Genomic DNA, 121896 nt, shown 5'->3' on the forward strand with positions numbered 1-121896 from the left:
GGATATTGTCAATCACGATACAATTATTTAGAACATTACACACAAGTTTACAGGAGAGCCAACACTGTATAACAAATAATAAGAAACAAGTAAATATCAGAACTTGTTTGCAAATTTATATAAATGAATCTTTTTATTTTTTACACCAAATTTTTTTGGGCGAAATTGGAGTTAACTTCTCAACTATGATTAGCTAACGAATATTTTCTTAGTAAATACATTTTTTTACAAAAAGAATATTGTCCTATAAATATTGGAATAGACTTTTCCATTACAATTATTATCACATAAACAATAATACAATGGCAATATTATTCAATAATAAATGACCAAGACAGTGGGCGAACTTGAGTAAAGTTCAAAACAAAAGGAGATAATGCTGTTGATACATTTTTTTAAAAATAGATAGAGGCCGGATACAAGGTATTCGGATAGATTTCTATTTTGGCCCACTGTTTTGGTAATTTATTATTGAATTATAATATTGCTATATTAAATGAAATTGCAATGAAACAATATTATTTGCTTCGAGGCCTGTTACAATTCGTTTCTAATTTTACCGCTTTCAAACTAAAAAATCATTTGGATACTATGAAGAACAACATGAAAATATGTAAGTGAAAAATCTACTACCTATATCTTTTATACACCAATTAAAGGAATATGAACATTTTTGTCAAAGAACCAAGAGTTTACTAGTAATAAATAATAAAAAAATAGAGCCACACCACGTGAAATCACCCAAGCCTAGAACTGTACAGTACAGTAAAACTTCAACAGAAGAACTTTTTTCTCATGTAATAGAATTAAATTTTACATCTGATAACGTGCGGAATTGTAAACAAGGATAATAGAATAACAAGAATAGAGAGAATGTTGAAGACAAAAATATCAGCGAAATTGCAAAAATAGTTCAATGTTACGTCCATGCAACTGCACAGCTAACCTGTTTGCTGCCAAGCTAAAGAAAAGTAATCCATTGATCACTAATAAATTTTCATTTCCATGTTTTTGAAATATATGCTGCTCTATAATTATAAAACCTTCTGTATTTACAATTTACATCACAATATGAAAAATACAACACTTTTGTTAATTACAAATTGCAGTAGTAGCCATACAAAAAGTTCTACATGCAGAGTGCAATTTTCGGTTCTAAAATATTACAAATAAAATTTTGATAAAATATAACATCATAAACAAGAAAAACGACAGAAAAATTAAATCACAACACATGAAACTCAAACCATAATAAGTTATGCTTACGAGAGCTATGATATAAATTGCCATTATTATTCTATTGATACGGTACCGGTACTAACATTCTCTTAAATTTTACCAGCAATACACAATGTACAAAATTAGAAGTATTCAAGTCTTAAAATAATATTAATAAAAATGCTACAAACAACAAAAGCTTTATATAGCTGCAACAATAAAAAAATAAAGACTAACCTATCCATCTATGTACAAAAATAAAGATTATTTGCAAGAGTGCTGGTATGTGTTGTAAATGATAAATAATGTTAATCTATCAACAATGGTAATAGTAATGAATAATTTGATATACAGTAGTAGGTGCCACGTTATAAAGTTAGCGCTTGATTTACATTGGTGTTGCTATCCTTGTCTTTCATTAGACAAAGCAGATAGCGCTATCCTTTTCTAGCTCTGCAACCTTGCCAGATTGTTGTTGAACGATAAAAAACATAATTAATTAACAAAATATTCCTCTCAATTATGAAAATTCAATATTAAATCATATTTTCTTGACGAATAAAATATAATATTGATCATTATAAACAAAAATGAACAGTTATTATCATAATATGAATAAATGTACAGTTAATCTACATTTCATACAGGAATCAGCTGTCTACTATAAAATGGATCAACAACGTTGTTGTCCTATATCTTTCAACGTGGACTACTCTATAGTTATCAGTTCGGCTACACTTCGATTCATCCTGCCTATGAAATTACTTTAACAAAATGTAAAAGGTTCTATTTTATTATGATTTAATGATAAAATGAAAGGTTGAGGGGTTAGGTTTTGCGGCAATATGTTAGTATTACTTGAAATGTTTTTATAATTTTAGTTAATAAACACAAACAACGGAAAAGTGAAAAGCAGGATAAACTGAAATACAGCATGGAATGGATGTCACCAGTTATTAGGTATGTATGTGTGAATAAAGAGTAGAAACACGATGAGTAAGAAGTAAAGCCAATAATTCAAAGCTTATCTTTTAGAGTAGAAGCTCTATCAAGTTGATAAAAATAAATCCTAATTATTTTCATTTATTAAAAGACGTTTGCAAAACTAATAACAGCCACTGTGAACGTGAAGTTATACTAGAACAGTTCACAAGAGTTTTATATAGAATCAAAGGTCAGTCCAAAAAGGTTAGTGTATAAAATCAAACATGTGAATGTTTTATTGGGTTTTAACAATATCAAGGCTGTACGGTAAACCTTTTTATTTGTATTTAAATTGGATAATCTTTTTCAATATAATTGTTAAGATCATTATAAGAGTGAGAAAAAGTGGCAACTGAAATTGTTAAGTTGTCTAATAAGCGAGTTATGGGTTGTTGAAGTGCTAAACTCCGTTTTCTTTCCAGATCATAAACGGTTTCGAATTTTCCATTGGAGTTTTTTTTAATACATTTAGTATATCATTGGCTTTGTTCTAATATGCATTTTTTCGCGATTAATGCCAAAATGCACAATTTACAAAGAAATGTTTCTTTTTTATTTATGAACGAAATGGGGAAAAAATGTTTTAGTTTGGAAAGATTCATTTTTTGAATTTTTAAGAGAAGTTCTAATAATATAGTCGAAACCGTTTATGATCTGGAAAGAAAACGGAATCTGGAAAGTTAGCACTTCAACAACCCATAACTCGCTTATTAGACCACTTAACAATTTTAGTTGCCACTTTTTCTCACTCTTATAATGATCTTAACAATTTTTTGAAAAGATTATCCAATTTAAATAATGAAAAACAGTGTACCGAACAACAGCCATATGTTAATTGGATCGTAGACTAGCATTGAACTGGTGTCATATCTTCATTTCATTAATATGAGAACTGAATCTACCGCTGACATGTTTGTCAGACAAGATGAAATTATTTAAAGCTTAGAGAGGCTTTCTGACAATATTCATTTACTAACTGAAACTAGCCCAGTAAATGACGTCCAAAACAATGAACAAAAAATAAAATAATTCTCAACCATGATTATTAACTTTTTCTATGTACCGTGTTCTCTACTCTTTCAAGTTTCAAATCCTAATAATAATCCATTCCGCGTTGCAACCATAACAAAATTGAAACTATTGATTGATGATTCACAAAATATAAATAAATATACCGTTAATAGTTTCCAATTATTGAGAAGATTAGGACTGTGAGTTTATTTTATATTATAAAGTCTGAACAAAAATGTTTTATTTCAATGTATTAAAGAGACTACTCATTCCTATAAGAACACCAATAACAAGCTAACTAGATCAGAGTGTAGAGAATGCACAGCAAATGAAAATAATTAGTACAAAGCCAATACAATTTTTTTAAATATCTTTGAAGAAATACTCATCAAACAGTGCAATAACAATGCAAATAGAAGCATGCTCATGTAAACGTTAACCATTCTCTGCTTGTAATTCTGCAATTCACCACATCCACATTAATCCCTTTCTAATTACTGTATACATACAGCTCTACTGGTATCGTTCCCTTCAATATTGAGATGTTGAAGCCGGAATGTTGGGTGAACATGATGTAAAATCTATTCATCAGGTACGATCAAACTCCAAATTGTTTCAAACGTGAAGAAGATTCATGTTGTCCATGGATGTCAACTGCTTCTTGCTAACAATCAATACATAACATCTTATTTTACAAAAACAAACTTACTAAATTTTACCTTTTTGATATTTCCACTGGAAATAGACTTACAATTTTTTTTAAATGAAAGAATGCATGTTTATCTTCAATCTGATGGAAGAAATTCACTCTAAAATTATTTTTTCTCTGAATACATTTTTTTTTTAGAAAAATTACATGCGATTCCTGAAATACTATATTTTTCATATAAATGTTCCTTTTTTGAGACTTCTGTTGAAGATAGAGCTTTGAAATTTTGCAGACATGTACAATTGGCATTACTCTAAAAAGTGATGGAGGCGATTAATCATATCTTCAATATTGGCAGAGATATTGATAATAGATTGAAATAATTGGAAAAAATACATTTTTCTTAAAAAAATGTATTCAGAGAAAAATGTTTTTAGAGTAAATTCCTTCAATCAGATTGAAGGTAAAGATGCATTCTTTCATTTAAAAAAAAATTGTAAGTCTATTTCCAGTGGAAATATCAAAAAGGTACATTGAAGTTGACCAATTTAACATTGGTGGTATAGGCCCTTCTGACTCCCCTTAAGTATGCGGGTGATTGGCCCAGCGACACCGAGTCCCTTTCGGGACGCGGGTCCCTTTTAGTCGCCTCCTACGACAAGCAGGGATACTGTGGGTGTATTCTGATCTTGAAGTATTTCAAGTCTGATGCTCGACTCAGCTTCCCCCACCCACAGGGGTATCAACGAAAATCTTTGAGATCTAATAATGTCAAACAAAACAGTGAGTGGTATGATGGTAATCTTAAAACATTGAATATTAATTTAATTTTATAATTTTGTATATTATTCAGACAATAATATTTTGTATCACAATAAAATTATACGTAGTTATATTAATAAGAGTAGAGCTATATGGAAAATTGTAATTTCACAAAAAATAAATGTAGTAATAGAACTCAATAACAAGTTGACCTCTGAGGACTTTGATAAATTCTTTGTTGAACATATTTCGCAGTTGAGCCATGATATACCTGTTAGTGTTGAAAATACAGCTTTTATTATAGTAAGTTGAAAAGACTACGTTTGAATTTCACTTTTAAGCGAGTAACTGTTGAAAACTTTTTTCATACAATTTCAGGTTCAAGTAATAGTAAATGTATGTATATTTATGGTCTAAATGCTTAATCAATTCTTAAGATAGCAGATGATAAAATAAATGAGGGACTGGCTTTTTCAATCAATGAAAGTATTATTGCTGGTTGTATCTATCCTGAAAAGGGCTCTAGAAAGGAGCAAAGTAACTACAAACCAATTGCACCTGTTTTCTCCCACAATATATTCACACATAAGCAATTTGGTTTCAGGGCTGGAAGAAGCACAAATGGTCCTATTGTTAATGTTGTTAGTGGGCTTGTAAACAACATGGAGTTGGGTGATTCTGTGAGTCCTCAGACTCAAAATTTGATTTTGAAAAAGAGCGAAATCATAGTTATTCTATTCTAAAGGACTGGAGTGCAGTACAGCTAATAATAATGTTTATTAATGATGAGAAGTTCTAGAAGATATCATTTTTAATTTCAGAAAGCAGAAATGTAGTAATAGAACTCAATAACAAGTTGACCTCTGAGGACTTTGATAAATTCTTTGTTGAACATATTTCGCAGTTGAGCCATGATATACCAGTTAGTGTTGAAAATACAGCTTTTATTATAGTAAGTTGAAAAGAACATGTTTGAATTTCACTTTTAAGCGAGTAACTGTTGAAAACTTTTTTCATACAATTTCAGGTTCAAGTAATAGTAATGTGTGTATATTTATGGTCTAAATGCTTAATCAATTCTTAAGATAGCAGATGATAAAATAAATGAGGGACTGGCTTTTTCAATCAATGAATATATTATTGCTGGTTGTATCTATCCTGAAAAGGGCTCTAGAAAGGAGCAAAGTAACTACAAACCAATTGCACCTGTTTTCTCCCACAATATATTCACACATAAGCAATTTGGTTTCAGGGCTGGAAGAAGCACAAATGATCCTATTGTTAATGTTGTTATAAGCAGCATGGAGTCGGGTGATTCTGTGAGTCCTCAGACTCAAAATTTGATTTTGAAAAAGAGCGAAATCATAGTTATTCTATTCTAAAGGACTGGGGTGCAGTACAGCTAATAATAATGTTTATTAATGATGAGAAGTTCTAGAAGATATAGTTTTTAAATTCAGAAAGCAGAAGGATGTTACATCTCTCAAGTTTCTAGGTGTTATGATTGACTCATGTCTGTCATATAAGGCGCGCATTGATTTTTTGTCTGTAAAACTCTCAAGGCTTATAATGCTTCGCAGACTATGTGTATGTCATTATGATACCAGTTGAAAGGCTTGTGCTGATGAATATCTATTACGCACAGATTCACAGTTTCCTATCATATGGAATAGGGTAATGCTTTGGCCTTTGGTGTTAAAGCTAATTTAATCTTTGTCCTTGAAAAGAGAATGTTAAAATCATGTGTAATTTGCACTCTCAATGCTTATTTTAGTCCACATTTCATAGAACTTAGATCGCTGACATTGGCATCATTGTATGTTTTGAACATATTGTGTTATGTAAAAAAATGGATAAATATGATACATATTTATCATCACCATAATTTAAATACACGAAATAGACATAGGCCCGGTTGCTCATCAGCCGGTTAAATTTTAACCGTGAATAATTTTACGAGAACCAATTAGAGAAGGCGTTTTTGAGGTCACGGCTTCTCTGATTGGTTCACGTAGAATTAATCACGGTTAAAATTTAACCGGCTGGTTAGCAACCGGGCCTAAATCTATTTCGTGTAATTAAATTATGGTGATGATAAAATCATATGATGATGATATGGTGTATGATCATATGGTGATGATATGTATCATATCCAAATTTTATTACATAACACATGTTCAAAACATTGATGCCAATGTCAGCAATCCAAGTTCTATGAAATGTGGACTAAAATAAGCATTAAAAGTGAAATTAAACATTCTCTTTTCAAGGACAAAGATTAAATTAGCTTTATCTCCAAAGGACTAGAAATACCACAATACAGCCATTCCAAATCTCAGAGAAAGCTGGCACTTCATCTCAATAAAGTTATAAAACTCCACACCAGACAAATGATTGTTTCTAGCATACAATCAAAGACAAAAGTATAGTCGGTGAGCGACCGCTCAGTTATTATTAAAGATATCGAATATTTTTGTTTAATGAAAGAGTTCGCTCTCACCGATTAGACTTCAGCTCTCAAGGCAATTCAAAAATAAAATATGTCTTCATTAAGGAATGTTTGTACATAGTAAATGATTTATTTTCAATAAACTTGGTACCATTTCTCTTATAATGATATAGGTATCAAGTAACTGTGATCTATGTTTATATGATTTGTTAATTTAATGTTTGTATTTTTGAGTCTGGTTCATGAATCATAGTGATTTTAAAAAATGTAATTAAACGAAGTCGATGAATCTTTTGTAAATATTGAATGACCAATAAAATTATATTTTTTAACCATGCCGTACGCTTACTGTTTTCCTTTCCTTTCGGTTGAGGAAGGTTAGGTTTACCTATAAACATCTTAAAATAAATACATAAACTGAAAACGAGGAAATAATTTAAATTGAGATGATAAAAAATCATAAGCTATTGAAATGATGTAGTAAATAAATAAAATATTTAAGTTCTCACCCATTGATTTCATCGTTTGGTAATTATCTAAAATGTTTTGAGCCCGAGACTTCTCTAAATCAGACATTTTTAAAGTGACGGCTTCTCTGATTGGTTCTCGTAGAATTAATCACGGTTAAAATTTAACCGGCTGATTAGCAACCGGGCCTATGTCTATTTCGTGTATTTAAATTATGGTGATGATAAAATCATATGATGATATGGTGATGATATGTATCATATGTATCCAATTTTTATAACATAACACAACATGTTCAAAACATTGATGCCAATGTCAGCAATCCAAGATCTATGAAATGTAGACTAAAATAAGCATTAAAATTGAAATTAAACATTCTCTTTTCAAAGACAAAGATTAAATTAGCTTAATATCTAAAGGACTAGAAATACCACAATACAGCCATTCCAAACCTCAGAGAAAGCTGGCACTTCATGTCAATAAAGTTATAAAACTCCACACCAGACAAATGATTGTTTCTAGCATACAATCAAAGACAAAAGTCTAGTCGGTGAGCGACCGCTCAGTTATTATTAAAGATATCGAATATTTTTTTTAATGAAAGAGGTCGCTCTCACCGATTAGACTTCAGCTCTCAAGGCAATTCAAGAATAAAATATGTCTTCATTAAGGAATGTTTGTACATAGTAAATGATTTCTTTTCAATAAACTTGGTACCATTCCTCTTATAACGATATAGGTATCAAGTAACTGTGATCTATGTTTATATGATTTGTTAATTTAATGTTTGTATTTTTGAGTCTGGTTCATGAATCATACTGATTAAAAAATGTAATTAAACGAAGTCGTTGAATATTTTGTAAATATTGAATGACCAATAAAATTATATTTTTTAACCATGCCGTACGCTTACGGTACTGTTTTTCCTTTCCTTTCGGTTGAGGAAGGTTAGGTTTATAAGCATCTTAAAATAAATACATAAACTGAAAACGAGGCAATAATTTAAATTGATATGATAAAAAATCATAAGCTATTGAAATTCATGTAGTAAATAAATAAAATATTTAAGTTCTCACCCATTGATTTCATCGTTTGGTAATTATCAAAAATGTTTTGAGCCCGAGACTTCTCTAAATCAGACATTTCTGACCATTCGATGGGAAGAAAGAATTTCTGAAGATTGTTGTCTGCTTCCTCTTTAGAAGACATAGTTGTGGCACAGAATTAATAATAGCAATAATAAATAGCAATATAATTAATAATTAATTGTAGGAGTTTTCTCTGGTACTCTGGTTGTTGGTAAACAAAACCGGTAAACAGCTAAACACTTGCCGCTTGCCGGCTTGTTGAAACACATTGAAATATTTGTTAAGTGTTACCAACACCAACCGGGTTTTTTAAACGTTTTTTTCTCATAAAAATGAGTGATTATTGAATAATTTTGATATTTCTCTGAACTAATTAATTGTTTCATAATCTAATTATTGAATCCTTTAATTTTGCTCAACCACTTTTTAGCATTATATGTCTGAACGCAACAAGAAAAACTTTAATTGCTCGAAACAAAAGTAGACGATCTGTGTGTTTCTCGAAGAATGTACTTTAACCACAGGATATGGAGCATTATGTTGCTATATACGATCCTCGTTATAATGTCAGTGGAAAAGATAGGAAAACAGCGTTGCCAAATCTTTACTTGGCTACTGCCTTCTAAGGAAGGTAGCTGATGGTGTATATCTGATGTAGGCCTACCTATAGTGAGGTCCACGTTATTATGGCAGTGGATAAAGATAGAAAAAGAGCGATGCCGATTCTCTGAATTAATTATATTTCTACACTGTTGAAAACATAATTGGCATCGTTTTGGACCTAGAAATGGATAGTACCACCGGCTTTGTCGAATGATAGACAAGGATTGCAAAACCAAAGTTGATCAAATACTGTCATTATAACGTGGACCTCACTATACTATCATATTGGTATCAACTGTTTACTCTTGTTAAAATATATACAATTATATTTCATTTATCAACAGGATATACTCATTTCATAGACTCTCTGTTGTGAGGCCGGGTGATATATTCTCGAGTGACGTTTTCATGTGAAAATATTTCTCCCCTCACAGGTTTTTACCTTGGGCTTTATTGTTCTAAATAAATTGTGTATCATTTTGTTTTCATATATTGGTGAAAAATAAAAATGGAAAAATATATTGGATTGATCCAACTAATACCGTCAAAATTCTTGATTAATTCCTCCAATCTATTTAAAATCTTGAATTACAGGATTGATTTGTAATATTGATATGAGGACTCTTCCCTTACAAATTTGGGTATATGAATAGTCTATTCTTTGTATGTCTTATTCAGTGTTAGTCATGTAAAATAGAATAGAGTGACTGCCTTCATTTTTGAACTAGTACATAGTAGTTATCTGAATATATTTTTATTTAAATAGTGACTTTCATGGATGGAACACACAAGCTCCAGTTGACATGTGGGGTTCCTTGAACCTTTGGATCCTTGAATCTGTCCCTTCAAACATAACATGACATTCATGAATGTGAAACCAGAAATAGGAATAATATGAGAGTTCAACAGCTCAGGATCACCACTTCACAAAAAATCTTGTGTATACATCTGTCAAACTTCTTCACTACTATAGTGAGGTCCACGTTATAATGGCAGTGTGTGATTTGCAATGATGTTGCTGTCCTTGTCTATCATTCAACAAAACAGATGTCGCTATCTCCTTCATGCTTTGCGATGTTGTCACATCGTTTATCAACAATGTAAAAATTCAACTAATTGACAAAATATTCAATCTCAATCATGAACATTTTTTATTACATATTTAAAAAATATATTTTCTTGACAAATAAAATATGATTAACTATTTTCAACAATAATGGACAATTAAATTCATCAGATATACCAGTATCAGCTGTTTGGGTGGCAAGGCTGAGATCTGGCAACCCTTTACTCCTATCTTTCTACACTGCCATTATAACGTGGACCTCACTATAGAATTCAAATCATTGCCTCTTGCATTCTTCAGAAGAAAATTGAAAACTACTGAAAGCCTAAATTTTATATAGCATAAAGAATTTTATGTGATTGACCAGACCAAATATTTGCAGGCTAATACTATTATGTATTATCTAGTACCTATTATTGACGTTTGTAAATGCATTGTTAACAATGTCTTTAATAATGAAGATTCTTATTCGTATTCTTAACATGTTAGAACAACAGACTACGAGAAATTGTTAGAACAACAGACTACGAGAAATTGTTAGAACAACAGACTACGAGAAATTGTTAGAACAACAGACTACGAGAAATTGTTAGAACAACAGACTACGAGAAATTGTTAGAACAACAGACTACGAGAAATTGTTAGAACAACAGACTACGAGAAATTGTTAGAACAACAGACTACGAGAAATTGTTAGAACAACAGACTACGAGAAATTGTTAGAACAACAGACTACGAGAAATTGTTAGAACAACAGACTACGAGAAATTGTTAGAACAACAGACTACGAGAAATTGTTAGAACAACAGACTACGAGAAATTGTTAGAACAACAGACTACGAGAAATTGTTAGAACAACAGACTACGAGAAATTGTTAGAACAACAGACTACGAGAAATTGTTAGAACAACAGACTACGAGAAATTGTTAGAACAACAGACTACGAGAAATTGTTAGAACAACAGACTACGAGAAATTGTTAGAACAACAGACTACGAGAAATTGTTAGAACAACAGACTACGAGAAATTGTTAGAACAACAGACTACGAGAAATTGTTAGAACAACAGACTACGAGAAATTGTTAGAACAACAGACTACGAGAAATTGTTAGAACAACAGACTACGAGAAATTGTTAGAACAACAGACTACGAGAAATTGTTAGAACAACAGACTACGAGAAATTGTTAGAACAACAGACTACGAGAAATTGTTAGAACAACAGACTACGAGAAATTGTTAGAACAACAGACTACGAGAAATTGTTAGAACAACAGACTACGAGAAATTGTTAGAACAACAGACTACGAGAAATTGTTAGAACAACAGACTACGAGAAATTGTTAGAACAACAGACTACGAGAAATTGTTAGAACAACAGACTACGAGAAATTGTTAGAACAACAGACTACGAGAAATTGTTAGAACAACAGACTACGAGAAATTGTTAGAACAACAGACTACGAGAAATTGTTAGAACAACAGACTACGAGAAATTGTTAGAACAACAGACTACGAGAAATTGTTAGAACAACAGACTACGAGAAATTGTTAGAACAACAGACTACGAGAAATTGTTAGAACAACAGACTACGAGAAATTGTTAGAACAACCCAAATTTATTTTCTGTGAAAGAATTGTCAAAATTGACTGAAGCATTTTCAAAATAGATTGAAATTAATTTAGCTCTTGGAGGGTGGTCTTGTTTTTCCTGGCATCAATAGTTTAGACAATTCTGGTTCTGCTAAACACTTAGTTCCACTACGTATTTTTTTAATCAATCTCTCTGATACACCACAATAATTTGCTGCTCGTTTGGTTGCTTGTGAATGTGGAATTGGTATAGAATTCTTTTCCTCATCACATTTCTCAATAACATGTCTAATGATATTATGCACTTCACTATGCACTGTTTGACCACTCTTTCTAATGCCCGACATTGTTATAAAAAAACTAGACAGTAACTAAAACTAATAATCTGTTATATAGGTAATATAAGAAATTCAATTTGAACTGCGCTAATTCAATGTGCACTCGCTCGTTTCACGAACTGAACTGAGCTGGAAGCTGTGCAGCGACCTCTATTCAAAAAAAAGGTAATTACCAAGTAAACATGCTTCTATTTATAAACAGGATTTCTTTACATTGATGACTAATACTTTAGTACTGAAAAGCTAACAGCAGAAGCCATTAAATATTATTTCTTTTATGCATAGCCTACCCAACTGATAGATAGGCTATTATGATTGTGAGCTGCACGGAGAAAGAATTCCAGTATAATAATTGAGCAACATATTTATTTATCTTTTATAACTCGAGAACCCTTTAATCAATTTCAGTAATTTTTCACAGAAAATAAATTTGGGATATTATGATTATTTCATACGATGCATATGTGTAGTTTATTCCACTCATAAAAAAGTTTGTCAATTACCAACTTTTTCATATTTTACGATCCAAATTCACGAACTTGATCCAAGAAATGTCCCATTATTAAGAAAGCCAACAATTTTTTCTAAATAATAGTTATATCATCGGCTTAAAGAAGAATCAAGGATTATGCATGCCAAAAAAAAAATTATTCCGTTCAGTAGTTATTGAGCAGAAGAGTTGTAAACAAAAAAATACCGGGTTTCAATGAAAATAACTAATTTGACAAAAATGAAATTTATCTTTAAAATGAGTGAATTTATATAGAAAAAAAGTACTGAACAAGAACGATTTCTGACCTGTTTTACATCACTAATTCAATATTTATGAAGTTTTTGGAGATATTTTTTATTTTATGACTGATGTTTTTAGGACGGTTCGAAAAAGCTAGTATTGCTCCACTCCGCAGGGGGCATTCTTTCGCTGGTCAAACAGTAGTTTGGACAGAGACCTTGTCTCTATGAAACTGCTTGTCTCTGTGGGAACTTGTTCCTGTGAGACTGCCATTTATAGAAGTACTTGCTCCTGTGAAACTTGTCTCTGTGACACTAATATCATTCAAAAACACTACTTGTCTCTGTGAGAACTTGTCTCTGTGAAACATCCCCTTATTTTTGTATGCCATTGTACTGAAACAATAAAGCTGCGTTTACACCGAACACAAGTTTTTAACATTTTTGTTATTAACTGATATGTTAATTATAAAAGTCATTAACATCATGTTGAGCTGCATTTACACCGGAGCTAATAACACAAGTTATTAACTTGACTGAATCGACGAAAATTTCTCTTAACAAAAGTTAATAACTCGTGTCTTTAACAGAAAATTCATTGTTATTAACAAGATTTATGTTATCCATCGAGAGTCGGTAAAGATCAAAGGAAATGTGTTATGTTAATAACAAAAGCCTCTTTTATTGCATCAACTTTTTTTAATAGCAGGCTCCTATCTTCCCCGCAACCCCGTCGCCCAGCATCCCTACCCTACATCTACAGCTGTTCCCTAATAACTACAGCTGCAGTCAAAACACGTGACAAAGTTATTAACTTTTGTTGATAACAAAACTAGCAGCCAAAAGAAAATGTCATTAACTTATGTTAGAAACTTTTGTTATCAACTCTGGAGTAAACGCAATATAATTTGTTTACATTAAATCAGATGAAGATCATTAATTTAATGATCACACCTGTTTCAATTTAAAGTATTTTGAAGACAATTTTTTGCTTTTTACTCCGGCTGTTATATCATATGAATAGTCTCGTTGAATGAAATCATATGGAAGTCAATTATATTGATAACAAGATCTTGTTAATAAGAAGGAATTTTCTGTTAAAAACACGAGTTATTAACTTTTGTTAAGATAATTTTTTGACGATTCAGTCAAGTTAATAACTTTTTGTTAATAGCTCGTGTTATTAACTCCGGTGTAAACGCAGCTTAACAAGACTTGAACGTTCTGTTCTGTTCACATTCATGCTCTTCAATTGTTACCCTTCTGGAGAAAGGCCCACACTATTGCGCAATAAAAATTATAAAAAGACTCCCCCATAATTTAAAAAAATTTCCAAATTTTCAAAGATGACCGGAAGGATAAGGAAAGTCCTGTTAAAAAGAGCGCCATACACAATGGATGAATGTGTGGATGTCTTGAGGGAAGAAAATTACATATCAGAATTATTACATAATAGAAATTTCCTTTAAATCAACTTAAATTAATCGATTTCTTCCAGGGGTGCTCCTAAAGGCAGTGTTTTTCTTTGACTTCTCCTCCTTGCACTATTGTATTTTCTGTGTTTATTATTGATTGTGACGATTCAATGTTGTGAAGCTTGTCTTTTATATGCAACTACTTGAATAAATGAAATTTGATTTGATTGAATGAAAACTAGAATCTAGTGACTAGGAACTATAATGAGGCCTATATTATAATGGCAGTGGAGAAAAATAGTAGAACATCGTTGCCGATTCTCTGCCTTGCCACTGCCTTCTATAGTGATACCGGTAAAGCTGATGTAATGTTATCTGTTCATTCTTCTTTGAAATAATTTGTAAGGTAAGTTGGTGGTGAAAGCTACAAAGTAAATATAATTAAAATTATTTTAATATTTGAAAATAATAATTGAAATTATTTTTCAAATTGTCAAAAGGAGTCGGAAAAACGTATTTTGCCTCTCAGAAGTTTCAAAGTCAAGGACAGCGGTTGAATGGTCTTCCATCAATAGCTGAGACAACAAAAAGATGTACCTAGCCCATCTATGCTAGCATTATTACATCACAAAAATCGCCGGCTCCAGTAAACTAAATTTTCCGTTGTAATGTTTTAGGAATAATAGATCACCTAATTAGAACCAATTAATAATTGAATAATTTATTGAATGAAAACAATTTCATTGGCAGATGAGTTAGTTTATTTAAATACTGTAACATAACATGAATGCATTCCATACGAAGATATGATAAATAAATTACAGAGAATGGCTGAAAATTACAGTCCTGGCTAACAGACATTGAACTAGGCACTTTAGTGTCATGGCCAATATTATTTTCAGTGTTTAACTCGACAACAAGACGATTTTAACAAGCCAAAATAATACAAAAAATAATGAGAATGATGTATTCATTGTTCAATTTATAGTGTTTATTTAACCTATATTATTACATGAATTATACAGTTTTGACTAACAAGTATAACCAAATCATACTATATTATATAGAAAGGAATTTGAAATAATATGTAAGAGATGGGAAATACATGTTTGACGCATCACTTCTGAACTTATCAACTTGAAATTTACAAAAAGACTTAGAATTCATCGAGGATGATTATCATTATCAATCCTGGATGAATTCAGCTTGGATTATCCTGAATGGTTATCAGCTTGAATTCATCATAACCGCCACGCATGTTGGTCATTATTACTGTGATAATTTTAATTGATCAATTTATACTTATTTTAATAATTGAAAAAAACACCTATTCAATTTGTGACACAGAGTTTGAGTAACGATAAAAGTACAAACATTATTGTTGATGGTGAGCACTTGTGGCGCAGATCATAGCTTTAAAGTCCCAGGTTCGAAGCCATTCAAATAAAGATTATTCATGTAATTTAATTCATTGACAAATAATAAAACACATTCTATTTCTTAATACTATTCAATTGATTTTCCCCATTTTGAATTTGATAAATACTTTAATTTTCAACATGGAAGTATTGAAATTCAACTCAATCAATTCATTTGTTGAGATTAACCGTTGTGGAGCTGCATTCATGGAGTTACACCTGCTCGTCAATAATAATAAATGTTATGATAACAGTCTTGATACAAATTTACTGAATTTATTAAAAATGAATTTAGAATGTAAATATAAGCAATTAATTCAAGTGATCAGTAAAAACTTTAAATATTAAATGAACTTTGTAAACTTTGAGTCATAATAAAACATAAACTCACTCACTGTGAATAATTTATTAGATATGTTTTTCAAGTGCCTTATTACTTGGTCTTATCAGTAAACTTATCAGTCTGGTCAGAATGCTTGGATAGAGAGGTCGTGATAGTGAGAAGCTCTGTCGTTTTCATCAAATATCTATAATAAACTAAAAGCTAAATCAACTGTCTTTGGTATGAGTCTCAAGTGAGATACTAGCTAGCATTTTTTGCAGTTTCTCACTCTATATAGTGTGGAGCAGTGGAGTTATAGTGATTTTAGTGTAAATTATATTGTGATTCGTAGTGTTCGGAGTTTGGTTAAAACATGCTTTCAAGGGCTGGGGCTAAGAAGAAAGAAGCTGCTGACTGTGATACTGAAGAAGATAAAGGTAGGCAGGCTGATCAACAAACTGATAGCGGTTCTCAACCCGATAAGCTAGATATGATTCTAAGTGAATTGAAGACGATCAAAACCGATGTTGAAACTATTCGAACGCAACAGGAAAAAATGATTAAATCAATTGATAGTTGCTTTACACTTTGTAGTGAAAATAAAAACTCTATTTTGAAGCATCAGGAATTGATAAAACACTTGTAGGTACTAATAACATTATTACAGCCTCCAACGATATTATTTTATTGAAAAATGAACTATTGAAAGTAAAATCCGATCTTGCTCAGTCTCAACAGTATAGTAGGAAAAACTCCGTGAATATTGTAGGCGTGCCGTATGTCAGCAACGAGAACATATTTGACTTGCTATCGAGAATTTCTAAGACTATTCAGTTCAACTTTAAACCAGATATGATAGATAATTGCCACAGACTGTCCAACAGAAATAAAAAGTTTCCGCCTCACATTATAGTTAAGTTTAATAAGAACTTGGACAAACAAATGTTTTTGCAACAAAAAATGAAGAAAGGAAATATATTTTTGAAGGATATTGGATGGGAGGGTAATTCTCAAGTTGTTTATGTCAATGAGTCCATGTCTCCACATAATCTACAAATATTCAAGAGGGGTAAAGAACTTCAAAAACAAAGTGTTTTCAAGTGTATCTGGTTCAGAAACGGTATTGTGCTGATTCGTAAAGATGATTCCTCAAAAGTTGTTGTCATTCAAAATATCACGGACTTCAAGCTTGTTGAATAACCTAAAATACTAACGAGATATTGATCTTGGCAGATTTGAAGTATATTATAGTAATTACCATCTTATGCTAGCTAAGCTGTAAATTTAAGCATTAAAAAAAATATATATGAATATAATTTTCTGTCGATTTCCACATGAAACATTAAGAAGGTTATCTTGAGTTTCAAATTAGCCTCTTCTTTATGATGATAACTATTGCTGGTATTGATTCTGCTATACTTTTTCATCATTAATCTTTGTAGCGTTCATATCAAATTGAGTAATATCTTAATAAGTTCAATAAATTCTATAAAAATTGGTGAATTTTTCATATTTATATTGATTTTATAATTTTTACGGTGATTTAATAATATTTTCGGTAGTGATTGATGACAGCTTCATATGATAGCTACCTATATAGGCATTGATTAAAAGCAGTATAGAAAGTATGAATATATACACAATAAAGAGTCCTATCGTGTATATGATTATGTACAGTACCTCAATAAGTTTATATTTTTTAATTTTACTTACTTTTTTCTAGTATTAAGCTTTTTTTTGCATCAATTTAAATATGATAGATTTCGGCAAGTTGTATTGTAGGATAGTTTTTTTTTGTTTCGTGAATTAAAGAGTAATAAAGGTAATGGATTCCATCCTTCTAAATTGTACATATAGCGATGGCTTCTCACTGTCTACTTTTCACTATGTTGTTTTCCCTATCACTCAGTTTTGAGTATTTTCTTTTCATTTCCCCCAATACTCTTATTTACTTTAATAAGTTTGTTTCTTATTTAGTTGGTTCATGTGTGAATGTTGGCAATAGTATTATAAAATGTACTTTTGTTCATAATGGAAGGTACCGGTAGCTGTAGTTATATTTAGGTATAGATGAAATAAATTCATCCTCCTTAGCAGAAGATGGTAATAGAACCATAGTGCATCAGAATATACGCAGTATAATAATAGAAATTTCGACGATTTTATCACTTATATTAATTCTTGGAAGAAGTTACCATCAATCATTGTTTTGTCTGAGACTTGGCTTCAATCTTGTCAAGATCATCGATTATTTAATATTGAAGGTTATGAGAGTTTCCATGCTGGTAGTGATTTTACTGCAGCATCAGGTACCATTGTTTATGTTTCAGTGGAGAGTGACATTCGATGCTCTAAAATTGATAGTATAATTATTGATGGATCTGACTCCATTTTCTTAGAGTGTGAACTTTTGAATTACAAATTTAGTATTCTGTGCTTATGGCAACATTCTGTTCTAGATGGCATGGAGTTGAGATCAGTCAATTCTTGAGTGGCCTTGTTGCTTTCTTGGAGCAACATCGTGACTCGGATTCTTTGATAATAGGCGACCTCAATATCAATATAAATGATATGAATAATAGTAATACGCTCGAATATCTGGAAATTATGAGTAGTAATGGATATAAATCACTTATTGATATAGACACCAGAGTGACTTCGTCAAGCTCAACATGCATTAATCATATCTTCTTCAGGTCAATAAAACATAATCATAAGTTAAGTAGTTATGTTATTGATACTCTGCTAACCGATCACCGAGCTGTGTCGATTGCTATCTCAGAGTCAAATGTTCATAAAAATAGCCAAGCTGATTTTAAAAAAGATAGAATTGATTATGATAAATTAAATCATTGTTGATGCACCATGATTGGGATCCCCTTTATTTGAGTGACAATATAAATACTAAAATGTCTTTATTTTTAGATGTATTAAAGAACTATTTGAACCAGTCCAAACGCACAGTGGTATTAAGTCAGAGTCATGCCCGACTTAAAAAGCTCAAACCTTGGATGACAGACGGTTTATGTATAGCAATAAAAAATCGTGATAAGATTTTTAAGGCACTAGCTAGGAATCCTAATAATAGGCTCAAAAATTCGTATATTGCTTTGAAAAATAATATAAAAACATGGATCAAACTAGAGAAAACAAAGTACTATTCGAATTTGAATGACCTATCTGTAAAAAACCAATGGAGGGAAATAAATAACTTTTGTGGACAGACCTCAAAGAAGAATCAGACTATTGAATTGAAAATAGATGATGCGGTAATATCTGATGAGCAAATGGCAGCTGACTCTTTCAATAATTACTTCATTGGAGTTCCTACCAGACTAATCTCTTCAATGAGTCCATTGACTCAAAATACTATAGATAATTACAAAGCTTGTTTCAAATCAGAGAATGTCTATAATACTATTATCATAAGACCAATAGATTTCCATGAGATCCTTACTGAAATAAATTCTTTGAAGGATGGTAAGTCTCCTGGTCCTGATTGTATCTCCTCACATCTTTTAAAAAAATTGCCGTTCCATTGGTTCCAGTTCTATATGATATCTTTAATGCAAGTATATATACAGGTATTTTCCCTGATCCCTTGAAGATTGCCAAGGTGATTCCTATATTTAAGAGTGGGAGTCGTTCGGATCCTTCAAATTACAGACCAATATCTCTTTTGTCTGTGTTCTCAAAATATTTGAGAAGACGAGCAATAGCACCTGCTTTTATAATACTAGAAGGTTGTTTTGATGTGGATTGAATCTCCTCCATACACTCGATTAGCTCTTCTCTATATTCAAAAACTGTATTCACAGTTCTACTTTTAAAATTCCACCTTGTTGCTGACGCCCTAGGTACACGTTTGCCGACTACTCTGTCTAAAACATCTATTCTTTGAGGAGAATTTGAAAAAAAATTAGTAAAATCACTCAAATCTGAGAAAAAAATTCTTACATCTTGATTTTGACTCGCTGCTTGTGCTACAATTAAATTGAGTTGATGTGCATAGCAATGCACAAAAAAGCATGCTTATAGGTTTGTTGCACAATTGTCTGCACACCAGCATGTTGTCCACTCATCACATTCGCACCATCATAACTTTGAGAAATGAGTTTTTCTGGAATTGTTATGACAGTATCCAAACTTGAAAAAATACATTTTGCAATCGATTGTGAATCATGACCCTCAGGATTATCGAACTTCCAAAATCTCTCTACTGGTTGACCATTTGATAAAATATACCGAAAAACTAAAACTAACTGAAATGCAGACGAAATGTCAGTTGTCTCATCTGCTATTAGAGAAACATATTGAGCATTTTTAATCTCCTGTTTGATATTTTCTTGGCACAGAAAGCATGCAGTCCAGCAATTCATTTTGAATGTCTTTGGAGGTGCCTTTGAAAAATGTAGCACTATTTAAATGTTCTTTCAAAGCCGAATCAAGCTCTGCAGTAAAATTCACAAGGCCTTTGAAAATTCCCGGATTTAAAGCATTGTCCTCCTCTCGATGACCCCTAAGAGCTAACTCAAATGCACCACAAAATTTAATGCAGTCTATAAGTTTGGAAAGCACATACCTATTTTTGGTGACTTGCTCATTATGTTTTCTGATGCTCAAACGATAAGCACTATCAAGCTGTTGACAAACATCAATTTTACCAAGTAAATTGAAATCCAATGAAGCACTAATATGCGCATGTGAGTTTTCATGCTTTTCAATTTTTTGAGTCAAATGAGCTAAATCACACACACCGTTCTTAATCCATGCTGGATCGCCTTTTTCGCGAGCAAACAACAAGCACAGAAAACAATAAAGTTTGTTAGTTTCTTCACAACCACACAGCCAAGATGTCTTTTCATATTGTTGGTCTTTGAAATCTCTCTTGTATGTCCTGGATTTCGATGTAGAAGTCTGATGTATATCAATTGTCGGTGTAGGCCTACCACTTTCCTTAATCGATATTTTTTCCTCGATTGATAAATTAGAGAACACTATCTCTTTTAAATAGCTAACTGAAACCTTTCTTGAACCCTCCATTCTCGTTTTTCAAAACACAAGAAAGAAGAAACAAGAATTAACCTCAAAATCGACAACACATGTAGCGCGAACGCAAAACTGCAAACAGTAAACAAAGTAGTAGCCAGTGCCAGCTAGAACAGTTCATAAGTGGAAACGGCTCTAGAAGGCAATGGCGCCAATGCAAAGCACACTATCACAGCTATGAGCTGCTTGGAAAGGAGATCACCGTAAAGCTAATGTAAATAGTCTCCCACCCCCCACGGGGAGGGAATTGAACTCGCCCAGCTACCATTTGAACCCATACTAACGCTTGGAGCAGTGATCCTGCTTGCTGTAGCGCGTAATTCAAAAGGTTATCTCATTGCGTGTACCTTGCTTGGTGCGCTCCTTATTGTTTTAATATTACAAGAAATTTGAGTATTACTATTACTTCAATCAATTTTCTATTGATTTGAACTTTAATTTATTGTAGCAATTTCATAGGGGGTTCACGTGCTCTTGTGCTCTCATGGACACGCCGCCACTGTATAATACATAAAAAACCTAACCACTAACCCCTAACCCCTTCACATTAAATAATTTAGATTTCAAAGCAAAATCCTAACCCCCTAACCTATCCTTTCACATTTGAAACATCAAAAACATAACTCTAACTGCACCCTAGCCCCATCTTGCATATTGCAATTTCAAAGCAAAAACCTAACCTATCCTAATAACACATTATTAAATATAACCTAAATAAAACCTAACCTCTAACCCTTTCACATTTAATACTTAAGATCTATTCGTCATCTTTAGAACCAAACATGAACATGTGGTTCATTTCATGAACATGTTCACAAACATTTGGTTCATTTCATGAACATGTTCACAAACATGTGGTTCAAAGCAAAATCCCAACCCTCTAACCTATCCTTTTACCTTTGAAACATCAAAAACATAACTCTAACTGCACCCTAGCCCCTTCTAGCATATTGCAATTTTAAAGCAAAACCCCAACCTATCCTAATAAAACATTATCAAATATAACCTAAATAAAACCTAACTCTTTCACATTTGTTGAACTATAGACAAGGATAGCAACACCATTGCAAATCGAACACTACCATTATAACGTGGACCTCACTATAGATACTCAAAGAATACTTTTGAATAACTATGTTATAACTGTGACTGTTGCTGGCCGTTACTCTGTTTCTGAGACAAAGAGAAGCTGCTGAATCAAGTAGGCCTATTCATTTATCATTTCGATTTCATAGGTTATGTTAAAAATTTAATCTAATGTAATTCCTGATATTTTCTAACTTTGAATTTCAATATAAAATTCAAATTTGAATTTATTAAAAGCTTCTCACTAATTTATATATTTTTAAAGATTAATTGATGAGTATCTGTTTTATCTTGTATTGGTTACTTGATTGAAATGCCGGTAGGGCTATGTGAAAATTTTTTTCCTGCGAGGGTAGGTACATTTTATTAGATAGATAGTTAGTATGAAATTTTGTACATACAGCCTTAATTCATAACATTTTAAATAATCTTCACGCATGAGTATTTTATTTAGCAAATTTGATCCAGTCAAATGTAATTTCATTTTAGGTAAGATAGGCATTCATCACAATCACTGTTGAACATAGACTTAAAAATAAACATTTAAAATCAAAGTACCCTAAAGTGAATAACTCAAAATGGATTTAAAGCTTAAACATCTCGTGAAAAAGAAAAATATATGTTATAAAAAAAGTAGGTACTCTGATTTTTACTTTCCATGCCCTATTACCATAGGTAAGGAAAGTATTGCTTTCCAAAAAAATTTAAGGTACCCTAATTTCATGTTTTCTATTCATTTCAAGGTCCCCTGAGTCCAAAAACATGATTTTTGGGTGTTGGTCTGTGTGTGGGTGTGTGTGTGTCTGTGAACACGATAACTCCATTCCTAATTACCGATTGACTTGAAATTTTAAACTTAAGGTTCTTATACCATGAGGATCCGACAATAAGAAATTCAATAAAATTCAATTCAAAATGGTGGATAATGACTAAAAAACCATGTTTTCAACGGTTTTCTCGAAAACGGCTCTAACGATTTTCTTCGATTCTTTATACCGTAGATAGCTATTTATAAGCTCTATCAACTGACATGAGTCTCATTTCTGGGAAAATTGCAGGAGCTCCGTAATATTCTTGAGAAAAATGGCAGATAATCACTAAAAAACCATGTTTTTCACAGTTTTCTCGAAAACGGCTTTAACGATTTTCTTCAAATTTTTACCATGGATAGCTATTTATAAGCCCTATCAACTGACATGAGTCTCATTTGTGGGAAAATTGCAGGAGCTCCGTAATATTCTTGAGAAAAATGGCGGATAATTACTAAAAAACCATGTTTTTCACGATTTTCTCAAAAAAAAAGACCTTACCGATTTTTTTTCAAATTCATACCCTGTATATTTATATATCAGCTCTATTAACTAGCATGAGTCTCCTCCCTGAGAAACTAACAGGGTGTCCACCCCATCCTTGAGAAATTTACTTTGTAACCTCCTTCTCGTGCGTGAGGTAGGTAGGTAGAGCAGGGTATTCAAAAGAACACAGAACAGCTGTTTTTACAACTTTCAAAATATCATCAAATTCCACAATTTTCAAACAAAGGAAAATGTACTCTAAAAACAATAACAATAGTATAATCGTAGTTTTAATTATTTAGCCGCCAATCGGCATAATGTTATTCCCCGAAAATATCCTCGTTTAAGAATGAGGCTTATAGATCAATGAGCAAGGAAAGTTGTGTGAGTGTTAGTACCACACCAGATTTTTGGTTGTGCAGCGCGGTATGTCAATGTGCAGTCTCCTCCTTGTAGCATACACATGATGATCAGCCCTCAGCACATGACTGCCCTCCGTGTCCTTAACATGCAGCTGACTAGACAATATGTTCTGGTTGAAGACCGTAAGGATGCCCAGTTCAATGAAGATAGGTCTATAGTGCTCACGATGCCCTGCTGAGGTGCTCACTCAAAGTGTTCTTCTGGAGCATCAACACACTCTTGCAGAACGCCGCATGCCCCCACAGCAACAGTCCATACACCAGGGGCCTATTTCACAAAGGTTCAAGTATTGTTACCAACCATGGTTACGAACAAGTACTTGTAGTTACAAGTTTACAAGTACTCACGTTTCACAAAAATTTATGATCTACAAGCTTACAATTTTACAAGTCTACAAGTACTTCAATAGTAAACATAACCTATTTTCATGATAATGTCATTTTTTCATCCTTTATAAAGGTTACTTGTACTTTTCAATAATTACTTTCAAAATATTTGAATGCAATATAATGTTTTTTTGTACAGTCTACTTCATTTATTGCTGAATTTGTAACCTACACAGTATATGTACTCTGTATATATATAGTATATGTACTATATATAATGTATATTATATATACTATAGTACACATCACCTATGAGGTAACACACTAATAACTATTTTGGAAATTTATTAAATTCAATTTCCTGATGCATATATTTCCAAAATAATGAATTATAGAGGAATATAGGGCATTTTTGATTATTAGAAATATTTATTGAATATTTAAAATCATTTTAATGATCACTTGTAAATCCTTTACATAGCGTCCACTTCGATAGAAATTTCATAGTTACGAACAAGTAATTTCAACAAAAATATTGTTGGCTACAATAAAAATCTTTGTGAAACAATTGTTCGTAACAAGCAAATCACTTGTAAACTTGTAGAAATTCATTGTAACCACAAGTTTACAATTCTGCTTTTGTGAAACGCTTGTAATCAGCTGTTCTCCAAAACCATGGTTGGCAACAAGACTTGTAACCTACTTGTACCTTTGTGAAACAGGCCCCAGATGGGAATGGAAAAGGGCACAGTATACCATCACCAGATCTTCTCTGCTGAGAAGGGCTCTGAGTCTATGCAGCAAGTAGATTACCTGTGCAAAGTCCATCAATGTGGCGTGCCCATGTCACTTTGGAGTCAATGACAAATCCCAGGAGTTTTACCTCTGATTTATGAGCACACACTAGTTGCTGGGTCTTCTCCTCATTCAAGCAGAGTCTATTTCTCTCGAACCACTGCTTGTCATCATCAAAAACTCGCCGAGCCCGCAAACCGCAATCTCCTTTGAAGAGGATAGTTGATACCGGTATATCTGATGTAATATTATCTGTTCATTCTCCGTTTAAAATAATCGATTAGGCCTATATTTTATTCGTAGAGAAAATGGGCCCGTTCTGTGTACATGGAATGTGGTAAATTGTCCGATTCACAATTTACCAGGTAAAAAGTTCCGCGTTCCATGGGAGGAATTTTGACAGACGATTCTGTTCCAGAAACCTGTTCCAGTTCCAAAATCCTGCCCCACAGTCGAAGTGTGGTAAATTGTCCGACCTGGTACATTTCCAACTATCTGAGCTCTCATTGGTCGATTATTGTAGTCTGCTTGCTTCTCTGCGCATGCGCTGATAGTTTGTTCACCATAGCATAGAATACATAACCAACAATATGATGTTTGATAACCATTCATTAAATGAATTTTTCTCGATAGAAAATTTGAGGGTAATGGAATAAAAGAAATTGACACTTTTCTAGACGGAAGGTTTGTAAAACAGCCTTTTTCATTCACGCAGCTAGTAAACGACACATTTTAGTGTAAATCAACTTTATATGTGCGCGCCAAAAGCTTGAACCAACGATTTTGAAATGGCGTTCCATGGGAACATTTTGCACTAGTCACGTGATGGAACAATTTACGATTGGAACTGGAACAATTTACTGTACACAGAACGTACACAATGTATTTTGCAATGACTAAATTCTCGTAATTGAGATTGAATATTTTGTTGATTATATTTCTAAATTGTTGAAGAATGATTTGGCAACTAGGATAAGGATAGCACGTGAGATGCTGAGATCATGCGCGCGCAGATGAGTAACGAAATCTGGAAAGAGCCATAGAAACACGTTGTGAATTGCTTGACTGTAGCTGCTCACACTGATCGCAACCAGCAAGTGCAAGTGTTCCTATTGCTCTTTTCAGATTTTCTTCTCAACTGCACTTCTCATACGCATCCATTGTTATCATACTTTAAGACACCAGCCGGCTGCTAAATCCTAGTGAAATGAGCGCAAAAAGAACTAATGCCCCGTGACTCACTTGGATCCTTGGCTACCCACTGGTGGCCGAATGTAGTTCAAGCCTAAACCAATGAAACATGAAATAATATTTGTTTTGATGAGGAGTGATCCTTTTTATTTGACTCACTGTAAGTCAAATAAGTTTAATTTTTAAAAATTCGAATGAGTCATTGTCAATATTGTAGAACCGTTCCATAATTGAATAAAAACACAAATATGTTGTCAAATTCTACACAGTTTTATTCGGTACACGACCATGGTTTCGTGACCACACCGGTCACATTTTCAAGTCGACTGTCAACCGAATAAAACAGTGTAGAATTTGACAACATATTTGTGTTTTTATTCAAAGTTGAATTTTATTTATCACAGTAACTAACATTACTCATTTTCAAGTTCTTTCAAGCATGACCGCATACGAGAGAAATTCTTTCCATTTCAATTCAAACAATTCTACCGTGAAAAACTGGTAAATGCGTTGTTAGTATTTATTTATTTATTAACTAGATTAACGATGCTACTGTATTTCCATTATTACTTATATTATTGCTTAACATTTTCAGATTTGAATTCTCGCTAAGATGACCCCGTCTGAGTTGCTGGATGAAATCGCACTCGAAGGGCTAGATGGTATCACCATTGAGGCCCTTTGGGTGCGTCTGCGTCTCCGGAAGGGCTTCCTGCTTCCTCCGAAAGATGACCATGCCAAAGCCTACATTTGGAACTTTGTTAGGCGACTGAGAAGCGTTGCCTTTTACAAACTGCAGGAACCAAGAAAGCCTCTCGTCGTTTTCGATAGGTGAGTGTTGTTTTATTCTCATTTTTAAGGCTGTGCAAAGGCTAAAAATAAACTTTCTACTCGTGATATTTTTCAAAGTTTTTCGATTTGTATATCATCAAGCTATCAAAATTAAAAAGTTTTCTCAGGAAAACATTTTTTTCCGATCATTACTTTTGGGATATGGGCGACAGAAGTTTAAATTTTTGGGACAGAACATTTCAAATTCGGTACGATATAAATCCATTAGATTTAGAGGATGGATTCTTCATGGCATTGTTGATCTAGTAAAACAAAAATTTTCTGAAAATATCAATTTTTGGAAAAGTTATTCAATTTACCAAAAATAACTGAATCAAAAGTTATTTTTAGTAAATTGAAAAACTATCTTAAAAATCCTAAATTAACGAGGATAAATTTAGGGAATAACATTATGCCGATTGGCGGCTAAATAATTAAAACTACGATTATACTATTGTGATTGTGTTCAGAGTACATTTTCCTTTGTTTGAATTATGAAATTTGAGGATTTTTTAAAAGTTGTCAAAACAGCTGTTCTACAAATAAAATATCGACATGTGTTCTTTTGAATAAACTGCTCTACCTACCTACCTCACGCACGAGAAGGATGTTACAAAGTAAATTTCTCAAGGATGGGGTGGACCCCTGTTAGTTTCTCAGGGAGGAGACTCATGCTAGTTAATAGAGCTGATATATAAATATACAGGGTATGAATTTGAAAAAAAATCGGTCAAGTCATTTTTGAGAAAATCGTGATAGAAATTTAACAAAATTCATTCTTCTCAGGAATATTACGGAGCTCCTACAATTTTCCCAGAAATGAGACTCATGTCAGTTGATAGGGCTTATAAATTAAAAAGCTATCTAGGGTATAAATTTTAAGAAAATCGTTAGAGCCGTTTTCGAGTAAACCGTGAAAAACATGGTTTTCCAGCCATTATCCGCCATTTTGAATTGAATTTCATTGAATTTCTTATTGTCGGATCCTCATGGATAAGGACCTTAAGTTTAAAATTTCAAGTCAATCAGTCAATTAGGAATGGAGTTATCGTGTTCACAGACACACACACACACAGACCAACACCCAAAAATCATGTTTTTGGACTCAGGGGACCTTGAAACGTATAGAAAACACGAAATTAGGGTACCTTAAATTTTTTTGGAAAGCAATACTTTCCTTACCTATGGTAATAGGGCAAGGAAAGTAATGAAACGTATAGAAAACATGAAATTAGGGTAACTTAAATTTTTTTGGAAAGCAATACTTTCCTTACCTATGGTAATAGGGCAAGGAAATTGAAAATTGATATTTTCAAAAAATTTTTGTTTCACTAGATCAACAATACCATGAAGAATCTATCCTCTAAATCTCATGGATTTATCTCTTACCGAATTTGAAATGTTCTGTCCCAAAAATTTAATCTTTTAGCGCTCATATCTCAATAAGTGATGATCAGAAAAAAATGTTTTCCTGAGAAATCTTTTCCATTTTGATAGCTTAATGATATACAAATCAAAAAACTTTGAAAAATATTACGAGTAAAAAGTTTATTTTTAGCCTTTGCACAGCCTTAGTACTAAAGGTGCTTATTGACAGGGAATGTAGAGCTGGCACGTTACATGTGACACGTACCAACACACTGAGCTCAATAAAAAAAAAACTGGAGGTAACAATGATTGAGGCAGCAGTGTTTTGTTTAGTCATAAAATGGTAGATTATCTGGTAACAGATCGAGGCATTGGTTTGACAAGGTTGTAACTGTTCCACACTAAGTTTTGAGATATTTGAAGTTAAAGTTTTATTGACTCATAACTCTGTTCAAATTCAATTAAAAATTGTATTCTTGTTTTTTATTTATTTCACATATGTAAATATGTATTTAAATGTGTGGAATGAAAGAAAAACTCTTGAAATGTAATTTTTATATAATGTACACTTTTGCAGTTAGAACCTTGTCATAGCCAACATCGCTTATGTTGGCTATGACAATGTTCTAACTGCACTTGGAACTCTGTCAAACTAACATGACTAGCGAATAAGAAGGATCAAAATAAGATTTTGAACTGTAATGATTGTTTTACAAACTTTATTTATTTTATATTCATAAATTTCATAAGTAAAAAAAATGAACAAACATTGACTACTTTCTTGGATAAATTATTAAAACAGGTTATGTTGCAAAATATAAATTAGGTGAGCTAGCTAGCCAATGTGAACATAGTCCAACTGATTTGATGTACCAGTATGAATAAACTAATCGCAAATCTGGAGCAAATTAACGAATTGAATATCAGATATGTAATGAAGAATAAGAAGTGATATTTCTATTATACGTTTTTTTTCAAATAAGCACTCACTCGAAAAAAACAGAGACAAAACTGAAAGTTGCAAGATGAAACTAGATTGAAAAGTAGGGTTGATGATTGAGGGTTGATGAATATAATTTGATCATGAAAACACATCATGTTCTTTAATGAAAACACATCATGTTCTTTAACCTTCCAGCAGTCGCGCTATTGTAAAAAGTACAACAGTGTCAGCATTTTTGCTGCACAAAACTATTGAATGGGGTGGTGTCAGTGAATGAGTCACCTATGCATTCCAAAGCTTTCCCACCATCACTCCACTGAATTTCAGTATCAACCGAGCAATGGTTCAGTCTTTAGGTGCCATTTAGTCGCGAAAGTGCATAAGTCGCACTCTGCATAAGATAGGGAAAGACTGTATTCGGGGACTGTGAACGAACCAATAACACAGAATTGATGGCTTTGCTTGATGTACCTTATTGGGCTATGATTATGGTAATCATCCGAATGTTCATAGGCGTAAAATAATCCAAGAAGATGGAAAAAGTAATTATACATTTAATTAATATGTTTTGACAGTAAAAAGAGTACATAACTCTTGGAAAATCGGATGTTGTACAAAATACAACACGCGACTGCTCGTGTGATTGAGTAGGGCGCGACTACCGGAAGGTTGAAATTAACAAGTTACTCACTATAAAAAACATATGTGTTCCTAAAAGTAACAAGTTGTTAATGTAGCCACAACACGATATCGCATTTAAAACAATATCAGACTGGGCCGTTATTGCTAGTTTTAATAGTAAGCCTAGCCGCATATTGCGACGCGACACGACGTGACTTGCGTCTGCTAGATGAGTCAATACGGTACCATAATGGGCCCGTTCTGTGTACATGGAATGTGGTAAATTGTCCGATTCACAATTTACCAGGTAAAAAGTTCCGCGTTCCATGGGAAGAGTTTTGACAGATTCTGTACCAGAAACCAGTTCCAGTTCCAAAATCCTGCCCCACAGTCAAAGCGTGGTAAATTTTCCGGCCTGGTACAGTTCCAACTATCTGAGCTCTCATTGGTCGATTATTGTAGTCTGCTTGCTTCTCTGCGCATGCGCTGATAGTTTGTTTACAATAGCATACCCATAGAATACATAACAAACAATATGATGTTTGATAACCATTCATTAAATGAATTTTTTTCTATAGAAAATTTGAGAGTAATTGAATAAAAGAAATGCACACTTTTCTAGACGGTAAGTTTGTAAAACAGTGTTTCTTCATTCACGCAGCTAGTAAACGACACATTTTGGTGTAAATCAACTTTATAAGTGCGCGCCAAAAGCTTGAACCAACGATTTTGAAATGGTGTTCCATGGGAACATTTTGCACTAGTCACGTGATGGAACAATTTACGATTGGAACTGGAACAATTTACTGTACACAGAACGTACACAATGATCATATTATGTTGTTCACATAGGAACGAAGCTAGCACTTGTGAACATTATAATATGATCATTATGGTATTAACAAATCTAGCAGACTTGCGTCGCGTCTCAATATGCGAACATTCTAAATTCAGGTCTTCCTGTCCGCTAAAATTCATAGGTGAATATGTAACTTATGAGTTTTATGAGGCGGGTCCCTGACAGGCTGAGTCGTCAGTTATCTTCGTTTTGGATAGCGGTTACGTTACTTGCTACTTACTTGTTACTTGCTGTTGTTTTCTCCATAGACAATGTCCGTGATCTTCATGTCTGTTATGCTGTCTTTTATTTCAGTTTTTGAAATGTATGATCAGAAAATTGAACTTCAAATGTAACCTATCTTTTGGAAATGTTACTGTTTTTAAAATTTGGGAGAAGAGCAGTTTTGGGCTGAGCCTGCTGCTCTCTCCCAGTCATATCTATAAGATCTGTAATTTTCACAAAATCAATTAATTACAATGTTTGTCAAATTATCCTGACAATGCATAGTACGGTCTGGCTGTTATTTAAGCACTTTATCAAGTGCTCATACTTAATATTTATACAGGGTGCGGCAGTCAATCCCGCATTTTTTAAATAGGCGTAAAAAATAAACGGACGTAGATATCAAAATTATATTCATAAAATATTTTTCTACATTAAAAAGCATTTAAGAAACATTGAAAATAATCACTGTTTGAAAATAACATCAGCAAGATGGCGGCCTTCCCGAGTACGGCATTCGCACAGGCGATTTGCGAAGCTGTTCATAACATCACGAAGCATAGGCCGAGGAATTCTCTCAATTTCTAGCCGGATTCTCGCCTTCAGTTCACTAATAGTATTAGGTCTTTCTTCGTATACTTTACTTTTTAGGTAACCCCACAAGAAAAAATCACACGCAGTGAGGTCCGGTGAACGGGGCGGCCACGGAACCGGGCCATTGCGGGGAATCACTCGGTTTGGAAAAACTCAGTTAAGAACATTCATGCTCACGCGGGCTGTGTGACTTGTTGCTCCATCTTGTTGAAACAATATTTCTTCATTCACTTCATGTTGCCGAAGCTGAGGAATGAAGAATGTCCTTAACATTGTTGATAGCGATCAGCATTCACAGTAACAGATCGCTCTCTTTCGTTTTCAAAAAAGTAAGGGCCTATGATACCCGACGCCTATGATAAGGCTGATGTTATTTCCAAACAGTGATTATTTTCAATGTTTCTTAAATGCTTTCTAATGTAGAAAAATATTTTATGAATATAACTTTGATATCCACGTCCGTTTATTTTTTACACCTATTTCAAAAATGCGGGATTGACTGCCGCACCCTGTAATTTCTCAAGTGTTTTTCAGGCCTGTAGCAAATGCAGCATTATGTAAACCTATGTCCTTGGGTCTATTTAGTAATTGGAGGTTAAATTAGGGTATGATCATTTTAGATGCGTATTTGTGCAAGTATACACGTGGTCATGCATGATCAAGCACGCAGATGAGAAACAAAATCTGGAAAGATCAATAGGAACAACACACTGAACGCGTGCACTTGCTGGTTGCGTTTAGTGTGAGCTAAACTAATGCCCGGTTGCAGAGTCGTTACATAAGATCAAACATAGTCATCTCTGTGAGACATAGTTTAAAATCACTGACATAATTGGTTGGTCTTTGCACAGTCGTTTGCCGAAGCCCATTTAGCTATATCTCGAATTAGCATCACACATAAGTCACACTGCAGCTCTATTCACTTTTTTCCGTACATGCTTCTATCCAACCAATGTCTTGGCATCGGGCAAAGTTTCAATCGACATCACTGTGAACAGACCTAAAAGACCTCACATAAAATTGATGAACAATAGTGCGACTCTTGGCTTTTGGCGAGATTTCTCACCATATTTAGCGATTTGCAGGTTATAAACAACTTAAAAAACCATAGGGAGAGAAATAGTTATTTGTGCAACTAGTGCGCAAAGTGACAGTTTGCTGCACCGAAAGAAACGTTTACGCCCGAGCCGTAGGCGAGGGCGGAATGGTTTCTTGAGTGCAGCAGAGGAACTTTGCGCACGTATTTCACATTAAGTTTTTCCTACAGTTACCATTGAATATGAAAAGTGGGTAATTATGGGTAAAATTGCCTGAAATCCATCAAATGTTTTTCTGTGTAATTTTATTATTGATAAAAACCTTAATCCTAAAATCCTAAAGTCCTCGTTGTCGTTGGTTATAATATCTAATACTAATAATTAGCGCGTTGTGCTTGGTTGCACCTCTGCTCACTATAGCAGCCCAGTCACTGTTACCAACTTCATTTTGATTTTGCTGCACTGTTGCTCCATATAACCTACTAAGTATTTTGCGTTGCCATGTTGCAAATGTGGAGTGCAGAAAAATTTTCCCGCACTAGAGCGGAAAAGTGATTCTTTGCGTTCTGTAATCAGTGCAGCAATGGCCACTTTTCAACGTAACTGTAGGAAAAAATAATTTACTTATATCTGTGGCTTGGTGCAAAAACTAACAATGTCATTTTTGTTCAAAAATGAGTTTAATAACTAATATCACATCACTAATATCGATTATTTTCAGTTCCAGAAGTGCCAATGTCCTATCTTAAAGCAATAAAAAGTTGTAAAATGTATACTACCATTGTCATGATTTAGTTCCACTCTCAGAGTGCGAAAACTTCCAATGAAGACATATGTTTTTAGATTGTCATTGATACTCCGTGCCAGAACTACCAATGTCGACTTCTGCACTTCTAGCACTCGCATTTCCGTATCGAAATGCCGTAGTTCGAAAATACAAGCTGATTTGTGAGAAAGTTGATATTTTGACATAGCTAGTTCTTGCATCAAGCCACAGATATACAGATGGTTTTTCGTAAACATCTTTCAAAAAAAGCTATCACAACCTCTAAAATGCATTTGGCGGGGGTAGATATTGGATTTAACAGCACGACTTCGGGCCCATAACTTAAATGACCGTTTTTAGCGATTGGAGACATAAATAAGCTTTTTCTGACGACTCTGCAACGAAATCATGTGTGTCTAATTGGACGTTTTTAGTTTTATGGGAGCTATAGTTTACTTTGACATCTGTGCAACGAAAAGTGGAGTTATGGCTTCATAAATAAGTTGAATGCCTGTTTTTAACTTTATATGACGACTCTGCAACCGGGCATCACTGAACTGAACTTTCAATTTATGAGAAGACAATAATCAATCCTGCTTAGAAAAACCTGCACCACCATGGGATGTGAGAGAAGTGTGAATACAACCTGAGAAACAAAAAGAATCCACATCATAGACTGAAGAAACTCTGCTGCTTGCCAACATATGCTGGATCCTACTTGGGATATGATCATTTTGGATGCGTGTATGTTCAAGTGCACGTCAGATCATACATGAGTCGAGAAACAAAATCTGGAAAGAGCCATTGAAACACGTTGTTACTTGCTTGCCTGTAGCTGCGCACACTGAACGCCACCAGCAAGTTCAATACTGTATGCTGATGACACAACATTTATCAATAAATGTACTGACCTTCAAAATCTTAAAAATCTAACTGAGACCACTCTGATGCAAGCAGCGACATGGTTTAGGGCTAACGGCTTCATGCTCAACGAGAATAAAACACAGACTATGCACTTCACCCTTAGAGGTGGCTTAGATTGTATGGATGCAATAAGCGATGTAAAATTTCTGGGGATATTCATTGACAGATATTTGACTTGGGAAGCTCATATTAATTATATATCAAGCAAACTTTCAAGAGTGATTTATCTGATCAGACAACTGAAAAATCATGTTCCAGATAATTATTTGAGATCGATATATTTTGCCTTTTTTCAGAGTATTGCAACATATGGCATACTACTGTGGGGAAATAGTAGTCATGCAGAAAATATTTTATTATTGCAAAAGAAGGTGGTCAGGGTTTTAACTGATTCTCATAGACTAGCACACTGTAAGCCTCTTTTCGTCCAGCTTAGAATAATGACAATAGTGAATTTTTACATATATACTGTATCGTTGCATGTTAAAAAAAAACTCATCCAATTTAAAAGTAAGGCACCCAACTCATAGCTATAACACAAGAAATTGTCATAGGATTGATATTCCCTATCATAGGTTATCCAAAACAGCCAAAAGTTATGATACATTTGGTATAAAAATTTGCAATAAATTACCTACAGATTTAATATTAGAGACAGAAAAGGAATTTAAGACGAGATTATTGAATTGGCTTGTGATAAATCCTTTTTATAGTGTTGAAGAGTTCTTTGAGAGTGAAATAATTGTTGCTTAGAGTTAAGAGGTTTCTATTTGTATTTATATATTGTTCTAAAGGCTCAAGTTGTGCTGTAAGGAATATGTTTTTTGCATTCAAATGAATATTATCAATGTATTTAAAAATCCAATTGACTTACAGTTTACTTAGGTACTGTATTATTTTCAAGACTCAGTAATGTAATTTTGTATGTACAGTTGCTGTAAAATTTGATTTTATCTTTTGTCTTACTGTATTCAATATTTGACTTTGCCTATTGTTCTAAGAATTTAACGGCAATAAAATCATATTTATTTATTATTTATTTTATTTAAGTGCACGCGTTCAGTGACAGTGTTCCTATGAATCTTTCCAGGTTATGTTTCTAATCTGCGCGCTTGATCATTCATGACCACGCACAGATGCACATACGTGCATCCAATGTGATAATACCCTAAATTATCAACAAACTGTCTTGTTATAAGTCTTCAATGTTGTTTTATAGTTGAAGGAATTTCAAAGACTACAGAGAAGTTAACTTTCATAAGATGATTATCAAACTACCTTTGAACTAGAGTTCGGTTCAATCGGTCCAAATTGATTTTCCACCTGGTCATATGGGACTTATATATAATAATATATTTATCTCATATTGATCAGGATTTTAGAGTTATAAATTAAAATTCATTGAACAGTCATCTGTCATTGACAGAAAGATTGTTTATTTGTTGTTGCGTGATATTTACAGTAGCTTCTCTCTGTTTTTAATAACAAACGTGTGCTTGTGCGATAGATAGAAAAATATTATCATGTATTCAAGGTGACTTTCATGTTTGGCATTGACTGATAGTTTATTTATACCCCAAAATTATATTTTTGGGGCAGAGAGATCGTTTTGATAGGACTGTCAGTAAAAGTTCTACTGTTCTGGTGAAAATGATGGATATTGCTCTTGTTTTACAATATTGTTTTCCTGTCACAGTTGAGGCAGTTTAAAGAGAATTGTATTATTAAATAAGACAGGATCTGAACCCGATTCACCAGTTCAGTTATTTTTATTTTTTAATAATAACGTCGCGAATAATTATCAGTGATTGCCAAGCAGGAAACCAACTTCGAAAAGGTAGGTGTTTTCTTTTGTTGAGTTTTTTTATTTATTTATTCTACCACAAAAATTGATTCATAGCAGCCAGCGAGTAGCCTCAATATTGTTTTCTTCTACTCGGTAATTTTGATTGTTTTTACAAAACAGAAATCCTACATGTGAATAATTCTTTCCCCACACACAGACTTGCCTATGTGGGGAAAATTCACAAGTGTTTTATATTATTTATGCATGTACTGTATTTGTAATGATTTTTTGAATAAAACTCAATTTGAATTATTGAGATTTATAAATAATAAAAATACTAGATTATGATAATTATTATAAATGTTGGTAATTGAGTGGAATATTACTTATCAATTTATTAATTCAAGTCATCTAAATTCAAATTTTATAGTTTTCATGTTTATTTTGGAATAAAATTTTATAAAAATTGTACACGTGAAATTCTAACCTTATCTTGGACTTTGTCACTTATAAATTTGGAAGAAAAATAGCACCTTATTGTTTTATCTTCTATAATGTTATTGCATTAGTGTAATTTGCATTGTAAATAAATAAATACATTTTTTGCACAGATGGAGCAACGTGGAGGACGACCTGGGTTTGGTGATTGACCCCAAACCTTTACCTGTTGACATCTACCCACACTGCCTCATCTCTGACTGTGAGAAGAAGATCCAAGGCTCCTGTTCGTCATACTACACACGTCAAGTAATAACCAACAAAATCCGTAAGCGTCAACTGCCAGAAGTTCTCGAAGAATACGATCCAGAATCCATAGTGATCGTAGCCAATCAGCACGCTAGACGAATAGCTCTCATGGGTACGCATCATAATCCTGATTTGGAACTAACTGATTTCATGTACTGTTGTTTGGAACGTATTGGTAGATCTAGGTATCATGGAGAAATCACACAGGGTAAAATGAGTCTGCAAGTGTTGGGCGTAGATTCTAAGACGTTGTTTTATTTCAGGAAGTTCTTATTGGAAGAAAAGCTGATCATTGCTCAGTTGTTTCACATGAAGGTTAATAATATAAGCGTTTGTGGTAAGTTGATACATTTGCCCAGGTTCTATCATCTGGTGAAACCAAAATTTGTGACGTTGACTGAGAATATTGTAGAGTTTTTATATTCTCAGCCGAACTATGTGTGCGAGGTGACCAAGTTGAAAGAATCGCTGGGGATTACCTGTTGTTTGCGCAAACTGACCAAAATTCCAGAGTTTCAGAAGTATGTGAGATCGGATTCGAAAGCTTTGTATCGTAGTGTGTATCCGGACGCGGAGGAGAAGGACTGGAAACAACAAAAACAGGACAAAGAGAGACGCATACATGCTTTGTTTCTTGTCGACCCTTCTATCGACCTGAAAGAGTTCAAAAGGAAGCTGGCGGGAAATGATGATGATGAAGAAAACAAAGAGGAGGAAGCCGATGAGCATAGTCAGGGGTTTTTGGATCAGTCGTTGCGGGTCTTTGACCGCCCGATCGTGTTGCAGGTGTGGAAAATCTTGGAAAACGCCGGACCCAACGGCATGTCAGCTACCGAACTTACTAAAGCGACCGGTTTGGGTAAACTGAACATGCGCATGATAATCAAATACATGGAGAAAAGTAAGATTTGTGTATCGTTTTTGGCCGATGTTTCGAGGCAACGGGTGAGGCGGTATGTGGTGAATAGTGGCAATAGAATGGGTGACATTAAGGCTGAGTTTAATACGGAAGAGTTGAAGTTGATCACTTTGAAAAACGTTGAAACTAAGTTGAGAGACATTGAAGGGAATAGTGCTGGTGAAGGTTGCTCAACAAGTGAAACCAAACCGTCAACTAGTTTACCGGATTCAACTGAGAAACATATGAGTGTTAACGAAGTTGCATCTACGTCAACGTCTGTTCTTCAAGATTCAACTATTATCAAAGTTGGAGAAGCAAATGAAAACATTCTTCCAGATGAAAACGACGGTGAAACAAGTGTTTCTAAAGTACAGGCAGTGAATGAAGAACATCATGATGAAATTATGGAAATAGTTGAAGAGCGTAGTGCAGGAGAGAAGGAAGGAGATGGAGCGATGGGAGAAGATAGCGTTGGAAAAGGAGGAGAAGAAGTTGTGGAGAAAGTAATATCGAAGCAATTGAAAGGTAAAAAAGCGGTGAAAAGATCTAGAGGTGGGGAGAAAGAGACAGAGCCTAAAAAAATGAAAGTGAAAATTGTTGCCGATCTGAATAATGAGAAGGAAATAGAAGTTGAGGAAAATTCATTGTCACAAGTCAGGGATGTAAGTATGGAATCAAGTGATAAGAAAACTGATTCTGTTAATGAACCCAGTGTAAGTAGTAAGATGACAGTAGAAGAAGCTAGTAAGATCGAGATTAATATCGAAATCACAGACGATCTGAACTGGTTGAAAGAGCGCGGGAAATTCGGCAAATTCGGTGCCGAAGGAGCCAAAACGGTCAGATCGCTCAAACGCTGGAACTGGATTCTGGAAGCCATCCAAGCTCAGAAAGTGATCACTAATTTTAAAAACCTTCAATCAGTCATCGATGACCACGAAAGAGCGGAAGGTAATAGTGGTCGTATCGACCGCAAATCGTTGGTGAGAATTCTGTACAGGATGGGCGTGGAAAGGTTGATAAAATTCTACAAAGTTTATTTGAAATCGGGGGACACTGTCCAGGATATTAACTTCATTTGTAACCCATCAGTAACCCCCGACGATCCCATCATCAAGTTTGCAATCGATCTGGCGAAGCTGAAGTTCACCTCAAAGGTAAAACTACAACACGACAACGCTTTGAAACAGGAGAGTAAAGCTGTGGCTAAGGAAGATGTAGTTTTGACTAATAAGTTCGATTTCAGTGAGGAATACAAGTCGAACCTCGATGTACCGAAATTTATGAGGATGAGATACCTACACATGTTCATGTATTATTTAGTATACGGGTATGAGGGGGACGTAAATTTAGACCAGACGGAAGCAGCTCAACAGATCCGAGTCTCGCAAGGCTTCGAAGTCGACGATTTGGAATCGATGTCGTTCATCTACGTACCCAATGCAAGTTGGAAAATGTTTGTGCCTCCCCTGCCTGAACACCACGAGTACAAAGATGGTTGGGCATTGTTGGCCGACATTATACTCCGTCTACCGTTATCCATGTTTATGAATCTGGTGCGACTGTCTCACATCGTACCCAACGTCGAGCTATACTTGGATCACCCTGTAAAGCGTCACATACTAGTCAAAGATCTCCCTGTGAACGTCAGGAATTGTTTGTTACACAAGAGGAAGTATGTGTTCAGTATTTATGAGGTGGCAACACGGCTAGCCTACATTGGGTTGGTTCAGTTGGGACCTCAAAACATGAAAGAAAAGGATCATGTATTTATGTATGTGAACAGAAATGGCTTGTTGTTAGATACGAAAATCTCTCGCCTTGGTTACCACAAAATCTCTGATGATATTGACTACAATGAGATCAGGTATTACTTTGAGGCAATGGTGGATGTGGAACGCTACTGGTTGGATTTGTGGAAAATATGTATGCACACAAAGTTGGGTAATCGATCGAGTGTGATTGGCACTGATGTGATCATAGAGCATATTCAGGATAAACCAGATATGATCAATATTTTGTTGGCGAGGACCAGGGAAGAAGTTGTGGAGAAAGATGTGGGGTACCTCCCGGGAGACAAACTTGGAGCAGCTGGATTTGATTCAGCGTTGTTTTCGCATTTGAAACGTAACTGGGCGTTTAAACCGTTCCCGAAATCGAGATTGAAATCCGTGTTGACAGTGCCAGACAAACCCAAACAAAAACTTAGGAAACCGTTCAAGTTTGCCGAAAGTAGAAACCAGATGGTGTACTCGTTGCTGGCGAAACGGAGGAAGAATTTGGTGGGGACCACAAGGAAACAGGTGACTACCACCACTGTTAAGAGTAGTATAGTTAACAGGAAACAGGTTTTGTCACACAAGCCGCGTGTGACGGTGCGCCATGTCAAACCGAGGCGACCTGTGAAGCAACGTCGTCCTTTCTACGACCAAGTCGATCGCGAGGCGTTAAACTGCATGAGCAAGTTGAGAGTCAACTGGTCGAAAGCTGAAGACAAACTGTTACTTTTGTGTAAAGTTGTGCAATCAATGATATCACCCCAGATAAAATCGGCGATACTAGGTAACATGTACATATCGTTCCGTGAAATCCTCCACAAAACGTTCCCGAATTCGAGGAACAAAACGTCGCGCGCATGTCAGAGACGTATCAACTACATGCTGCGTTCCCAAAGCACCTGTCATAGTTTGAGTCTGTGCATTGAGGAACTACGTCAGGATCCCGTCATCATGGAAACCTACGGCGATTTGTTCGAGAAACTGAAAGCCAAATACGAGAACAAACAAAGGGTGATTGAAAACAAAGCGCAATTGGTCGCTGAGTGGAACATGCATTTCAAGAATTTGTACGACATTCTCGAAAAACGATTTGATGATTTCTCGATAATGTCGTTGTCAAGTGTGACGTCAACCCTGCCTGATACCATTGAAGAGTTCCATGCTAACTACAACGTCATAGAACCTACAAAGAAAGTAAAAACCAAACACGTGTTCAACACTGTGCAAAATATAAACGACATATATAGTTCTGTGATAAACTCAACAATTCACAGCGCCCTCTGTTGTTCCTCGGACAAAACGTCATGGTCCTACCACTTGTTCAGTGTCTACCAACAGTATCCTGAGAAACTTCTCCGTTCATCACTGGCCAAATTGAGGACTAGTCTGATGGTGTCGTTGAAACGAGCGTGGTCTCGCACAAAAATGCGGTCGGGCAACTATCTCCCTCTAACTGCCTCGCCGTACCGTCTCTCCATCTCTTACATCAACCTGATGGCAGCCAAGTACACATCGGACATATTCCCCGAAAGCTACGAACTGCAGAAGGCAATTGTGCAATCTAGAAAGCTGGACGTGCAAGCTACTTGTGGGGGTATGGCTGCGGCCATAGTGCGGCTGATGACTGATGAGTGGGTCGATTTCGAGATCGGCATTCCAGATCAGGTGATTGTGCTCAATCCCAACATTCAGGGAAAAGATGAAAAGTACACGCGCCTGATGAAACGGTACCAGGAGATTCTATCCAGTTACAAACACGAATTACTGACGACTTCATGTTTGTTCAAGAAAGACAATTACTCAACTGTCGACTCTGTTGAGGACGACGAAGATAGCACAGAGCCGTTGAATAATAACACAATCGCGAGAACGGCTAGTAGGATAGCTTTGTACCTTGTAAAAGATTCAGAAGAGGTCGGTGGTATGATTCCAGAAGATCTCCAACATGTTCACGATTTTTTCGTTGTGAATTCGTGCACAGTTGTGACCAACCTACGATCTAATGTAACTGAAGAACAGATGAGATTGGTTACTGACATGCAAGATGTACTTACTTTCCAGAAACAGCTGGAAGAAAACGTGATTTTCCCATCTAACCTGATGATCGATCTGAATGTAAACGAAGTTTTGAACGACAGTTTTACCGGCGACAGACGTGATAAAGCGATAAAACTGTTGGAGTTGGCTAGATCAGAAGGTAATATAGGATTGATGTGTGGGAAGATTGTAGAAGAGTTCGGTAATAGCTTGGAGGTGAAAGAAATTCTCGACGAACTTTGTAAGTTGAAGTTGTTAGTGTGTACAGGTTTGGTGAACAACACCTACGTTCATCACAAACATGCCAGACCGTGGTTGGTGCATACATACCCCAACAAACGTAATGAGAGAGATAGTAGAGTACCGATGGCTCGATGTGTGATGGAATTGGGAGAAGAAGATGTGGGGGAGAAAGAGAACGAAGACACAAATATCGTTTTAGAAGAATATGTAGAGATGCAGGAAATCGTTCAAGAAGACAAAAAACCTGAAGACTTTGTTGATTGTGATGTGCTAGTTGTAGATGATACCGGATTAAAGGTAAAAGAAGAAGGGGATAAAATGTGCGTTATCGATGTGGTGAAACCGGGAAGTAGAAAGAGAAACATAAGAAGAGTCGATGTTACGATGGAAGTTGATTGTGAGAATAGGATGGAAGAAGAGAAAGGAATGGAAGAGGAAAATATAGATGAAAATAGTCGCATATATGTTGCAGAAGAAGAGATGTATGTGGTAGAGGTAAAGGATTTAGAAGAAGAGATGTATGTGGAAGAGGTAAAGGAATTAGAAGATGTTGCAGAAGAAGAGATGTATGTGGAAGAGGTTAAGGAATTAGAAGAAGTTGAGAAATGTAATGAAGAGTTGGAGAAGAAGGATGACGTTGAAGCATCTTTTGAGAAAGAAGGAGAGGAAGAAGTATTTGTTGAAGGACTAGAGGAGACCACACCTGAAGATTTTGGAATAATGGAAGAGAATGTTAAAGCTTTGGGAGAAGATTCTTCAACAGAAGGAGGTGTATTACAAGAATGTGTAGAAGAATTGAAAGATGGAGATTCTAGACAAGTATTCTTAGTTCAGGATGATGAATCCAATAGAAGTTTGCAAGAGACTGAAGAAGGTGTAAGCTGTCCTAGCAAAGAAGGATTAATAGAAAACTGTGATAAATCAGGGAACATTAGTCCAGCTAAAGTCTCAATTACGGAAAGTTTCGAAGATGTGAATGTTGGTGCAAGCACTTCTAAACAATTTGATGAAAAGTTGATAGAAGATGACATGATTGTATATTCGTATGAGATGGGAGGAGATGAAGGACAGGGTGATCAAGTATCGGCAACAACTGGAATAGACCAAGTTTTGTCTGTAGTAGGTATTCATTTCAATTTAGCTGAAGAATGTTCTCCTGTGAAAAGTGATCTACAGTTGAAACAAACTAACTCAGATGGAGGTTTGTGTCTGGACCGTTTCAAAGATGTCAACTTTGGTGCAAGTACTTCTAAAGATGTAGTATGTTTTACAGAAGATGTGGTGAATCAGGGAAGTGGAGACAATGAAACCATTAGTGATAAAAGGGCAAGATTAGCGGCAACGTCAAGGAGAACTAGGTCAACCTCAAAATCGGAGGACCCAGTTTTGACCGAACCCACCAAAACTGCAAAAGAAACCGACCATCGCAATCTCTCGGAACCGATCAAGGTCCTTATGCGTCCTTGGGTCAGGATTGACGGCACAATCAACCGCAAAAGTTTGGACTTTATGTTGTCTTCGGTTTTGAGCCACATTATGCAACACCCTTTAGCCACCCTCGCCGAACTGCAGCACAGGTTTCTACCAGCCCTGCAACCCCAGCACACTAGAGAACTCGCTGAATTCTTGGAGAAGTTGAAGTGTGTCGAAAGTAGTGTGTGTGTGAAATCTGGAAAACCAAGTTTGTTTTCTAAGCCGTGTGAAGTGGTGATCAAGAAGGCGACCGGTCTGGAGCCTCCCTCTGAGATTCGTATTGAAGCTAATAAGGACGCCATTGTTAATTTGGGGAAGTTCATCAGTACTAAAAAGTACGGTGAAGGGTTTTTAACCCAACTAGTCGATAAATAAACAACTTGTTATTACTAAAGTATTTATATATTGATCTCTTCAGCCTTATGCTGCACTTTGTTATACCATTTCGATAATTTAGCATTGTTGATAGCAAATTTAGTTTCATCTCGTACATATTCCACATTCCATTGATGTGTTTATTTTATGATTATTCCATTGCAGTTTGCTAATTATATTGATTGACTATTAATTGATTTATTGTACTCATCAGGATGGTACTCCAAAATATATTACAATGACGATTTAAATGAGAATAATTACAAAAATGATACCACAAAATTATGTATCATGTTGTGAGTTTATTATATGCTTAATCTATTGCAGTTTTATAATTCCATTTTTTGAATATTCATTGATTTAGTGAATAGTTACACAATATATTACAATGGGTTGTGAATGAGAATAATTACAAAAATGATATCACAAAATTATGTATCATGTTGTGAGTTTATTATATGCTTAGTCTATTGCAGTTTGCTAATTATATTGGTTGAATATTGATTTTTGTACTGTACTCATCAGGATAGTACTCCAAAATATATTACAATGACGATTTAAAGGAGAATAATTACAAAAATGATATCACAAAATTGTGTATTGTATCAGTTTTGAGTTTATTATATACTTAGTCTATTGCAGTTTTATAATTTCATTTGTTGATTTAGTGATCTGATCACGATAGTACTCCACAATTTATTACAATGATGATTGTGAATGAAAATTTTCACAAACGATAACACAAAATTGTGTAGGCTATCATATTATGTTGTGTGTTCATTATATGCTAAGTCTTTTGCAGTTTTATAATTTCATTTGTTGAATATTCATTGATTTAGTGAACTGATCAGGATAGTACTCTACAATACATTATAATGATGATTTAACTTCGAAATATAAGCAATGATATCACAAAATTTATGCATCTTATGTTGCAAAATGTTGGATAGTGTTGCCATTTCTCTACTGGTTTTCTACTTAAAAAAATACAGTTACTGATTATTATATTTTATTTTCTAACGCGGTTTTATTTACTTTTGCTTATTTGAATTATCTGTTAACTGTTTCGATAAAAGCCATTTAAAGAAGCAAATTGTGAATGAATATGGTTAATTTGATGTTATGAGAAAGTCAACTGTAATAATTATACAAATGAAAACTGTGAATTAAAATAATATTGTTTATTGTCTACAATAATTTAAGGATTATATCTGACTCTTGCAATATACTATGATGCTTATATATGGAAATATTACAAATTGTGAATGAATATGGTTCATTTGTTGTTATGAGAAAAGTACATTGATTTATTTTATGTTATGAGAAAGTCAACTATAATAATATTGTTCAACTGAATAGTATTTGCGAGATAAATAGAATGATGAAAGTATTATTGTTTACTGTCTAGAATAATTTAATGATTATATCCGACACTTGCAGTTTACATTGATTATTGTAAGTGGAAATATCACAAAATTATGTCTCTCACCATATTACAAGATGTTGGATAGTGTTGCAATTTTTCAACTGGTTTTCTACTGTTTAAAGATGCAGATACTGAATATTATTTCACATTTTCTGAAGCTGTTTTCTATTTAGTTTTGCTTATTTGAATTGTCTATTAACTGTTTTGATAAAATTCATTTAAAGGAGGATATTGTGAATGAATATGGTTTATTTGATGCTATGAGAAAAGCCAACTATAATAATTATACAGATGACAATGAAAACTGAAAACAGACAATAAAAATAATATTTTTTATTGTCTACAATAATTCAGAGATTATGTCTGACACTTGCAATATACAATGACGACTGTATATTCAATCTCCAGATAATGATTATTGTAAATGGAAATATTACAAATATCTCAAAGTTATGTCTCTTACCATATTGCAAGTTGTTAGATAATGTTGTCATTTTTCATCTGTTATGATTAAGAAATACAGTTACTAAATATTATATCTCAATTTCTAACGCAGTTGTTGTATTTTCATTTGAATTATTTATTAAGTGTTTTGATAAAAGTTATTTGAAGAAGAAAATGGTGAATGATTATGATTTACTTGATGTTATTAGAGTCGATTGTGTGTAGAAAAATCCTGTAATTGTACAACTGAGTATTGTTTGTGAGATAAATAATAAATGTTTACTGTCCACAATAATTCAAGTATTATATTAGGCACTTTTTGCTACTTTGCCTCTCAATCGAGCTCGGCTGGTATTAGTTCTCCATGTCATGTTTCATGTGATTTCATTATTTTCTACATTACTTTTGAATAAAACATTCACATTTTCAATATGATGGTTGCTTTTTATTCTTTAGTCCTGTTTTTGTTTTCTGAAGCTGCTGACTTTTCTGAAAAAGTTATAGTTGGCGTTTTATTGAGGAATTTAGCGTTTTTATTGAGGAGTAGTATAATAAAAATATAAATGAAGTGCAGAAGTTTTTTAAATAATATTCTGGAAGGAGATTCCACCTCTGGATGGTGATGCAAGTACAGTTAGGAGAATCTGTCAGATAAAATACTATAGTCAGTGCATTGGAGGGAGAGCCAAAACATCAAGTTTGCACTTGAGTAAGTATAAAAGTGATGACTTGAATCAGGTATAAATAGTATGACAACTAAGTATGAAATTATCATAAAAGCTGATATGAGTCATCACTTTGATACTTGAACAAGCTCAAATTTTATGTTCAGTCTCAACTTTTGATGAACAGACTAGATTAACATCAAATAAATATTCTAATACAAGCAATATTTCGTGCAAAATACCAAGTTCAAATATTTTTCTAATTTATCATATTTGAACAAATGAATAAGTTCAGATTATGACGTAACATGTGTCAGGGTTGCATGTTACTTAGAACTAAGGATATACATTTTTAAAATCTAAAATTTTAGAAAGAAGTATGGATTTCTGACATTGCAAAAAATATTGACAGATATTTGGTATTATCGGTACTGTAGTAGTAAATATAGCACACATTCAAATTCAAATTTATTTTCTAAAAAGCATACACAATTATAATATTATAATATCTAAAAATAATACAAGAAAACTATTAAATTATATAAAAAACTGCAATATATTTTTATGTCCATCTATGTTTAAGGAGTAGCCTACAAGGTAAAACCTGTGCGTAGACTAGCAGAATATATTAGTATACTGTACTTGCATCACCATCCAGAGGTGGAATCTCCTTCCAGAATATTATTTAAAAAAGTAGTATAAGTTGCAGAATATATTTATTTAATATAAACTAAGAACTTACAACCAAATTGAGAACAAGGATTAGTGGAACTTACACACAAAATATAATTTTGTAGATTAGTCAATGATAAAATTAGATGAAAGTTAGTACACAATAATTATTCTATGATAAAAAACAAAACATAAAACAAGTAACAGTAGGTGCCTAGAATTATACATATAATGTGATATTTACCACATCACACATAATGTGATATTTGGTAAATATTACAGTATCAAATGTCCTCAGTTTCTATTCATATAGCTTTCATTAGATATTTAAAGTTATTATTATACAGTAATAATATTCCAGCAGTATGTTAAACTGCAATTTCTAATAGAAAAATCTTCCATTTATGTAATTTTGAAGCAGTGGCGGCAAAATGTGGGCTACTAACACACACTCTGGTAGTGAAAGTTTCAACTCACAATGATTGAGTCCGTTTTATAACACTAGATTGCAGGAATATGCACCAACTTTCATTAAGGACTACCTTTCTATATAGACCTTTCTATATAATACTAGTAGTTCTGTGAACAGTAGACCTCACGCAGTTTTCTCATCCACAAGTATCTGATGTCACCTGTTCTAGTTGATTCAGTAGAACCACAATTCACAGTTGAATCATAATTTACTCTTAAAAATGTTATTTGTTTACTCCAAGTTCAAAAACTCACTTATGTTAATAAACTCAGTTCACGTTTGAATTTGTATCCCATAATCATTTATCCAGTTCCGTGATAATCTTTCCATCTGATAAAAATATTTCTCAAATATTTTAATATTATTATTTTTTTTTAATCAAGAATATTATAATTTCTTCAGCATTATTTAGTTCATTTAATCGTTTTTTATTTTATTTTCAATCACCTACAAATATTATATTTGTTTATTAAATTTGTTTTTCAAATGTGAGAATATTGATACTGATATGGGCACGCATCATGAAAAATATTGAAACCCTACCTTATAGAAATAGACACACCAGACATGTGTGTAATGCATGCAATGAATAATCCACTTGTCAGTTGATTGATTATGAATAATTATATAGTTAAGAAAACCGCACATCGATATCTCAAACCTTTCAAAAGTTATTCTCATTCAAAGATACTGATATCATCGATCTATCTATCATCTTCTACACTATAATAAATTAAAGAACTAGCTTATACACGTACTATATACACTTATATACTAGCGTATACATGTGTAAAGGATAGGAAAATTATGTTTGACGCATCATCACGTCTGAACTATTGGACTGATTCACTTGAAATGTTGCATATAAATTCTTATTTAACCGAGTATTCTTATAGGCCTATTTTCAATTCTTCTAGATTCCATTACGTCAAGTTTTAAAGTAGACCCCTGCGGAGCACAGGTTACCTGCTAGTATCAAATATAATAATCAAATATTAATTCAACATTATAACGTGGACCTTCTTTAAAAAGTAACATAGCCAACACTTTTCTTAATCATCTGTGCTCCGTCCATCTGCATCCAAGCTCCGCAAGGGTCTAATAAATAACTTGACAAACTGAAAACTTGTAGAATTGAAAATAGGCTTGTAACCATCCTCAGTAAATTAAGAATCTATATGCAGAATTTCAAGTTTATCAGTTCAGTGTTTCAGACGTGATGCTGCATCAAACATAATTTTCCTTTCCCGTACGTGTAGCCTATAAGCCAGTTCTTTACTTTAATATAGTATAGACTAGCAGGTAACCCGTGCTCCGCAAGGGTCTATTTTGAAACTTGACAAACTGGAAACTTGACGTAATGAAATCTTGAAGAATTAAAAATAGGCCTATAACCATCCTCAGTATATTAAGAATCTCTATGCAAAATTTCATTTTAATCTGTATATAAATTCAGACGTGATGATGCTTCATTCTTGTATTTTCTTTCCTGTACATGTACAAGCCAATTCTTTATTATATTATGGACTAGCCGTCAGGCTCGCTTCGCTCGCCATATCCGTCTAGCCAGGGGGCTCCGCCCCCTGGACCCCCGACTGGATGGTCCAGGAATGAGATCAGCAGGCTCGCTTCGCTCGCCTGCATTTTTCATTTGAGCATTTTTATCATATGTTAGGACGATCCAGTCGGGGGTCCAGACTATACGTCTGGCTAAACGGATATGGCGAGCGAAGCGAGCCTGACGGCTAGTAATATGATATTCCCAGGAATAGCTCTGATTGAAGTAGCAGTGCCCAATCAATTTTTCCGCGATAAATGCATTTCAATCTTCAACTTGGTGCCAACCTAACAAAGTCAACTCAACTTAATGCCAACCTGACAAAATTATTAATTTAGTTACCAGTTAACAACTGTTTTGAAGACGTACTCTCTCTAGATTATAGTTTTATATTAACATATGGTATGGCCTTTTTTCAATTATAATTAAGAGAATAAGAAGAATATACATGCTAAAAGACGAACTTTAAACTCTTAAAAACCACCCTTAGAGTTAAAATATTGCCAAAAGTTTTCTTAGTGCGCCTCTAAAGGGCCAACTGAACATACCTACCAAATTTGAACGTTTTTGGTCCAGTAGATTTTTAGTTCTGCGAGTGAGTGAGTGAGTGAGTCAGTCAGTCAGCCAGTCAGTGAGTGAGTGCCATTTCGCTTTTATATAATATATAGATTGATAGCTACCATAATATCACCTTCACGCAACTACTCGGGAGGTTCGAATCTTTTCTTTGGCAAGTGTGAACAAATGATAAAATAAATATCGAGTATCCATTAGCTTGAATTGGTTTGTTTTCAGATTGATTTCTTCAATGATGCATGTTTGATGCCTAGTGAGATCGGACTCCCTGGCTTGAATGGTTCGTAGTCTCTCAGCTTAGACTGGCCACTAACGGTAGAACATGCATGATACACATAGTTCTGGCCGCAACGCAACATGTTAACGTCACACCTCCAAGTGGGCACCTGCTGTTCGCATATCCCGTGAGGTATGACACGCGAGCTTCTACCCATCGGCACTGCCAAGTCGGTAGGCGAGTATCACAGGGAAGTTTAGCATGTATTGCAGTGGAACCACCCCAACTGACTGTGCACCTCGGTCAGGGCATTGTGCAGTTCCGACCGTACGTGGGCCTGGTCGGGGCCCGGATGTATCCTCTAACTCGTCTACAGGCCAGGCAAAATACTCGTAGCTCCCAATTTTGTATACGTCTCCAAGGTGGGCGCTTGCACGTCCACCCCACAGGTGCCCAAAAGGGGACGCGAGCGTTTCGGAAAGAAGTACCAGTGAGAGGAGGTTTTCGACATGCTGTTTCAGTTTAGTACAAGTTCAGTTTCAGTTTTTCAGGTCTTCACCGCAGTCAATGGACTGGGGAATTGTCGAATTCTGTCGAAGTATGATGCTACTTCCAGAGACGGAGGCGCGGGTAGCCGTCTAGTTGTCACCCCGACTGCTTGACACCTGGTAATTTTGGCCATAGGTGACTACTTGTACCCTCGTAAAAATATGGCATTGCCGTCAAGTTGTCCCCCAATTAGTTGACGCCTACTGGACCAAAGGTGCCAACTAGTCATGACCGTAAACGACAACTTGACAACTCGCACCCTCATGACAGGGTGTCCCCCCGACTAGTTGTCACCTCCTCAGAAAGTAGACAACTAGACGGGTATGGCTCACGTCTACTTGTCCCCTAAAAACCGGGGTTTAAAGGGGACAAGTAGTCGGGGTGTCAAGTAGTCGGGGTGTCAAGTAGTCGGGGTGTCAAGTAGTTGGGGTGGCACCTAGTCGCGTACCGGGAGGCACTACCCGAGTCCCAAAGTCTGGGGTCCTACAGTCTGGCGCATAGGAATTTCGCATGCCTGCTACTTCCAGAGACGAGGGTACCCTGATTTCCATAGTCTGGTCTCTCACTGGCTAACCCCGGACAGCCTTCACTGTGCCCAGCTACTCCCAGAGACGGAGAAATCAGGTGACTCGGTCGAACCATGAACCTCCCATATTCTGGAGCCTTCACCCACCCGTACACCCATAAGCCAGGCTACTTCCAGGGACAGATGAGTCATACACACACACAGTCGTCATACATTAGTTCATCACAGCAACATCTTTTGAGGTTAGGTTTTGAATGTCCGATTTTTGTTGTTTATTTTTCTTCGCTGCTTGTGATAAGTATTTGGGTTATTTACCTTTGATTTGTTAGGTTGTTAAATTTTGGCAATAAAGATTTGAATTGAATTAGAATTATTACTAGAACTCTATAGAGAATAATATTCAAAGTCTGAAATCGTGTTCATAAGTAATGTACTAAACTATCAAAATAAATTTTCAAGTAGATTATTTATTGTTTATTTTATATTAGAGGCCTTTCACTGATGATGAACATGTGTATGTGCATGATAAACATGCATGTCATGCATGTTCTAAAGTTATTGGCTAGTCTTTTTATTCAGTACAAGCAGGTAACCCATGCTCCACTAGGTCTATTTTAAAACTTGAGAAAAATGAAAACTTGACCGAGTGGAATCTTGAAGAGTTTGAAATAGGCCTAAAACCATCCTCGGTTATTTAAGAACATATTTAAAAATTTCAAGTTAATTAGTCCAGTAGTTTAGACATCATTTGAAGTTAGTAGATCTGTCAAACATAATTTTCCTATCCCGTACATGTATGAGCCAGTTCTTTCCTTTATCATAGAATAGATAAGTTCTTCAACTTGGTGCTAACCTAATGACGTGACAGAGCTCAAATCGTGTTTAGAAACTTTTCTCAACTTGATGCCAACCTGACAAAATTGGTTATTAATTTAGTTGCCTATTCCAACCATCTGTTTCGAAGTGGTAGTCTCTCCATATTATAGTTCTATATTAACATGAATGGTATGTATTTATGTTCCATGAATAAGATTTAAACATTAATTCTGAAAAATCTAGAAGGAAAATTGAAGTTTGGGCTTCGAGGTGCACGAGATTGATATTTTTAGAATCTATGTAGAAAATTTGGAAATCTAAATCATTCCCGTTTTTCCGGTAAGCAATCCACAAGTTGACATGTTTTGATGCGAACAAACACAACCCTACTTTCTCTTATTATATAGATGGAAAACTACCATAATATCACCTTCTCGCAACTTCTCAGGGAGTTCTTAATTTTACTTTGGCAAGTAAGAGCTAATAGTAAGAAGAATATCCATAAACTTGAATGATTCATAGAGCCTCACATAGCTATTATATTGCTACTTGAACGTAGGCTAATCATAGTTTGTCCATGACAGAAAGTACTTTACCTACTCAAGTAATTCTGATTGTTCGACGAACAATTCGCTTTGCTTTGGCAAGTAGACCTAAGAACTAATGCTATAGTGAGGTCCACGTTATAATGGCAGTGTTTAAGTAGCAATTGTATAGCTATCCTTGACTATCATTCAACAAAGCGGATAGTCCTATCTCTTTCTCGCTTTTCTCTGTTACCAGATTGTTTTTTAACAATGTAGAAATATGATTAATTAACAAAATATTTAATCTTAATTATGGAAATTCATTATGAAATAATTGTAAAATATAATTTCTTGCTTGATAAAATATTGATTATTTCAAGCGAGAATGAACAGTTATTATTACATCAATAAACCTGTAAACAGATAAACAAATCAAATCAAATCGTTTTTTTATTTTGACAAAAAAAAAAAACACAACTCAGTGAAATAAAGATATAAACTTCTATACAGTTAGTTCCTGTCAAAATAAAAATACTACTTGCTAAATTATTTACAATTTGTATGCAAGTAGGAGGTCAGTGAAAAAAAGTTTTTAATGCTACATTCACACACACACACACACACACACACACTCACACATCTTTCTCTTTCAAGTTGGTATGTGCAAAAAAAGAAAAATAAGTATTATAATAGAATGGGAATCAGATACTTACAGAAAAATAACTCTCAATAGTTTCAGGCAGACATCCAGTAAGCCATTTTGATATTTGTTTTTTCAAAAGTATTTTGTTCTCAATATTTCTTATATAATCAGGTAGATAGTTGGAAACTTTTGGCCCCAAAAAGACAAAGGATTTCTGAAAAAAAGTGTTATACACTCTGGGATGTCTAGCTAAATTTTCAACTACTCTTCTAGTTCTGTATACATTATCATTCTCGAACATTTGCCGACTTCGATTGCCTGATAACATGTAAAAGGATGATAAGACTTTGAAAACATATTTATAGCGCAATGGCAAACAATCGAAAAATTTAAAGATAGGAAAAGAGTGTTCGATCCTGCAAGACAGAACAAGATAGAGGATCGGCAACGTTGTTCTCGTATCTTTCTCCACTGCCATAATAACGTGGACCTAAGAATATCGAGGATACATTAGCTTCGTAGAGACTTGAACCGCTATTATTGTGCTACTTGAAAATATCCCTGGTTTGTCTACAAAAAAAAGAACTTCACCTGAATATTGTTGGTGGCGCCATTAGATTGTTGGTGACGTGTGTGTGTGAATGTGTGAGAGTGTGAGTATGTTGGCTGAATCAAGTGTAGTAGTAGGAAGAGGGGTGGGAAGCAAGGGGTCAGAGACTGGAAATTAGTCTGGCTGGGCTGAGGGTGTTGAGGGGGGTTTTGGTGCTGGTGATGGGCGCAATTTCAGTTGAGTCGGGCTGAGCTCCGCCATTGCCATCGCGATACGCCATCGAGAAGAGCTTAACGAAGCGCACCCAAATTTGATTTTCTTCCACCACCCCAACCCCCCAAACTCAATGTTATCGACGAATGCTCAACCCCCCCCCCCAATAACCGGCTACCCTCCCTCCTTGACACACAGACAAAGCCTTGCGCTTGCAGTCCTCACGTCACGTCCTTTTTGACAAACATCCATTATTAAGGCATCTTCTGTCTACATTCGGCGTATAAATTTCGCTTAACGAGCTGAACAAACGCGATACTGGCTCCTTCCAATCCCCCCCCCCAATCACAATCATATGCCACCTTAACTTTGTCGAGTTTCTTTCTTCTTCTTCTCTTCTTCTCTTCTTCTCTTCTTCTCTTCTTCTCTTCTTCTCTTCTTCTCTTCTTCTCTCTTCTCTTCTTCTCTTCTTCTCTCTTAGTGTTGTACAATAGAATAAGAATAGAGTAATCTATCTATACTATTATAAAGGAAAGAACAGGCTTATACACATACGGGATAGGAAAATTATGTTTGACACATCATCACGTCTGAACTACTGGACCGATTAACTTGAAATTCTGCATATAGATTCTTGATTAAACGAGGATGGTTATAGGTCTGTTATCAATTCTTCAAGATTTCATTACATCAAGTTTTAAACGGAGCACGGGCTAGTGATAAATAAGTGAGAGCTGGTTCTTCGAATGAAGAGAACCGGCTGACAAGTCCTAGTACATATTGAATGAAAAAGACTAAGAAATTGTCAAAAACCACAGATTTATTGATTCCCAACTAGAGTTTTGATTTTCATGTTAAAAATAATATATGTACTAGGTTTTTTCCCTTTTTGAGAAGTTGATATTGTGGTAATTATTCATATTGAATGAAAAAGACTAAGAAATTGTCAAAAACCACAGATTTATTGATTCCCAACTAGAGTTTGATTTTCATGTTAAAAATATATGTACTAGGTTTTTTCCCTTTTTGTGTAGTTGAGGAGTTGATATTGTGGTAATTATTCATATTGAATGAAAAAGACTAAGAAATTGTCAAAAACCACAAATTTATTGATACTTAGAAAGATCGGTTATTAAAAAGCAACCAGTTTCGGTGCTCACATCATTTTCAAGTTTCAAAAATATTTACGTTTTCTCAAAAATCTATTTTTAATTCGTTCAACCTCAAGCTTATATGCAGTGCAAGATATGGATGCCATACCCCTGAGCAATAGTTCAATTAACTTTTCACAAGAGTGTTGTACAATAGAATAAGAATAGAGTAATCTATCTATACTATTATAAAGGAAAGAACAGGCTTATACACATACGGGATAGGAAAATTATGTTTGACACATCATCACGTCTGAACTACTGGACCGATTAACTTGAAATTCTGCATATAGATTCTTGATTAAACGAGGATGGTTATAGGTCTGTTATCAATTCTTCAAGATTTCATTACATCAAGTTTTAAAATAGATCCTTGCGGAGCACGGGCTAGTCATAAATAAGTGAGAGCTGATTCTTCGAACGAAGCGAATCTGCTGACAAGCCCTAGTACATTTCATTTCATTTCATTTATTTATCGTCACATTACATCAATTTTTGAGTAACCTTTGAATGTAAGACATACATTTCTTACATGAAAATCAAACTCTAGTTGGGAATAAAAAATCACTCCAAGATTTCCGAAATTTCCAACTCTCTGATTTTATAGATGGGAACATAATATGGATCACTTTGCCTTGTGAAAGACACAGTTGCGCATTTGTTGACACTAATCTAGATTCTCCTGCACCAAGAGAACACATGATCCAGACCACTGTGAAGCAAGTAGCAATCCACCTCTGACTTAATTACCGTATGTAGTTACAAACCCGCAACATCAGTGTATAAACTTGAAAAAAGTTAAGAATTATGAGTTATTCTTAGGAGTATTTCTTAGTGGATAAAGAAGAGCTAAATTATTTAGCATCAATTTATTATTGAATCTGAAGAGAAGATTCCGATCTATTCACATAGACAGTAGATTTGACTTTGAAAATCAAATGACAGTGATTTTTGATGTGTCGTCTAATTTTTATTCTCCAAAACATGGATGATGGATATGAGTATCCATCAGTTTCTTTAAAACTAAGTGCAGGTTGCACAAAAGCCGGTTAAGTTTTAATCCTGATTAATTCCACGGTAATCAATCAGGAAAGCCGTCTTATCAAAAAGGCCTTCTCTGATTGGTTCTCGTGAAATTAATCACGGTTAAAATTGTTTAAAATTTAACTGTCTTTTGTGCAACTGAGCCTAAGCATCAAACAGAATACAGTAATGAAGTCTGAATAAAAGTAATGATTGAATTGACATGGAAGTATAAAGAATTTTTATACCTTATGTTACAGGCTTCATTTTTTTTATAATAGGTCTAAAACTGATACACTCCCTCAAATTGAAAATATCTGGAAGATCACAATGTTACTGCTCATAGTTTTTTGAGTTAGTTCTCATGTTTATTCATATACTCGCTCAGACTGAAAATATCTAGAAAAGCAGGTAGAGCAAAATGCTTCTTCTGTTTATAATTTTACAGTTCTTATTGAAGTTCTCATTTGGATCATATCCGAATTAAATTCATGTTGAAGATTTTGGAATTCTTTCGTTTCACAGTGATCATGACAGAGCTATGACTATGACGATTATTCCAAGTTATCTGTTGTCATAACGACTGAGGTGAAGGATTGAAGAGGATTCTACTGATACCTAGTTTTAATACGGTTGGCATAAGAAACAACATTATTTGGTATAGGGCATTTATGTTCCAAATTCCATTGTTTGTTCAAGCCGATAGACCTCGTAGTTCTTTTTCGTGAAGCTATGTGGTGCTGGTAGTCTCATACTAGGCAGTTAATACAATCTCACCCGTTCAAGAAAGTAATGATCAACAATAGTTGACAGTAATCAACAATTATATGTGAATTAAATTTGCATAATTTAAATAATAGTGAAATTTGGAACACAAACGACCTACACCATGGAGTATCTTCTGATGCTATATTTTCTCTTTGCTATGAACACACATATTCATGTGTGTTTTCCTATTCATATAAGTGGGTCGTACTTATATAATTCACCTATTTCTATATGTCCCATTTATCTTAATACTGCTATTTCTATATGTGCATCGCTTCTTTCAGCAATTTCAGTCTCTTGTTACTTTCCATTGATCTTGACTCTGGTGAAGTGATTCTGTAACAAAATATAAGTTATCTCCTTTCTAAATACTTTCTTAGCCTATATATACTCCTATGTAATCCTTCCTACATAGGTATCTCCTTCCTATATCTTCTTCCTTCTAGTAGGGTATAGCTATCTTCCTTCTTATAGATATCCTCCTTGTTATATAGGTATCCTCCTCTCTATGTAGGTATTCTTCTTCCGATATAGGTATTATCCTCATTCTATGTATCCTCCTTCCTATATAAATATCCTTCTTTCTATATATAGATATCCCCCTTTCTATATAGATATGCCCCTTTCTATATAGGTATCCTTCTTTCTATTTAGGAGTCTCCTTCCTATATGAGTTTCTCACTTTCTATAAGGGAATCCTTTGTATATAGGTATCCTAAGTTATATATACGTGCTTCAAATCTAAGACCTCCCTGTTTATAGGAAGAGGAAGAGCCAATCTATTTTCGTGGAAGAAATTACAGATTAGATATTTCTGTAAAAGATTGAATGAACGGTGGTGGTGCAAGTAGCTGTGGTAAGTGGGGAGCTTTCACACACTTGTCGAAACGGACGTCTGAGAATCGTAAAACGCCGCTGAGGCGGGGTGGTACGCAGGTCGAAGATTGCTCCGCAAACGGATAAACGGCGGAGGTAATTTCTGGCCGTAAACAGCTTTTGAAATAGTTAGCAGGGTGTGTTGTTGGGGAAGGGTGGAATGGGAAGCCCCGCCCCCAAGGCTGGCCTGAGCCCGCCCCCCGAATTGAGAAACGCCACCTCAGTGCTCAGTGTGACACCACGTGAGGACCATGTCCTCGGACGAAGATCGCTGCTCTTCAGCTGGAGCTGGAGCTCCCAGCCAGCATCGGACTCAAAGGACGTCGTTCTGCATAGAGGCACTTCTGGCGCCTGAGAGCACTAGTCCCACGCCGGCTTCCAGACCCGCCGCGCAATTCCTAGTTCCCGCGGGATGCTCGCTGCTGCCTCCGGCCTCCGCCTTTCAGCCGCCTCCAAAGCATCAGATGCACCTCCAGCATCCTCAACATGTTCACCAGATGCATCTCGACTGGCTGGCTAGAGCCGGCATGTTTTATGCTTCTCCTAGACTTCACGATCTTGCCGGTAAGTCGGGCTGATCATACTCCTCTACATCACACAACATTTATTTATACTCATTGTTGATCTGCTTGAGAATAAAATTGAAAGTACACCATTATCTTTTTGTGTAGTTGAGAAGTTGATATTGTGGTAATTATTCATAGACTATTGAATGAAAAAGACTGAGAAATTGTCAAAAACCACTGATTTATTGATAATTAGAAAGACCGGTTTCGATTATTACACCATTGTCAATCTCTGATAAACTCTCTCTGATAATCTCGGAGTTTATCAGAGATTGACAATGGTATATTAACCGAAACCGGTCTTTCTAATTATCAATAAATCAGTGGTTTTTGACAATTTCTAAGTCTTTTTCATTCAATACACCATTATCTGTAAGTACACTTATTGTTTATCTACTTAGAACTGAAATTATCAAACCTACACCTACATCTAACAGTTCACACCACAGTAGCTCAAAGTATGCCAAATTTATCTGTATGTATAGGCTACTCATTGTTTATTCTACCCAAACAAATACTAAAAAATCACACCACATTATCACAAAGTATTACTTACTTATCCTTGCGCTACAGCCCGATGTGGGCTTTGGCCTCCTCCACAATCTGCCTCCAAGCGTCTCTGTCTGCTGCCTTTCGCCTCCAACCTCTCACTCCCATCGCTCTCAAGTCTCTTATAACAAAGTATTACCACAGTAGTATCTCAAAGTACGACAAATTTATCTGTCCAAACATACACAGTATTGTCTTTCTTCGTTATAGGGCTACTCTTGAATATAATAAAATTAGAAATCTGAGTACCTTTTTTAAATGTGTTTACTCACAACATGATTCGGCTATGGTGCCATTATCAAGTCGATGCTTCATAATTGCATCATAGCCGGAACATGTGGGGGAAAACAATTTTAAGAGTACTTCGATTTTTATTTCTATTTCTATACACTGTATTACTGTATATTTCTATACCACTGTAATGACTGTATCATAATAATACACTGTTATAATTTGTCTGTATTTATACTCTTGTTGATCTGCACTATCCCACATTAGCTCTACCCAAACTATACTCAAAAATTACACCGCAGTACAACAAAGTATAAAAAAGGTATTATAAAACACAGAAATAACTCAAAGTACGCCAAATTTATCCGTATGAAAACTTTGCACTGCCCACCTACTTGCTCTTCCTAAAAGATACACTACAACAAAGTTCTAACACAGTATTATACAAAAATAGCTCAAAGTACGCCAAATTTATCCGTATGAATGAATACTTTGCACTGCCCACTATCTGCTCTTCCCAAAAGATACACTACAACAAAGTTCTAACACAGTATTATACACCATAGTATTAACTCAAAGTACGCAAATTTATCTGATAGTGGACTCATTGTTGATAGGCCTATACTGTCCCCCATCTGCTCTACCCAAACTAACACTCAAAAATTGTTTCTTTAGCTTTGAGTAATGTGAAGGTTTAGGTGCTGCGTAGCTCCTACCAGAGTAAAATGGAATTTCCTGAATAATTTTCTGATATACAAATTTATCTGATTGTAGACTCATTGTCTCTTTTCTGTATGGGGCTACTTTTATAGAAATAGAAAGAAAAAGAAAAATCTTAGTAGCCTTCTTGAAATATTTAATCACAACATGTTTCGGACATTGATGCCGAAGTGAATAAATATTTCAAAAAGGGTACTAAGATTTTTATTTTTCTTTCTATTTTCTGATATCACTTGAATGAAATTTTTTTATATAAATAATAAAGAGATTAAAACTTTCTCATACCGTATCACTTACATAGAGATGGAAATTCGAATAGGAAAACCATGTGTGTACTTACATCATTTATATAGGTAACCAGTTCGCTTGGAATTGTAAATTCATTTTTATCTAGTTTTTAGATTGTCAACACACTGAACACTGCTTGGAGGCAAGCTGTTAATGGTAGACGAAATTTATTGTATGGAAGCTCTGATCAAATTATGCTGATCACCTTCATTCTATTGAGATTTTGAAGAATAGAATACCACTAAACACCAATAAAAGAATACAAATACAATGAAACACCAATCCAAATACTTTTTCGTCCGCTTAGGGAAGTATTGTCAAGCCCTGCTCGGATCTCCGCGAAAATTTTCCTGAGAGTTTCCATACTTGAGAGCCCACTTTTCCTAAGGTTTTCGAGTCCGTATTCAGTAGAGTCAAGTTTTCTCTTCAACAGTTATTGATTGCACGAGCAAATCAATATGAAATATACACACTGCATGTGTGACAAAACATGCATGAATTGATTTTTCTACTGTCAAAGTGCAACAAACCTTTTACGATAGAATATATCTTGGACTTTGTCATCTATAAATTTGGTAGAAAAATAGCACAAGTACTACCTTATTATTTCATCTTTCAATGTTATTACATTAGTGTTATTTGCATTGTAAATAAATAAATGAATAAATAAATAAAATATGAGAGTGGGAGTTGAATATCAACTACCGTAAGTGATTACATTAGTATTAAATTACAACTAACTACAACCCTACATACATTCACGAACTTCGAGAGTCGATTTGAATCTAAACTGTACCTTGATGGTTAACTTGTTAAACCACATTTGTATATTTAGTGCGCCTACTGTAACCCAAATCTAAACATTTCACTCTTTGGTTTTCTCCATAAAGTTTGAACGTAATTTGAAACAATATCATCACGGTAACGCAATTCGTCTCTTCAAAAACCTTTTCTATCGAAAATTCTTTCAAAGACTACGCCTTAGAATGTTATTGGGTTAGACCTAAAAAGAAAAACACTATGGTATCGTAATTCGTCATCATCTTTTCAAAAACCTTTTCCATCGATGATTCTATAATCTTATTTGTTTATTATTATTCTGACAAGAAAACACTGAATGGGAGAGAATAACTAAGGATACTCCTTGTACTATTCCTCTCCCAAATTTAGTTTACATTTTGAAAGTCTGAAATAATGTTATAATGTTACTTTCTTGAAATTTAGTCCATTTTCACTAAAAAAAACTAAGAATTTGAAGAGTTGACGGTTGAAGAACTGGATTAAAACACAAAAATCACACTCGAAACACCATTAATTGAAAAATGTTATTGCAATAGATCTGAACTAATACATTGATACTGATTTCCACACTTGTTACAATAACATCCAGAACATTTTAATTGTTGCTAACCTTTTTTAATACTACTTGTCTATCTCAACATATCTCTCAAATTTTCTTTGATACTTACCCACATTATTTATTCTACTATAAGGATTCAACTTTTTCTTTGCATTGATAATCATTTGATTAACTGAGCTCATATTCTTTGAGAAATATCACACAATTATCAAAATTAAATCAATTCCTTGTCATGTTTTATTAACTATTAAGCCAAAGATGGTTAGAAATGACATCGATGATCATATTCTTTGAGAAATACACAATAATCAAAATTAAATTAATTTCTGAACATGTTTTATTAACTATTAAGCCGAAGATGGTTAGAAATGACATCGATGCTCATATTCTTTGAGAAATATCACACAATTATCAAAATTAAATTAATTTCTGAACATGTTTTATTAACTATTAAGCCGAAGATTGTTAGAAATGACATCGATGATTAAGATGGGCCCACTCCCTTGGTACTGGAGAACAGATAGCGCGAACTTGATAACGGAGAAGACATGACCAATAACAATTTTTATGACATATCAAACTCCACTTCATAATATTATTGGCTACAAAATGAAGACTAGCCTTCGTGGGAAATTCCGAATCTGCCTCAACATCACTATTATCAGGGATCAAAATTACCCCTCCAATATTACTTTTCTAGTATTTATATATAATTTTTTTTGTAATAATTTTTAATAATGTATTTCCTGTATTCATGAGTGCGTTTGGGCTGTTATGCCTGTTGCACTCCTAGATTTTTGTAAGAATGAATAAATAAATAAATTAGTATTAGTGCTTATTCTCTATCTATAAATTATTATTTTTTTCCATTGTGCTATCAAATTCAATTTACTCTTCATTTAATTGCTCACAATAATTTTATAGTATAAATTATTTGCTGGGAGCAGCAGGGTACGGTACTAATAATAGTGAGATATAAGATATTAATAGAGCTTGAGATTTAGAATCCTGTTGTATCGTAGAAGATATAGTACCATATGTTAACCACCAAATATGCTCCCCTAGAGATTCCACACTGAAGCTCAAATAATCGTAAGCTAATATCTACGTGAAGAAGATACAATTTTATCTCATCTCTCATAATCATCCCCCTCACTCATTACCTACGCACAAGCCTAAGAGCTTATGTGGGCATCACTCTCAGTATATAAACTCTAATAAAATACCTTTCTGAGTGTTATTAGTGTGAAATATTATCATTGTGTATTATAAGGTTCTCTCATCAAAGCATATAGTTCAAAACTTTTAGGATTGATCCTATTATATACTCCTGTTGTAAACCTAATATTTAGAAGCGCCAAGTACATTAAAGGAGGAATAATATTCACCTAGCCCTATAATGTACTTGAGTGTGTTATAATACTCCACAATAGCGATGAAAAATAATTTCAATTTATAATATTGATTAACTTGAGATGAAAATTCTAATGCAACTTTTAAGTGTTCGTAGACATGAAAAGAATTAGTTATAAACAATTCTATCATTCTGTAAGTGTATTTCAATTTGATTCTATTTCATTTGTAGTTCAATTCCGATTTCAATGTGTGTATGATTAAATTTATGATAAACTCTAACGGAATAAGAAATTGAAGAACCACAAACAATTGTGACCTCTCGTATCTTTTTGAATAGTACTTAATGTGCAAAGTATTTGAACTGGGGAGGTTATATCATCTTAAGGTTACGAGATATTGTGAGGCAATGGTGATTTGGGGATATTTTCTGGATTCTCAGTGTCAAAAATACGGGTTTTATCATTCACCTCTAAAGTTGAAAATACTAATACCATAGAGAAACAATAGCATATTTAAGTAGATATCCCATGGTATAGGGCGTTTATGTTGTAACTTTTACTGTTATCTCAAGCTGATCCACGTAGTTCATTCCCGTGAAGCTTTATGACGCTGGTAGTCTCTCATATTGTGTCGTTCATACACTCTTACCCGGTCAAAACAGTAAAAATCGACGATAATCGACAGTAATCGGCTTGAGATAACAGTAAAAATCGACGATAATCGACAGTAATCGGCTTGAGATAACACTAAAAGTTGCGACATAAACGCCCTATACCATGGGTTATCTACTTACGCTATTGTTTCTCTATGCTAATACTGTCTACAACTGAATTGATCATACTCGAGAATTAAGTGTTAAAGTGTTAAAATATTAACTACTTGAAATAACACGAGATCCCAGAACTCAAAAAACTGATAAAATCATATAATTACCATTAAAGAAGAACACCATTTTCCAAGCAGAAGTATGTCAACGTTTAGTTGAGTGGGAGATCCTGTATGTTCACTCATATTTGTGTTTATTTTTTTTTGTCTGCGACAAATAAAGTTCCTTTTTTGTCAACCAGGATTTCAAGTGTTCTTTGCTACGAAATAAAGTACTAATCTTATTCAATTTAACAAATCTAACCTTAACAATATAGTCTTCATGCAATTGGGGTTGAGTATACATAAATATCCAACATGTTCGAATAAATCTTCATATAAGTCAAGTAATCACGCGAATGAATTCCTGGTGCATAGATTTTGAAGCCCTCCCTTCAATTTTTTCCTTATTAACTCTATTTCATTAAGAATCATGCAGATTCTTTTACTGATTGTAAAAGCTCCTTGTGTCTTCAATAATATTTCAAGCTGAGATTAAACCTTACAATAATTTATTAAGATAAAGAAGAAGAGATCCAAAAACCAAGAGTAATAGAGGATAGATTGGTATAGAATATTATTCAAATTTGTACAGTTCGAATTGAGACAATCCAAATGGTGAACAAGCTACTACACCAGATTGAGATATGAAACTTTCACGTTTTATGAATGGTTACAGAGATAGTAATCACGGATGTAAACACTTCCATTGTAAAGGGGCTGGTTAGGCTACCAGCTCAGTACGCCAGCCTACTGCAAAAGCCCCATGACATATAAGTAAGATAGGCCTACTGGAAACAAGAATACTAATACTATAACACTATATAGTAATACTATACTATATTATACTATACTAATACTAATGCTAATACTAATACTAATACTATATTATAGTAATACTATACTATCCTTGTACTGGCATTACTGTACAACTCCAAATAATATTCAATAAGTTAAATAGAGCCAACAGTGATGCTTTTTACTAGAATAATATATTCGTATTTGTATAGAGTCATGGTGATAATATACAGAATAGCAGACGCAGTAATGCTAGTTGTTCGATATCCAAGTAGCTCCAGATATGTTATTATATTATAGTTACTAGCCGTCAGGCTCGCTTCGCTCGCCATATCCGTCTAGCCAGACCCCCGACTGGATCTTCCAAGAATCGCTTCGCTCGCCTGCATATTTCATTTGAGCATTTTTATCATATGTTAGGACGATCCAGTCGGGGGTCCAGACTAAACGTCTCGCTAAACGGATATGGCGAGCGAAGCGAGCCTGACGGCTAGTAATATAATATTCCCAGGAATAGCTCTGATTAAAGTAGCAGTGCCCAATCAACTTTTCCGCGATAAATGCATTTCAATCTTCAACTTGGTGCCAACCTAACAAAGTCAACTCAACTTAATGCCAACCTGACAAAATTATTAATTTAGTTACCAGTTAACAACTGTTTCGAAGAGGTACTCTCTCTAGATTATAGTTCTATATTAACATATGGTATGGACATTCTTCAATTATAAATTAAGAGAATAAGAAGAACATACATTCTAAAAGACGAACTTCAAACCCTTAAAAACCACCCTTAGAGTTGAAATATTGCCAAAAGATTTCTTAGTGCGCCTCTAAAGGGCCAACTGAACATACCTACCAAATTTGAACGTTTTTGGTCCGGTATATATTTTTAGTTCTGCGAGTGAGTGAGTCAGTCAGTCAGTCAGTGAATGCCATTTCGCTTTTATATATATATAGATTTTATAAATTTAACTAATATATTATATTATAGTAGCTATAGAGATGTTATAGTATCAATGTTATTGAGCCTAAAAACATCATAAGCTCGCCATAAAAAAAGCATGCTACTCGAAAATAACATTTTCATTTTCAATCCTTTTACATTTATAGCGGTTTCTGCTGTTGTCTAGACTTAGAAGATATGATTTTTAATATACTTGATTTTTTCCATCATAATTTTAGAATCAAGATCATAAATCTGTGGCTTGGTGCAAAAACGATCAATGTAATTTTTTTTTCAAAAATGAGTTTAATACACTAATATCGATTATTTTCAGTTCCAGAAGTGCCAATGTCCTATCTCAAAGCAATAAAAAGTTATACAATTTATACTACCAATGTCATGATTTAGTAACTAAATTATAAATAACTGTTATTCCACTCTCAGTGTGCGAAAACTACCAATGAAGACATATGTTTTTGGATTGTCATTCATACTCTGTGCCAGAACTACCAATGTCGACTTTTGCACTTCTAGCACTCGCATTTCCGTATTGAAATGCCGTAGTTGGAAAATACAAGGTGAACTTTCAAGCTGATTTGTGAGAAAGTAGTTATTTCGACATAGGGAGTTCTTGCACCAAGGTACAGAAATAATCACGTCTTAACTGAAACATGGTTTTGGATCGCATGGGATTAATCTTCAATAGTTTTAGAATCTCCCCAACAGACATGTTTTTCTATTTTCATATCCTTTAATAGGAGGAAATTTATTTCTTGCTTTATGCTGGGATAGAACCTTGAAACTATTCACATCCAGTTAAAAAAATTCCATGTATCAATGGCTACATTCTATCAACAAACTTATTGATGAATTAAAACATACAAAGTCTCTGAAAACAATTTATTCAAGAAATGAAGAGATCATGAAATTCTACAGATATTGAGACAAGCTTTTCGTGTTTCCTTCCCAGTTCAATGTAACGAAAATCAACTGACAATGATGTTAGGAGTCTCCATGAAAGGGAGAGTCGCTCCTAAAGAGGTGACACAGTTGGTTTACATTTCAGGGAAAAGGGATGAGCCCTTGCTTGAAGGGAGGTGGGTGTTCTTCCCTACTTTATAGGTCCCCTATATTTGGTCCTACTCTATTTGGAGACTTGTACGTCACAAAGATAAATGGAAAATATATAGCAGGGAATAAAGGTGCCAGATTTCAATCTTCTACACACTTTTAAGTGAATTTTGAATGTTTGTCATTCACTTTTACTATTCATTACTCGTTAAATAATAACTGTTAATTTCACGATGAAGAGAAGGGCCGCTGAGGCTGGGGTTTCGTTTGTGCGTAAATACCGTCGTCGACTACGACAGGCTAAGGATCTCATATTGGATAGATTTCAATTCGTCCAAATAACCTAGAAGATTATGTTAAATCTTGTTTTAATGTAGGAGGTTGAGTTTATACTTTTAAATGGCAATATGTTGATATTATTTGAAATGTTTTGATTCTTGAATAATGAACACAAAATAACGGAAAGTTATTTGATCAGTGTTTTAGCACACTTGAAATTTGGACAATATGAATGTCAACAATGCTTGTCGTCGTCGACTGCGGAAGTTTTTGCACAAACGAAAATGTACCTTAACAGGTATTATCAGTTTTAAAATCACTTGCCGGTGATTCGGAACACACCGAAATCAATAGATTCATCCATCTATCACCTTCTCTCTCTCTTTACTCACTTACAAACTTAGGGCTCAAGTAGGTATTATCATACAGTGGAGATATTAAAGTATTAAGTTGAATAGAGTAAATATGTATTATTTGTCTCTGGTATTAACCTCAGCAAAAACGTTGTCTACTATTAAACTAACTAATCCATATATATATATATATATATATATATATATATATATATATATAAAAGAGAAATGGCACTCACTCACTGCTCACCTCACTCACTCACTCACTCACTCGCAGAACTAAAAATCTACCAAACCAAAAACATTCAAATTTGGTAGATATGTTCAGTTGGCCCTTTAGAGGCGCACAGATTTGGAAAAATTTCCAAAGATACGCCCAAAATCTGCGTTTTTCCAGCGTTTTTTAGAGTTTTCTCAGCTTTATCGAGAACAAATGAATAGAAATAATTGTTCAAATTTATTACAGAAGCTCAGCTAGGGTCTAATAATATTGTGTTAGAAGGAATTTGAAATAACGCCAAAGATACGCCCAAAATTAGCGTTTTTTGCGTTTTCTCAGTTCTTTCATCAAGTAATAGACAGAAAATGTTCAAATTTAGTACAGAAGCTCAGCTAGGGTCTAATAATATTGTGTTAGAAGGAATTTGAAATAACGCCAAAGATACGCCCAAAATTAGCGTTTTTTGCGTTTTCTCAGTTCTTTCATCAAGTAATAGACAGAAAATGTTCAAATTTGGTACAGAGGTTCTAAAAATTTTGTGATGAGGTGACTTTAATATTTCATCAAAGATACGCCCAAAATCAGCGTTTTTACAACGCTTTTCTGCGTTTTCTCAGTACTTTGACTATCTGATGGAATGAAGCATGCTCAAATGAAAAATGCAGGCGAGCGAAGCGAGCCCGCTGATCTCATTTTTGGACGATCCAGTCGGGGCGGAGCCCCCTGGCTAGACGGATATGGCGAACGAAGCGAGCCTGACGGTTAGTGACTAATAAACCAACACCACTAATGACTACTCCACGTTACTGTTGAAAGGCAGAATAACATATCAAAATCTGATATCATATAGCCTATATAACCTAAATAAAAACTCATTATCATAGGCGTAGAGACCACATCAAACCCTGAGAGAGTACAGCAATACCTCTTGAGTGGACATCCAACGATAAAAAAGTCATAAATGTCTCTTCTGCTTCTTTTTCGCTTTTATTGCCCAAGAAACAGCATCTGTGAGCTACCATCATTCATTGACGAGTTTTCCAACAAGAATGGTCCAGAATAACTCAAAACACTCCGGTGTCATGTACCACACAATTTAAGAATGCTTAATGGTATTGTAATAATCAAAATAATGCCAAATATAGATTGATGAACATGAAGCATAGAGCATAGCTTTCCCGTTTCACAAATTACAAAGACATACGATTCAAGATCTAGAAATCTAAAATTTGATTGCTTCGATTGGAAAGCGTATTGCATTTTCCTTGAATTTGACAATAGCTAATCACATACAAATTTGAGAATAATAGTACAATAACGCTTTGCCTCTTCGTAGTGTTTGAAAATATTTCGAAGTGGTTCAGTTCTTGATGAACTTATATAATAATTTTTTATTTAATTTTGACATTAAGTGTATCAAAATTGATTCTAACAGTGATAAAAAATATCAATATTTTAGAATATCAGATACATTGAAGATTATTTATCAGGAAATAATGGATTTTTTGGTGCACCCAGTTAATCAATGTAATGAATAAACGTGTTCATGCCATGCAACATCATCATAAAACTTTAGTGTTTAGATTTTACATTGGAGTGTTCATAGACTTTGAATTTTGAATGGGTCTCAGTAATCGATGAGTTTCAACAATAATCATCTACAAATCAATGCAACAAGCCTAAATGAATTTCTAGCTACGATTTTTATGTTATTCCAGCAGACCTCACTTTTCAATTTAATGTGTTCAATATGATATTTAAGAGAAAAACTCTTCTTAGGTTTTGTGTTTATTCTATTTTCTATTCAAATTCATGATCTTACAACAAGGTTAGTATTCAACAATTCAAATATATTTAATTGTATGTGCTAAATCTATATCTATCTATCTATCTATCTATATATATATATATATATATATATATATATATATATATAATATATATATATATATATATATATATATATATATAAAGCGAAATGGCACTCACTGACTGACTGACTGACTCACTCACTCACTCACTCACTCGCAGAACTAAAAATCTACCGGACAAAAAACGTTCAAATTTGGTAGGTATGTTGGCCCTTTAGAGGCCCATAGGCCCATTAAGAAATCTTTTGGCAATATTTTAACTCTAAGAATGGTTTTCAAGGGTTTAAAACTCGTCTTTTAGCATGTATATTCTTCTTATTCTCTAAATTATAATTGAAAAATGTCCATACTATATGTTTTAATATAGAATTATAATCTAGAGAGAGTACCTCTTCGAAACAACTGGTAACTGTTAACTGGTAACTAAATTAATAATTTTGTCAGGTTGGCATTAAGTTGAGTTAACTTTGTTAGGTTGGCACCAAGTTAAAGATTGAAATGCATTTATCGCGGAAAAATTGATTGGGCACTGCTACTTCAATCAGAGCTATTCCTGGGAATATTATATTACTAGCCGTCAGGCTCGCTTCGCTCGCCATATCCGTTTAGTCTGGACCCCCAACTGGATCGTCCTAACATATGATAAAAATGCTCAAATGAAAAATGCAGGCGAGCGAAGCGAGCCTGCTGATCTCATTCTTGGACGATCCAGTCGGGGGTCCAGGGGGCGGAGCTCCCTGGCTAGACGGATATGGCGAGCGAAGCGAGCCTGACGGCTAGTATTGTATAAATTTAAGACAAAAACTCCGATTAGGGTTGTGTTAATTTTACATACATCCATGATCTCATAGGAAGTTTCTAGCATTCAACACTGGAATCATCAATCATTCTAGAGATTTTCGATGGAACGACAGCCAACTGTGTAGTTGGAAATGAAAAGTCAACAATCTGAACCTATTATTTAGTGCCTAAGAATGAAATATCGCTGCTATTATACTCGACTTTTCAAGCACATTTTACTTCAGGATTAGTTTGTTTACTGATAATTCATCAATACCAAACAATGTTCTCTTTCAATTAGACTGAACTGAACTGAATGTATCATCTGGTAACACAAACTCGTTAGGCATATAGTAAATAATAATATCGTGTGACCTGGCTGGCTCAGGTCTGGTGTCAGAGTTTTCAGGTCGCAACTGATCAATTTCAGGGCCTCTGACATGACCTAACGACTGCTTTTTAGGCAGCCGGGACCGACGGATTAACGTGTCCATCCGAAACACGGGAGTGGCCCGAGAAAAATATCTTGAGGCATATAGTGAGGTTCACGTTATAATGACAGTATTTGATTGAGCTCCGTGTTGCTATCCTTGTCTATGTGATGTGTCTATGTGGTGTTCCTATCCTTGTCTATGTGGTATTGATATCCTTGTCTATATATCATTCGACAAAGCAGATCAATGATAAATAAAATTTCTTAACAAATAAAATATAATTTATTATTTTAATCAAGATTGGACAATTAATATAATACGGTACATCAGATATACCGGTGTCAGCTATCCTCTATAGAAGGCAGTGGCAAGGCAGAGAGTCGGCAACGTTGTTCTCCTATCTTTTGCCATTGCCATTACAATGTTGACATCACTATAGGCTTATCCTATCCAACTGGCTCACACCATTAAGGCTGTGCAAAGGCTAAAAATAAACTTTCTACTGGTGATATTTTTCAAAGTTTTTCGATTTGTATATCATCAAGCTATCAAAATAAAAAAGTTTTCTCAGGAAAAATTATTAGAATTGGCATAGGTGAACAATAAAACACTTCAGAACAAAACGATTCACTGTCTATGATCGTGTAGAAAATAATAAACTATTTTTCCCATCAGGTTCCGGTTTTATACAGGTTGTTAGTGTGTATCACTCTAGTTTTATTCTTTTATATATTTTTTTTGTTTTGGTTTGTTTAATGCTCTAGTTTTTTTTTAATATTGGCACTGAACAATGATTTGAATCCCACAACACACTACCTTCTCGTGCTGTTTATGATAAAAATGAACATGAATCAAATGCACTTCATAGATAGTGAGGTCCACGTTATAATGGCAGTGGAGAAATTATAGTAGAACAGCGTTGCCAATTCTCTGCCTTGGCACTGCCTTCTAACTTATAGAGGATAGCTGATAACGGTATAACCCATAGAGAAACGATAGCATAGATATCCCATGGTATAGGGCGTCTATGTCGCAAGTTTTACTGTTATCCCAAGCCGATAGTTCACATTGTTCTTTCCTATGCAGCTGTGTGACGTTGGTAGTCTCTCAAATTGTGCCGTTCATACACTATCACCCCAACAAAACAGTAAAAATTGACAATAATCGACAGTAATCGGCTTGAGATAACAGTAAAAGTTCCCTATACCATGGGATATCTACTTACACTATTGTTTCTCTATGGTATTACTGATGTAATATTAACTGTTCATTATTGTTTAGGATAATCAATTATATTATATTTGTCAAGAAAATATGTTGTTCAATGATTAAGTAATGAATTTTCATGATTCAGATTCAATATCTTGTTAATAAATTATAGTTCTACATTGTCAAAAAGCGATCTGGAAACGTTGCGGAGTTAGAAAAGGATAACGCTATCTGTTTTGTCGTATGATAGACAATGATAACCAAATACTGTCATTATGCCGAGGACCTCACTATAGTAGTCTACAAACGTTGCGGAGTTAGAAAAGGATAACGCTATCTGCTTAGTCGAATGATAGACAATGATAGCAACATCAATGATAACCAAATACTGTCATTAGGTTGTTGAACTCACTATAGTACTCCGACTATGTCGGAGAAATAAAATAAGCAACATCAATTATAATCGAAAAATGCCATTATAACGTGGACCTCACTTCAGTACTCTGTGCTGGAGAGAAAAAATAGAAATATGATTATGATGACCGTGATAATAGTCAGGGCGAGAAAGAAAACCATCTTCGTCTGATAGTTGAATAACACCCCACTTCTAAACTGTCAAAGAATCATGATAATGCTCCAGCACGTTCGAAAAACACCTGAAAACCTCTTGAAATTCTTGCTGCCCACCCAAACAGAATATATCGCAGCACCGAGGTCTTCCAATGTAAGCTATTCCAACTGCATTAGGCATTCTTCCATCGAGGCTAACATCAACTTAAATTCAAAAGCTAATCTGTCGAATTCCGTTTGGAAATGACATCTAGTAAAACAATGACAAACTGACATAAAATTTTCCAAGTATGCCAATTCACCAACTTGAGTCTCATAATTATTATCAAAGTAGCTCCTGGGGCCTATTTTATGTTAAAATGTACATAGCCTCCTAATAATATTAGCAGTCAGCTGGTTATTAGAATAGGTGGATAACTGCTAGCTTGTATTTCATCATGCAACAACCGGCCTTGAAAAATGGATACAAACTAAAATGAAATACCATCTTCCAAAACATCTCTTAACACAACACTATTCATTTTAAACTATCAGCAGCGTTTTTGGGTAATTGATTGATTTGATTTTGGAACTTTTTTATTGTCACATAAGATTACATAATGTGAACAATTTACAACATATAAATCATATTATCAGTCAGAACAATAAAGTTCAAAGGTATATTATCTGTTTGGGAAACTAGATAGATTGAAAAAAAGAATAGCTTGAAAAAAGATCAATTTACGGCCTTCAAAAATGAATTCAAACTAAAATTAAATAGTGTCACGAGATATAAAAGAAGAAAATATAGCTTAAGAAGATATCACTTGGTATAGGACGTTTATGTTCCAAATTTCTCTGTTAACTCAAGCTAATAGACAGACGTAGCTATTTTTCATGAAGCTATGTGACGCTGGTCTCTCATAATGTGCCGTTCTAAAGGTGCGTACAGATATACGCGCCGCGAACATGAGCAATTCACTTTTAATCAGCTGACTATATCTGTATTTTTACAGCAACGGTAAGATACAGATATAAAAATCTTGGCATCAGCTGATTAAATGTGAATTGCTCATGTTCGCGGCGCGTAAATCTGTACGCACCTTTAGGGTAACCGTCCACTGGAACCGTATTCAAGCGATCCGTTCGGCCGTTGGATCGGACGAATCTGCCGGCCGTTAATTCGGCCGAATATGGTCGTCCATTGGAACCGTTTACGTCAGTCTAGTTCAGTAGTTGGCTGGTTGCCAATTAATGGATTAACTACTATCATAGCCATCAAAATTTTTAAAAACAATGATTATATTGAGATTTTGAAAATTGGATGAACGAAATATCTATTCATAACAATAATATTACCTTCAGATCCTATTTGTTCAACAATCTTTTTCCAAAGATTCCTTTGAACATCACGACGATGATATCTTTTGTCTCTCATATCCCACAATGGAACATGCTCTTGAACCAAACTTATCAACTTTTCATTGTCCATATTTACAACTTTATAAAACAGAAGAAGTTAAAAAAAAAAACATAAACAAACAAGACTGAGAAACAATTTTAGGTTAGGAACAGTTTGTTGTCTCAGCTCGACTAGTTAGTTCGGCCGGATAGAGCCGGAAAATCCCATTCAATTCGGCTCGAAAAATTGATCGGCCGGGGCCGGCCGTATATGAAGCTGTTGCAATGGACGAGCATCTATTCCTTTCTTTGTTGGGGGATCGTTCGGACGAGTTTGGTAGTTTTCGGCCGATGCTAGTTCAGACGAGATTGGTTCCAGTGCCCACCTAACACTCTCACCCGGCCAAAACAGTAATAATAGACAGTAGACGATAGTAATCTGCTTAAGTTAAAACAAAATCGTCTTGAAATTTGAAACACAAACAACCTATACCATAGGATTTCTTCTTAGGTAGGATTTCTTCTTATGATACTATCATAGAGAAACAATAGCGTAAGTAGATATCACATGGTATAGGTAATTTATGTCGCAGCTTTTACTGTTATCTCAAGCCAATTACTGTCTATAATTAACAAACTATAATTAATTAACCAAATTAATTAATTAATTAACAAAATATTGAATCTGAATGATGAAATTTCATTACTTAATCATCGAACAACATATTTTCTTGACAAATATAATATAATTGATTATCCTAAACAATAATGAACAGTTAATATTACATCAGTAATACCATAGAGAAACAATAGTGTATTTAGATATCCCATGGTATAGGGAACTTTTACTGTTATCTCAAGCCAATTACTGTCGATTATTGTCAATTTTTACTGTTTTGTTGGGGTGATAGTGTATGAACGGCACAATTTGAGAGACTACCAGCGTCACACAGCTGCATAGGAAAGAACTACGTGAACTATTGGGTTGGGATAACAGTAAAAGTTGCGACATAAACGCCCTATACCATGGATATCTACTTATGCTATCGTTTCTCTATGATACGATCTTATCATTGATACTGAAAATTTTGTGAAGTGAACAACTACAAGACTTAACCTATTTTGTACTATGTGTAACCTTATATAAATTTGGGAGAGGAATAGCACAAGGCTACCTTATTTTTTCTCTCCCTATAATGTTTATGAAGTACTTTTTGCATGAATTAATAATAATAATACAAATATAATGATCTTACTTCGCACATGAATAAAATGAATAATTGACGAAAGATTTTCATTTACTTTAGAAAATCGATTTTAATGTCAATTATAATATAAACCTCAATAAATCTTAAACTGTACAAATATGAACATTCAATCATTCTCTCATCAGCTCTGCTATTAGTTTGATAAACAACATTAGTAAATTATTAACAAGTCATATGGTTCATATGATTAGAAAGAAGAAGCGTGAATGTAGAGCAACCAGCTTCTTACACAAATACTATACTTATGATTTTTTTCTATGATACTATATTCAAAACATATCTTACCCCAACACTTTTTTTACACTTTGAACTATGAGCAGTATTCACCATGAATAACATCAATGATTTGCAGTCAACTAATTATGACAGTTTTAAGTGACTGTGAGAGCAGGCGATGCGATGATAGGCTAAGTTATGCATGCATTTTAGGCGTTAAGCAACAGGGTTGGCTTCCAATCGATCACAGTGTGCTAGTGAATTGTTGGTGTTGGTGTTTGGTGTTGATCAGAACAGAACCAGACGCGTTTCTGTTGTTGGCCGCGTGAGGTGTGTTGTAGCCCGACACACCGCCCCAGTGCTAATTGCCAGTGTAGCCGATAATGTATTCGCTAATCTGCCATTATTGACAAGCACCCTCCATATAACCTAGACATTCATCCAACCATCTATCTATGTATCGCCGTACTCAACAGTCACATCTCACCCGGCTCAAATTAGGAACGCTGCTGGGTGCAGGGTCCAAGAAATTATCTTATTTCACTCATTCCTGTCACATCTTTAGCTGTGTTGTTGACTACTCAAGTCCTACAGTAATTTTGTACATTTGTACAGTTGTTCAGATGATGTTTGTCAAGTTCCGTTTAATCTATAGTAGAATTTATAAGGACAACAAAAAATCGAACGTCCAAAAATCGACGTGTTTGTAACTTGCTTTATATACTTCATATAGCTTCCATCTATATAATAAGAGAGAGTAGGGTTGTGTTTGTTCGTATAAAAACATGTCAACTTGTGGATTGCATACCGGTAAAACGGGAATGATTTGGATCTCCAAATTTTTCACATAGATTCTAAAAATATCAATCTTGTGCACCTCGAAGCCCAAATTTAAACTTTCCTTCTAGAATTTTCCAAATTTCAATTTTCCTTCTTTTTCAGAATTAATGTTTAAATTTAATTCATGGGAAATGGGGAATTTTATACACATAGCCTATATTGTTGTCATAATAGATACTAAAATTATTGATGTATTGAAAAAATCAATATGATACTATGAGATTTTCAAGTAGTATGTCATCTTCAGTTATCAATTATATAATAATGGAATCACATACGTGATAGAAAATACATGAATGACGTATCATCACGTCTGAACTACTGGACTGATTAACTTGAAAATTTGCATATAGATTCTCAATTTACCGAGGATGGTTAAAGGCCTTAGATTCTTCAAGATTTCAATAGGTCAAGTTTCCAGTTTATCAATTTTTTAATTGAATCCTTGCGGAGCACGGGTTACCTACTAGTAGTTTAAATACAAGAAATAGACACAAACTTAGAATTCCGTTGTACAGTCATATTAAATCACAAAGAAACTGGCACCTCACATCTATCAAATTATCTCCACACCTGCCACTTGAAAGTACTCACATGCACACAATTTAAAAAAGTATTGAAAGCAGTGTTAATTGATGAATGTTTGTACACCGTACATGACTATTTAAGAATAGATTGGAATCGTTTTAAGTGATTCATGTTATTTTATTGTACTGATACTGAATGATCTTAGTGTTTTTGTGTTTGTTTTGACTTACTTAGTGTTAAAAAATTGACGAAGTCCATGTATTCATGTGAATATTTTATGACCAATAAAATTCTATTCTATTCTATTCTTACTGTTCATAGTATAGTTTACAGTAGTAGACCTACAGTTGTACATTTTAGTATAGTTACAAATCGATTTTTCACCTTCCATATAGTTACAGTTTATAGTATAGTTAACGGTAGTAGTCCTACAGTTCTACATTTAGTCCAGATATTTTGCCGTTCTTATGAATTCTATCATTGAATGGAACTTCAATTCAATTTATTTCACCAAAACACAAAAACAGTACAAAGATGTGAGAATCAGAAAAAAACAATAATTATTATTCTAAATATCTATATCAACTATCTGTAAAATACGGCTGGAGGTGAAGAACTACTGGCATAAGTGAAACACTTGTTCACCAGTAGGAGTAGAGACTTAACTGTTTCTAAATCTTAAACTAATAATTTAAAATTGAATCTTTTTATTCAAACAATGATAAGTATATTTAAAATAAATGCTATCAATTTTGAATTGATCCTGACAATAATGAATAGTTTTAAAAGCTGAAAAAAATTTTGAACTCATAAAATATTAAGATGGAGGTAATAGTTGTGAAGTATCCAGTTTTTAATATTTATTGGAACAAACTTAATAGGTACACCGATAAACTCGTTCGGGATGCAGTTTACAATCTTTGGAGCGATGTATACCAGCTGCTTACGAATGACCGTTAACTTGATAAACATCATCTGTTTGAAATCATCTGTTTAATCCAATAGAATTTATAAGGCAAAATAATATCGTACAAAAAAATGTCGATGTGTGTGTATCTAGCCTTACACATCAATTTTTGGACGTACGATTTTTTGCCGCCCTTATAAACTCTACCAGATTGAATAGAACTTGGTCTCGTATTATCGTGAAGTTCTATTCAATCTTGTATAATTTATAAGGGCGTCAAAATAATATTTTCATCCAAAAATCGAAAAAAAGTTCGTCTTTTGCAGAGTCTTTTACTGTCTTTATCAAGTTTATACTTTAAAGTACAGTACTCTAATTAAAATTCGATAAAGATACATATTCATTATATTGCGGATTATGTCCACATGACCTTTTTGCTGTAGGTAATGAAAAATGCGTGGTAATTTGATAAGATGATCAAACGTACCGCTAGGTACGCTAGCCGACTGAAGGGTGCAATGCCTTAGTCGTCTCAGCTAACCTGGCTGGAATATGTTGGGTAGTACAATAAAGAACAAAATTATGTAGAAATGCAAATATAATACACAATAATAATTATTATTCCATGTAAACATAAAAAATACAGTTCTGCAACATTTTTGTGAAAGAATTCAACTAGTAATTCCTCCCAAATAACGCTCGTGTTTGACACGGTTACCCTTGGTCTTTTTCCCTTTTTCCCAACTTGTAGACTTCTTGTTTTCCTTTACTATTTTTATGAAGGTTTGAAGGCTGCAATTGATACCTATCGATGAAATTTTGTTTCTATGATGATATACAACATCAATGATATACAATATATCATCATCATAATCAGCTATGGCTATCATCATCATTGTCTAAATTGAATTGAATAAAGTGAAATTGATGATAATGTCTCAATTTTCGTGGAGGAACATCGAGGAGATCACCAATATTCACTTGCCCATGAACACATTTATATAAGAACATCGCATCAAACTTGATTCTTCTCCATTCCAGAGATTCAAATTTCATGGACTCGCAGAATTGTCTGTAAGAGAGTTCCTCCATGTCTGGCATAAGTCGTTTTAATACAAGACGCACAAATCTTTTTTGAACAGATTCATCAATTTTCTTAGATGCACAAAGTCTGTCTCTGTTAGCATACTCCAGACATCGGACAAGTGAACAATAGAGGGTCTTCATTGTGCCGGGATCCCTGAAATCTCTTCCAATCCATCTCATAACTCCAAATTGTCTTCTTGCCCTTGCCACAATAGTTACAATATGCAATATAATACGTTATACCAATGGTCGCCAAACGTATGAGCCTGTGAGCTAGAATATCATTTATGAAACTTCTAGTGAGCTACCAACGAATATTCGACTGAGAAAATTATCCTTTATTGCCTATAAAGATACATTTCTAGGGTTGAAATCTACTTACCTCACAGCAAAAAGTATAACAAAAGTTGAAATGTACATTTCAATGAAAGCAGTGGAACGAACTCTTTTTGGTCATCAAGTATTTTCTTGATGTTTGGAGTGTATGTTGTAGCCGCCATTCTGATGCAGTTGTCCAAATGTTCTTTAGTCAGTCTGTTCCTATATCGATTTTTCAAGAATGAAATTCATGAAAAAGATGCTTCACACAAGTAAGTAGAGCTGAACATCACTTTCAACCTCCATGCAACTTGAATAATATTTGGATATTTTTCTTTGGGGATTTGAGGCCAAATATTTCCAGTTTTAGAAAGTGATCTGAGAGACAGATCATTTTGAAAATCCACAAATTCCATTCCAACTGAAGCCCGATCTCCATCAAAATGTTGTACAACACAAGCTGCAAAATGTTCTGCATAAATCTCTACAAAAGAGAGATGATGAATTGTACCATTATTATTTGATATGCTTTTAAAATCTTGGAATCGTTGATCAAACTGTTGTCTCAAGTCTGAAAGAATTGTAACGAATTCTTGGTTATTGCTGCGGTGCTGTGGAGGATTTTCCTTGTCATTGATTTTCTTCAGACTGGGAAAGTGTTTATATTCAATTTGGACGACATTCTTTTGCACGAGCATTCCTGTGAGCTACCAAAAACTACCCCACGATCTAACGGTAGCTCGCGATCGACTGTTTGGCGACCACTGCGTTATACAATACACAATATACGTCCCCGTTCTGGCAAAACTCACTAACTACAAAAATGCTCATTTTCAGTAATGTATTTCAATAGGCTTAAAAGATGTAGTTCTTTGAGTAGGCAGAACTCACCAAGTCATATCTTTTATCACTATTTCTATTTTTCCACTAGATCTCACTATTTATTAGATCTCACTAAGTTGCTAGACACATTTTTCTTGTCTGGCAAAACTCACCAAAGTCCTTTAGTTTTCAAGGAATCGCCTAGCAATAAATTTTCAATGGTTAAAAATAACCATTTTTAATGAGTTTTCATCCTCATGAATACAGAGCTTCATCAAGCATAATAATTCACTAAACATATTTCGTGAGTTTTGCTTCCCACAAACTAATTATTAATGGATAGTGATAACATTATTTAGGAAATGGTGAGCAATATTAATTTTGCTGTTTGGTAGTCAGGCAAAACTCACCAAGTGCTGTGTGCTTATAACTCAAAACTGTAGTTTTTGACTTGGTGAGTTTTGCCAGTATGGGTACATAATATTATTATAGTCATCTGCAATGGGAAGTGAAGGTGTAAGTCAGTTAGTCACGTTAATTGCCATAGTCATGGTCGACTGAGCGAGACTCAAAATTTGCCTGGTCAAGATGACAAATACAGGTAATTAGTAGCATACAATGCTGTTTGTGGCCAGTTGCCTAAGTTGACAGTTGACAGTTGACAGTTTGTAGTTTGGACCGACCATGAAGAAGTGATGAACGGAGTGGCCAAATAAATCATCAGTATTTTTGTCGGATTTATAGGAAAGATGGCAGAGAAGGGGACTAACTTGTCTCTTGTTAGCTAATTGTCTCGGTATAATGTGCCGGTGATAATACCAGGATGTGTTTGCACAGGGTGCAGGCAATCAGTAGCTACCGCCTTAACCTCGTTAGGGTGTCCCCCGCACCCCCTTTCCTTCATCTGGTGCAAACTCCCCCCACCCCCCAACCACCATCAGTGCTCGACTCTATTCTTCCCGTCCGTTCAACCGACCACCTCACTCCACTCCTACAAATAAAATTTCCAAAAACTTTCCGACATTTAGCCGACGGATTTCTACAGCAGCAGAAGGCGGATGGCATGAATTATTCATACGATAACTTAGCCATCCGTTTCCGATCAAGTTGAGCCACCGCTGCAACAAAACGTTTCCTGATTAAAGTTTTCCTTGGACAAGGATGCTTCAACATTAGTTGGCTCCAGTCGAGTGAAAAGCGTTTCATAATAGGCCTGTACTGAATTTTCGTCGAGTACTGGGCGTTGGATTCCAAACCGTTGCTCATCCTCTAAAATCGGAAATTGAGTTCAAATTCAAATTCAAAATGAGTTTTATTTCACAAAATCATTACAAATGCAGTACATGTATAAATAATATAAAACTCTTGTGAATTTTTCCCACATAGACAAGTCTGTGTGTGTGGGTAAGAGTTCTAATGAAAAATAATTTGGAACTAAAAACAGAATAATAAATATCTACAATATAACTTGAGAAAATTAAATTTAGTGAAGAGAGTATAGATGTTTGAATTGAATAAGTACAATATAACTATTATGGTATACGCAGCTTTAACATGGTACAAGATAAAATTTAAAACCTGAACAATGATAAATTATGAGCAATATATTGATGATGTTGATATGTTTATATATATATGATGATGAATATAAGAAAAATATATACATAGAATTAAAATCGGTAAGAGGAGTAGATGAGCTGAGTTATTGATGTCAGCTTATAAGAAGGCAGTCATGCATACAACTAAACTATTCTTATGTTCCACAAAATTTCTTATCCCATTCTAAATTGAGGTTGAAAATCACTTGTTGTTCCAAACCAATCTTCATCCACTCTCCTTTTCGTTTCAAATAAGATTTTTTCCTGCAAAGAAAATGAGTTCCAAACCGATGCTAAAATGGAGGCTCAACAGCTCATGTTATTTTACTTGCGAGTTCATATAAAATGAAGCAAAGACGTTAAGAGCTACTGAAACAGGGCCTGTTTGATAAAAATAAACTGATCTCTTAAGGATAAACCTACAGGTTTTGTAGCCTTCTCACTAAGAAAAAGGAATGTTGGCCTAATGTATTGTTGTAAATGTGCTTTTGTAATTAACACTTTATTCATTAAAAGTTTAAATATTGAACAAGATAAAAATAAAATAGAACATCATCTTTGAACGTATCTCATAAAACTCTAACTAGTTATTTACTTGTAAACGTTCGTCGCTAAAACAGTCACCTTGGCAACTGTGCTCACATGATAAATCCACGTAGGGCTAGCCTACATCAGTATCAACTCTTTATTAGAGACTTCATATCTCGATTTACTATTCACTTATGAGATAGTGAAACAGGCTCTGATTAAAGATAAGCTGCTCCCTTAAACCTTTTGTAGCCACCTCACTAAGAAAAATGAATGTTGGCCTACTGTATTAACTCTTTAGTGGAGACTTCATATCTTGATTTACTATTCACTTATGAGCTACTGGAACAGGCCCCCTGATTAAAGATAAACTTCTCCCTTATGGATAAACAATACTTTTTGTAGCCTTCTCACTAAGAAAAAGGAATGTTCGCCTGATGTACCATCTCTTTATTAGAGACTTCATATCTCGATTTACTATTTATTTATGAGATAATGAAACAGGTCCTGATAAAAGATAATCTGCAACCTTAAGGATAAACAATACCTTTTGTAGCCTTCTCACTAAGAAAAAGGAATGTTCGCCTGATGTATCAACTCTTTATTAAAGACTTCATATCTCGATTTACTATTCACTCATGAGATACTGAAACAGGTCCTGATAAAAGATAAACTTCTCCGTTAAGGATAAACAAAACCTTTTGTAGCTACCTCACTAAGAAAAAAGGAATTTTGGCCTTTCTATTAACTCTTAACTGTATTAACTCTTAACTTTGTATTAACTCTTAACTGTACTAACTCTTTATTAGAGACTTCATATCTCGATTTACTATTCACTTATGAGCTACTGGAACAGGCCCTGATTAAAGATAAGCTTCTCCATTAAGGATAAACAAAACCTTTTGTAGCTACCTCACTAAGAAAAAGGAATGTTGGTGTACAACTGTATTTACTATTCTCTATTACTACATATCTTTAATAGAGACTTCATATCTCTACTTACTATTCACTCTACTATTCGTGATTTCCCAATTGTTGGGTTTTTTCCAGTGGACTGAAATCATTATTCTGTTGTAAAAATATAGGCTAATATCGTATCATGATAGAAACAACATCGTCGAATGTGGGAATACATACTGTAATGCTATTATTTGAGACCTTCCTCAAATCCGATTTCAATTTAATCTACGAATGTTCAAATTATTTAGGCAAAAAAAAAAATGAAAACGTACACAGGACAAAACACACGAGGCATTTTTCTGACGAGTCGGCATGACATGACAGGTCAGGATCTCTCCGATTGGCTGATTGGGTTGACGTATCGAAATCAGCCAATCGGAGAGCTTCCTGTCCAGCCATGCCGTGTCGACAAGTCTGAAAAGACGCCTCGTGTGTTTTGGCCCTAACTCAGTTATTCACATCTCTGTTAGAAGTGAGGCTACTGAGAATAAGAAGATGGAAACAGATTAACTCAGTCGGTTTAATAGTCAACTTCCTGAGAATTTATTGATAGCACGTACGATGGGGAATATTGTATCACAGCTGATCGATAGATATTTTTACTTTCCTTGCCCTATTACCCCATAGGTAAGGAAAGTATTGCTTTCCGAAAAAAATTAAGATACCCCAATTCCTAAATTTCTATATGTTTCAAGGTCCCCTGAGTCCAAAAAAGTGGTTTTTGGGTATTGGTCTGTATGTGTGTGTGTGTGTGTGTGTTGTGTGTGTGTGTGTGTGTGTGTGTGTGTGTGTGTGTATGAGTGTATGTGCGTCTGTGTACACGATATCTCATCTCCCAATTAACGGAATGACTTGAAATTTGGAACTTAAGGTCCTTACACTATAAGGATCCGACACGAACAATTTCGATCAAATGCAATTCAAGATGGCGGCTAAAATGGCGAAAATGTTGTCGAAAACAGGGTTTTTCGTGATTTTCTCGGAAACGACTCCAACGATTTTGATCAAATTCATACATAAAATAGTCATCGATAAGCTCTATCAACTTCCACAAGTCCCATATCTGTAAAAATTTCAGGAGCTCCGCCCCATCAATGCAGATAGATTCCCAATTATCAGGCTTCAGATACAATTGGAACAAAAAAAATCAAGTGGAGTAGATTGAGCATGAAAATCTCTACAATTAAGGTTCAGTAACATTTTCACCTAAAATTGAAAATAAGCTTTAAATTCGAGAAAATGTGATTATTCAATTGCAAATTATTGTTGATTCTATTAAATCATTCACTATGAAGAGATAGCAGACCTCAAGTGTGTCTCCAGCGTTATTGCCCTGTCACCAGCTGGCTCAAATAGTAGACTCGAGATGTGCGGTAACACTAGCGTCAGGTGATCAATTTTCATAACGGCAAGGAAAGTTGTGTGAGTGCGCCAAACCAGATTTTTATAATTATTATTAAACGAAAATCCCAATCAAATGCTGTAAATCACCCGGAAGACTTCTGCTACTGCAAAAATTGACAACAGGGTAAACAGCTAGATGGACATTCGATGAGCGCTACTATACATAAATTATTTGTCAGCAGAATGCAACTTCCAACTCATTTCCATCTGTAGATATTTTTATTATTCATCTATAGTCTGTGCAAACCTTATAAATTCCATCATTGCTCGTATGGAGTACAGTGTTGTCGGATTCCCTAGAATTTAGAGAGCCTTTTAGATGTTTGTGTGAGAGAAATAGCCAAAAAGAGAGCGTAAGTGCCGGTTGCAGAACAGCCGGTTAAATTTTAACCATGATTAATTCCACGAGAACCAATCAGAGAAGCCTTCTATTCAAAAACGCCGGTTAAATTTTAACCGTGATTAATTCCAGGAGAACCAATCAGTGAAGCTGTCTTTTCAAAAACGCCTTCTCTGATTGGCTCTCGTGAAATTAATCACGGTTAAAATTTAACCGGCTGTTGTGCAATCGGGCCTGAGCCTTTTTGATAAATCAGCATGAAAACGGCTACAGTATGCTTCTATTGTTGTATTGGAGTGACATTGGTCATTAAACTAAGGTTTGCACGGACTAGAAAAGGCGATTTTTTTTTATCGAGTGGATAACTTTAGTTTAGGTCGAAGTTCGGTCGAAGTTCATTCTAATTAATTTTAAAAACATTGCTTTTTAACAGATATCGATCGTCATTGAGCTCTACAGATGTGAGCCGACCATGAGCTCTAGTTTGAGTGCGGAATTCTTCTTCAAGTACTGTACAAAATGGAAATCGGATTAGGGACCCCGACCCGTTGGATTCGCAAACACAAACGCAAAAAAACGCTCTGTCGATTTTGTCCGAAGCGTGTGTTTTTGTTGAGCAGTTCTAGAGGGTGAAGGTATCAGAGGAAGAATCAATAGTTAATTAGAGCTTGTTAAAACATTGAAACGGAGCGGCCTCCATTGTTTTTTGCTGGTTTTTTTACTTTTTCAAAGAGGGCGAGTCGGCTTTGTTTAGGGGCGTCCCTAGTCGTTGCCTGGCAACCACCACCTTTCCTCCCTTAACGGACACGTCCTGTTAAAAACAATCCCCGCCTACCCCCTTGCAATTAGCTTATTGTAAGGGATAGAACTCTTCCCCGCTATATAAACGAGTTCCATGTTAATTCCAGAACCTCCACCAGCACTCTAAATCACTGTCCTCCTGCTCCTGTGGTCTTCTCTCTCCTTTTCTCCATCTCTCTCCACCTCTCCTCATCACCATCACTCCATCTCTCTCTTTTCCTAACGAGCGAGTCAAGAATCAACTGAAGCCTCAGCCAGACTGAGGGATGACTGTTGGCGAATAGCTATTAGCTATTACCAAGTTAAACTGAGAACTCGTTTTCTAGTTAATCCTTCCGAAACGAGTCCAACAGTCTATTTTGCTCATTGCTCCACTTCAGCATCCCATAACGCGCTAACCTCAACCACAATCAACTGCTCTTTCTCTAATGTCAGAGTTCTGTCTCAATTTTGATTATAATCTTACAAAGTGAGATGATAATAAACAGATTTATATTATTTTATTTTCCTGCTCCTTTTTACTCTTTACTCTTTACTCTTTACTCAGCATATTTTCTTTCAAACTTATCTCATGCTCACTTACTTATTGCTGATGTTATTGGACATTCTTATAGCATGCGAAAACATAAAGTTTTACAAACGTTTTACATGGATCAAACGTTTTACATAACCTCTAGACTGTGAACTCCAATTTATGGTTTAGAGCAGTTTTGGTCGAATGCCTGTTGTTTTTACCTGAATTTGTATATGAATAAATAAATAAATGTTAAATAACTTGTTAAAAAAGGTTTTCCTATCGATTCCCAGTTCTTAGATCAGCTCACAGCTGATTTAGTATTGTTAATTTGTGTTATTTTTGTTGTGTTTTGAATGAACTTCAACGACGACAAACTGAAGTATTGATTGATTTCTACATGATATCTTACACAGATGAAGATGCCTGGTCTTGAACACAAACTAAATGTATGATTTTTTTTTTGTATGATCTACTTATGATATTATTATACCTTAACGGATTAAGAGGCCTGGTCTTTAACAATACAGGACTTGTTTCTTAATTGATTCATACAATAAGTACATCATAAAAACGATAGGGAGAGAAAAAATAAGGTAACCTTATGCTATTCCTCTCCCAAATTTAGATAAGGTTACACATGGCCCGAAATAGGTTGAGTCTTGCAAGTTTTATGGCAAATTTTAAATCTAACTGGCTTATCAATCCTACAAATTCTGATGGGAAGAGAAAAAATATTTCCTTCAATAATTACATATCAAATTGTAATCAGTTTTCATCGTAATCAACTTTCAATCATCTTTCATCACAAGATCAGCAACTAGATCATTCATTTTGATTTCATATTGTGATCTAATTTTCATCTATTGCAGGCTCGTTATAGCAGGAGATTTGTAGAGAGTGTAAAACAGATCCAAATAGAATCTGAAATTGGAATTAACAGGTGTATCTATTTTTTCTAGTATTTCACAATAGCGACAAGTGGTGGTCTGAAATAGATTTCAACATCCACACGGATCATCTCTATCAAAAATTTAAAAAAACTTGAAAATGGCATCAATATCCGAAACATGTTGTGATAAAATATTTCAAAAAGGGTACTGAGGTTATTATTTTTCTTTATATTTATAGAAAACTTGTTCTTGTAGCTGCCTAGTTCATTGTTAATACTCCGTCCTTCATGGAATCACATCTCTCAGATGTTGATCGGATGAATTTTTGAAAGTACAACTCCATATGATTAGAAATTATAATAAATCAGTTGAGATAATAGAAATTATATTTGATGATATTCGAATAATCGATAAACAACTACTAGCAGCTGATTTGTGCTACTTAAAGCTGGACTCCTTCATTTCAGTGACAGTGAAAAAGACCGGCAAAGTGAAAATATGATTTCCATGAGTGGACTGTTCCCACTCAGCACGGCCAAGCCAGTATGAACGGTTCCATTAGAACTTGTAGGATAATATTCTCACTGTACCGGTCACTGTGGATATTGTTGGATATGTGGGAATCCAACTTATTATAATGAAAAGGTTCACTGCAAAGGTTATTCGATCAGTTGGAGAGAATTAGACAAGTTTCACAAATATTCTTACACCAGCTTTCAGAATATCATGTTTGAAATAATTATCAATGTTTATTTTTTCGGATCAATGTTTAATCTAATTTTCTGAAACTTCATCGTAAGCAGTGGCGCCATCTCACCAAACTGCTAGGGGGGGGGGGCAAAAACCAAGAGGTATAAGGGGGGGAAGGAATATCCCCAAAGGATAGAGGGTCCTGGATTTTTCATTTGAAGATGTTTTAATATATGCTTCATTTTTTCCAGTTTCATACAAATGTGGTTGAAGTATCAATACAAACATATACATTATTAATTATTAAATCATTAAATATTTATTATAAATATATAGGCCTACAGAGAGGCCCTAAAGTACGAATACACTGAAACAGATTTCTGAAAATCATGGAAACAGATACATTTTTCTTTCACAATGACAATTTCATAGGGAATCATATTCTAATTGGCAAATAACTTGCAGTTAGAGAGCTAAAGAAACATTAAGCTGTTCCCATAATTCTCAGCAACTCTGTATAATGTACATTTATGATTGTCTAATTGTGCCCTCTTTTTTGCTTTCACTGTGACATCTTGCCACTTGTTTTTCTCACGTTGAAAGTTATGCAATAACTCACTTATTGTGCACGATCAATAATTGTACCCATTCTATATTTTAGCTTTAACTATACCACAGAGAAAAATATATTATTTATTACTCCATACCCGTAGCCATACTTTCAAAGCAATTTTGCTACATTGTTGATACTGTACCACAACTATACCTTGCTTCAACTATACCACAGAGAAAAATATATTCTTTATTACTCAATACCCGTAGCCATACTTTCAAAGCAATTTTGCTACATTGTTGATACTGAAGAAGGAATTATACTACTGCTGTTTAAAAGCAGTATTAAATCAGTATGAAATTCTAAGGATTCGTGTAGATAGACCCGCATTTTCATTATTTATCTGATCCTTCAGATTTATCAAATCTAATTTCAACCAATTCTGCTGCAATTGACACTATTGTAGAAGGACTGAGATCTAACCCATATAGTGCTGCCGTCTACAGCAATAGACAGAACTAGACCACTGAGAATACTTGAACCAATAGGAAGCGCTTTGACGTGGAAGGGTTGACCAATCAGAAGGCAGATATTCAGCCAATCAGAAGGCGTTTGGCTAGTAGGACCACCGTTAGCTCTTCGTAATTGGTCACACACCGTTAACTAACCAGCAGCTAAGCTACTATCTACAGTTTCCAAAAACAAGTCACGTGACAGCATTAACTCAACCAATTGCAATAAATTAATACATGTTTTCTTGCTCCAGTTTGCTCTATTTAATATCCGGTCATTGCAGGTGCGGAGATCCTTAAATGCCCTATTGTTGTTATATAATATTTTAAATCATAACGTCCATTTGCCATATTTTATCAGCATAATTAATTTCAGTGTACCATATGCAATACCTAGAAAGAATATAATTTTCAAGATTCCTTATGCTAGAGCAAACCATCATTACAACTCATTTCTTTATAAAACCTTACAACTGTTTAATAGCTTGAATGAACACATTGATCCTTTTTCGAAATCATTCAATGAATATAAGAAACATTGAGAACTGAATCTATCATAGAACGCTCGTTTTTGAGATCAATTGTTTTGTTAACTCCGGCTGGAACTCTCCTAGTATAAGAATTTTCTTCTGTTTACTTAGCTTTTTGTTTTTTTAATTATTATTTTCTTTCCTGTAATCTTTGAATTGTTGTTTTCCATGGTATTTTTCTCTAGAATCTTTGGAAAGGATTATTTTACCTTCTCTCTTTTCACATTTTTCTTTATAATAATCAAATTTATTTGATTATTCTGAGTAAATGCTTTTTGCTTTCTTTTCACATTTTTCTTTATATGAATGTAATTAATTTGATTATTTCAACTGTTTAAATGCTTTTTGCTTTCTTTTCTTTATTTACTATATTTCGTTATGTATATAAGTTAAATTGTTGTCTCATTTAATTGTGTAAATAAGGCTCTTTATGGATCTCTGTGAGCCTTTGTATGTAAAGAAAATGAATAAATAAATAAATAAAGTTATTCTCAACGATAGGGATTCAATTTTGGGGGATGAATATAGAAATTTATCCAATTTAATTAATCTTTGAAAACATAGAAGCAAGCAGGATTTCTCCCTTTAATTGCTTCCATAACACAATGGGTCGATTGAATGAAAACTAGAATCTAGCAACTAGTTCTAGCATAAGCTTATACATATGACTTAAATCCCAGCATTTACTTGAAAATTAACAACAATTAACAAATGCTAGCTTTATTTTCCGGTCGGGTTGGTCCAGTGGTAAGGAGCGCTACAAACTCCGGTCTGCTATCACCGCCTGGTTCGTAGGTTCGAATCCCGCCGATGGCATGAACGTTTGATTAATTCTGAAAAAAATCGGTCGGCCTCATAATTACATTGATTCAAGATACATTGATATGAAAATTTCATAGAGAATAAAGAAATAAAAGAGAATCGGTCTTTCAAACGCGAGGTTTCAAAAGGGATTCTGGGGGTTCCTTATGCTTCACCTGTCAATATATAATATGCTTTAGACGTTATCTCTCTAGAACAATATTGTATCGACCTAACAATTACAATGATTCAAGATAAATTAAAGAGATAATTTTAAAGAAAATACAGGAATGAGAGAGAACTGAACGTTGATTTTTGAAACGCAAGGGATTGTAGAGGTTCGTTATGCCTCACCTATCAATAGAAAATATGCTCTGGACGTTATCTCTCTAAAACAAAATTGAATCGATCTAACAATAATTACAATGATTCAAGAAAAAATAATGAGATAATTTTAAATAAAATAAAGAGAATTGAACGTTGATCTTTGAAACGCAAGGCTTCGAAAGGGATTCTGGAGATTCGTTATGCCTCACCTACGACGTTTGATCATCTCTCAAAAAAATTGAATAGACCTAATAATTAAAATGATTCAAGGTGCATATTGAAAACATAATTAAAAAGAGAATAAGGAAATGAAAGAGAATTGAACGTTGGTATTCGAAACGCAAAACTTCGAAAGAGATTCTGGAGATTCGTTATGCCTCACCTACGACGTTTGATCATCTCTCTAAAAAAATGAATCGACCCAATAATTACAATGATTCAAGGTGTATTGAAAATAGAATAAGGAAATGAAAGAGAGAATTGAACGTTGGTGTTAGAAACGCGAGGCTTCAAGAGTGATTCTGGAGTAGGCCTATCGTTATTCATCACTTGTCAATATAAAATATGCTTGGTTAAAATTACGACGTTTGATCATCTCTCTAAAAATAATGAATCGACCTAATAATTAAAATGATTCAAGGTGCATTAAAAAGAGAATAAGGAAATGAAAAAGAATTGAATGTTGGTATTCGAAACGCGAGGCTTCAAAAGTGATTCTGGAATATCGTTATTCATCACTTGTCAATATAAAATATGCTTGGTTGAAATTGAGGACGACCATGGTTAAACAGCGGTAAAATAATTAAGCAATGATTAGCATTCAGCACAGTGTTTGCGTATAACTTATACCGAGTTGTTTCAAGCTCGAAACAAGTAAACGACTCTAATTATTCATCAGCTAGCTGGAAACAAGAGATGGGAATATAATATTTGAGTAATATTGAAACGAGACTTATCTGCATAATTCGAACGGAGAGTCTGTTGGTGATGAAGAGGGTTGGGAGGGGTTTGGGGTGCAAATTGTGGCTGGGTGGGTGGTTGGAGTGAGAGGGTTTAGGGGTGGGAGAGGGAGGTAGACTGCTAATTGCCAACGATCCGCTCCCGACTGAATTTCAAATCGTGTAACCGGCTTTAAATTGCAAATCCTACACACACATTACCCGCTTCTATGGCTGCTATTCGTGCTACTGTTATAACTAACTTTGTCTATACACAACTGACTCAACTTTTCAACTCCAGCCATCTACCGTACTCCTACTCATGATAGACTAACTGCAATGCAAGATGAGTTTCTTGCAGAATCGTGGTCTTGATGATGTTCACCGAACAATTTCGAGACGCACCAACGAGTTTCTAGTGTGAGATCAGTATTGCAAAAGCTAACTAAGCTTATTGTTAACAGTCAACTTGTATTCAACAATAGTTGAACAGAAATGAGAATTGCCAGACAGAAATTAATGGTGCCAAACATTCAAAACTCTCAGTGCCGGTTGCACAAAAGCCAAGAGCTTCCGTGAAAGAATCGTTCTAAAACTTAAAAAAATTCCATAAGAATGTTGAAAGCTTTTTTAAGAATTGAATGAAAAAAGACTAAGAAATTGTCAAAAAACCACTGATTTATTGATAATTAGAAAAACCGGTTTCGGTTATTACACCATTGTCAATCTCTGATAAACTCTTTTTTAAGAAGACTGCTACAAAGGGTATCATACAATCTCAATTGTGACACTGACATTCAATGTTACATTGTATTCTGAGGCCCAGTTGCACAAAAGCCGGTTAAATTTAAACGAGATTAATTTCTCGTGAACTAATCAGAGAAGGCCTTTTAAAAAAGACACCGTCTTTTTTAAAAAGACGGCTTCTCTGATTTGTTCTCGTGAAATTAATCACAGTTAAAATTTAACCGGCTTTTGTGCAACTGGGCCTCAGAATACAATGTAACATTGAATGTCAATGTCACAATTGAGATTGTATGATACCCTTTGTAGCAGTCTTCTTAAAAAAGCTTTCAACATTCTTATGGAATTTTTTTAAGCTTTAGAACGATTCTTTCACGGAAGCTCTTAAGTCTACTTATCTAGAAGTTTGTGAGAGGTTTATGATCAAGTCAAGAAAAAATATAAAAATTGAAGACAAGTTTGTATATCTTTCTAGATATACTGTTAATTGTTGTAAGGCTAGGCCTTGGAACATGACTATGTACTTGACTACATGACTTGTAGGCTGGAGCATGACTATGTACGATTTTGACTAACCTGTAATAAATGTTGATGAAATATATGACTTTTCCACTTTTCATGTGTACCACTCAATCTCTTCCTCATCAAATCTGTGAACTACTACTCAAATATTGGCATATAAATCACGTGACACGCACCGACGAACACTGTAACGATTAATTTTACTTGCGAAACTCTTCATATACAAATCAAATTTTCTTCACAAACCATCACTGCTATCTCAGTGAAATTTAAAAAATCTGGTGTGGTAACACTCACACAACTTTCCTTGCTCATATTTGAAACTACGATCAGACTTTTGTATAATATGTGTATATATAATTGTTTTCAGAGTACTTTTTCCATTGTGTAAATTGTGAAATTCGATGATTTTTTTTAGTCGACATTTTTTTAAAGTCGTCAAAACAGCTGTTCTACAGATGAAATATCTCGACTATGTGTTCTTTTTATGAACTGCTCTACCTACCTACCTCATGCACGAGAAGGAGGTTACAAAGTCCATTTCTCAAGGATGGGGTGGACCCCCCATTAGTTTCCCAGAAAAGAGACTCATGCCAGTTAATAGAGCTGATAAATAACTATACAGAGTATGAATTTGAAAAAAATCGGTCAAGTTATTTTGAGAAAATCGTGAAAAACATGTTTTTTTTTTAGTAATTATCCGCCATTTTTCTCAAGTATATTACGGAGCTCCTGCAATTTTCTCAGAAATGAGACTCATGTCAGTTGATAGGGCTTATAAATAGCTATCCATGGTATGAATTTGAAGAAAATCGTTAGAGCCGTTTTCGAGAAAACCGTGAATAACATGGTTTTTTAGTAATTATCCGCCATTTTTTCCGCCATTTTGAATTGAATTTCTTATTGTCAGATCCTCATCGTATAAGGACCTTAAGTTTAAAATTTCAAGTCAATCGGTTGATTAGGAATGGAGTTATCGTGTTCACAGACATACACACATACACACATACACACACACACACACACACACACACACACACACACACACACACACACACACACACACACACACACACACACAGACCAACACCCAAAAATCATGTTTTTGGACTCAGGGGACCTTGAAACGTATAGAAAACTTGAAATTAGGGTACCTTAATTTTTTTTGGAAAGCAATACTTTCCTTACCTATGGTAGTAGGGCAAGGAAAGTAAAAAGGTAGGCTATCTATCTATTTATCTATTTACCTTCGATTTCAATCTTTTGCTCATCAGCCCAGGGCTTATGTGAGAATCCTCAAACAGAGAATACTCATCCTCAGTTCTCAGCAAACAAAATCTCGTATTCTCTTGCGTTCAAGGATACAGGCTTTCAAACGGAATGAGTCCGCTAATGTTGATTACAATAAACTGATGGTGTGGAAGCAATGTGGAATTGTTTGAGGTGACCACGGGAGTTGGTGGCTTGCAGCAGGTGATGCGGGCGTCTCAGCAGGTGACGCTGAAAGCTTTTAAATCGGGAATCGATTGTGGCTTACTTGCTGATGTAGGAAGCCGAGTGCCGCCAATGTAATCACATTATTGCTGGAAAGGAAGGCGCTAAGCTGCACTTTATCACGAATTCCGCTCGCTATCCTGGCTAATCCGTATATATAGGGCTTGGCAGCAGGCGGGGAACAAGGCTGAGGCCGTAAATCCTCCCTTACATCTCTTAACGTCTGATCCTGCTTGGCAAAAGGGAAATCTGCAATTCCTCCCTTGGAAAGTTTCAAGGAAAAAGCGTCGTCGTAATACGGGGAAGCAAAGCACCCTCATTCATTTATTCATCGCTTGGCGCAGCCTGCCAGCCGTCACAAGACACCAAATCACCAAACAAACAATAACTGCTACCTCTGATTTCAATCCTTCGCTTATCAAATCCATTCAACTCGTGTAAAATTTCTATTGTTCAACCATACTACAATTGAATCGGTCTGAAGAGAAAGGGAACATGTCAAAAATCAGAATTTTTCAGGGGAGAGATAAAACTGAATACAGATAAAATTATTGATAATTCCAAGATTGTCATTAGGGTGCAAACACTTCTAAGACAACAATTTTAATCCACTTATAGAAGATTCACCACTTAAAATTGAGTTTTTTGTTAACTTCCTTTTACTCATGATGATATTATAAAGTATCACTCTTCAACTTTTACAATAAACACCTCAACTGGAAGCAATCTAACCTCAAAGCAACGCGTGAATTAAATGTAACAATAGCATAAAAATCACAACTGACAAACAGTTGATTTTCGAATGTTCGGCCTTGAGAGGAAACATGTGTATCATGACTAGTTCCCTTTCACTCCAGTACAGCAAAAATACGATATCTGCTTCTCGTATAAAGAGAATGCTGACATGTTCCCTTTCAACTCCAATCGATGTATCCCACAGTAAACAACTCATTTCAACCATAAAAAAGAATTAAAAATTTTGACATGTTCCCTTTCTCCTCAGGCCGATTCAATTGCTACATTGTAACTCTGTAACTATATTTTCACTTACGAATCTCCACATGCACAAGTCCAAATCACTTTACAAACAATCACTACTACCTAGGATACCAATCTTCCTCTTATCAAATCGATTCAACTCTTGTAATACTTCTACTGTTCAACCCTACAACTATAACGATTATTCTCACTTACGAAACTCAACATACACTAATCTAAATCACTTTACAATCATTGCTACCTATGATGTCAAGTTTTCACTCATCAACTAGATTCTACCCGATCATATGGAAAATCCCAGCACTAAGTCCACTGTTCAACCCAATAAATTTTAAACTGTAATCCTGTAACGTTCATTTCTACTTACGAATCTCTACATACACAAATCCAATCTAAAACACTGTACAAACAATAGCTGCTACCTACGATGTCAATCTTTTGCTTATATCAGTTCGATCCAATTCGTGTAGAATCTCAACTGTTGAACCCTACAATTGTAGAGGTTTTGTTCTCTTACATCACTCTACACACACTTTACAAATCACTTTACAAACAAACACTATCACCTACCGTGCAATTAAGCTTTCACTTATCAAGTGCATTGAATTAATGTAAAATCTCAATTTCTGGACCCAACAATTGATCTATAGTGAGGTCCACATTATAATGGCAGTATTTGATAAACAATGATGTTGTTATCCTTGTCTATCATTCGACAAAGCAGTTAGCGCTTTCGTTTTCTAGCTTCGCAAAGTGGCCAGATAAAGTTTATAGCAATGTATAAATATAATTAATTATTAAATCTAGTAGTTCTTTTTCGTGATGCTGGTAGTCTCTCATACTTTGCCGTTCTTATACTTTCACCCGGTCAAAACAGTAACAATAGACAGACAGTAGTCGACAGTAATCGTCTCGACTTAACAGAAAATCGGCTTGAAATTTGAAACATTTCGTGACGGTATGCGACGCTGGTAGTCTCTCATACTGTGCCGTTCTTACACTTTCACCCGGTTGACACAGTAATAATTAATCGAAGAGTCGACAGTAATCGGCTAGAGTAAACAAAAAATCGGTTTGAAATTTGGTACATAAACACCCAATAACATGAGATATATTTATCTCTTTTCTGAATAGGGCTACTTTTTATAGAAATAGAAAGAAAAATAGAAATCTCAGTACCCTTTATGAATTATTTAATCACAACATGTTTCGGACATTGATGCCATGAGATATATTTCTATGCTATTTTTTCTCTATGATAATAATTCTACCTGAAATATCTTGGTACATTTTCAATTATTTCTGGCTTTTCAATAAAAAATGAAATTTTTATCCATACTAATATAAATGAATGCAAACAACAATTTAGCTATCAAGAATTATAGATAGTTTCAATTGATATTTTAAATGCTAGTCACAAAAATGTATTGGTAGGGGAAAACAGGAGTATTATACAGGGGTGAATTTCGCTTGGTAAGAAAGCATTCTTGGCAGAATCACTGAATTGAGGCATTGATACAGGATTAAAAGTCCTTGTTTCGAAGACCGATATTATAGAGAATGTACTCGTTAATTTGCTTCTCCAGTTCAAAGATCGGAAGAGCGCGATGTTAAAGATTCTCATCTTTTCTCTTCTTTTCCCTCTCGAGTCCTCTCTTCTCTTTCGTTGCTTGTAAAGAAGGGAAAGGAAACTCGTTTTCAAAGATGGCCGACGAGATTTATGAATAAGGAGGAGGGTGGCTATAAGCTCGAGATTTACGGCTATCAGCCAAAGAAATAAGTTCTGGACTTTTCTTGTTCGTGCAGTTCCTACCCCCCCCCCCCGGGGGATACTCTCCACCCCTCTCTACACCATTTCCCGTCTCTCTCTCACTTCACCCACTAGTATGGTGGCAAATATTATGAACTAATTGAGGCGGTCCACACAATGATAGAAATTTCATTATACTGGAACAAAATGTGAAATAGATTTCAATGTTGAATGTGAGGCAGCATAAGTAGAGGAAGAGGTCCCAAGTGCATTTTCAGAGCAGAGATTTTGTAGGGGTTGCGACCTGCCACGAACGGCAGTTATTTTTCGGGGGTGTGTTTTCATTTTGTTTTATGTTGAGTGCCACGGTATTGTATCATACGAGTATTGTGTAGAATCAGTACAGTGTGCATGAGCTGCATTATTCAATTGTTTGAACATTGAAAATGTTTGATCAATGGGATATTTATGATGTAAAAGGGAATTCTTTTCAAATTGCTCTAATAAATAGAACATTTTTTCATATTTCAGATGGAAATACTAAGAAATCGTCAAAACCACAGCATTATTCAATTGTTTGAATAAAATGTTTGATCTATGGGATATTTATGATCTAATATGGAATTCTTTTCAAATTGCTCTAATAATTAACTTTTACATATTTCAAATGAAAATACTAAGAAATTGCAAAAAACCACAGATTTTGACAATTTCTTAGTATTTTTATTTAATATGAATAATTAACACAATATCAACTTCTCAAATAGCTACACAAAACCTTTTCATATTTAGCAACTATCTATTTTCACTTTTTGTGTAGTTGAGAAGTTGATATTGTGGTAATTATTCATATTGAATGAAAATACTAAGAAATTGTCAAGTTTGTCTTGAGATTGACAATGGTGTATCAACCGAAACTGGTCTTTCTAAGTATCAATAAATCTGTGATTTTTGACAATTTCTTAGTATTTTTCATTCAACTATTTATTTATTCACAACTTTTAATCATGAGTTCATCTCGAAACGTCTTGAACTGAACTATTTGTTTATAGGATTACTTTCAATTATTTCATACACATGTTCTGAATAACATAGTGGATAATTATAATCGGGTTTGATCTTTATCTAATCACATTTACTACAATAATGGCAGAAAATGATAGGAAAAGTGTTTAGAAGATTCTCTTTATTCTCTATTGATTCATACAATTAAGTACATCATCAAAATGATAGGGAGAGAAAAAATAAGGTAACCTATTATGCTATTCCTCTCCCCTCTCCCAAATTTAGATAAGGTTACACATAGTCCGAAATAGGTTGAATCTTGTAGTTGTTCACTTCACAAAATTTTCAGTACTTAATTATTTCCTCTTTTTGTGTAGTTGACATTAGTTTAGATAGTTAGCTTTAGCATTAGTTTATTTAGATTAGTTTAGCTAGTTGAGATTAGTTTAGATGGTTAGCTATAGCATTAGTTTATTTAGATTAGTTTAGCTAGTTGAGATTTGTCTGAGATAGTTCATCAGAGATTGACAATGGTGTAACAACCGAAACCGGTCTTTCTAACTATCATTAAAATCTGTGGGTTTTGGACAATTTCTTAGTCTTTTTATTTAATACTTAATTATTTTCACAAAGTATATTCTTAAATTTAGATGCTACAAAACCATACATAGAAGAACTATGAATTGACTAGAACTAGATGATTAAACGTCCATGCCATCAACCGTTCAGTTCAAGATGTTCCGAGATTAAGACATGATTAAAAGATGTGAAAATGTAAATAGTTGCTGAATTTAACATAGATAAAAAATAAGAACCATACTGAATAGATTATTAGCGAACCAATCTTGAAATAATTTTGAACTCAATTTGTATTGAGTATCTTTACAGGGGTATTGAAGCATTGTAGTATCATTGTAACAATATCCTACAAGTGTAATGTTGTTTGAGCAGACTGTGATTGATGACGATAATGGAAATGAATGGTGGTTTGTTTAGCATTATTATGTGTTGAGCTGATGAAGCATCGAAAAAGCACCGTTTTATCAATAAGTGTGTCCTTAATGGGATGAGCACAGATAAGAGGCATTTAATTTATGAGAGCTTCAAATGGAAGGGCACTTGTGTAAACATTTTACACTGAACTGTGATTAATCGCTAGACAAGCACCTGGATTGCATTTTAGACACCATCTGTGTTGATAGCTTTGTGCTTAAACTATAATTCATCCGCAACTTAAACTATAATCCCAACCTCCATAAACTTGTTCCCCGACTTTCTCGAATCAAAAAATAAACTATGCCATAATTTGATTTTGTACAACCAAAAAAATTGTTGTATCCCTTCAAAGTCGAGATACAGGTTTATGTTTCTCCCCCAACTTACTCATATTTCAAAAGAAGCATCGTAATCTCTGGATTTTGTATCACCAAAATAAGATTTTGAACCCCTTCCTATATTGGGGTACAAGCGAGTGAAAACTCTAGGGCTGTCCCCCGACTTGCTCAAATCAAAAAATGAAGTATGCCATAATTTTGAAACAATTTTGTAACATTTTGTACCACCAAGAAAAAATGTTGTATAAAAGTTTTCATCTATCAAGGGATAAGTCTATAATCTGCAGCGTATCATTCAAACCAATTAACATGATACGAAAGAGAAAGAGTATGGAAGTTTTGTATAAAATATTGTGATACAGACATGATAATTTCATCTGCAGCGTATCATTTGAACCAATTAACATTATACAAAAGAGAAAGAGGATGAAATTTTTGTATCAAATATTGTGATAATTCCATTGTCTATAATCTGCAGCATATCATTTGAACCAATGAACATGATACAAAAGAGAAAGAGTATAAACGTTTTGTATCAGATATTGTCATACAGAAGTGATAATTCCATTGTCTATAATCTGCAGCGTATCATTTGAACCAATTAACATGATACAAAAGAGAAAGAGTATGAAAGTTTTGTATCAAATATTGTGATAATTCCATTGTCTATAATCTGCAGCATATCATTTGAACCAATTAATATGATACAAAAGAAAAGGAGTATAAAAGTTTTGTATCAAATATTGTTATACATAAATGATAATTCTATTGTTTATAATCTGCAGCGTATCATTTGAACCAATTAACATGATACAAAAGAAAAAGATTATAAAAGTTTTGTATCAAATATTGTGATACAGAAGTGATAATTCCATTGTCTATAATCTGCAGCGATCATTTGAACCAATTAACATGATACAAAAGAACATGAGTATAAAAGTTTTGTATAAAATATTGTCAAACAGAAGTGATAATTCCATTGTCTATAATCTGCAGCGTATCATTTGAACCAATTATCATGATACAAAACAAAAACTGTTGTTTAGGCAACTGAAATTTTTCACGAGATATGAATAAGAAATTTCCAATGAATCTACCCTGCAGCTTCTATTACTTGGGAGGGTTCTAGTTAATCAAGTTCCCAGTTCATCAGGTAGATAAATTTGATTGAAACGTTAATGATTAATGAACCTTCTAGAGAATGTGTGTATTTACTGTCAGTGAAAAGAAGATAAAAAACACCGGCAGTTACTGTTACTAACAGTGGCGCTGGCATTTCACCAAACTGCTAGGGGGGCAAAAACCAAGAGGTATGAGGGTGAGGGGAAGGAATACGCCCAAAGGATAGAGGGTCCTGGGTTTTCCCCATAGATGTTACATTCGAAGATGTTATTATATGCTTCATTTTCTCCAGTTTTATACAAATGTGGTTGAAGTATCAATACAAGCATATAGGCCTACATTATTAGTTAATCATGAAGTATTTATTAGAAATATAGGCCTACAGAGAGGCCCTAAAGTAGGAATACACTGAAACAGATTTCTTAAAAATCATGGAAAAAGATAATTTTTTCTTTTACAATGACAATTTCAACAATTTCATTTGGGATCATACTCTAATTGGAAAATAACTTTCAGTTAGAAAGCTAAAGAAACATTAAGCTGTTCCCATAATTCTCACCAACTCTGTACATACATTATTGATTGTCTGATTGTGCCCTTTCTTTTGCTTTCACTGTGACATCTTGCAACTTGTTTATTCTCACGTTGAAATTTATGCAATCAGTCACTTATTGTGTCCTCATCAATAAGTGTACCCATCCTATATTTAAGCTTCAACTATACCACAGAGAAAAATATATTCTTTATTACTCCGTAGCCATACTTTCAAGGCAATTTTGCTACATTGTTGATACTGTAGAAGGAATTATACTACTGCTGTTAAAAAAAGTATTAAATCAGTATGAAATTCTAAGGATTCGTGTAGACAGACCCGCATTTTCATTATTCATCTGATCCTTGGGGTGGCCCCCCTGCCCCCCCCTAAATGGCGCCCCTGGTTACTAATGATAAAGAATAGCCTGCTATTCAATCAATACTAAATTAACTCATTCTGGAAATTACTGTCAGTGAATATTACCGTTGAGAAAGGATACCATTGAATTATTTGTCTCTGATATTACTTGAGCAATTTCAAATTGTCTGCGAAATTTCGGTTGTTTCAAAAATAGTCATCTGATCGTGAAATCAAATCATCAACCGATCAAATAGAATATGGCCTAACAGTAGAATGTAGCCTATATGCCTATAAACACCCTACATGCTTAAAGCTCCCCCATGGCGTTCTCACTTTAATAAATAATTGCTTGTCACTAAGCACCAGTCTCATAATTACCATTGGGGTGACAAACCTCTTTTGTTGTGACATCGCCACCCTGTCATCATTATCATCTGCCTCCTCGCTTACGTATACAGCACATTAAACTATAGTATTAAATACATGCTCTCGCATTAACAAATATGTGTGAATAGGGTACCATTCGAGATCTAATTATGTAATAAATAATCATTTTTGCATTCAACTACTTAATCAGCTTTGGAACACAGATGCTTGGAAAGGACAGATTGAAGTATGTTCGTGCCTGATCTCTTTCTATCTCATACAATTATTGAACGAGGAAAAAATCCTCCGTAATCTCATATACTACAATAATTATTGAACGAGGAAAAAATCCTCCGTAACACAGATGCTTGGAAAGGACAGATTGAAGTATGTTCATGCCTGATCTCTTTCTATCTCATACAATTATTGAACGAGGAAAAAATCCTCCGTAACATGTACTTTTTCAAACAGTAGGCTATTCGAAGGTTTCATCAAGTTTTATTTCTGTAGAGGTTTTTAAGTTATCAACTTTAGAACGCAGATGCTGGAAAAGGACAGATTGAAGATTGATTGATCTCTTTTTATCTCATATACTTCAATTATTGAACAGAAATGAATTTTCTGCGTAAGGATAGTTTCACACTCATTCGGTTCGTTTCGTTTTTGGCAAAATCCGATAAGTGTGAAACGATGATTCGGTTTGAAATCGGTACCGAATATAGCAACCGCATAGCACCGAACGCCCCCTCGACACGAATAGGTTTTATCATATTCGTTGCTAGGGAAACAGGAAAAACAAAGTCTTTTACAAACGCTTGCTTTTTTTTATTTTATTTATCCTGATATTGTGATTATCTGTTTCAAAATTTTCCATGTCAAAATCAATTCATTTCTGTTAGTTCACAGGAACATTTTTTTCTCAATGAATAGTTTGCTGAAAAATATGAAAGATATAAATCAAAAAACTCAGGGAGAATTTTTATTTTTTTTCCACGAACATTACACGATTTCATCAATGGAGAGAAGAGATGAAGTTTATATACCATGTGTCAAAACAAGAAACAAATTTTCAATTAAAAAAATAACCTCTCTGAATATCCAAGATTAACATATTCGAAAAGAAACTATTCAAATAATTCACAATTTTTAATCAACTTTGAAATTTTGTTGTTCAAGAAATATCATCTTACAATTTAACACCAGCTGTTATATTTAAATATTATATCATCATGAACTGTGAAAATCCAAACACAGCTGTGTTTGAGAAGAAAATACCTAATTAGAACCGTACGAATTAAAACCTGACATGTATGAAAGCCTCATTCGTTTTCGGTAACGAACCGAACCGAAAACGAACCGAACCGAATGCGTGTGAAGCTAGTCTAACATGTAATTTTTCAAACAGCCTTCGAAGGCTTTATCAGGTTGTTTTATTTTTGTAGATGTTTTTCAATCCTTCATTTGATCCACCTGAAAAAATTGAGGATTGAAATATTTGGCAGTAACTAATTGTAAACATTTTTATTTCTATTTATTTATCTAAGGATTCGACAGGTAGCCCCACTGTATTCCACTGTAGATAGTGATTTTCAGAAAGTATTTTCAGAAAGTTAGTATCATATCATGCGCATTTCCTCTCTTGAAAACGTAGCCATATGGTGAACTGGAGAGTATTTAGGCTGAGCCTAAGCCGAGCTTAGCCTGAAAGCCAGCATAGGAGAAAGGAAGGGTACGCTTAGACCATGAACGCATGTAACCTATAACCTATAGCATATAGCCTATAACCTATAGCATATAACCTATAACCTATAGCATATAACCTATAACCTATAGCATATAACCTAAGCTGTAATTCAATTAAATCTCTTCTCTGTAGGCATAAAAAGTGTCGAGAAGACTTCGCACGAAATCAGTATCCTTTAGTTTGAAATTATTTCTCTAATTTATTTATTTCTCTATTTATTCTCACAATGAGGAACAGATCGGGAGAGAAAAACTAAGAATACCTTGTACTATTTCTCTCCCAAATTTAGGTAACATTAAAAGTCAAAATAAGGTTACGTCTTCTAGATTTCCACAAATTTTTCTGTCCAAAAATATTTATACAAACCATTCTTTTGAATTTGGATGCTCCAAATACCAAAATAATAATAATTTATAACACTCAGTTAAATTCATCCCTAGTGTGCTCTCTGAAAATCTCATGGTGATAAGGAAGTTGACCTACATACAAAAGTACGAACTGATGTTGTTAAGGTATGTTGACCAGTCGAAAATATGTTGTCGATCAACCGATTCTTATAATTTTTACTTCAGGAAATGAGAAATATGTGGTCTCATTCGACGTTTGCAATCTGTTATGAAAACTCTAGAATGTACATATTGGGCTACAAAGTGTAACATTCAAAATTTCTCAATCTGTCTGAATTCGAATCATAATCATCATCCACTGCTCTACAATCCAAAACGGACCTTGGCCTCCTCCAGCAATTGCCTCCATTCTACTCTGTTCATGGCAGCTCGTCTCCAATTTCTTACACCAAGCCTCCTTGCATCTTCAGTGACTGAGACCATCCATCTGAGTCTTGGTCGACCAGGGCGTCTTCTTCCTTCCATGTTGCAATCCATGATTCTTTTAGGCGGATATCAGTCTGTCATCAGCTCTTTCAACATGGCCTGCCCACCTGAGTCTCCTTACTTTGATAATAGCCAGTGCATTGGTGTGGCCGTACATATAATTTATTCTTAGACAATAGATACAATGCAGGTAAACACAACAGGCATTTGCCCAAAACTGCTTTAAAACTTAATTTGGATACACAGTCTAGAGGTTATGTTGGATCATACAGATCCCTATTCTTTCTTCTGTGCCACACTCCATCAATTTGCACACCACCAAAAATTCGTCGTAGAATCTTTCGTTCGAAGACGAATTCGAATCCAGTCATGCCAAATTTCACTCCATAAGTGAAAAAAAAACATTATCAATATAATGCCTTGTATATCTGAAGCCTTGCATATCAAATAAGCCTGGTTATCATCAGTAGAGTTAATGGTAGAGTTCCGTGGGGAAGTACTAACTATCTTGTGAACTCTCCCAATGAAAACGTTCATGGTAGAATACTAGTTTTTAGTAGAGTAGTGTGGGATAGCACCGTGGGATAGTACTCTACTACTTTCCTTCCACCACCACCGCTTCTGACTCTACTCTACCACTACTATCATAGTGCTAATGATAATAATAGCTTGTAATGCTAATTAGAACAGTCTCGAGCTATTAGAGTAGAGTCATATTGACATTTTAAGGTTAGTTCTGTTCACTAGACAACACTAACTACTATTCTCAATTGTAGTGAAAACAGTTACTCGACCAAGTAAGTAGAGTAGAGTTAGCTCGGTAGAGTTAGGCTCAACTCACACTTACGCGACTCAGGTCGAGAAGAGACTCGACTCTAGTGGAGAGCATGTGTTTCCAAATGGTGACACTCAGACCAGTCGATTCTAGTCACCGCGACGTCACCATTTGAATACACATGCTCTCGACTAGAGTCGAGTCTCTTCTCGACCTGAGTCGCGTGAGTGTGAGTTGAGCCTAAGAACAACTGTGATAGCAGTGAAATGTATTGAAGATATCCTTGATCTAAATAAAAAATTAACAGGAAAAGTAGTTTACTAGAGAGACTAGTTATTATAGCAAAAACAATTTTAAATGCTAAACGTTTTGAAGCACTTCTTACTTTTTATATAGTACTTTTTCAAGAGAAAGTACTGTACAATGTATTTTAGTATACAAATTATTAGTAATACAAAATATTTTACAATTTATTTCTAGAAACTGTGGACTCAAAAACTTATTAAAATATGAAGGATCTTAGTTTCAGTTAAGTTTGACTTGATTTTAGTCGGGAAGAATAGCATTTGTTTAAAAGGTAAGAGTTGTCATAAGTTAATAATTCAACAGTATAACAATCAATAGTATTAGAAATATAAATATACACAATATATAATTTCAACTTCCCACTACTGTACATACAAAGAACTTATGGGTTTTACATATTTTCTAGAACAAATTTTGCTCATGTTCTATCTTGTAAATAAGTGTATCAGCCAGAATATATTGTAATTAACACGAATAAAGAACTCTAATCTAATTATAGAATATGTCGTACGTTCAACAAATGGAGGACACATGGAACATTCAATAACTCTGAAAACCAGGGTTTATGTATAAAGTTAAGATAGTTTCAGATGTAAGGAGACGTCAGATAGCACGTGACTTGAAACTGATCAATCAGGTGTGGTAGGAATTTTTATTCACCCTTCATGTTAAAAGAGTTATAACAAGCACAATCTAGAATGGTGTAGTGTTGGGCCACATTATATTGTTATTGTGAGTTGTGCATGTGGGGGGGGTGGAATAGACAGGGTGGGGAGGAGTGAACTGGCCTCAAAAGAATAAAAAGGGGCGGCAGATGGTCGCCACCCTTCAAATTGCATTTCGGATGAGACGAAATCCTGTTTCAATCGGATAAACACAAATTATCCGTTCCAATTCTCCAATTTGCAATTTACAGTTGGCCCGGATCTATTTATTTATTTTCTTTATTAGGCACTCGTGCGCCTGCAACAAGCGATCTTTTCAGTCAGGCAACAATGAAACGAGTCTGTGTTTGGATGGGTGACCAAAACTGCCATCAGCTATCGTATGGCACCTGAAAGTTTTGGGCTGGTTCAATTCAGATCTGCCCCTGGGTACTGCAACATCGCTATCAATTTTTTAGATCAAGTTTGGTTTTTTGGCTCTCAGTTGAATTTTGATGAAGATTCCCAAGAAAACTTGATAATGTGGAGCATCGTTTCAATTTATGGGTATTAGTACTCTTTATGTACTTGTTAAATGAATGAAAACCTTATAGTACCCTTAATTATTAAAAACTTTAAAATATTTCAACGACTAGTTTCGACCCTAACTTAGGTCATTTTCTAGTAATATTTTTTAAATTAGGTCATTTAATAACATTTTTCAATAATAAAGGGTACTACAAGGTTTTTATATTGTTTTTATTAATTTGTACATAAGTAGCCCATTTAAGTAGTATTTTCATGTACTTGATAGTAAAATTTTTGGATAAGACTCTGGGATGCAAATCTTGGGCTACAAAGTGTAACCTTCAAAATTTCTCAATTTCTCAATTCAATCCAGTCATGCCAAATTTCACTCTTTACGTGAAAAAAAAACTATTAAAAATATAATAGAAGTACTACGGTTGCTTGCCGAAGTTTGTGTCGACGGTATACGATCATAGAGAAATGATAGATAAATGATAGATATCCCATGGTACAGGGCGTTTATGTCGCAACTTCTACTGTTATCTCAAGCTGATAGCTCACGTAGTTCTTTCCCATGCAGCTATGTGACGCTGGTAGTCTCTCAAATTGTGCCGTTCATACACTCTCACCCCAACAAAACAGTAAAGATTGACAATAATCGACAGTAATCGGCTTGAGATAACAGTAAAAGTTGCGACATAAACGCCCTATACCATGGGATATCTACTTACGCTATTGTTTCTCTATGATACGATACACAAAGCAATAGCACGCGCTTGGTCCATAGTTCTACGACTGAGCAAAGAAAACTTCTCTTGATTGTTTATTCTATAGACCGAGGACTCAGCTCAGTGACTAAAATCGAAAAGTCAATAATAATTATGTTAATCACACTACTCATGATACAAAGTGTATCGAACTGTTTGGTACTTTATGATGCTTGGTTTTCACCACGGTATATTGAAATTGAAATTGCAATTATCTTTATTCTTGTTCTTAGGAAATACTAACAATACAGAATATACATATACAAAACTTGAAGGAGTTTCCTCACATGGGCAAAGCCTGTGTGCGAGGAAGATATATCATCTATATAGAAGAAGACGGTAGGTGTCACGCGCATGATTGTGCTACATTTTCGGCGTACCTGACGTCATTTTATATCCAATCATCTGTTTTTAACAAATAAGTTTCATTGATTGCCGATAGATGTTAAAAACCTCGGTTGGTGGCGATGACGTAATCTAGCTGGCTGGCCACTGCGCACACATTTCATGACCACTACCGTTTTCATCTAAATACCGTGGTTTTCACTCCGTTTCATTCTTTGAGGGAAATAGAAGGGGACTCCGGTGTAACTCAGATACCTCGATTACTAATAACTCATTAATAATAATTATTGTCAATATTATTCATCCAATATCGCCAGGCTAGTCTGGTCTATTAATGAGTTTCTCAATATACATGCAGTATCCACTCTAATAAAAGCATAAGTTTTCCTTGGATATAATGTTATATTTTATTCTTCCAATTTCTATTATTACCATAGATCGATTCAGATCAGCGCAATGTTTATACTGTACTAGCAGGTAACCCGTGCTCCGCAAGGGTCTATTTTAAAACTTGACAAACTGAAAACTTGACCAAGTGGGATCTCGAAGAGTTTGAAATAGGCCTAGAACCATCATGGTTCTAAATGGTTCTAGATGGTTAGCTAATAATCTATATTCAAAATTTGAAGTTAATCAGTCCAGTAGTTTAGACGTGATGATGCGTCAAACATAATTTTCCTATCCCGTACGTGCATGAGCCAGTTATTTCCTTTATAATTATAGTATAGATAAGATAAGTTCTTAAACTTGCTGCTCTAACCTAATAAATAAATAAATGTTTATTTCCCAAAAAAACTAAAACTACAACATCAATTACACAGAATATTAGATAAAATTACTAAATTACATACAATAATTAGTTACAAAAAATTATTTTAATGTATCCTCCACTTGTTTAGTTTTTTCTGTGTGGAAATTGACCTACTCCACTATGGCGTACCATGTTCTAGAGTAGGTTTTGTTTGTTTTTTTGTGCGTATTATTAATATGTTAAAGAACTATAATAAAGTGACAGAACTCAAATCTTGTTTAGAAATCTTCCTCGACTTAACGCAAACCTATCAAAATTAATTATTAATTTAGTTGCCAATTTTAACCATCTGTTTCAAAGAGGTAGTCTCTCTAGATTATAGTTCTAATAACGAGGCACCGAGCTTCGCTCGTTATTTTTATTCATTAATAAACAGAACACAATTCTCTAAAATGATCGTGTTTATATTTTACAGCTGGCTATACGTCATCTTATGAATTTCGATATTTTGATTTTTCACATACTCACTTTTTTACTATCCACAGCTGTTTCAGCCAAGGATGAATTATCCTTTTAATGTCGTTCAGCAAGTTTTCTCAAGGATGAGACCTAGTGCAATCGAATCTTTATATCATAAACCTACTATGTTCCAAATTTCATGAAAATCGTTAGAGCCGTTTTCGAGATCCGTTAAACATAAATAACCAGATATAAAAATAACCAGATATGTGAATACAGAAATTGCTCGCTTAATATAATGGGATATTAATGGTATGTATTAATGAAATTCGAACATCAATTTATTCTAGAAAGAAATTTGAAATTTGGGCTCCAAGGTGCACGAGATTGATATTTTTAGAATCTATGTGCGAAATTTGGAGATCTAAATCATTCTCGTTTCGCCGGTATGCATTCCACAAGTTGACATGTTTTGATGCGAACAAACACAACCCTACTCTCTCTTATTATATAGATGTTCATAATACACTTTATTGATTGTTACAACGTTTTCAAGTCGATAATTACTGGGAATTCAGAGTAATATTCAACGATCTGAACCTGATAAATTCGATTGTTGAATGTCGATTGGAATCGTGACAACTTGAACAATTCAGTAAAGTTTACTGTACAAGATTCCTTGAAACACAACCCTACTCTCTCTTATTATAGATGTTCATAATACACTTTATTGATTGTTACAAAGTTTTCAAGTCATTAATTACTGGGAATTCAGAGTAATATCCGACGATCTGAACCTGATAAATTCGATTGTTGAATGTCGATTGGAATTGTGACAACTTGAACAATTCAGTGAAGTTTACTGTACAAGATTCCTTGATACTGGAGGTGTAAGTATAAAAGTATGGAAGGATTCCTAGTGTAGTGATGAGTGTACTGTAGTCTGTCGTCGAGTAGACCTATCATTCACTGGTGGTGTGTTTATTGAAGGGTGGCGCAATTTGTACAATTAGGTTTGGGCGTCAATTCGATTAGAGTCGCCTGCTTTTATTCATGGCAAACTGGCAAACAAGGGATGAAAAGGGATGATGCTCCTCTCCTTCATCCACCGCCCCCCTACCAACGGACCCCTCCTTTCCTCCTCAGCCTCCACATTTGTCACCTGTTAGCTCATAACAATTCATAGCACAAAATATACAGGGTGTCTACGAACTCCCTACCAACACCCTAGGGCATTGTTCCTGGGTAAAAGACATATCTAAATATCATATTTAAATTGTCCAGAAGTATTCAGTTACTCACACAGCGGCCATTTTGCTTTTTTTCACTTTTTTTCTAAATAACGGTTAAACATACGAAATTGAAACTTGAAACTTGAAACTTTAACCCTAGAGAGACACTGGGGTGTTTCACACCCCAGGGATTTTTTTCTGTTCTGCAGTTGACAATATGAAACAGATGGGAATTTATGCCCAGTCTAAATTAGGTTTGTAGTATTGTCAACTACTCTCCACCACTTCCAGTCAGTAATAGCATTCTACAAGATCACCAGCTCATCTTATTCTTCGTTTGGGGTGTCTAACACCCCAGAGTGTGTTTTACGTAGGACTATTATCAAACACTTTTATTACAAAGATTTACTTGTATTGTCACTACGAATGTGGTATGGGATGATGGATCAGATTGGAATAAATGCTATGATTCTCTACAACTTGAGATTCAAAACAATAAAATGAAGAGACGTGAGTTTTGATGAAGTTGTCATTGGCAATGATCAAGCCATTCATTCAAACCGGATTAGGAGCTCCAACACTTAGGCGGAACATACGTACTTCTAAAATTAGTATTAATATTGATAAGCAGTGCTTTACTTTTGATTTCTGTATGCACTTGGAACAAAAATGATTAAGAAATGATGAAAAATGCAAAATTAAATTGGGGTGTTCAACACCCCAGTGTGTCTACTGTGTTAGCATAAAGTGTGTCTCTGTAGGGTTAATACAATAAAGATACTTCGAGTGGAGTGTATTGTTGTAATAGTGAAATTTGAACACAAACGACCTACACATGGAGTATCTTCTGATGCTATATTTTCTCTATGCTATGAACACACATATTCATGTGTGTTCTTCTATTCATATAACTGGGTCGTACTTATATAATTCACCTATTTCTATATGTCCCATTTATATAATACTCTTATATAATATACTCTTAAAATTATATAGTTATATAATTCACCTATTTATATAATGTCCCATTTATAATATAATACTGTTACAATTTTATGACTTCCCATTGATCTTGACTTTGGTGAAGTGGTTCTGTAACAAGATATAAGTTATCTCCTTTCTATATACTTTCTTAGCCTAAATATACTCCTATGTATTCCTTCCTACATAGGTATCTCATTCCTATATGGGTATCCTCCTCCGTATCGCTATTGTTTCTCTATGATATAACTCAGGATTCTTCGAGTGAAGCGTACTGTTATAATCTTAAATTCTCAATTTTGTGTGTTGTGCCAATTTTCAGTCAATGTTCTTAGTGTGATGAGACCTCACATTATATTATGAGGATAAATTTGTTCAAAGTGGAATAAAACGTTTGCATCTTGTGCTGACTGGTAGTGTATGCTAGCGGGTGTTATAAAAATGAAGACTGAAGAGACCACTTGTGTGTGAGCAAGTGGAGTATTTTTTGTAGGCTATGAGTGTGGTGGCCCATCTGCCTGCCTCGACTTAGAATAGGATAATGGAATTAATAGCAGCAGTGGCATCAAGCAATAACAGTAATTAGGCGACGATCGTCTGACCAGGCTATGAATGGAGGCCTATTTATCAGACTAATTGAATAGGCCGCAAAAAGCAAACCGTCCGAGAAGGGAGCACTTAGGCCGGAATTAAATTATCATGACAATCGCTCTCCTCCTCTCCCTTAGTCATTGTTGACACTGTCGTTTAGCGCTTTTCGCCCCCTCTTGCTTAACTTTATCCCTCTTCCCCTCCATCCCTCCACAACTTCTCATCCCGATTGACAATTCGGACGATCAAGAAAATCCTACACCCTCCGCAAACAGCAAACAGCATACACAACCCACAACCCTCGCTGCTCTTCAATGCACCCTCTTCATACTCCATAAAGTCTCTCTTTTTCATCCAGAAAAACGGCAATTAACAGTTTTCATCTAGCATTCTGCATTCGTTCATTGGACAAATTATGCAGTTGGTCCCTCCATCGACTTGGAAATCGTATGATTACATTAATTTATTCACATCCAAATAGAACGTTGATGATAATGAAAAAACAAGTCTTACCGTACTGTCGCATACCAAACATGATTGAATTCTTGAATAGTAACTGGTTACCAGAGAGTATTAAGTATTAAAAATCTTACTTTGCTCTAAGGATGCAATTATTAGACTTATCACCTACCAAACAGGAGTATTCCCAATATATGATGTAATGTGATGAAAAATTACTAGTAGTTCTGCGAACAGTAGACCTCGCTCATGAATACAACTTTAAAATTGATGAGAAGGGCCATTATGAAAGTACAGTATATTGTGAAGACTTTGCAATGTCATCTATAATTTTTCCAGTGACAATGCTTCCAGGGACACGGGACTTATAAATGTCTTTCGAGGAAGTTCTTTCACATCTTCCCCATATTGACAATATTAACCTATATTACAACTTTTTTAATAATTAATTATAAGATATTGGTCAACTGACGAAAAAATGGATTATGCAGAAGGCAATTTAGATGATGAATCGTCTCACAGACGATAGTAAGACAGAAAATGATTCCAAATAAGATGAGTTTGTTGGTGTCAATGACAGGACATTGCTAATGATGGTTTTAATGGAAAGCGGTTTTAAGGTTATGGCTTGTTATGCTATGCAGAATGTTAAATGCTCACAACTCGGTTTCCGATCTCATACTAAAAGGAAAAACAAAAGCTAATAGTTTTCCAGAAACTATTCGTCTATGAAACAGGGAAATTTCGAGTTGAAAAGGGGAAAAATGTTCGGTAAAGTGAGAAGAGAAGGTTTCTAATATTAATAAATTCATCACATTTTAGAGCAGCACAGGTTCTATTATAAAATATTACTTAAATTACTTGTTTTTTACTTATATTTATTTTGGGAAAGATTCACTCTCAACGTATTGTAAATACAATGATCTTTCATTTTAAAAAGGATAAAAATTGCTGTATTTCGCAAGATAACGGCGCTAGATACGAAGAAGTAACTTTCTGGAAGGAGGTTGGTCTGTGGTTTTTCAAATTACAAAAAAACCGGAGGTCTTATCAAAAATCGTTACACATACGTTTCTGCGCCTTGTTTCAAAGAACTTGTATACCAAATTTTATCAAAATCGAACAATAACTGCAACTATAACTGCAAACAAACAAACAGACAAAATCCGATCGAGTCAAAACTAAGACCTCAACTTCGCTTCGGTCAATAAATAGATAAATATAGAATGTAATGCATGTTACATTTTATAATCTCTGCTGGCTACTGCAACCTGAAAGTATAGAATGTAACATTCTTGTAGCATTGTAATGTTATTATTTTTATTATTCTCTGAGTGCACTGTTAACTAGAAACTACAAGTTTATCTAGAACAGTGATGTGGGATGTGGAATCTACATGAATAGATTCAATTGAATGCTTTTATTATTAATTAATTAATTATTAATTAATTAATTATTAATTAATTATTAATTAATTATTTATTAATTAATGCTTTTATTATTAATTCAATTCATTACTTTGACGTCCGATATGGAGAATAATTTTTTTTTTTTTGTAGTTGAGAAGTTGATATTGTGGTAATTATTATTCATATTGAATGAAAAAGACTAAGAAATTGTCAAAAAACCACTGATTTATTGATAATCGTTTATCAGAGATTGACAATGGTGTAATAACCGAAACCGGTCTTTCTAATTATCAATAAATCAGTGGTTTTTTGGCAATTTCTTAGTCTTTTTCATTCAATGGAGAATAATGTTCATTGCAATAAGTGGCTTAGTGACTGGAGTTTCAATGAGCATAAAAACTACCCCTATCCTCACCACTTTTGTGGTTGAAGGATATGTTTTACCTGAGCATCTGTTGTAGTTTAATGTTGTATCTTATCATAATATAAATCTATTTATTTATTCTTTATTGATTCATACAATAAGTACATCATCAAAATGATAGTGAGAGAAAAATAAGGTAACCTTGTGCCATTCCTCTCCCAAATTTAAATAAGGTACACATAGTCAGAAAAAGGTTGAGTCTTGTATTTGTTCACTTCACAAAATTTCCAGTCTCGGCCGATGTCAGCTCTGGAAGCCCATCCCATAAGCCAGGCAAGGGCTAAAATCCAGTGAGGATAGAATCTTAACATTCTATACTCTCTGCTAAAAATAGTACAGTGTGGGAAGCGAGAGCGCTAGGGGAGAGAGGGAGAGTGAGTGAATAGAAGTGCAAATACAAAGGAATCAACCATTAACCATCTATTATATTAATATATACTTATTATCACATACTAATGATATCCTTGGTGCTTTTATTGGTGGAGAGTTCCTCCGGGAGTTCCACCTCGCCACAGTATATAACTCAGGACGAGGAGTTATAAATAAAAATAACTTTTCGTTGTCAGTTAATTTGTCGTTTTAACTTGTCGTTCACTGGCCGGGAACGACAGTTCAACGCGCCCTTCCGATAACACGGATTATCACATGCTACCGGTGATATACATACATGATATCTACTGATACCTAACACGATGATACATCTACCATGATTTGGATTTGTATCCGTACTTGAGCATCTAGTATAGTAATACCATAGAGAAACAATAGGGTAAGTAGATATCCCATGGTGTAGGGCGTTTATGTCGCAACTTTTACTGTTATCTCAAGCCGATTACTGTTGATTATTGTCGATTTTTAATGTTTTGGCCGGTAAGAGTGTATGAACGGCACAATATGAGAGACTACCAGCGTCATAAAGCTTCACAAGAAAGAACTACGTGGACTATCAGCTTGAGATAACAGTAAACTTTGCGACATAAACTTCCTATACCATGGGATATCTACTTTCGCTATTGTTTCTCTATGGTAATACTTAGGCTACTTACAAAGCGCTACAGCCCTACGTGGACCTTTGCCTCCTCAACAATTCGCCTCTAATCATCTCTATCACCCAACTCTCTCTAATGTTATGACTCTCTAATCTCTAATTACAATTATTCTCTAATCTCTTGTTACAACTCTCTAATCTCTAATGTAATCCCAACATCTCTAATGCCCAAAGCTCCAGCAATTTATGTAGATGCATAACAATATTATCTATAGCTATTACCAATACTTTTTTCATATCACATGCAGATCAAAAATCATTTTCTTAGTCTACATTATGTAAATTCATCTATAATTTTGCTACATTTTAAGCTATTGTAAATAAGTGTAAAAGCCAGTATATATTGTAATCTACATAAATAAAGTACTCACTCAATCAATCAATCAATCACCTGCTCGCCTCGTCCAGTTTCTCACTCCCAAGCATGCCAGATCTCTCTCCACATCTTGAAGCAAGCGGGTTCTAGGGGACCTCTTCTCGTGGTTCTTACCATTCCTCCAATAATCATTCGGTTTTCCTCTGTTCCTGTCCCCGTCTTTTCCCTGCTCCTTTCCCTGTCTCTTTCCCTGTCCCTTTCCCTTTCCCTGTCCCTTTCCCTGTCCCTTTCCCTGTCCCTTTCCCTGTCCCTTTCCCTGTCCCTTTCCCTGTCCCTTTCCCTGTCCCTTCCCTGTCCCTTTCCCTGTCCCTTTCCCTGTCCCTTTCCCTGTCCCTTTCCCTGTCCCTTTCCCTGTCCCTTTCCCTGTCCCTTTCCTTGTCCTTTCCCTGTCCCTTTCCCTTTCCCTTTCCCTGTCCCTTTCCCTGTACCTTTCCCTGTCCCTTTCCCTGTCCCTTTCCCTGTCCCTTTCCCTGTCCCTTTCCCTGTCATTTTGGTAGAGAGTTAGTGGGGAGGATATTTTTAATATTCTTCCCAAAGAATGGACATTGATATGTCCAAAGCTCCGCCAATTTATGTAGATGCATAACAATATGATTATTATCTATAGTTATTATATTACAAATTGCTTTTTCATATCATATACAGTTCAATAGTTATTTTCTTAGTCTATATTATGTAAATTCATCTATAACTTTGCTGTATTGTAAGCTATTGTATATAAGTGTATAAGCCAGTATATATTGTAATCTACATAAATAAAGTACTCAATCAATCAATCAATCAATCCCTTTCCCTGTCCCTTTCCCTGTCCCTTTCCCTCTCCCTATAGGGACAATAGGTTTTGTGAAGTGAAAGTGACAGAAAAGGAACTAGTATTATTAGAAAATACAAATGAAGAACTTAAATTTGATTTGGTATGTTACAGGACCGCACCATGCACTGTTGGGCAAAACGAGAAGGCCGCGAACGGCATTCACCTCTCAACAGTTGTTGGAGCTCGAAAAGCAGTTCAGGCAGAACAAGTACCTCTCGCGACCAAAACGCTTTGAAGTCGCTACCAGTCTCATGCTAACCGAAACACAGGTAATTTGATAGGTCTTATCAATAAATCAACTGAATCATTGTTACTACACTCTGTACAAAATAACTTCTGACTTGTGGGGGACATATGCAGCAGAGAAGGCATATAGAGGTAGCGATACAATGGTGGCGAAGTTTCCATTTTGCAATGGCCAGCATTCTCTAATTTCTCGTGAGTATTCAAGAGTCCATGTTAAATTTGGAGTTTCCTGCCTGGGAATCGAAAAATTGGCAACTGCGCTTCTCCCTACCACTCTATCCATCACAGTAATTGGCTGATTCCCCTCCATTTCTCCGTGCTGCATATTCCTCCAAATCAAAAGCTATTTTGTACGAAATACAACATTGAACAGCATTGAAGTCTAGTAACACTCCCTATTGCTCCATTTTCAGGCCGTCATTTCCCCTGATGGATTTCAGAAAATAGAAGGTCACTTTTTCCTCCACCTACTGGCTAAAGTACTTACTTTACTCCCTGAAACATAATACTAAAGTGTCACTTTTTCGCTCTCGGTAGTAAAAAACAGAAAAACTCCCTAGGGAGTAAAAGTGACTCCATTTAAATAACATGGGAAGCATCTCTATTTTAAAAACTTACATTATAATAGGTTAGAAGGTCTAAGCTCAGATGAGAAAGCATAAAGAGGTGTCTGTCATTGAGTCAACTGAATTCAATATCACAACCAGAAATTTGATCAACTCATGAAATATATGTTTGTATGATATTATATTCTTAATATAAGTAGACGATAAAAATTTATACAATTTTAAAAATATCTTATTCTATTCAAAATACCAGCCAACAAATATTTTTGATCTGCAATTCAAATCTGAACCGCGTGATCTGGAGTCAGCCATTTTTGGTAAATACCCAGCTGATTGTTACAACTTTAGCCGATAGATACCGCAATCGGCAGTGCCAATCAGACGGCCGGTTTTAAAGTTTTAGATTTTAGGTTATGTTGTTAGGAAACATTGTCACCAATACGTAAGTTATTAGAATGATTTTATTTGCAGTTTCTATAAAAAAATATAGATGGGGGAAAAATGTTGTGTACATCACGAGTGAAAAATACTTTTTCTCCCTCAGGAAAATTGTTGCCCTCGGCTTCGCCTCGGGCTTCAAACTTTTCCCTCAGGGAGAAAAAGTCGTACTTTTCACTCTAGATATACAAATAACTATTTCAATTCATACACCCCCCCCCTCCCATCACCGGGGAGATCTATTTACAGTGTAACACAGAAATCTTGAAAGGGACAGGGAAAGGGACAGGGAAAGGGACAGGGAAAGGGACAGGGAAAGGGACAGGGAAAGTGACAGGGAAAGGTACAGGGAAAGGTACAGGGAAAGGTACAGGGAAAGGGACAGGGAAAGGGACAGGGAAAGGGACAGGGAAAGGGACAGGGAAAGGGACAGGGAAAGGGAAGGAAAGGGACAGGGAAAGGGACAGGGAAAGGGGCAGGGAAAGGGGCAGGGAAAGGGACAGGGAAAGGGACAGGGAAAGGGACAGGGAAAGGGACAGGGAAAGGGACAGGGAAAGGGACAGGGAAAGGGACAGGGAAAGGGACAGGGAAAGGGACAGGGAAAGGGACAGGGAAAGGGACAGGGAAAGGGACAGAGAAAGGGACAGGGAAAGGGACAGGGAAAGGGACAGGGAAAGGGACAGGGAAAGGGACAGGGAAAGGGACAGGGAAAGGGACAGGGAAAGGGACAGGGAAAGGGACAGGGAAAGGGACAGGGAAAGGGACAGGGAAAGGGACATGGAAAGGGACAGGGAAAGGGACATATATAGATATCATAACCGATCTGTTCTGTTCAGATGTTGAAATAAATGCTCTGTCCCGAGAATAATGTTTTATCAAAGTGGTTCTATCAACAGATATAGATATTAGTTTGTTTGCATAAACATTCGTTAAATAAATTGATGTTGTCTCGATAATTTGTCTCCAACACAATAATGATTGATTTTTGTGTGGATTTTTCTAATTATTTGAGACTAGCAAGTAACGTGACCCGTGCTCTGCAAGGGTCTGATTAAAAACTTCACCTACTGGAAACTTGAAGAATTTAAATAGGCCTATAACCATCCTCGGTAAATTGAGAATCTATAGTTCAAGTTGAGTAGTTGAGACGTGATGATGCGTCATTTGTGAATCTCCTATCTCGCACGTGCATAATCCAATAATTCTTTCCTTTAATTTATTTATTTATTTATGGAGACAACAGGCTACCCCTAATGTGTCTCCTTCACAAATACAACAATACAAGATTAACAATGAGCAATGTAACTTACAATTCCAATAATGTTAAAAGAAAAAAAATATATAGAAATACAAGAGAAGGAAAAAAAATATATGTATACAAGAAAATTATCATAAAACTGAATATAGAAATTGAAAGATTCTTAGATTAAAATAAAAAATGTTACAATGAATGGATAAAACTAACAAATGAATGTCAGAGGACTGATACCTGCCAATGAAGCAACAAAATGAGTAAGAAGTACACAGTGCAATAGATACATACCTATATACAGCAACAAATAATTGACAACACGACCGAGCAAGGACATCTCACAATAGACTGTTTAATATTCTACAAAATTTTTCACGAGAGAACCAGAAGATGTTCAGTTGCCCAGAGTAACAGTTGAAAAGTCTTTGAATTCTGTTGACCGGAGAATTATAGTGACTCACAGTTCTGGAACGGGGTACAAAAAAAGAGAAAGTGGAGCGACGTGATATGGTAGATATATAAATATTGACATATGAAAGCAAATATGGGGAATCTATTTTATTATTTAATAAACTATGAAGGAAAATTAAAGACTTAACATCTCGTCTTGTTTTTAATGATTGCAATTGTAAAATATTTCTCAGAGTGTCAGAGGGAAAGTCAAACGGACAATTGAAATGGAATTTCCTGAAGTACATGTACCTTAAAAATTTATTTTGTAAACGCTCCAAAAGTAGTACTTGATCATTACAATAAGGGTTCCAAATTTCAGACGCATACTCAAGAATACTTCTGACAAGAGATTTATACAGAAATATTAAGGGTGAGACATCATTGAAAGATGAACATGTTCTCAGGATAAACCCCATCTGCTGATTGGCTCTACTACACAAAAGGACTATATGTTTATTGAATGTAAAATCAGATCTGTAAATCACACCCAGGTCCTTAAATGATTCTACCTCCTCCAACGGTACACCATCAATACTATAGATGCATCTGTGTGAAGCTACCTGCCGGGAAAATGATAAAGTTTTGCATTTAGCTATATTTATTCTAAGGCCATTATTCATATTACTATATTATACTACTATATTTTTACTATATTATAGATAATTTAATTCTTGATTATTCTGTTTCAGGTGAAGATTTGGTTCCAGAATCGACGTATGAAGTGGAAAAGAAGTAAGAAGGCGCAACAAGAAGCAAAAGCAGGTGCACCGAAAGAAGAAAGGGATAGAGCACCAGCAAGCAGGCACCATGAAGCAGAGACACTTTACAGGCCCTACGTGGCTTAGCCGATGCAAATGCCTCTCATCACTGATCACTGATCACCAATCACTAATCGCTAGCACTGATCACTGATCATGTCAAGTGTTCCGTACAACACAACATTCAAACCAATGCTCGTTCGACAAAAACAAAAAACAATCTCTGAATAAAAATTGATCTCTGATCACTGATCACTAATCACTGATCAATGATCAATGATCACTGATCACTGATCAATTATCAATGATCACTGATCAATGATCACTGATCACTGATCGTGTCAAGTGTTACGTACAACACAACGTTTAAACCAACACTCGTTCGACATAAACAAAAACCCAATCTTCGAATCAAAATCCTACGAGTTCTGGAATTTCAACGTAATCCAGAAACCCAGCAGAAGATTGGAATTGGAGATCGTATACTAAGTTAATCTACTATTTACTATAAATAGGAATATCGTTCGTTACTTGATCAAATTTTATTTCTATTGATACTGAAACACGTAACTCTATCAGTGTGCTTAGGAAAACAATCGTTTATTAGTTCTAGATCACATATTTGGAAAGAACAGGATTTCCCCTATTGTGAAGTGATAATATTAATTTATGTGTCGTTAGTGAATCAACTTTTCGTGCGTTATTTACGATTTTGTTACTGTCAGGTACTAGGACCTGGGGCCAGTTGCAGGGAGATTGGAAAAAAATTTCCATTGAAAAATATACTCTGGAACGCTCATAAGTTTTTGCTGCAGCACTCAAATTCAAGTGACAAAAAAACAAACTATTTTACATTATAGCTTCGTATCAGACTGCAGATACCTGAAACAATGCTTTTAATCCCACAATTGTTAGCTTTTATAAATATCATATCTTTAAATTAAGAAAGCTTTCTTGACCTATATGGTCTTTTGTTGGTGAAATTTTGATAAATATCGGGCTCAGGAACTTTGATAAGCTCATACTAATTTGAGTGTTCAGTTTTCTAGTTTTTCGAAATTTAATTTAAACGCAACTTGGACAATGACTACGACTACGCCCCGTTTCGGAAAGCCAATTTTCTGAATCCAGCTGTATAAAGTCTAGAACTTAGCTAAATCCCGAGCTCAGAAGCCAGCCCATAATATCACTCATTTTTCAATACTTTAGCTTTATCTAATTTCGTCTAATACCAAAGAGCAGACTGTTCAATCAACTAATCAAAACTTAGTTATAATCCACTAGTCAGAATTGAGAATCGATTTTGTTCCACGTTGCTCTTTCAGAATATGATGATCACATCAAGATATGGATGTATGTTTTTTGAAGCTGCTTTCTATGTATAAGTTTTGCTTGAGAAAAAAATCAGGTAGAGACATAAAATACACTAATTTTAACTCATTGGGTAGGAAACAGGGTTTTGTCAATATTTGATCTGTAAAAATGTGTTAAATTTCGAAAGGAGTTTGTGTATTGTTTGTTCAACAACTATTTAATGGCTCGAATCACATAGGTTTACTAATGTATATTATTACAAGTGTTTTCTAATGTGTTTATGTAAACAATTGTACAGATGTAAATAGATGTGTGACTGTGACTTCGGATATGAATGGATTTAATGGAATCTGAATGTAATTAATAGGTTATATAGTATAAGAATGTTTCTTAAAGGATTTTAATATTTGAAGCAAGCTTTTATGTGCTTCAATAACGTTCATAAACAATCATTATTGTAAGATGTTGGAAATTGTAAAGCCTCAATTTGACTTACAGTTCTTGATATTATATGATAAACAGACTAGAGTGTCAGCAGGAAAATTCACCTTTCTAATTTTTATAGTACCTATCCAAACCAATACAAAAGAGAATAGTATGAGTAAAATTGCTAAAATAAGTTTTTGAACAATGTAGCAGGTCTGCTCCATTACCACAGTCAAGGTTCCACTACTTTCAGCACCATCATTTGAGATCTAGTTTAGAAATATTATTGGTCAGTTATCCTAATACTGATGACATACTGGGTTGTACAAAAAATAAGAAAAATACAGTATTTTCTCGTGTAGACCGTGTACCTTCTTTCAAGCTTACCCCAAGTTCTCCTTAACAACAGCGTTTGAAAACATGCATTAGAATATAGTGAAGTCCACGTTGTAATGAGAATATTTGATCAACTTTGGTTTTGCTATCCTTGTCTATCATTCGACAAAGACGGTGGTACTATCCTTTTCTAGGTCCACAACGATGACAATTATGTTTTTGACAGTGTAAAAATATAATTAGTTAATACAGAGAATCGGCATCGCTATTCTTCTATCTTTATTCACTGCCATTATAACGTGGACCACACTATAGAGGCTATACGCTTACCTATAGTGAGGTCCACGTTATAATGGCAGTGTACTATTAACAATACTGTTGTCCTTTTCTATCATACAACAAAACAGATAGCGCTATCTCTCTCTCGCTTTGCAATGTTGTCCGTTTCCCAGAATATTTTATTTTTACTTTTGACAGTGACTGTACAAAAGTAGACAGACAAGTCTCAGCCGCCATTTTTTTTTCTTCATTCTATAAAATATTTGAGTACACAAGTCGTATAATTGATTTAAAATGTGTTTTTGAAACAATGAAATAATTTTTAGACATTACCGTATGAGAAACACAAATTAAAATACCTGAAATGACATTTTAAAAGTTGATACTAACCATCCTAGATTTCATCCATGATTCAGTTAGCCTACACGAATAGGTTAGACCTACTTGTACCGCTA

The 121896-nt window shown here is 34.7% G+C and overlaps 3 protein-coding genes across 4 annotated transcripts in view; 2 read left to right on the forward strand and 1 right to left on the reverse strand.

The window, feature by feature from the left end:
- The window catches only part of LOC111057492, a gene marked incomplete at its 3' end in the record, with an annotated part of 23035 nt that extends 14169 nt beyond the window's left edge, over positions 1–8866 (reverse strand). Inside the window, 1 exon segment of the mRNA XM_039442236.1 lies at positions 8618–8866. Coding sequence (XP_039298170.1) covers positions 8618–8750 — 133 coding nt within the window.
- Positions 8867–22377: 13511 nt separating this feature from the next.
- On the forward strand, positions 22378–46073 carry LOC111045876 (general transcription factor 3C polypeptide 1-like). Of its 2 annotated transcripts, XM_039442238.1 has the most exons (4): positions 22378–22603; positions 26877–27112; positions 36826–42451; positions 42500–46073. In XM_039442238.1, exons 2-4 carry the CDS (start codon positions 26895–26897, stop codon positions 43766–43768), a joined length of 7113 nt encoding a protein of 2370 aa, XP_039298172.1. In that variant the 5' UTR covers positions 22378–22603; positions 26877–26894; the 3' UTR covers positions 43769–46073. The 2 variants fall into 2 exon arrangements, with proteins under 2 accessions (XP_039298172.1, XP_039298171.1); XM_039442237.1 differs by having other exon boundaries at positions 36826–46073.
- Positions 46074–57647: 11574 nt separating this feature from the next.
- On the forward strand, positions 57648–121181 carry LOC111045879 (motor neuron and pancreas homeobox protein 1-like). The gene is made up of 3 exons (XM_022331358.2): positions 57648–58004; positions 115485–115642; positions 119018–121181. The coding sequence occupies exons 1-3, from the start codon at positions 57692–57694 to the stop codon at positions 119171–119173; spliced, it is 627 nt and encodes a 208-aa protein (XP_022187050.1). The 5' UTR covers positions 57648–57691; the 3' UTR covers positions 119174–121181.
- Positions 121182–121896: the final 715 nt, after the last annotated feature.

Source organism: Nilaparvata lugens, chromosome X (genome assembly GCF_014356525.2).
Source record: "Nilaparvata lugens isolate BPH chromosome X, ASM1435652v1, whole genome shotgun sequence".
NCBI lineage: Eukaryota > Metazoa > Arthropoda > Insecta > Hemiptera > Delphacidae > Nilaparvata > Nilaparvata lugens.

Excerpts from the sequence above, each read along its gene's own strand:
- LOC111045876 (XM_039442237.1), top strand. The coding sequence starts at position 26,895 with ATGACCCCGTCTGAGTTGCTGGATGAAATCGCACTCGAAGGGCTAGAT. Across the intron at positions 27,113-36,825 it reads CCTCTCGTCGTTTTCGATAG|ATGGAGCAACGTGGAGGACG; the intron begins GTGAGTGTTGTT and ends TTTTTTGCACAG.
- LOC111045879 (XM_022331358.2), top strand. The coding sequence starts at position 57,692 with ATGTCCTCGGACGAAGATCGCTGCTCTTCAGCTGGAGCTGGAGCTCCC. Across the intron at positions 58,005-115,484 it reads TAGACTTCACGATCTTGCCG|GACCGCACCATGCACTGTTG; the intron begins GTAAGTCGGGCT and ends GGTATGTTACAG. Across the intron at positions 115,643-119,017 it reads TCATGCTAACCGAAACACAG|GTGAAGATTTGGTTCCAGAA; the intron begins GTAATTTGATAG and ends ATTCTGTTTCAG.